This window comes from Salmo trutta, chromosome 14, assembly GCF_901001165.1.
Source record: "Salmo trutta chromosome 14, fSalTru1.1, whole genome shotgun sequence".
NCBI classification, from domain to species: domain Eukaryota; kingdom Metazoa; phylum Chordata; class Actinopteri; order Salmoniformes; family Salmonidae; genus Salmo; species Salmo trutta.
Genome location: NC_042970.1, coordinates 7969499 through 8079242, shown reverse-complemented (window position 1 = coordinate 8079242; position 109744 = coordinate 7969499). Strand labels below are relative to the sequence as shown.

The 109744-nt window shown below is 44.0% G+C and overlaps 4 protein-coding genes across 14 annotated transcripts; 2 read left to right on the top strand and 2 right to left on the bottom strand.

Annotated features, from left to right (window-relative positions):
* Positions 1–8650: 8650 nt before the first annotated feature.
* Positions 8651–33705, bottom strand: LOC115207320 (NLR family CARD domain-containing protein 3). The gene is made up of 13 exons (XM_029774323.1): positions 33603–33705; positions 28504–28597; positions 27944–28060; positions 27418–27534; positions 23543–23659; positions 19185–19301; positions 18864–18948; positions 18494–18716; positions 16097–17888; positions 15782–15955; positions 14196–14348; positions 12552–12598; positions 8651–10239 (listed from the first exon to the last, which is right to left on the bottom strand). The coding sequence occupies exons 2-13, from the start codon at positions 28590–28592 to the stop codon at positions 9740–9742; spliced, it is 3531 nt and encodes a 1176-aa protein (XP_029630183.1). The 5' UTR covers positions 28593–28597; positions 33603–33705; the 3' UTR covers positions 8651–9739.
* Positions 33706–39999: 6294 nt separating this feature from the next.
* On the top strand, positions 40000–42342 carry prr13 (proline rich 13). The gene is made up of 4 exons (XM_029774321.1): positions 40000–40136; positions 40423–40477; positions 40582–41063; positions 41838–42342. The coding sequence occupies exons 2-4, from the start codon at positions 40462–40464 to the stop codon at positions 41880–41882; spliced, it is 543 nt and encodes a 180-aa protein (XP_029630181.1). The 5' UTR covers positions 40000–40136; positions 40423–40461; the 3' UTR covers positions 41883–42342.
* Positions 42343–42578: 236 nt separating this feature from the next.
* LOC115207317 (poly(rC)-binding protein 2) lies at positions 42579–61749 on the top strand. Of its 11 annotated transcripts, none has more exons than XM_029774313.1 (12): positions 42588–42782; positions 44139–44279; positions 46224–46280; positions 46384–46500; positions 46810–46941; positions 48977–49111; positions 49297–49371; positions 54976–55017; positions 56463–56535; positions 57593–57654; positions 57943–58112; positions 60438–61749. In XM_029774313.1, the coding sequence occupies exons 2-12, from the start codon at positions 44211–44213 to the stop codon at positions 60472–60474; spliced, it is 969 nt and encodes a 322-aa protein (XP_029630173.1). In that variant the 5' UTR covers positions 42588–42782; positions 44139–44210; the 3' UTR covers positions 60475–61749. The 11 variants fall into 11 exon arrangements, with proteins under 11 accessions (XP_029630178.1, XP_029630180.1, XP_029630179.1 ...); XM_029774309.1 differs by having other exon boundaries at positions 42589–42782; positions 56436–56535; XM_029774316.1 differs by having other exon boundaries at positions 42593–42782; positions 48977–49105.
* A 3400-nt stretch (positions 61750–65149) lies between these two features.
* On the bottom strand, positions 65150–106044 carry LOC115207319 (mitogen-activated protein kinase kinase kinase 12). The gene is made up of 16 exons (XM_029774322.1): positions 105596–106044; positions 102778–103357; positions 93709–93892; positions 92742–92933; positions 91118–91276; positions 87842–88000; positions 87523–87631; positions 81991–82100; positions 81235–81351; positions 77404–77541; positions 73230–73466; positions 72712–72902; positions 69254–69546; positions 68332–68399; positions 65732–66029; positions 65150–65333 (listed from the first exon to the last, which is right to left on the bottom strand). The coding sequence occupies exons 2-16, from the start codon at positions 103280–103282 to the stop codon at positions 65238–65240; spliced, it is 2856 nt and encodes a 951-aa protein (XP_029630182.1). The 5' UTR covers positions 103283–103357; positions 105596–106044; the 3' UTR covers positions 65150–65237.
* Between the last annotated feature and the right edge of the window lie 3700 nt (positions 106045–109744).

The following is a 109744-nucleotide window of genomic DNA, read 5'->3' as shown; positions in this document are numbered from 1 at the left end:
GTGTAGAGAGTCATTGTACCATCTAAAATGTGGTGAAAAATATTTTCCATAACCAAAAATATTGTATTTTCAGCGGTTTGAAGCTGGTGTACAAAACCGAAAGTAAAAGAACAAAAACTAAACACACTGGAAGCATAGAAAGAGCACATAGAACAGATCTACCGCTTCTTAGACTTGCTTTCAATGAGAATAGCAGATCTATAATTCAAATTTCGCCAAAAACATGACATATTGCAGCTTTAATAGAAAGCCACAGTACGGCATGCTTACATTTTCACATGGGTGGCTCCAGTGGCAATGGAGCCCTTGATCCTGACTTTGCAAGCTTGTTATATACAGTTGAAGTCAGAAGTTTACATACACCTTAGCCAAATACATTTAAACTCAGTTTTTCACAATTCCTGACATTTAATCCTAGTAAAAATTCCCTGTCTTAGGTCAGTTAGGATCACCACTTTATTTTAAGAATGTGAAATGTCAGAATAATAGTAGAGAGAATTATTTGTTTCAGCTTTTATTTCTTTCATCACATTCCCAGTGGGTCAGAAGTTTACATACACTCAATTAGTTTTTGGTATTATTGCCTTTAAATTGTTTAACTTGGGTCAAACGTTTCGGGTAGCCTTCCACAATCTTCCCACAATAAGTTGGGTGAATTTTGACCCATTCCTCCTGACAGAGCTGGTATAACTGAGTCAGGTTTGTAGGCCTCCTAGCTCGCACACACTTTTTCAGTTCTGCCCACACATTTTCTATAGGATTGAGGTCAGGGCTTTGTGATGGCCACTCCAATACCTTGACTTTGTTGTCCTCAAGCCATTTTGCCACAACTTTGGAAGTATGATTGGGGTCATTGTCCATTTGGAAGACCCATTTGCGACCAAGCTTTAACTTCCTGACTGATGTCTTGAGATGTTGCTTCAATATATCCACATTTTTCTTCCTCATGATGCCATCTATTTTGTGAAGTGCACCAGTCCCTCCTGCAGCAAAGCACCCCCACAACATGATGCTGCCACCCCCGTGCTTCGCGGTTGGGATGGTGTTATTTGGCTTGCAAGCCTCCCCCTTTTGTTCCAAAAATAACGATGGTCATTATGGCCAAACAGTTCTATTTTTGTTTCATCAGACCGGAGGACATTTCTCCAAAAAGAACAATCTTTGTCCCCATGTGCAGTTGCAAACCGTAGTCTGGCTTTTTTATGGCAGTTTTGGAGCAGTGGCTTCTTCCTTGCTGAGCGGCCTTTCAGGTTATGTCGATATAGGACTCGTTTTACTGTGGAAATAGATACTTTTGTACCTGTTTCCTCCAGCATCTTCACAAGGTCCTTTGCTGTTGTTCTGGGATTGATTTTCACTTTTCGCACCAAAGTACGTTCATCTCTAGGAGACAGAACGCGTCTCCTCCTTCTGGTATGACGACTGCGTGGTCCCATGGTGTTTATACTTGCGTACTAATGTTTGTACAGATGAACGTGGTACCTTCAGGTGTTTGAAAATTGCTCCCAACGATGAACCAGACTTGTGGAGGTCTACAATTTTTTTTCTGAGGTCTTGGTTGATTTCTTTTGATTTTCCCATGATGTCAAGCAAAGAGGCACTGAGTTTGAAGGTAGGCCTTGAAATACATCCACAGGTACACCTCCAATTGACTCAAATTATGTCAATTAGCCTAACAGAAGCTTCTAAAGCCATGACATCATTTTCTGGAATTCTCCAAGCTGTTTAAAGGCACAGTCAACTTAGTGTATGTAAACTTCTGACCCACTGGAATTGTGTTACAGTGAATTAAGTGAAATAATCTGTCTGTAAACAATTGTTGGAAAAATGACTTGTGTCATGCACAAAGTAGATGTCCTAACCGACTTGCCAAAACTATAGTTTGTTAACAATAAATTTATGGAGTGTTTGAAAAACGAGTTTTAATGACTCTAACCTAAGTGTATGTAAACTTCCGACATCAACTGTTTATATACGATACTTGTATCTTATATTGTTTGATTTAACCATTACATCTGAGTTCCATTGACATAGTAATGTGTTTTACAAGGAAGCACTGGCCGAGAGGCAGCTCCACAAATGTTCATACAAATTCAATTCAATGACAAGACAACAATCAGAAGCCCCGTTTATACCTGCCATTAACATGCGTCATTCGTCCTGATTTTGTCTTGATCTTGTCTGTTTACATTTATAAGATCAGATTACAATGCGTCTGTTAATCATCTACGCTTCTGGGCACAATCGGAGTGTGGACAAGATCAGGACAAAGCTTGCATGTTAGAACCAAGTATAAACAGGGCTAGAGGCTGAACAATGGGGCTGTCGTAGGAAGGAGCGGACCAAAGTGCAGCGTGTGTGTCGTTCCACATTTTATTTTCACTGTGAAACTATGCAATACATAAATAAACTGACAGAACAAAAACAACAAACCGTGATGCCGCGTTAACATACACATACTCCAAATCAATCTCCCACAAACCCAGGTGGGAAAAACACCTACTTAAGTATGATCTCCAATTAGAGACAACGATGACCAGCTGCCTCTAATTGGAGATCATCCCACACAAAGCCCAACATAGAAATACAAAACTAGAACATCACAACATAGAAAAACTAAACTAGAAAAAAAACCTGTCACGCCCTGACCTACTCTACCATAGAAAATAACACCTTTCTATGGTCAGGATGTGACAGGGGCACATGGGTTGGTAGGATTTATTGAAAAGCCATATTCTTATACACTGTTGGCCTATGTCACGTCCTGACCAGTAGAGGGAGTATTTGTTATTGTAGTTTGGTCAGGACGTGGCAGAGGGTATTTGTTTTATGTGGTCCGGGGGTTGTGTGTATTGTAGAGGGGTGTTTTATTTATGTGTTCCAGGGTTTTGGGTGTATGTTCTAGTTATTGGTGTTCTAGGGTTTTCTGGTTTGTGTATTTCTTTGTTGTCTGTGTGGCTCTCGATCAGGAACAGCTGTACTTCGTTGTTCCTGATTGAGAGTCATATATAAGGAGCTTGTTTTCACCTGGGGTTTTTGGTAGGTAGTTATCTTTAGCACTGCTGTTACTTTAGCCTGTTAAACTGTCTTCTGTCGTTCTTTGTTTTTGGTGTTCACTTTATTTAATAAATAATCAAGATGAGCATCCACATTCCTGCTGCATTTTGGTCGTCTCTACCCAATGACAGCCTAGAGGAATTAATTGACACATCTTTCATTAAAATCAGTTCACGATTTTGAATCAATTCTCTGATCCCAGGTATTGATTCTTAAATCGATTCTTAGTAATGTTAGCTAGCACTGTACATGCACCAAAACTCTGGTATTATTATTAAATAATTAGCGGACATTTTTTCAGCGCTTCTATTGCCATGACTGATCATAACTCGTTTTCTCATGGCTCTGTCGTCCCTCTGCAGCAGACATACCATGAGCAATATGTTTGGAACATCAAATCCCAATAAAATCTCAGTATCAAATCGTGATACATACAGGATGTAATGGCGATATGCATTGAATTGTGACCTAAGTATTGTAATAACATTGAATCGTGAGGAAATCGTGCCAATTCCCAGGCCTAATTATCATGTTTCCATAGAAACATATCTCACGTCACATAGCTTTTTGAACAGAAGCTTGACTCAGGTGGAGTCAGGTGTTCCTATCAAAGACACTATTTATTTAACTGTTTTTTAAACAGGGAAGTCCAATTGAGACAGACTTTTCTTCTGCAACATACATTATAAGGAATTAGTGGCACAATTATAACAATCAGAGGCAGAAGCATGAGAAATAGAAAAATACAATGATAAAAAAAATACATGTGAACAGGTCCTCTGTGAACAGGTCTTCTGTGAACAGGTCTTCTGTGAACAGGTCCTCTGTGAACAGATCCTCTGAACAGGTCCTCTGTGAACAGGGCCTCTGTGAACAGATCCTCTGAACAGGTCCTCTGTGAACAGATCCTCTGAACAGGTCCTCTGTGAACAGGTCCTCTGTGAACAGGTCTTCTGTGAACAGGTCCTCTGAACAGGTCCTCTGAACAGGTCCTCTGTGAACAGGGCCTCTGTGAACAGGTCCTCTGTGAACAGGTCCTCTGTGAACAGGTCCTCTGTGAACAGGGCCTCTGTGAACAGGGCCTCTGTGAACAGGTCCTCTGTGAACAGGTCTTCTGTGAACAGATCCTCTGAACAGGTCCTCTCTGAACAGGTCCTCTGTGAACAGGGCCTCTGTGAACAGGTCTTCTGTGAACAGATCCTCTGAACAGGTCCTCTGTGAACAGGTCCTCTGTGAACAGGGCCTCTGTGAACAGGTCCTCTGTGAACAGGTCCTCTGTGAACAGGGCCTCTGTGAACAGGTCCTCTGTGAACAGATCCTCTGAACAGGTCCTCTGTGAACAGGTCCTCTGTGAACAGGGCCTCTGTGAACAGGTCCTCTGTGAACAGGTCTTCTGTGAACAGGTCTTCTGTGAACAGATCCTCTGAACAGGTCCTCTGTGAACAGGTCCTCTGTGAACAGGTCTTCTGTGAACAGGTCCTCTGAACAGATCCTCTGAACAGGTCCTCTGTGAACAGGTCCTCTGTGAACAGGTCCTCTGTGAACAGGTCCTCTGTGAACAGGGCCTCTGTGAACAGGGCCTCTGTGAACAGGTCCTCTGTGAACAGGGCCTCTGTGAACAGGTCCTCTGTGAACAGGTCCTCTGTGAACAGGTCCTCTGTGAACAGGTCCTCTGTAAACAGGTCCTCTGTGAACAGGTCCTCTGTGAACAGGGCCTCTGTGAACAGGTCCTCTGTGAACAGGGCCTCCATTCTCAGCGCCTTAGTAGCGTTAATAAAGTTCATCATTCGAACTATCTTATGATGAATCTTTAGTAGCCAAGCTGTTTCCCAGAGCCTTTTTTTTTTGTCTCGTTAAAACCTTTCAGCTTCTACAAGTGATTCAGACTACCTCATAAAGCAGCCGATGTGCATCTTAGATACTTTTTTTGCCCTTCCACGTTACCTTTTTTCACAGAAGATCTCCGCTAAACATAGAATCAAGATGTTTATGCCTGGCCTGTTCTGTCTGACTGTGACCACCGATAACTTCAGAATTAAGTTGACTACACATACAAAGTTGATAAAACATTTGCAATTGTTACAAACAAGCAGTGGCGATTTTAGCATGTAAATCCAGTGTTGGAAAAAGTACTCAATTGTCATACTTGAGTAAAAGTAAAGATACCTTAAGAGAAAATGACTCAAGTAAAAGTGACTCAGTAAAATACTACTTGAGTAAAAGTCTAAAAGTATTTGGTTTTTAATATACTGAAGTATCAAAAGTCAATGGAATTCCTAAAATGTACTTAAGTATCAAAACTAAAAGTAAAAAGTATAAACCATTTCAAATTCCTTATATTAAGCAAACCAGACGGCACAATTCTCTTGTTTTTTTTAATTGACGGACAGCCAGGGGCACTCCAACACTCAGACATAATTTACAAATGAAGCATTTGTGTTTAGTGAGTCTGCCAGATCAGAGGCAGCAGGGATGACCAGGGGTGTTCTCTTGATAAGTGTGTAAATTTGACAATTTTCCTGTCAAAATGTAACGAGTACTTTTGGGTGTCAGTGAAAATGTATGGAGTAAAAATAACCTTATTTTCTTTAGGAATGTAGTGAAGTAAAAGTAAAAGTTAGCAAAAATATAAATAGTAAAGCAAAGTACAGATACCCAAAAAACGACTTATGTAGTACTTTAAAGTATTTTTGCTTAAGGACTTTATACCACTGTGTAAATCGTGGTGGGGCAAACCACCCACATTTTTTTAGAAGCATGCCAGCAAAGCCATTACACAACACAACACTAAGCAATACATGAATTATACTATAACAGTGACAAACGGTGACCACAAACTGGCCTACAACAGCAGTCCCAACATCTTACCACTGCTACACCTGGTTATCAGCGGAGTCTTGTCTGGCAGCGAAACAGTTCATTCAGCCTAATTTAATGCCTCAGCTGATAAAAAACATAGCTGATATGGCTGACTTGCTTAAACAAATGTGGTGTCTACTTACAATTGAGATGTACAAACTACGGCATAAGGTGACGACGAGATGATAAGAGGAAAACCGTCATTTCGATTCAAGACATTAATGAGCGACCTAGGACGGACGTAGTCAATAACTATTTGTTCAGCACTTTTGAAATGTACAGCGACAGAATTCAAAACATGGGCCGTTCTTACAGTATTCTTCCAGTACACTAAGTCAGAACTGTAGGATAGAAAAGGGGGTAAATAAGTAGACAATGAAAGCTCTTACAATATCAGATGATTACATTTCTCTAAAACAGGCTATAGGCTACATGTGCACCACCAAGTCAGAACAGTAGGCTAAATTATGAGGGGGAAAGGGACCAAATTATTAGGGTGAAGCACATGGGCTACTAACAGCTGACTACACAACACACACTTATTATTACTTTCTTAGCTACAGCATACACATCTCCCTGGCATATTACATCATTTATCCAGCAGGATACAATACATTTTTGGATGCACCTTGTTGTGCTGTGCTCACTTGAACAGGTTGTGCAGCAGTCCTTCGTGGGCAAATTTTGTCATCCATTTTTTTCATCAAAGTCTGGCATTCTCTGGATTTATGTTGCTTTCAAGATAACTGGGAACTTGGAGAAAAAAAACAAGGTTGAATCATGATGTCAGTGATTTTCAGGTCCGAGCTGTAGAAAGAGGCCAGTGTTCCTGACTTGGAATTCCGAGTTGGATGACCGTTCAAAACGTATTTTCCCAGTCGGAGCTGTTTTTTTCCAGAGTTCCCAGTTGTCTTGAACTCACTGAAGTCTGAGATTTCCCAGTTCCGAGTTTCCAGACATTCCAGAAGTCATGCTGGATTGACAGTATGGCAAATGTTGAATGTTTATCCTTTTAAGCTTGGAGACGGTTAAAACCAGACTTGGACCACACACCCACTCCACCGAATAGCAGGCTACTGATTGCTTTGCAAGGCTTGCAGTTAGCCACTGATTCTTTCCAAACCACTCATTGTTGAATAGTCGATTTCCAACTTGTCGTGTAATGTTTATGTCCAATAGCCGATGAGCACCGATACGTTTTATCTATAATTCTCTTCATAATTTCTCTTCACATGACAAGGCTTGAAAAGGATTTTCCAGTAGATTGTCGACTTGATTCATAATGATGACTGCTAGCTTGCTAGCTAAGATTTTGAAAGTATGATGTTGACATGATCAATCAAAGCTACTGTAGATATAACGTGATTTGATGACGATCTCTGTCCAACGACCTTGAGCCTTCTTGGATGGGCACTTCTAATGTAACTCTATGACAGCACCCAGGGGGCTTGAATTTTCGAGCTCTACCCGTAGATTTTGCAGTGACATTGTGTCCCCATGAGTGACAGAACACTGAGCCAATCACGGCGCAACTAGAGAACATTACCAATCCCTACACTCCGTATTTTCCGCTGTCTGCCCCACCACCACAGACAGCACTGAACTAGGCTGAAACACCTGCATTTTGGAGCTGCCCCACCACCACAGAAAGCACTGAACTAGGCTGAAACACCTGCATTTTGGAGCTGCCCCACCACCACAGAAAGCACTGAACTAGGCTGAAACACCTGCATTTTGGAGCTGCTTTACTCAAGAAAACAAAAAAGAGACCATGTTTGTATGGAGGCTTTATTAACTCAATGTTGTTGTTTTTTTTACATTGCTTGCAAACTGATATGTGACACGTATTAATGCCAAAATAACATACAAAACAGGCAACAACAACAAAACGTTTTTATTTTTTAAGCTAAACAGGTGAATGACGGGTTGCCACTGCAAACAAGTGAAAGATAACACAATGCTTCAAATGAAAACCGAGATGACTGCATTAAAAGATAAATAGGATAATTGAGCCTTGAAGTCATATCGAGTTATATTTTTCCACTAGTCTGTCATTTTTGCCTCAATATGTTTCATGATGTGTGACAACATGTGCCCAATCTGTGATGTATTAGCTCTATTATTGGGGAAGCATAATAAGCACCTTCAATATTTGCAGCCATAGGTAATATCTCACTAGGAACTTCTCTGTGGTCAGTATTGTTGTATAATTGTAATGTTATTAAGGTAAGATTTTAATGGAGAAAGCTGATCCTTGAGCAGCGCTGCTTTTCTTTCGATCCTATCAATATCTACAGTCTAACGCAGCCTGGTCTCATAGACTAGACGTAACACAGGAAATGTAAAAAAAAAAACGTTTTACCAATTTGCAACATATCATACATTTTACAAATTCGTAACATATCATACATTTGACAAATTCGTAACATATATGTTTCACAAATTCATAACATATCATACATTTTACAAATTCATAACATATCATATGACATGGATGATGGAAATCCACAAGTTAGGACTAATACATACCATACAAAACATAACATATAATTTTGGGCTCCCGAGTGGCGCAGCAGTCTAAGGCACTGCATCTCAGTGCTAGAGGTGTCACTACAAACCCTGGTTTGATTGCAGGCTGTATCATAACAGGCTGTGATTGGGTGTCCCATAGGGCCCAGCGTCGTCCAGGTTAGGGTTTGGCTGGGGTTGGCTATCATTGTAAGTAAGAATTTGCTCTTAACTGACTTGCCTAGTTAAATAAAGGTTAAATTAAAAAAAATCATACTAAATGGAGTGTATTGAATTGATCTACAGAATAATACGAAATACACTGAGACCAGGTTGTCTAACGATACACTTTGTGAAAGCTGGTAGCGTACGATCATCGTATTGCTTTAAGTTAGGCTACATCGCAAGTGGGAAACGAGGCCCAGGTAATTTACCAATACCCTGAAATTCCCTGGAGTGAGCAGAGGGTGGCGGTATACCCCTACCCCCGTAAATTGGGTTTAGGGATAGGCATTCAAACTGACTAGTAACATAAGTGTATAGTTATATACCGTAGAAACAGAAACATACATGTTTTTTCGATTAGGGACAGGTTTCCCAAAAGCATCTTAAGGCTAAAACCATATTTACATTACCGAGCGTTTCCCAAAACCGTCTTTATTAACGTTTCACTTGAAAACGCTCGTAATCTAACGCCTGCCTCAGACCACTCGTAGAGCAGCTAAATGCGTCGTTAGATCACCGTTTGCCATCTCGCGTCACTTTACACACAGGAAATCTACGCTAAACACAGAATGGAGATGTTTATCTGTCTCTCTGTGACCACCAACAACTTAATAGTTGAATATAAGTAGCTTAAAAAGTTTGCAATGTTAAAAACAAGCGAAGCAAAATAACTGAATTATATAATAGCTAGATTATTAGGGTATATATTGACATCACTTTCATGTATGCTCAATCGATAGACCTACCTAGTATTAAGCCATTAGACTCTATCTGAGCTGTTTCAATATTCGTAGGCCTATCTACTAGGTCTATAGGCTACTATTATCTAACCTAACCAATAACCTAAAGGTCAATATATTAGGTCTATGGCAATGTCGCTTAACTTCCTTCATGTTTAATTATTTTTAATTGTAAAATATCTGTAGGCCTACTTGAATACATAATATGCTACATAACATTTTCTTCTATTGATGGGAAACTGTATTTTGTACCAGAGAAGAAGAAAGATGGATTTGAATAGCCAGATTTACCTGGAAGGTCCAGTTGCTAAGAAAGTCGATTTTAGAGACCAGGCTTCTAACAATAAGGTCTAGCAGCTCGAGCTAAAAATCACCCGGCACAGGGACACTGTCTCCTCAACCGAAAACCCTGGATAGAGGGGCTCTTTGAATTCAGTGTGGAATGTGTGCAGGTGGGTCAGTGTGTCAGAGGAGATGCTATAGAAGGTAAGAGAACCAGCCTGCCAGTCCAGATACACTCCAACTCTATTGGAGTAAGGGGCCATTATGGTAGTGTGATTACCATTGTGCCAGGCAGTGTAACCATCACTATAGCATCCCAGACCCCAAGATATGTCATTGCTTCCAAGTAGATTGGAATCAAAACAGCTTTTTCTTTTATAGGTCACTGCCAAACGAGTTTTTTCTCCACTCCACTCCACCTCCCAGTAACAACGCCCTTCCAGACCCTCTGTACACAGCACCTGTGTCCGGTCCTTAAATCTCTCTACCGATGTCACTTTTCTGTTGTCCTCAGACAGAATGAGCTGTCTGTCTGCTGTGTTTGGATCCAGTGTGAGTTCACAGGCATCTGATATGGTGAAACCAATAAAACATATTACAAGTTATATTTGTCCAATCTAGTCAACTAATATAATTCACTGGTCTCCAGCTTCATATCACACCATAAATAATATAGGTTATTGTTAATCTATGCATAGTCACTTCACCCCTACCTACATGTACAAATTACCTCAACTAACCTGTACTCCCTGCACACTGACTCGGTACCGGTACCCCCTGTATATAGCCTCGTTATTGTTATTTTATTGTGTTACTTTTTGTATTTATTTTTATTTGGTTAATGTCTAACTGTAGACCAAACTCTGTATTTAACACTTCTTTGTTCTTTGGCTGAAATTGAGAATTAAAGAAGGGTCACTTAGAATCCCCAACCTTGAAACTCACCAGTTGCCTATGTGGTATTTTACTATTAAAAAAAAATGTGTGAACTCGCAAGTGCGTGCACACATAGGAGGTACCGTGAAAATAACGTGCCGGGGCCAATGGATTTGTTCTGGCGCTGGCCCTGGGTCACTAGAGCAGGGATAGGCAACCCTGGTCCCAGAGTGCTATAGGTACCTCATGTTTTTTATTTAACCGACCTGGATGCAGGCGGTGTCAGAGGAAGGCCCCAAAAAATTGTCAAAGACTTCTCTCTGCTACCGCACGGCAAGTGGTACCGGAGTGCCAAGTCTAGCACCAAAAGGCTCCGTAACAGCTTCTACCCCTGTATATAGCCCTGTTACACCCTGTATATAGCCTCCACATTGACTCGGTACTGTAACACCCTGTATATAGCCTCCACATTGACTCTGTACCGGTACCCCCTGTATATAGCCCTGTTACACCCTGTATATAGCCCTGTTACACCCTGTATATAGCCTTCACATTGACTCGGTACTGTAGCACCCTGTATATAGCCTCCACATTGACTCGGTACCGTAACACCCTGTATATAGCCCTGTTACCCCCTGTATATAGCCCTGTTACACCCTGTATATAGCCTCCACATTGACTCGGTACTGTAACACCCTGTATATAGCCTCCACATTGACTCGGTACCAGTACCCCCTGTATATAGCCCTGTTACACCCTGTATATAGCCCTGTTACACCCTGTATATAGCCCTGTTACACCCTGTATATAGCCTTCACATTGACTCGGTACTGTAGCACCCTGTATATAGCCTCCACATTGACTCGGTACCGTAACACCCTGTATATAGCCCTGTTACCCCCTGTATATAGCCCTGTTACACCCTGTATATAGCCTCCACATTGACTCGGTACTGTAACACCCTGTATATAGCCTCCACATTGACTCGGTACCAGTACCCCCTGTATATAGCCCTGTTACACCCTGTATATAGCCCTGTTACACCCTGTATATAGCCTTCACATTGACTCGGTACTGTAGCACCCTGTATATAGCCTCCACATTGACTCGGTACCGTAACACCCTGTATATAGCCCTGTTATACCCTGTATATAGCCCTGTTACACCCTGTATATAGCCCTGTTACACCCTGTATATAGCTCTGTTACACCCTGTATATAGCTCTGTTACACCCTGTATATAGCTCTGTTACACCCTGTATATAGCCTCCACATTGACTCGGTACCAGTACCCCCTGTATATAGCCTCCACATTGACTCTGTACCGGTACCCCCTGTATATAGCCCTGTTACACCCTGTATATAGCCTCCACATTGACTCTGTACCGGTACCCCCTGTATATAGCCCTGTTACCCCCTGTATATAGCCTCCACATTGACTCTGTACCGGTACCCCCTGTATATAGCCCTGTTACCCCCTGTATATAGCCTCCACATTGACTCTGTACCGGTACCCCCTGTATATAGCCCTGTTACCCCCTGTATATAGCCTCCACATTGACTCGGTACTGTAACACCCTGTATATAGCTCTGTTACCCCCTGTATATAGCCTCCACATTGACTCGGTACTGTAACACCCTGTATATAGCTCTGTTACACCCTGTATATAGCCTCCACATTGACAACCACAACTTCTCTTGCTTGGCTAATCATTTGGACCGATGACAAATATGGCCCCGGGGATTCCCCCAAGGGTATAAGGCGAGGGTAAGTGGACGAGGGTGTGTCTTTAATGACTTTGAAACGCAGCCTAGGGACAGGGTTGCCCAGCCCTGCCCTAGAGTAGGAAGAAACGCAGCCTAGGGACAGGGTTGCCTAGCCCTGCCCTAGAGTCTAGGAAGAAACGCAGGTCACTATATGGAATTTGAATCAGAACTTTGCATCAGAGCCTCCACAGCCCTGTTTCAGCTCAATACATTTTTACCTTAATTATTCATCACTTACATTTTTTAAGCCCTGGTTGTAACCGGCGCGCTTCACCATTGTCCAAACTGTAAAAGAAAATTTAAAAAATTAAAAAAAAGGATTAAAAAAAAGATAATGATTCATATATATCAGATTTACACACATGAAGTGTTGGGATTAGTTACTCGTTACATTTAACAATATTACAGACAATATTACTGGAAAGTAACACATTATATTACTAGTTATATTACTTTTGAGTTACTTTCATGAAAAAAAATCTCAAAATCTCACTGTTTGTTTGACTGTCGGGAGGAGCAAGGTGAGCCGCGCCCACTCTACCAAAGATAGGCTACTTACTAACTCAGGTTTGATAGCTAGTTCCTCCTTCCATCTGATAGGCTTCTTACTAACTCAGGTTTGATAGCTAGTTCCTCCTTCCATCTGATAGGCTACTTACTAACTCAGGTTTGATCACTAGTTCCTCCTTCCATCTGATAGGCTACTTACTAACTCAGGTTTGATCACTAGTTCCTCCTTCCATCTGATAGGCTACTTACTAACTCAGGTTTGATAACTAGTGTCTCCTTTGATCTGTGGCGCTGCTTTCCTGTTCTAGTCTACAAGTGCTGCGCTATATATGGGCTGCTGAATTAGCCATATATACTGTAAGACAAGGCCATCGAACTGCTAAACAGCCATCACTAACATAGAGTGGCTGCTGCCCACATTGAGACCCAATCACTGGACACTTTAATAAATGGATCACCAGTCTCTTTAAACAATGCCACTTGAAATAATGCTACATTAATAATGTTTACATATCTTACATTAGTCATATCATATGTATATACTGTATTTTATACCATCTATTGCACCTTGCCTATGCCGCTTGGCCATCACCCATCCATATACTTATATGTACATATTCTCATTCACCCCTTTAGATGTGTGTGTATTAGGTAGTTGTGGTGGGAATGTTAGTAAACATGATAGATATTACTGCACTGTAGAAACTATAGGCACAAGCATTTCGCTACACTCGCATTAACATCTGCTAACCATGTGTATGTGACCAATAAAATTTGATTTGATATGCATGCAGACACGCAGGAACGCACTCATATGCATGCAGACACACAGGAACTCACTCATATGCATGCAGACATGCAGGAACACACTCACATGCATACAGAAATGCAGGAACTCACTCATATGCATGCAGACACACAGGAACTCACTCATATGCATGCAGACACGCAGGAACTCACTCACTCACATGCATGCAGAAATGCAGGAACTCACTCATATGCATGCAGACACACAGGAACTCACTCATATGCATGCAGACACCCAGGAACTCACTCATATGCATGCAGACATGCAGGGACTCACTCACATGCATGCAGAAATGCAGGAACTCACTCATATGCATGCAGACACGCAGGAACGCACTCATATGCATGCAGACACACAGGAACTCACTCATATGCATGCAGACATGCAGGGACTCACTCACATGCATGCAGAAATGCAGGAACTCACTCATATGCATACAGACACGCAGGAACTCACTCACTCACATGCATGCAGACATGCAGGAACCCATTCACCTGCAAGCAGACGTGCAGGAATACACTCATGCATGCAGACAATACTGATAGATACAAACACTCAAAATACTTTAGTTTCTCCAGTCCTGCAGGGAACAACTTCAGTGCTGAGCCTCCTGGGTGATTGTAGCTCAGGTCCAGCTCTCTTAGATGTGAGGGGTTTGACTTCAAAGCTGAGGCCAGAGAAGCACAGCCTTCCTCTGTGACCAGGCAGCCTGACAGCCTGCAGAGAGTTGATCATCATTTCTACACGTAGCATTTCCACATTGCACACCAAAATTATTTTATACACGGACTGCTAAAATCTTGAGTGGGCAGCTATCTTTTCAACCCAAAAAATTGCCAGATAAACAACTGCAATGAAAACATTTTTTTTTTTTTACAAAAGAGAATGAGGGGTTTATTGTACATTGATTTGAGTTAATACATCTCTTCCCATAACGAACATGACAAGAAAGCAGTCTTTTTCTTCTTTTTTTACCAATATACAGACTGGGAACAGAGAATAGTCAGTTCTCATGGCCAAATATATTAGGCTGGTACACACTAAGAGAAGAGGCTTCCTCAAGGGTTCTTTGGAAAATGTGATGGTTCTATGTGGAACCATAATGACTCATAGAACCCTTTGAGACCTTTAATGGTTCTTTGGTAAATGTGATGGTTCTATGTGGAACCATAATGACTCATAGAACCCTTTGAGACCTTTAATGGTTCTTTGGGAAATGTGATGGTTCTATGTGGAACCATAATGACTCATAGAACCCTTTGAGACCTTTAATGGTTCTTTGGGAAATGTGATGGTTCTATGTGAGACCTTTAATGGTTCTTTGGGAAATGTGATGGTTCTATGTGAGACCTTTAATGGTTCTTTGGGAAATGTGATGGTTCTATGTGAGACCTTTAATGGTTCTTTGGGAAATGTGATGGTTCTATGTGAGACCTTAAATGGTTCTTTGGGAAATGTGATGGTTCTATGTGAGACCTTTAATGGTTCTTTGCGGTTCACAAAAGGGTCCTTTCCTCTTTGAGTGATAATTAAAATGTAGGGGTGGTGGCGCATTCTAATATTTTGGGGCGTGGTTTGCAAACACAGCTCTTTTTGTGCAACCGTGAGTTAGAGTGTTTACCAGTATATCTAATATGTTGTGTTAGGCCATCACATGACTATGGCCTGGGACGGTGTCTTGGGAAGGCGTCATACACTGTATGTCCTTCTGTCAGTTGAGAACGGTTGAGTAACTCAGTGGTTCATAATGATCTCCTCAGGGACTCCCTGCTGTTACAGAACTAACAAACCTGATTCAACTTTTATATATATATATATAAAATATGGATAGCCAGAATAAAAAAAATATGTATGGTTTTTCAATAGGATCTATCTCTATAGAACCATTCTCCATAAACGTTTGATAAAGAACCACCTTTTTTGGGTGATTAGGAAAGGGTTCCTTATAGCACCATATAGGTTCCATTTAGAACCTTATTAGCATGGTTCTTTATAGAACATTCATAAAAGGTTCTATAAAGAACCAAAAAGGGATCCACTATGGCAACAAGCCAAAAAAAACGTTTTCTTTGGCACAGAAGCGTTTGTGTTTAGTGTGTATCAGCCTACAGTATATAACCAGGTGAAACTATAATAAAGTACATGTTGACCTCAGTGTCTCCAGTTGACAGTGTGGACTCTCCAGTCCAGCAGAGAGCAGCTTCACTCCTGAATCCTGCAAGTCATTGTTACTCAGGTCCAGCTCTCTCAGTTGGGAGGAGTTTGAACTGAGAGTCGAGGCCAGAGAAGCACAGCAGCTCTCTGTGAGGTTACATCCATTCAGCCTAAATGGAAAGTAGAAATAGGAAATGTTCACAATTGTATGTGTGCCATGTTATTTGAATAAAAACAGTCATTATGTTTTATTGTGGTGTAAATAAAAATATTATTTCAGATGTTTACGTTTTTAATACCCATGTACTTACAGAGCTGTTCTGGAGGCTTTGACCACTGGCAGCAGCTTAACAAGACCTTCCTCTGATCTGGAGTATTTCTTCAGGTCAAACACTTCCAGCTTCTCTTCTGAAGTCAGCAACACAAAGACCAGAGCTGACCAATGAGCAGATGAGAGGCTGGCTTCTGAGAGACTTCCTGATCTCAGGTAGCTTTGGATCTCCTCCACTAGAGAATGGTCATTCAACTCGTTCAGACAGTGGAACAGATTGATGCATTTCTCTGAGGTGGGCTTGTCCCTGATCTTTGCCTTGATGTACTTGACAATCATTTCATTGGTCTGTGAGTTGCTACTTGTCTGTGTCAGTAGGCCTCGTAGGAGAGTCTGATTGGACTTCAGTGAGAGGCCCAGAAGGAAGCGGAGGAACAGGTCCAGGTGTCCACTCTCACTCTCTAAAGCCTTATCCACTGCACTCCTTGCCAGGTCGATTAGACGGTTGTCAATAGACAGTGTCCGCAGCTTGGCAGAGGTTGATTGCGGTTTGGCCATTAGATTCACATTGTTGTTGATGACTGAGAGGAACACATACACAGCAGCCATGAACTCCTGGATGCTCAGATGAACAAAGCAGTACACCTTCTCCTGGTACAGCCCGCATTCCTCTCTGAAGATCTGTGTGCACAGTCCTGAGTACACTGATGCCTTTCTGACATCAATACCACATTCTTTCAGGTCTTCCTCATAGAAAATCAGATTGCCTATCTCCAACTGTTGGAAAGCCAGTTTCCCCAGTGACATAATGATCTCTTTATCCCAGTGTTGATCGATCTGCTCTTTCCCTTCAAACTTCACCATTGTCTGTTTGGACTGAAATATGAGGAAGTACATGTACATCTCAGTCAGAGTCTTGGGCATCACTCTTTTTTCTGTCTTCATTATGTCCTCAAAAACTGTAGCAGAAATCAAACAGAAGACGGGTATGTGGCACATAATGTGGATGCTCCTTGATATCTTGATATGTGAGATGATTCTGCTGACCAGGTCCTCATCACTGATTCTCTTCCTGAAGTACTCCTCCTTCTGTGGATCATTGAACCCTCGTACCTCTGTCACCTTGTCAACACACCCCGGAGGGATCTGATTGGCTGCTGCAGGTCGGGAGGTTATCCAGAGGAAAGCAGAGGGAAACAGATTCCCCTTGATGAGATTTGTCAGCAGCACGTCCACTGAGGTGGACTCTGCGACATCAAAACAGATCTTGTTGTTCTTGAAGTCTAGAGGAAGTCGACACTCATCCAGACCATCAAGGACAAACAGAACGTTGTACTTGTCATAGTTAGAGATTCGTGATTCTTTGGTTTCCATAACAAAGTGATGAAGAAGTTCCATCAAGCTGTGGTTTCTCTCCTTCATCAAATTCATCTCCCGAAAAGAAAGTGGAAATATGAATTGAAGCTCTTGGTTTGCTTTTCCTTCAGCCCAGTCCAGAATGAATTTCTGCACAGAGACTGTTTTTCCAATGCCAGCGACTCCCGTTGTCAGCACAGTTCTGATAGATTTCTCTTGTCCAGGTAAGGGCTGAAAGATGTCATTGCATTTTATTGGTGTCTCATGTGTTGCTGGTCTCCTGGATGCTGCCTCAATCTGTGTCATCTCATTTTCATTATTGACTCCTCCACTTCTACCCTCTGTGATATAGAGCTCTGTATAGATCTTACTGAGAAGTCTGAAGTTTCCTTGTTTAGCTATTCCCTCCAATACACATTCAAACTTGTTTTTCAGATGAGATTTTAGCTTACGTTGGCTCTTCATGGCAGGTGTATCTAAAAATAAAAACAATGCAGAGGAATGATGATCAGAGGCTGATCGCTCCTGGTAATCCTTTTTACATTCATTCATATTTAGTTGATTTTTTATTTATTTTTGTACTGCCCTTTTGTATCAGCTTTTTGTTCTTCGACTGCTTATTGAGAATTATTCATGAATTAGTCATCTTGAATAAAGCTAGCTTGGGGACTGTTTGGATTTTAAATGATTAGAATACCTCAGCACTGGCTCCAGTGTAGTCATTGGTAGCTTGGTAAACTATATTCTCAGAGTGGCTTCACCAACATTGACAATTCATTGATTTGTTATTGTCGTTTGTCTGTTTGTACATGTACGCAAAATAAAGCTGAACTTAACTAAAACATACATGTTACTAGAGTTTTGATTTACTATATCCAGGATCTCAAGATGAAAGTCTGAAAGTCTGCACACAATATTTGCACATTGTTTGGCACATGTATTATATATTTAGCATAAGACTTAGATATAATTGACAGGTAATCGTACAATCTGACTATAAGCACCTAACCTAAACAAATGGGATTTTTAAACCAACACACATATCATTAATTGAACCTTAAACTACATTTGAGATATTTACTTTTCTCCAGTTTGTCAGCGAGGTCCTTCTGGTTAATGTTCCTCAGGATGTACAGTGTGATGTCCAGAGCACCCTCTCGGGCAATCCTCTCCGGTTTATCCACATCTTTATCCTCTGTCTGACTCCCGAAGAATACTGGGTGATCTGAACCTTCAGAACTTAGAATCCTGTTGATATTCTTTAACTCATTCTTCACAAATGTGATGTAATTTTCTTCAAGTGACTGAACACAAAAATACATAAATTCAGATCATAAGAATACCAATGTAATTTCAGCATATTGTAAAACTACGCTTTTATATCAATCATTTAATTTTTACTTTTCACGTTTCTTTACTGAGGTAACCGAGACCAATGTAAAACATCTCACTTTTAGTATAGCAGGCAGGTCTGGTTGATGACTCTGGGCAGACTGACCACTAGGAATCTCTGACTTTGGTTTGTTCTGTTGGTGACTGTGGACAAAACACAAGATTATACACCTTACCCTACATACAGTAACTGGAAGATGTGAGCGCCCACCCACACACACACACACACACACACACACACACACACACACACACACACACACACACACACACACACACACACACACACACACACACACACACGTAGGCTACAGTGTACAAAAACACACACACACACAAACTGTCATGGATGATCTACCTGTGTAATACATTTGTCATACCTTTGTTTAGTAGAACCATCTCTCTTTCTGAAAACCTCTGGATGTCCCATAGATTGGTCACTCTTCATGGACACACAGCTAGTTGTAGGTGAGACTGGTCTCTTCTGCTGGATTGGGCTTCAACACAACAGAGACAGACATTCAGCTTTTAATCTGTTCTGTGTAATGATGATGACTACAAAAACAATGTACGGTACCAGTCAAAAGTTTGGACACACCTACTCATTCAAGGGTTTTTATTTATTTGTACTATTTTCTACATTGTAGAATAATAGTGAAGACATCAACACTATGAAATAACACATATGGAATCATGTAGCAACCAAAAAAGAGTTACACCTACACCACCCGATGTCACAGGAAGGCCAAAAAGATCATCAAAGACAACAACCACCCGAGCCAATGCCTGTTCACCCCACTATCATCCAGAAGGTGAGGTCAGTACAAATGCATCAAAGCTGGGACAGAGAGAGAGTGAAAAACAGCTTCTATCTCAAGGCCATCAGGACTGTTAAACAGCCATCACTAACATAGAGAGGCTGCTACCTACATACAGACTCAAATCATTGGCCACTTTAAAAACCTCTTGAAGTTCGCCTAGGATAGGGGGCGCTACAGCGATTTTTGAAAAAAATACGTGCCCATATTAAACGGCCTCCTACTCAAACTCAGAAACTAGGATATGCATATAATTAATAGATGTGGATAGAAAACACCCTAAAGTTTCTAAAACTGTTTGAATGGTGTCTGTGAGTATAACAGAACTCATATGGCAGTCAAAACCCCGAGACAGATTCTAACAGGATGTGGAAATCTGATTTGCGGACTCAACTTCAGCACTTTGCCTATAAATCACACCGTGAGTTAGGATTCATTGAGCACTTCCTATGGCTTCCACTAGATGTCCCCAGTCTTTACAAAGTGGTTTGAGTCTTCTACTGTGAAAACTGACCGAATGAGAGGCTGTTGATCTTGGTCACATGGGGAGGGCCATCACCATTATGACACGGGCGCCCCTGGCTACCCTCCCCTTTCGAAACATTTTGAAAGACAATGCAACCGTTCCCATGGAATATTATTGAAGCTCTGGTTGAAAAAGGCCCTAAATATTTATGTTATACAACGTTTGACATGTTTGAACAAACTTAAATATTTTTTGGGGGGGCTTTCGTGAGGAGAAGTCCCACGCACGACGGAATATTTTGAGGTGCCTTCGGAACGCACTAACAAGAAGGAACTTTTGGGACATAAATTATTAACTTTTTCGAACAAAACTACATTTGTTGTGGACCTGGGAATCCTGGAAGTGCCTTCTGATGAAGATAATCAAAGGTAAGGGAATATTTACAATAATATGCAAGAGTAGATTTGATATTCGATTGTTCCAAGATGGCGCAGACCTGTATTGCTAGCCTATTTTTCTGAGCATAGCATCCCCTTTTATTGCAAAGTGTGATTTCCCAGTAAAGTTATTTTTTAATCTGGCAATGCAGGTGCTTTCACGAGATGTTCATCTATAATTCTTTGAATGACAATATTACATTTTAAAAATGTTTTCGAATAGTAATTTTGTAAATTGTAGCGCTGATCCACCGGATGCATTTGAGGGAAAATAGTTTCTCAACATCACGCGGCGATGTAAAATGCTGTTTTTATATATAAATATGAACTTTATCGAACAAAAGAATGTATTGTGTAACATGATGTCCTAGGAGTGTCATCTGATGAAGATTGTCAAAGGTTAGTGCTGCATTTAGCTGTTTTTTGGTTATTTGTGATGCATGGGGTTGGTCGGAAAATGGCTATGTGAATACTTTGACGATATACTCCTCTAACATTATCTAATGTTTTGCTTTTGCTGTAAAGCCTTTTTGAAATCGGACAACGTGGTTCGATTCAGGAGATGTGTATCTATAAAACAATATAAAATAGTCCTATATTTGAAAAAAAAAAAAATGAAACTTTTCTATTGTTCGGTTATGAATATGGCGAAATGATTTTACGCTGGATGTTGATCCCGCATACGGGACGGAGAACATCAATTAATAAATGGATCACTAGTCACTTTAAATAATGCCACTTTAATAATGTTTACATATCTTACATTACTCATCTCATATGTATATACTGTATCTTATACCATCTATTGTATCTTGCCTATGCCACTCTGTCATTGCTCATCCATATATTTATATGTACATATTCTTATTCCATCCCTTTAGATTTGTGTGTATAAGGTAGTTCTTGTGGAATTGGTAGATTACTTGTTAGATATTACTGCACTGTCGGAACTAGAAGCACAAGCATTTTGCTACACTCACATTAACATCAGCTAACCATGTGTATGTGACCAATAACATTTGATTTGAATAATCTAAAATCTAAAATACACTGCTCAAAAAATAAAGGGAACACTAAAATAACACATCCTAGATCTGAATGAATGAAATAATCTTATTAAATACTTTTTTCTTTATATAGTTGAATGTGCTGACAACAAAATCACACAAAAATAATCAATGGAAATCCAATTTATCAACCCATGGAGGTCTGGATTTGGAGTCACACTCAAAATTAAAGTGGAAAACCACACTACAGGCTGATCCAACTTTGATGTAATGTCCTTAAAACAAGTCAAAATGAGGCTCAGTAGTGTGTGTGGCCTCCACGTGCCTGTATGACCTCCCTACAATGCCTGGGCATGCTCCTGATGAGGTGGCGGATGGTCTCCTGAGGGATCTCCTCCCAGACCTGGACTAAAGCATCCGCCAACTCCTGGACAGTCTGTGGTGCAACGTGGCGTTGGTGGATGGAGCGAGACATGATGTCCCAGATGTGCTCAATTGGATTCAGGTCTGGGGAACGGGCGGGCCAGTCCATAGCATCAATGCCTTCCTCTTGCAGGAACTGCTGACACACTCCAGCCACATGAGGTCTATCATTGTCTTGCATTAGGAGGAACCCAGGGCCAACCGCACCAGCATATGGTCTCACAAGGGGTCTGAGGATCTCATCTCGGTACCTAATGGCAGTCAGGCTACCTCTGGCGAGCACATGGAGGGCTGTGCGGCCCCCCAAAGAAATGCCACCCCACACCATGACTGACCCACCGCCAAACCGGTCATGCTGGAGGATGTTGCAGGCAGCAGAACGTTCTCCACGGCGTCTCCAGACTGTCACGTCTGTCACATGTGCTCAGTGTGAACCTGCTTTCATCTGTGAAGAGCACAGGGTGCCAGTGGCGAATTTGCCAATCTTGGTGTTCTTTGGCAAATGCCAAACGTCCTGCACGGTGTTGGGCTGTAAGCACAACCCCCACCTGTGGACGTCGGGCCCTCATACCACCCTCATGGAGTCTGTTTCTGACCGTTTGAGCAGACACATGCACATTTGTGGCCTGCTGGAGGTCATTTTGCAGGGCTCTGGCAGTGCTCCTCCTGCTCCTCCTTGCACAAAGGCGGAGGTAACGGTCCTGCTGCTGGGTTGTTGTCCTCCTACGGCCTCCTCCACGTCTCCTGATGTACTGGCCTGTCTCCTGGTAGCGCCTCCATGCTCTGGCCACTATGCTGACAGACACAGCAAACCTTCTTGCCACAGCTCGCATTGATGTGCCATCCTGGATGAGCTGCACTACCTGAGCCACTTGTGTGGGTTGTAGACTCCGTCTCATGCTACCACTAGAGTGAAAGCACCGCTAGCATTCAAAAGTGACCAAAACATCAGCCAGGAAGCATAGGAACTGAGAAGTGGTCTGTGGTTACCACCTACAGAACCACTCCTTTATTGGGGGTGTCTTGCTAATTGCCTATAATTTCCACCTGTTGTCTATTCCATTTGCACAACAGCATGTGAAATTTATTGTCAATCAGTGTTGCTTCCTAAGTGGACAGTTTGATTTCACAGAAGTGTGATTGACTTGGAGTTACATTGTGTTGTTTAAGTGTTCCCTTTATTTTTTTGAGCAGTATATATTTTGATTTGTTTAACACTTTTTTGGTTACTACATGATTCCATATGTGTTATTTCATAGTTTTGATGTCTTCACTATTATTCTACAATGTAGAAAATAGTAAAAATAAATAAAAACCCTTGAATGAGGAGATGCGTCCAAACTGTTGACCTGTACTGCGTCTGTAGGCTACACTGTACACACACGCACAAACACACGCACGCACGTGTGCACGCACATGCACACACACACACACACACACACACACACACACACACACACACACACATAGGCTACAGTGTACAAAAACACATGCACGCACGCACGCACACACACACACACACACACACACACACACACACACACAAACTGTCATGGATGATCTACCTGTGTAATACATTTGTCATACCTTTGTTTAGTAGAACCATCTCTCTTTCTGAAAACCTCTGGATGTCCCATAGATTGGTCACTCTTCATGGACACACAGCTAGTTACAGGTGAGACTGGTCTCTTCTGCTGGATTGGGCTTCAACACAACAGAGACAGACATTCAGCCTTTAATCTGTTCTGTGTAATGATGATGACTACAAAAACAATGTACAGTACCAGTCAAAAGTTTGGACACACCTACATTTTACGTTTACATTTTAGTCATTTAGCAGACGCTCTTATCCAGAGCGACTTACAGTAGTGAATGCATACATTTCATTTCATGCATTTAAAAAAATAAAAAATTGTACTGGCCCCCCGTTGGAATCAAACCCACAACCCTGGAGTTGCACACACCATGCTGGCGTTGCAAATACAATGCTCTACCAACTGAGCCACAGGGAAGAGCCACTGAGCCACAGGGAAGACACCTACTCATTCAAGGGTTTTTATTTATTTTTACTATTTTCTACATTGTAGAATAATAGTGAAGACATCAAAACTATGAAATAACACATATGGAATCATGTAGCAACCAAAAATTTTATATTTGAGATTCTTCAAAGTAGCCACCCTTTGCCTTGATGACAGCTTTGCACACTCTTGGCATTCTCTCAACCAGCATCAACTGGAATGCTTTTCCAACAGTCTTGAAGGAGTTCCCACATATGCTGAGCACTTGTTGGTTGCTTTTCCTTCACTCTGCGGTCCGACTCATCCCAAACCATCTCAATTGGGTTGAGGTCAGGTGATTGTGGAGGCCAGGTCATCTGATGCAGCACTCCATCACTCTCCTTCTTGGTCAAATAACCCTTACACAGCCTGGAGGTGTGTTGGGTTATTGTCCTGTTGAAAAACGAATGATAGTCCCACTAAGCGCAAACCAGATGGGATGATGTATCACTGCAGAATCCTGTGGTAGCCATGCTGGTTAAGTGTGCCTTGAATTCTAAATAAATCACTGACAGTGTCACCAACAAAGCACCCCCACACCATCACACCTCCTCCTCCATGCTTCACAGTGGGAACCACACATGCGGAGATCATCCGTTCACCTAGTCTGCATCTCACAAAGACACGGCAGTTGGAACCATAAATCTCAAATTTGGACTCATCAGACCAAAGGACATATTTTCACCGGTCTAATGTCCATTGCGCGTGTTTCTTGGCCCATGAAAGTCTCTTCTTCTTATTGTTGTTGTCGTGTCTTTGGCATCATTAAAACGGAAGACATGTTTATCAAATAACTCTCTGTAATTATTATTACTCGATTAAACTGATCAATCGTGTAACTGTAATTAACTAGGAGGTCAGGGCACCAAGGAAAATATTCAGATTACAAAGTTATAATTTTCCTAATTTAACTTTCAGATGTTATAATATCAGATCTCTGAGTCCTCTGATTAATGATGTGTTATTTACCTTGTCAATCTCATTCCAAACGTCGTAAATTGTTGGTTATCTGCACGAACCCAGTCTTCACTATGAGTCATCCATACATCAATTGTCTTAAAATCATTTATTTGCTAACTAAATAATTCACAGAAATGCATAACAAACAGATATGGTTACAAGGAAATGATAGGAGAATGTGCCCTAGTGGGCTACACCGGCATGGCGGCTTGTTACACAAAGAGAGGGGGTTGGGCTTGAATGAAAGAGCGGGAAGTCTGAGGAACGAAGAAAGCAGCTATGCCATCGTAAATACAGTATCGTATGCATTCTAAATTACCTCCCATTTGGAAAAGGAAAATGCAATAAATATTTACTCTGAGCTGCGCTTCGGTAGGTTGGTCGTAGATGCTGGCCGTGTTGGCCAACAGAGATCTTCCTGTCCTCGGAAGAATGTCACCGGTGGTAAAATGGATACGTTGTAGTATCTTGGTTGTGTGTTAGACTGGATACGTCGTCCGTCCTTTCCTAGACCACGTCTACAGCGGCCGATGCTAACTCAACGGCTAGGAAGTATCACTTCTGTAGTGAATAAGAGTTCAAAGTTCATACCATTCGCAAACCAAAGCTCACGCTGAGGTTGGCTTAGTTCTGTACTTGACATGTGAGTCCTTTTAACGCAGAGGCTGCAGACCTCACGTACCCGGAACAAACTGGTTACATTTTGTCACTGACTTATATTGTCACAGTATTCACTGAAGGTGGCGCCCCTCCTCGGTCGGGCGGCGGTCGTCGTCGCCGGCCTACTAGCTGCCACCGATCTATGTTTCTGTGTTGTTTGGTTTTGTCTGTCTAGGTCTGCACCTGTTCCTTGTTTGTAATTAGTGTGGGGGTATTTAGTTTGTCCTTTTTGTTCAGGTATTCGTGCGGGATTGTTTTGTGTCTGTTGAAAGGGTTTTCGTATTTCACTCTGCCCGTTTTTGTGGAGCTGTTTGTCTATTGTTGCCGGGTTGCGCCCCGTGCGCTTTATTGTTTTGGAGCTGTGCTCCTGTCGGGTGTGTAGGCGCACTCAGTTTACGTCTGCATCTTTTCCCCTGAAGGTGTTAATAAACCTCTTTGTTTTTGGGACCTCCGTCTCCTGCCTTTGACTCTGACCCTTTCCGCTACCTGATAGTCGTGACATATATAGTGGCGAGGTGAGAAGGGTGTGTTTCATCGTTTATAACCCCTGTCTCTTCACAGGGGCGGGCCACTGATTGGTCAGGGCTCTTTCCTTATGAAAACCCAATTCTCTCATTTGGAAGCTAAAATGACATTTAATCTCCTAACAAACAGTTTCAATATCAAACATTTAAATTGCACAACAATTCCATGTGAATCTGATAACTAGAATGTGTAGACTTTCCCAGGTACAGTTTATGTCGTCCTGTCATCAGTCATAATGTCTCAGATGACAACCAAACTGACATCCATACTCATTAAGTACCTGGTATATTTCCAACTGGTTCTATTACCGAAATATGGTTCCTTTCCCCCCACTTGTTTGATGTTCCCAGACTCTCCATATTTAACTTCTATGGGCTATGTGGGACTCTAGCGTCCCACCTGCGGGACACAGCCAGTGAAATATCAGGGCGGAAAATTCAAAAACAACAAAATGTCATAATTCAACTTTTTCAAACATACAGCTATTTTACACCATTTTAAATATACACTTCTCCTTGATGTAACCACATTGTCTGATTTCAAAAAGGCTTTACAGCGAAAGCAAAACATTAGATTATGTTAGGAGAGTACATAGACAAAAATAATCACACAGCCATTTTCCAAGCAAGGACATGTGTCAATAAAACCCAAAACACAGCTAAATGAAGCACTAACCTTTGACGATCTTAATCAGATGACACTCCAAGGACATTATGTTACACAATACATGTATGTTTTGTTCGATAAAGTTCATATTTATATCCAAAAACAGCATTTTATATTGGCGTGTGATGTTCAGAAAATGTATTCCCACCAAAACGCCCGGTGAATGTGCACATCAATTTACAAAAATACTCATCATAAACGTTGACAAAATATATAACAATTATTTAAAGAATTATAGATAGACTACCCCTGGATGCAACCGCTGTGTCAGATTTTAAAATAGCTTTATGGAGAAAGCACATTTTTCAATATTCTGAGTACAAAGCTCAGCCATCACGGTGAGCTATTCAGACACCCGCCAAGTTCGGGGCAACCTAAACTCAGAATTAGTATTAGAAATATTCTCTTACCTTTGCTGATCTTCGTCAGAATGCACTCCCAGGACTGCTCACACACACACACACACGCACAAACACACACACACACACACACACGCACAAACACACACACACACACGTAGGCTACAGTGTACAAAAACACACACACACAAACTGTCATGGATGATCTACCTGTGTAATACATTTGTCATACCTTTGTTTAGTAGAACCATCTCTCTTTCTGAAAACCTCTGGATGTCCCATAGATTGGTCACTCTTCATGGACACACAGCTAGTTACAGGTGAGACTGGTCTCTTCTGCTGGATTGGGCTTCAACACAACAGAGACAGACATTCAGCTTTTAATCTGTTCTGTGTAATGATGATGACGACACAAACTGTACAAGTTCAGACAGAACATACATGTATGGTATTGTAGACACACACACACACACACACACACACACACACACACACACACACACACACACACACGTACAAACACACACACACACACACACACACGCACAAACACACACACACACACACACACACACACACACACACACACACACACACACACACACACACACACACACACACACACACACACACACACACACACACACACACACACACACACACGCACAAACACACACACACACGTAGGCTACATTGTACAAAAACACACACACACAAACTGTCATGGATGATCTACCTGTGTAATACATTTGTCATACCTTTGTTTAGTAGAACCATCTCTCTTTCTGAAAACCTCTGGATGTCCCATAGATTGGTCACTCTTCATGGACACACAGCTAGTTACAGGTGAGACTGGTCTCTTCTGCTGGATTGGGCTTCAACACAACAGAGACAGACATTCAGCTTTTAATCTGTTCTGTGTAATGATGATGACGACACAAACTGTACAAGTTCAGACAGAACATACATGTATGGTATTGTGGACACACACACACACACACACACACACACACACAAACACACACACACACACACACACACGCACAAACACACACACACACACACACACACACACACACACACACACACACACACACACACACACACACACACAGAGAGAGATACACAGAGAGATACACACACACACACACAGACAGACAGACAGACAGACAGACAGACAGACAGACAGACAGACAGACAGACAGACAGACAGACAGACAGACAGACAGACAGACAGACACACACATACATACAGACAGACACACACACACACACACATACAGACCCTCTCTCTCTCTCTCTATCCCTTTCCTCCCACCTTTCAGCTTTTGAGTTGGTGTCATGTTCTTCAGAGAGACTGATCTTAGAGGCAGTGCCCCACTGCTCTCTCTCCTCAGAGAGACTCATTGAACCTAACCAAAGCAGAATGTTACAGTAACGTTAGGCAAAAAATACAGACAGTCATGAAACACAACAGTTGAAGCACAGTGAGGCACAATAACGTCAGCCATACAATGCTCCTCTGATCCAAGGTCAATGGTAGCCTATTGGTCAGAGCTTTGGGCCAGTAACCAAAAGGTTGCTGGATTGAATCCACAAGCTGACAAGGTAAGAAGCTGTCATTCTGCCCTTGAGCGAGGCACTTAACCCACTAGCCACAGTGCTTCTACACCTGCATTGCTTGCTGTTTGGGGTTTTAGGCTGGGTTTCTGTACAGCACTTTGTGACATCAGCTGATGTAAGAAGGGCTATATAAATAAATGTGATTGATTGATTGATATTCCCCGGGCACCAAACATGTGGATGTCGATTAAGGCAGCCACCCGCACCTCTCTGATTCAGAGGAGTTGGGTTAAATGCGGACACATTTCAGTTGAATGCGTTCTGACTAGGTATCCTTCTTTCCCTGATATACAGACTGTCGCAAGTGTCTTATCTAAGACACAGTACAACATTTACATTTTTGTCATTTAGCAGAGCAATTTACCAGTTAGTGCATTCATCTTAAGATATGTGGCTGGGCCACTCAAGGACATTCAGAGACTTGTCCCAAAGCCACTCCTGCGTTGTCTTGGCTGTGTGTTTAGGGTCGTTGTCCTGTTGGAAGGTTGAACCTTCACCCCAGTCTGAGGTCCTGAGCGCTCTGGAGCAGGTTTTCATCAAGGATCTCTCTATACTTTGCTCCGTTCATCTTTCCCTCGATCCTGACTAGTCTCCCAGTCCCTGCTGCTGAAAAACATCCCCACAGCATGATGCTGCGACCATCATGCTTCATCGTAGGGATGGTGCCAGGTTTCCTCCAGACGTGACACTTGGCATTCAGGCCAAAGAGCTCAATCTTGGTTTCATCAGACCAGAGAATCTTTTTCTCATAGTCTGAGAGTCTTTAGGTGCCTTTTGGCAAACTCCAAGCGAGCTGTCATGTGCCTTTTACTGAGGAGTGGCTTCCGTCTGGCCACTCTACCATAAAGGCCTGATTGGTGGAGTGCTGCAGAGATGGTTGTCCTTCTGGAAGTTTGTCTCATCTCCACAGAGGAACTCTAGAGCTCTGTCAGAATGACCATTGAGGGGGCCTCCCGAGTGGTGCAGTGGTCTAAGGCACTAGAGATTCTGGGTTAGAGTCCAGGCTCTGTCGCGCACAATTGGCCCAGCATCGTCCGGGTTAGGGGAGGGTTTGGCCAGCAGGGAAGTCCTTGTCCCATCGCACACTAGCAACTCCTGTGGCGGGCCGGGCGCGGGCACGCTGACACAGTCGCCATGTGTACGGTGTTTCCTCTGACACATTGGTGCGGCTGGCTTCCGGATTCCGCAGTGCGGCTTGGCTGGGTTGTGTTTTTGGAAAACGCACGGCTCTCGACCTTCGCCTCTCCCGAGTCCGTACGGAGTTGCAGCGATGAGGCAAGACTGGAACTACCAATTGAAATTGGGGAGAAAAAGACTGACCATCGGGCTCTTGGTCACCTCCCTGACCAAGGCCCTTCTCCGCCAATAATGGCCTACACCGGCCAAACCCAGACAACGCTGGGCCAATTGTGCACCGCTCTATGGGACTCCCAATCACAGCCAGTTGTGATACAACCTGGATTTGAACCAGGGTGTCTGTAATGACGCGTCTAGCACTGAGATGCAGTGCCTTAGACTGCTGCGCCACTCGAGAGCCTAATTTCTATGTTTGCCCGGGCGGCCAGCTCTAGGAAGAGTTTTGATATTTCCAAAATTCTTCCATTTAAGAATGATGGAGGTCACTGTGTTCTGGGGGACCTTCAATGCGGAATACATTTTTGGTACCCTTCCCCAGATCTATGCCTCGACACAATCCTGTCTCAGATCTCTACGGACAATTCCTTCAACCTCACGGATTGGTTTTTGCTCTGACATGCACTGTCAACTGTGGGACATTATATAGAAAGATGTGTGCCTTTCCAAATCATGTCCAATCAATTGAATTTACCACAGGTGGACTCCAATGAAGTTGTAGAAACATCTCAAGGATGATTAAAGGAAACAGGATGCACCTGAGCTCAATTTCAAGTCTCATAGCAAAGGGTCTGAATACTTACGTGAATAAGTTATTTCTGTTTTTTTTTTTACATTTGCAAACATTTCTAAAAACCTGTTTTTGCTTTGTCGTTATGGGGTATTGTATGTAGATTGCTGAGTAATTTATTATTTTTTTAAGCAATTTTAGAATAAGGCTGTTACATAACAAAATGTGGAAAAAGTCAAGAGGTCTGAATACTTCCCAAAGGCACTGTGCATAGACATGGAATCACTGGCCACTTTAATAATGGAACATAGGTTTATATACTGTATTCTATTCTACTGTATTTTAGTCAATACTTCTCTGACATTGCTCAACCTAATTCCATTCTTTTACTTTTAGATTTGTGTGTATTGTTTTGAATTGTTAGATACTACTGCACTGTTTGGAGCTAGGAACACAAGCATGCTGATACACCCTTACTAACATCTGCTGTGGATATGTGGATATGAACAATAACATTTGATTTAATTGTGTCATATGTAGTATTATTCCATGCTGCCATCAGTGTTATTATTGCATTGGTTGCACAAGTACTTTTGCAGAAGTGGTTTAATTGTTGTATTTGTAAATATAGTATTTTGCATGAACACGCTACCACAGTGTTTTCCATAGTGGCCTTTATTAAGGTGTTTTATTGAGCTGCCATCTGCGAGGGTCATCTCAAGACAGCTCATGGAGCTTGCTCATGTGCAAAGTAATTTACGACCCTGTGGCACCAGGGCAGACATGATAAATCTTGACCCTTTGTCAATCCAAGTAATTAGTTTATCTCTCTCTCTCTCCAAGAGGTGAATGTTGAAGTGTATGTTTATATTGATGCTGTGTTTATAGACCTTTATAGACATGTTATAAGTGTAATGCCATTAACCATTTACTCATGTACATATATGTACATTGCATAGTTATAACCCTTAACTAATACTGTTTACATGTGTTCATATGTTTGTTTTATAGAACCACAACAATAAGATTCCAAGTTATTCAGATTCACAAAATCATATAAACATCTTCAAATGGAAACAGCTGTCTGTCTGTCTGTCTGTGTGTGTGTGTGTGTGTGTGTGTGTGTGTGTGTGTGTGTGTGTGTGTGTGTGTGTGTGTGTGTGTGTGTGTGTGTGTGTGTGTGTGTGTGTGTGTGTGTGTGTGTGTGTGTGTGTGTGTGTGTGTGTGTGTGTGGTGGTGACTATCAAGAGTACAGTGATGGGCCTCAACATCATGTTCTAACCGGACAGCACTATAGAGGACAGAACCAAACCAATCAGTTGTAAGTATATAGCGGGTGAGGGCATTCACAGCCGACCACTCAGACAGGTGAGGCCATACCAGCCAACCGTTTTTACGTGGTCCTTCTAGATGGATTTAATGACCAACTGTTTTTTTACATGGTCTGTAATTTCTACGGATTTAGCGACCAATAGTTTTTACAATATGTAACGTTTCATATGGTATGTAATCATTTAATATGTTATGAATTTGATAACCTTACAATATGTTCCCAAATTGCAAACGTACTATATGTTACAAATTCCCTAAACTTACAATATGTTAAGAATTTGCAAAAAGTATAACATTAGCTACGCTAGGGTTTAGGGTTAAGGTTAAGGTTAAGTTTAGGAGTTAGGTTAAAGGGTTAAGGTTAAGGTTAAGTTTAGGAGTTAGGTTAAAGGGTTAAGGTTAGGAGTTAGGTTAAGTTTAGGGTTAGCTAAAAGGGTTAAGGTTAAGGTTAAGTTTAGGAGTTAGGTTAAAGGGTTAAGGTTAAGGTTAAGTTTAGGAGTTAGGTTAAAGGGTTAAGGTTAGGAGTTAGGTTAGGGTTAGGGTTAGCTAAAAGGGTTAAGCTTAAGGTTAAGTTTAGGAGTTAGGTTAAAGGGTTAAGGTTAGGAGTTAGGTTAGGGTTAGGGTTAGCTAAAAGGGTTAAGGTTAAGGTTAAGTTTAGGAGTTAGGTTAAAGGGTTAAGGTTAGGAGTTAGGTTAGGGTTAGGGTTAGCTAAAAGGGTTAAGGTTAAGTTTAGGAGTTAGGTTAAAGGGTTAAGGTTAGGAGTTAGGTTAGGGTTAGGGTTAGCTAAAAGGGTTAAGGTTAAGGTTAAGTTTAGGAGTTAGGTTAAAGGGTTAAGGTTAGGAGTTAGGTTAGGGTTAGGGTTAGCTAAAAGGGTTAAGGTTAAGGTTAAGTTTAGGAGTTAGGTTAAAGGGTTAAGGTTAGGAGTTAGGTTAGGGTTAGGGTTAGCTAAAAGGGTTAAGGTTAAGGTTAAGTTTAGGAGTTAGGTTAAAGGGTTAAGGTTAGGAGTTAGGTTAGGGTTAGGGTTAGCTAAAAGGGTTAAGGTTAAGGTTAAGTTTAGGAGTTAGGTTAAAGGGTTAAGGTTAGGAGTTAGGTTAGGGTTAGCTAAAAGGGTTAAGCTTAAGGTTAAGTTTAGGAGTTAGGTTAAAGGGTTAAGGTTAGGAGTTAGGTTAGGGTTAGGGTTAGCTAAAAGGGTTAAGCTTAAGGTTAAGTTTAGGAGTTAGGTTAAAGGGTTGAGGTTAGGAGTTAGGTTAGGGTTAGCTAAAAGGGTTAAGGTTATGGGAAAGGTTCCCTAACATGCCAAGCAGTTGCAATATAGCTAAAAAGTAGATATTTGGCCAAAACGCTAAAGTTGTCCGTGATGAGATTTGAACTCACAATTTACAATGTACAAATAATTGATACACTGCAAATTGACTGCAAGAAGCCCAAACAGATACAGTATTTAGCAAAAACATAATCATTTCAAACCTTGATTACTTTTGGATACGACTACATAGTCTCTCTATTTATGCTTGGGAATACTTGGTAACAGATTTCTTAAATTAAAAAGGATTACACAATACAATCCATATGCTTTCATAATACATTTGGTTTCTTACCTTGTTATGGCTAGAATCACAACTCGAACATCAGGACATCAAGTCCCTGAAATATCTTCATGGTCTGTTCTTGAAGACTGCTTGAGAAAATCTGTTTGTGCACCTCTGAGATAGCATATCGCTCTTTCACCCTCTGGGTTGGGCAGCCAGCTGAACTTTGGATACCATAATACAACCAGCAATACATTATATCAGCCAGGGAATGTTCTGGGTGTATAATTGTTTGTTTACATTTATGGTTAAGAATAACCTTTGAAACATCAACCCAACTGTAAAATGTCCACACTGACTTTTCCTTGGGATAGTATTGTAGCGAATTCCAGGGGCAGCTCCGACTGGAATCAAACCCAGGTCCAGTCACTGTCAAACCATTACGCCAAGATATCATTAACCTCTCGATAAGGTCGCTATGGTGTTGGATTAAGGTCGCTGTGGTGTTGGATTAAGGTCGCTATGGTGTTGGATTAAGGTCGCTGTGGTGTTGGATTAAGGTCGCTACACTACCAACTTCCTTTGGGAGAGCGTGCCCCCGTGCTTCTCTATACCAAGTCCCTCACGCATATAACGCCTCTCCGATGACCTCACAGGCATCATCTCACTAATGACACCAATGTAGCGAATGGGGAGGTTGCTCCAATCAGAACTCAGAACCAGCTCCAGCCCCGATCAGAACTCAAAACCAGATCCAGCCCCGATCAGAACTCAAAACCGAGGATCTTGAAGCTCTCGACCCGCTCCACTAGAGCCCCGTTGATGTGGATGGGGGTGTGCACCCCCCACCCCTGTGTCCTGTAGTCCACGATCAGCTCCTTGGTCTTACTGACTTTGAGGGAAAGGTTGTTGTCCCGGCACCACACTGCCAGGTCACTGATGTCCTCTCTCATCGTCGCCGGTGTTTAGGCCTATCACCATCATGTAATCAGCAAACTTGATGATGGTGTTGGAGTTGTGCGTGGCCACGCAGTTGTGGGTGAACAGGATGGACAGGAGGGGACTAAGCACACAGCCCTGTGGGACCCCCGTGTTGAGGGCCAGTGTGGCAGAGGTGATGTTGCCTACCATCACCACTTGGGGTCAGCCCATCAGGAAGTCCTGGATCCAGTTGCAAAGGGAGGTGTTCAGTCCCAGGGTCCCAAGCTTGGTGACAAGCTTGGAGGGCACTATGGTGTTGAACCCTGAGCTGTTGTCAATGAACAACATTCACACATACAGTACCAGTCAAAAGTTTGGACACACCTACTCATTCAAGTTTATTTTTTATTTTTACTATTTTCTACATTGCAGAATAACAGTGAAGACATCAAAACTGTGAAATAACACATATGGAATCATGTTGTAACCAACAAAGTGTTAAATAAATCTAAATATATGTATGTATTCCTCTTAACTAGGTGGGTGAGGGCAGTGTGATCTATCTTAACCACTATGCCTTACTTAACATTGACTATGTTAAAAATTTCCATCACAGTCCTCCCACATTAACATCCAGTAATTGTCACTTCAGAATCTCATTGTTCACAAGTCTGTAAATTATTTTTAAAAGAGGAGCTGGAAAACTGTCTACTGGCATTCACATTACAATGTAGTCATAGGGCAACTTACTTGAGGTTTAAATGTTTTGCTCAGTGGCACATCGACACATAGTCGGCTCAGGGATTTGAACCAGTAAGCTTTTGGTTACTGGTCCAATGTTATTAACCACTAGGCTACCTGCCACCCCACATTCTTCTAAGATTAGGCTCAGTGCATGTTTGTAGCCTATGATGTATTTTATTTGTATCTTTATTTAACTAGGCAAGTCAGTTAAGAACAAATTCTTATTTTCAATGATGGCCTAGGAACAGTGGGTTAACTGCCTTGTTCAGAGGAAGAACGACAGATTTTCACCTTGTCAGCTTGGGTATTCAATCTTGCAACCTTTCGGTTACCATTCCAATGCACTAGTCCACTAGGCTACCTGCCGTCCCATGTAGAGTTAATAGACTGTAATGATTAATACTGTCAATATTAGTATCATGAGTATCATCAGAGTGAGAGCTGTAGCAGGTAATAGGATTGCAACAGGTTTGGGAACCTAGGTAAAATGTGTTTTATACTGGATATTCAGTGGATATTCTGTATTGTCTCCTCAATGGCTACTGAACCAAACATGCCATGACTATGAAAATAGATATATTCTGAATCAGGGCAGGATGGACAAAAATCTAACAATAATTTCAACAACAACAAAAAAGCTATGGATTTTTGCCCATCCTCCTCAGAATATATAATTTTCATAGTCATGGCACGCTTTGTGTAAGAGCTATTGAAGATTGAAAGCAAAAGAACTAACAAAAAAAAGGACATTTCAACAACAACAAAAAAAGCGCTGGATTTTTGTCCATCCTCCCCTGATTCGGAATATACACTATGTGGACACCTTGGGGACAATATGTGGACACTATGTGGACACCTTGTGGACAATATGTGGACACTATGTGGACACCTTGTGGACAATATGTGGACACTATGTGGACACCTTGGGGACAATATGTGGACACTATGTGGACACCTTGGGGACAATATGTGGACACTATGTGGACACCTTGGGGACAATATGTGGACACTATGTGGACACCTTGGGGACAATATGTGGACACTATGTGGACACTATGTGGACAATATGTGGACACTATGTGGACACTATGTGGACTCCTGCTTGTCGAACATCTCATTCCAAAATCATGGGCATTAATATGGAGTTCGTCCACCCCTTTGCTGCTATAAAAGCCTACACTCTTCTGGGAAGGCTTTCCACTAGATGTTGGAACATTTCTGCGGTGACTTGCTTCCATTCAGCCACAAGAGCATTAGTGAGGTTGGGCACTGATGTTGGGCGATTAGGCCTGGCTCACAGTCGGCGTTCCAATTCATCCCAAGGGTGTTCGATGGGGTTGAGGTCAGGGCTCTGTGCAGACCAATCAAGTTCACACCGATCTCGAAAAATCATTTCTGTATTGACCTCACTTTGTGCACAGAGGACAAGTTTCCACTGCTCCAGAGTGCAATGGCGGCAAGCTTTACACCACTCCAGCCGACGCTTGGCATTGTGCATGGTGATCTTAGGCTTGTGTCATCTTGAAGCTCCTGATGAACAGTTATTGTGCTGATGTTGCTTCCAGAGGCAGTTTGGAACTCTGTAGTAAGTGTTGCAACTGAGGACAGATGATTTTTAGGCATTATGCGCTTCATCACTCGGCGGTCCCATTCTGTGAGCTTGTGTGGCCTACCACTTCGCGGCTGAGCCGTTGTTGCTCCTAGACATTTCTACTTCACAATAACAGCACTTACAGTTGAATGGGGCAGCTCTAGTAAGGCAGAAATTTGACAAATTGACTTGCTGGAAAGGTTGCATCCTATGACAGTGTCACGTTAAAAGTCACTGAGCTCTTCATTCATCCGTTCTAGGACCACTATTGTTTTCACTATATATTTTACCTCTTGGGGATGTCATTCGAAAACATAATGTTAAATTTCACTGCTATGCGGACGACACACAGCTGTACATTTCAATGAAACATGGTGAAGCCCCAAAATTGCCCTCGCTAGAAGCCTGTGTTTCAGACATAAGGAAGTGGATGGCTGCAAATGTTCTACTTTTAAACTCGGACAAAACAGAGATGCTTGTCCTAGGTCCCAAGAAACAAAGAGATCTTCTGTTGAATCTGACAATTAATCTGGATGGTTGTACAGTCGTCTCAAATAAAACTGTGAAGGACCTCGGCGTTACTCTGGACCCTGATCTCTCTTTTGAAGAACATATCAAGACTGCTTCAAGGACAGCTTTTTTCCATCTACGTAACATTGCAAAAATCAGAAACTTTCTGTCCAAAAATGACGCAGAAAAATTAATCCATGCTTTTGTTACTTCTAGGCTCGACTACTGCAATGCTCTACTTTCCGGCTACCCGGATAAAGCACTAAACAAACTTCAGTTAGTGCTAAATACGGCTGCTAGAATCCTGACTAGAACCAAAAAATGTGATCATATTACTCCAGTGCTAGCCTCCCTACACTGGCTTCCTGTTAAGGCAAGGGCTGATTTCAAGGTTTTACTGCTAACCTACAAAGCATTACATGGGCTTGCTCCTACCTATCTTTCCGATTTGGTCCTGCCGTACATACCTACACGTACGCTACGGTCACAAGACGCAGGCCTCCTAATTGCCCCTAGAATTTCTAAGCAAACGGCTGGAGGTAGGGCTTTCTCCTATAGAGCTCCATTTTTATGGAATGGTCTGCCTACCCATGTGAGAGACGCAGACTCAGTCTCAACCTTTAAGTCTTTACTGAAGACTTATCTCTTCAGTAGGTCCTATGATTAAGTATAGTCTGGCCCAGGAGTGTGAAGGTGAACGGAAAGGCTGAAGCAACGAACCACCCTTGCTGTCTCTGCCTTGTCGGTTCCCCTCTTCCCACTGGGATTCTCTGCCTCTAACCCTTTTACAGGGGCTGAGTCACTGACTTACTGGTGTTCTTCCATGCCGTCCATGGGAGGGGTGCGTCACTTGAGTAGGTTGAGCCACTGACGTGGTCTTCCTGTCTGGGTTGGCGCCCCCCCCTTGGGTTGTGCCGTGGCGGAGATCTTTGTAGGCTATACTCGGCCTTGTCTTCGGACGGTAAGTTGGTGGTTGTAGATATCCCTCTAGTGGTGTGGGGGCTGTGCTTTGGCATAGTGGGTGGGGTTATATCCTGCCTGTTTGGCCCTGTCCGGGGGTATCATCGGATGGGGCCACAGTGTCTTCTGATCCCTCCTGTCTCAGCCTCCAGTATTTATGCTGCAGTAGTTTATGTGTCGGGGGGCTAGGGTCAGTCTGTTACATCTGGAGTATTCTCTTGTCTTATCCGGTGTCCTGTGTGAATGTCAATATGCTCTCTCTAATTCTCTCTTTCTCTCTTTCTCTCTTTCTTTCTTTCTCTCGGAGGACCTGGGCCCTAGGACCATGCCTCAGGACTACCTGGCATGATGACTCCTTGCTGTCCCCAGTCCACCTGGCCATGCTGCTGCTCCAGTTTCAACTGTTCTGCCTGCGGCTACGGAACCCTGACCTGTTCACCGGACGTGCTTGTTGCACCCTCGACAACTACTATGATTATTATTATTTGACCATGCTGGTCATTTACGAACATTTTAACATCTTGACCATGTTCTGTTATAATATCCACCCGGCACAGCCAGAAGAGGACTGGCCACCCCTCATAGCCTGGTTCCTCTCTAGGTTTCTTCCTAGGTTTTTGGCCTTTCTCAGGAGTTTTTCCTAGGGAGTTTTTCCCAGCCACCGTGCTTCTTTCACATGCATTGCTTGCTGTTTGGGGTTTAGGCTGGGTTTCTGTACAGCACTTTGAGATTTCAGCTGATGTACGAAGGGCTATATAAATAAATTTGATTTGATTTGATTTGATTTCATTACAGGTCATTCTACTGCCAATGTTTGTCTATGGAGATTGCATGGCTGTTTTCTCGATTTTACATTTACATTTAAGTCATTTAGCAGACGCTCTTATCCAGAGCGACTTACAAATTGGTGCATTCACCTTATGATATCCAGTGGAACAACCACTTTACAATAGTGCATCTAAATCTTTTTGGGGGGGGGGGGGGGGGTTAGAAGGATTACTTTATCCTATCCCAGGTATTCCGGTCAGCAACGTGTGTGGCTGAAATTGCTGAATCCAACTAATTTAAAGGGGTGTCCACATACTTTTGGCCATGTAGTGTATAATCATAGTTATTGCACACTTTGTCTAGGAGCCTTTGAAGATTTAAAACCCCGAAATCTTATTATTTAAAAAAGTATTAAAAAAACATATACAGTAAAGGGACCAAATCCCTGCAATAGCCTAGACATGGAGAAACCCAATTCGATTGAAACAGTGCTCCTTTGTTTGGGCGCTATGGCATCTTCTATATTTCTTCAAGACTGCAGAATCTGAACTTTGTCTATGCGTCATATGTTATCTTCTCGCATATTACTGTAGCACGTATGTTTATTGTGTTATGGGTGTGTCTGACAACAAGCACATCTTTTACGACACTTTTACGATTCTGTCCAATAGGCCTACCCATAGAGTTGTGTGCGCATACTGCGCATCTACATGTTATGGGGTTATCTGATGATAAGCACATCTTTTACGACACTTTTACGCATTATGTCCAATAGGCCTACCCATAGAGTTGTGTGCGCATACTGCGCACCTACAGTACCCTATTGAAATCCACTTGACTGTATCGTCCAATTGTGCAATAGCCTACAATTCAGTATTGTTGAGTTGAATTTCCTAGGTGTGTTAACCTATCCATTACCAACGATACAAGCGCATCATCGCCTATAAATCATTTCGAGGAGAGCCCACATAACATTTTATTGACGGGCGGGGCTTGCTTGCCAATTCCCGAGGATTGTATTTCCTTACTAGTCACACCCCTATCCGGAAGAGAAACAGCAACGAATTCGTGAGAAACTTTCTCAGATCCACATCAAGAAGCTACCGCAGGTATGAAAGTCAAACTGCAGATCGTTAATAAGCATTAAATGTGTTATCTACATAGGATAATCGACAGTATTTCTTATAGAATCATATTATTGTATAGTAACTTGTCGATATTTTGTTATAATTGACCAAGCTCTATAGTGGACTAACCTGTTCATGTTATGTGTATCGTGGGAAGGTGGCTGTCATTAGAATAGGCTATATAATAATTGGACTATGAATAAGTTGCATATAATTTTACCTGTCTGCTATTCGTTTGTTTAAAGTACTTTGTTTTTGTTTCTTCCAGGAGATCATCACTTTTTCATACTCATATTCAGGACACAACATGTGGCCTAACCAAGGTAGGTAGAATATAGTAATACTATATTATGCCATAACTATCTTCATGTTATCGCCAAAGTTATATCAGTCGGATATATTACAACGTTTATGAAATCCTGTTCAGGTCCCCCTGGCCAGAACCCGGCCTTCCCCCCAGCCTACAGCCCTGCATTCCCTTCTGGTCCAAACCCAGCACACCCTCAAGGCCAGAACCCCATGTACGCCCCTGGCACAAACCCTGCTTATCCCCCCGGTATGGCCCCTGGTATGGCCCCCGGTATGGTCCCCGGTATGAATCCAGCCATGCCTCCAGGATCCATGCCTTACGGACAACACCCAGGAGGGCAATACCCAGGAGGACAACACCCTTATCCAGCTGGACCAGGTGCACCTGGTTACCCAGGAGTTCACCCAGGGCCCTACCCTGGTGGGGTTCACCCAGGTGGAGTCTACCCCGGGGGCATGCATCCCGGCATGGCTGGGGGTGTGGCGGGATTCGGGATGGGAGTCCCTGGACACAAGGCGCACAAAAAAATGAAGAAGGCGAAGGGGAAGAAGGCGCACAAAGCCGACAAACACCTGAAGCATCATGGAGGCCACAAGAAGGTGGGTGTCTCTCTGTGTTTGTTTGTTTGTGTGTGTCTGTGTGTCAAGCAATAACAGGGAGGGTCTGTGGATTTTGAGTGCAGTTGACAGGTGACTGTACCTCCCACTGATGGTACCATGACTCACTCTGTGCTTCCCAATTGGCACCCTATTCCCTATAGTGCCCTGGTCATAAGTAGTGCAATAGGGTGCCATTTTGGATCAAGCCACTGTGTGTACTCTGAGTTGAGTCTGGTTCCCCTCTGAGGTATTTTACTGACCTGTTTGCCTCGCGTTAACATACTCACAAGTTTTGTTCATCACACGACTAGGAAGACTGGAAATCGAAGGCTCTTGCCATGAGAACTAATAATGTGTGTGTACCAAACTTTTTGTTTATTTGTGTGAGTATATCGTTTCTCATCCTGCTGTCAACAATGTTGTGAGAGAGTGAGGCTTACCTACCCCCTTCTCTTGCTGTCGCCCTGCATCTGCCTGTATCTTTTGAAACATGTCTATCCCCAGGACTTTGTTGAGCATCTGATGCAATATTTTATTTCTGGGTTTCCGAGGTTCTGTCCACCTATTTTCTTCTTGTTTCATTGTGGGGTTGTGTGAGTGATGCCGCCTTTTTCTTTATTCAGTCGTCGAGATAACGAGTTATGTACTAGCTCTTACCAGCACGGATCACAACTGTTATGTGATTGTCTTACCTAGTTGAATGAACTGACTGTAAGTCACTGTGGGTAAGAGAGTCTGCTAATTGACCAAAATGTTCCTGTTTTTCCTCCCCAGCACTCTTCAAGCAGCAGCAGCAGCAGCAGCAGCGATGAGGAGTGATGTCACCAACAACATCCAACACAGAGTCAGAAAGACATCTTGTATTAAATGGGGAAAATGGCCTCTTCTTCTGTCTAAATTGCAACGAGGTTAAAGGAATGTGTTCGGATGGTGGGGGGGGGACTATTATTAAGAATGAAAAATTAGTTTGGAAAATGATTTGAATATTAATTGTATAACACTGTAACAAAAGTATGTATAATGAACACAATTATGCCTTCATAGTTTTAACATTTAGGGATATAGGCCTATGAATGTGTGCATATCGTCATGACTGCACTATCATGTATACATATTATGCCTTTACACTGATGAGAAGTAATATTTCAAATGGTTGATTATATTTCCAACTATAAATAATATATAGGCTATAGCTAAGCGAGTGAGAGATGTGTGGAATTTCCCCAGTAAAAAAAAATATATATATATATACAAATAAATATTTATTTTAATACTGGAATGATTGAATTTTGAAGTACTTTATTTACATCACAAATATTTCTCGGTTTGACTTTATAGTTCAGCTCTGACAGAGAAAAATATCGGCTAGATTTGTATCCACGTGATACTGTAACAATTCCACTTACCGAGTAAGTTTGTTACATTGTAACGTGAACAGCACATTGACTGTTACCGACCGTACCTCTGTGCGCAGTTCGTTTCACGGGAACCAGATAGGCGGGTTTATCGTAGCGTGGGAGGGAAAAGGGGGGAAAGGGGGAAGTTCAGACGTTTTTACTTCTGTTGTCTTTGTGTAAAGCAGTGGAGCGCTCGATCTCACGCTATCACTCTTCCCTCTTCCCCGAATCCTTTTAAAACTCTCCCCTGGGTTTCTACCCTCCCGAACCTCTCCCCTTCTACCCCACCCTCCCCCCGACAACACATCTCAACACGGATCAGGTAGGAACATTTCATATCTATCTATATATACACGTGTGTGTGATAAAAGGTGAAAGGCGCATCTTGCATCAGGCTAGCTGGTAGCACAGCCAGGCTTCACGTCAATGTGCCAGGCCGCAGTACTTGCACGCAGCTCATAATACAACCAGCACGATCTTATTTATCACTCCAATTAGCTGCTATTTACCCGTGTCTATTTATAAAAGATCCGTGTTAGGGTGTGTGTGTAGTCGAAATGAAACCAATGTATATTCTTGAAACATTTTGTAGCGTGAACGTGAAATGGACAGTCATTGAAACGATACAGGTCCACATGCTCCACACACGGCTGCTAGCCACCCAGGTAGTATGCTATGCTAGGTCATACCGCTAGCACGGAGGGCGCCGGCCGGCCGGCAAATGCATGCACATATTTATGCGTGAAATTTGAATTCATTGCAGCCAAGTAATCGGACACATTGTCTATTAATTCACGAACTTGAACAACAAGTTTGTTTCGCTCGGGATTCACTCTCGGGAAGGGGACCATTAACCAGCTTGTTAGTTAGCCTAACATGCTAGCTAGCGAGATGTATCTCTATGTAGGTAGCAGGCAATGTGCTAAGTTACTAGCAAACTTAAAGATGCACATGGACATGAATCATTGCTATGATGACCACTCTACCGAAGTTAGATTGTTACTTTTAGTCTCAAGGCAAGTTACTGTGCATGAATCATGATACAGTACTAATAATAATCATGCGTGTAGCAGCCTCACTAGAAGGCCCCATTTCTTGTTTGCTAATCATATCTCAACTCCACACGACACTACCATGGAGTTCTTGACTACATTCTTGTTTTTGCAAATGTATTTATTTCCCCTCTTATAATAATAATGGCAATCCGTTTAGAACTAAAAGCAGCTGTTGTTGACAGAAACCGGGCTTTATTTGGATGCTTTTCAGCAGCTTACTTATAAACCAGGGGGTTCTGAAATTATTTGAGACCCAATTGAAAAATGTAACGTCCTCCCATGACCCAATTCTTTATTTTTTTAAATGGCGTGTGATTTATAGATGTTTTCTCGTAACCCGTGCGCCACCTCTTACATGCCCAGTGCCCACATTGTGTTGTGACCCATAGTTTAAGAAACCCTCTTGTAAACAGTAATATGCTATCAAGTTTCTTATTAAGATCAATACAGCTAACTATTTGGTGTTAGTGTGCAAATCCTGATGGGTAAAAACCAAAACCCAGCTATTCTATTCAGTTCACTGATCTCACATTTTATACTCAATTGTTCTCCTGCTTGTCCCTCAGCCCTATACTCTTCATCCTATTCTAAAATGTCTTACTGTTCTCTTGTCTGACCTCCAGATCCCATCTTTGTGACCAAAGACCCTCAGTTTTGACCTTTTCAGCTAAAGCTTCTCCCATCCAGTACTAGTTATGGACTCCGGTGTGATTGAAGGAGGACTCAATGTCACCCTCACCATTAGATTGCTGATGCACGGCAAGGTGAGTGGACCTCCCAGAGCAGGGGACAGTAGGGTGTAACTAGAATGTTTTGGCCCACTGAGCTAAAGCCTCTTAGACATTAAGCTCGGGGAGCAAACCCAAGTCTTAAGCTCTCAGACCAGGTTACCCATTTTAAGCATGTTTCACCAAACCACCGTTATTAATGGTCCACGTGCCCTTTTCACATTACCAAACCCCCCACTAACTCCTCTTTTACGCTGCAACTCTGTTTATCATATGCATAGTCACTTTAACTATACCTACATGTACATACTACCTCAATTAGCTTGAGTAACCGGTGCCCCCTCCACATTGACTCTGTACCGGTACCCCCTGTATATAGCCTCCACATTGACTCTGTACCGGTACCCCCTGTATATAGTCTCCACATTGACTCTGTACCGGTACCCCCTGTATATAGCCTCCACATTGACTCTGTACCGGTACACCCTGTATATAGCCTCCACATTGACCCTGTACCGGTACCCCCTGTATATAGCCTCCACATTGACTCTGTACCGTAACACCCTGTATATAGCCTCCACATTGACCCTGTACCGGTACCCCCTGTATATAGCCTCCACATTGACTCTGCACCAGTACCCCCCTGTATATAGCCTCCACATTGACTCTGTACCGGTACCCCCTGTATATAGCCTTCACATTGACTCTTTACCGGTACACCCTGAATATAGCCTCCACATTGACTCTGTACCGGTACCCCCTGTATATAGCCTCCACATTGACTCTGTACCGTAACACCCTGTATATAGCCTCCACATTGACCCTGTATATAGCCTCCACATTGACTCTGAAACGGTACCCCCTGTATATAGCCTCCACATTGACTCTGTACCGTAACACCCTGTATATAGCCTCCACATTGACTCTGTACCGGTACCCCCTGTATATAGCCTCCACATTGACTCTGCACCAGTACCCCCCTGTATATAGCCTCCACATTGACTCTGTACCGTAACACCCTGTATATAGCCTCCACATTGACTCTGTACCGTAACACCCTGTATATAGCCTCCACATTGACTCTGTACCGGTACCCCCTGTATATAGCCTCCACATTGACTCTGCACCAGTACCCCCCTGTATATAGCCTCCACATTGACTCTGTACCGGTACCCCCTGTATATAGCCTTCACATTGACTCTTTACCGGTACACCCTGAATATAGCCTCCACATTGACTCTGTACCGGTACCCCCTGTATATAGCCTCCACATTGACTCTGTACCGTAACACCCTGTATATAGCCTCCACATTGACCCTGTATATAGCCTCCACATTGACTCTGAAACGGTACCCCCTGTATATAGCCTCCACATTGACTCTGTACCGTAACACCCTGTATATAGCCTCCACATTGACTCTGTACCGGTACCCCCTGTATATAGCCTCCACATTGACTCTGCACCAGTACCCCCCTGTATATAGCCTCCACATTGACTCTGTACCGTAACACCCTGTATATAGCCTCCACATTGACTCTGTACCGTAACACCCTGTATATAGCCTCCACATTGACTCTGTACCGGTACCCCCTGTATATAGCCTCCACATTGACTCTGTACTGGTACCCCCTGTATATAGCCTCCACATTGACTCTGTACCGGTACCCCCTGTATATAGCCTCCACATTGACTCTGCACCAGTACCCCCCTGTATATAGCCTCCACATTGACTCTGTACCGTAACACCCTGTATATAGCCTCCACATTGACTCTGTACCGTAACACCCTGTATATAGCCTCACTACTGTTATTTTCACTGTCATTTTTTATTTTTTTATTTCTTTACTTATCTATTGTTTACCGAATACCTTTTTTTTTTTAACTGCATTTTTGGTTAAGGGCTTGTAAGTAAGCATTTCACTGTGACAAATAAACTTTGATTTGAATGATTTTTAAAAATTCATCTTTTTCTCTTTTAGGAAGTCGGAAGCATCATTGGCAAGAAAGGTGAATCTGTGAAGAAGATGAGAGAAGAGGTGAGAAGCACAGACATGTTTTTTGTTTGTGCAGTTGCTGCCTCTAGAAAGTAAAATTTTTCCTAATTGCCTACTTTCTCGTCTCCTCCCCTGTGGTGTCCAGAGCGGGGCTCGCATCAACATCTCCGAGGGGAACTGTCCTGAGAGGATCATCACTCTGGCAGGCCCCACCACCGCCATCTTCAAAGCATTCTCCATGATCATCGAAAAACTGGAAGAGGTAAGTTGTGATAACACTGTACTATCGGACAAACTGTTCATTTGTCATTATGGCGTCTGTAGCAAATATGATGTTGCTTCCTCAGTCCAGCCAAGGTGCAGGATAGATGAACAGACTGAAGACGTGTTCAGCTACTCTTTTAAGAAAAATGGAAGTTAATTATAAAATGTTTTTAACTATCTGTTTTTGTATTTGAAGTTATAGTTGTCCTCAGTGACTGAACACCTCACATCCATCGGCCATTGAGGTTAAAAGTGGAGCTGGAGAGTAAGTAATAACTCTATATATATATATATTTTTGTCTCCCAGGACATCAGCAGCTCTATGACGAACAGCACGGCCACCAGCAAGCCCCCGGTCACCCTGCGCATCGTGGTGCCAGCCAGCCAGTGTGGCTCCCTCATCGGCAAGGGAGGCTGCAAGATCAAAGAAATACGAGAGGTAGAATCCAACAACTGACCCCTGGTCATCACTTGAAACACAATCGATATAGAATCTCAATTAAAAAGTATCAGACTACATTATCAGGAAATTATCAACACCATACATAAAATATATTTGTATAATACATTTTAAAGAGAGATTAAAGCAATCGAAAACACTGACAGATTATAATAGCTAAATGTTTAAATTCTTATGTGACTTATTCACTGCCTGGCAGAGATCTTTAGGGATTCAACTCATTCTCCCAGTAACACCGGTGGGTGGAGGGATAGAGAGAGCTCTACTCTGGTTTCTATCCACTAGAGTAGCCATCAGTAACACCGGTGGGTGGAGGGAGAGAGAGAGCTCTACTCTGGTTTCTATCCACTAGAGTAGCCATCAGTAACACCAGTGGGTGGAGGGAGAGAGAGCTCTACTCTGGTTTCTATCCACTAGAGTAGCCATCAGTAACACCGGTGGGTGGAGGGAGAGAGAGAGCTCTACTCTGGTTTCTATCCACTAGAGTAGCCATCAGTAACACCAGTGGGTGGAGGGAGAGAGAGAGCTCTACTCTGGTTTCTATCCACTAGAGTAGCCATCAGTAACACCAGTGGGTGGAGGGATAGAGAGAGCTCTACTCTGGTTTCTATCTACTAGAGTAGCCATCAGTAACACCAGTGGGTGGAGGGAGAGAGAGCTCTACTCTGGTTTCTATCCACTAGAGTAGCCATCAGTAACACCAGTGGGTGGAGGGATAGAGAGAGCTCTACTCTGGTTTCTATCTACTAGAGTAGCCATCAGTAACACCGGTGGGTGGAGGGAGAGAGCTCTACTCTGGTTTCTATCCACTAGAGTAGCCATCAGTAACACCAGTGGGTGGGTGGAGGGAGAGAGAGAGCTCTACTCTGGTTTCTATCTACTAGAGTAGCCATCAGTAACACCGGTGGGTGGAGGGAGAGAGAGAGAGCTCTACTCTGGTTTCTATCCACTAGAGTAGCCATCAGTAACACCGGTGGGTGGAGGGAGAGAGAGAGCTCTACTCTGGTTTCTATCCACTAGAGTAGCCATCAGTAACACCGGTGGGTGGAGGGAGAGAGAGAGCTCTACTCTGGTTTCTATCCACTAGAGTAGCCATCAGTAACACCAGTGGGTGGATGGAGAGAGAGAGCTCTACTCTGGTTTCTATCCACTAGAGTAGCCATCAGTAACACCGGTGGGTGGAGGGAGAGAGAGAGCTCTACTCTGGTTTCTATCCACTAGAGTAGCCATCAGTAACACCAGTGGGTGGAGGGAGGGAGAGAGAGAGAGAGCTCTACTCTGGTTTCTATCCACTAGAGTAGCCATCAGTAACACCGGTGGGTGGAGGGAGAGAGAGAGCTCTACTCTGGTTTCTATCCACTAGAGTAGCCATCAGTAACACCGGTGGGTGGAGGGAGAGAGAGAGAGAGCTCTACTCTGGTTTCTATCCACTAGAGTAGCCATCAGTAACACCGGTGGGTGGAGAGAGAGAGAGAGCTCTACTCTGGTTTCTATCCACTAGAGTAGCCATCAGTAACACCAGTGGGTGGAGGGATAGAGAGAGCTCTACTCTGGTTTCTATCCACCATCAGTAACATAAAAACAACAAAGTCTGGGGAAAGTATCATACTTGGAGGTGAAAAGGCAAAAATCAATAAGACAACTTTGTTGAACTTAGAAGGCTATTTGCAAATTGTAGCAAATAAAGTCCAGACCAGTCAACCTGCCTCTCTGTCCTCCTTCTCTCTCTCTGTCCTCTCTCTCTCTCTCTCTGTCCTCTCCCTCTGTCCTCTGTCCTCTCTCTCTGTCCTCTGTCCTCTCTCTCTGTCCTCTGTCCTCTCTCTGTCCTCTCTCTCTCTCTCTGTCCTCTCTCTCTCTCTCTGTCCTCTCTCTCTCTCTCGCTCTCTCTCTCTGTCCTCTCTCGCTCTCTCTCTCTGTCCTCTCTCGCTCTCTCTCTCTCTCTGTCCTCTCTCGCTCTCTCTCTCTCTCTCTGTCCTCTCTCGTTCTCTCTCTCTGTCCTCTCTGTCCTCTCTAGTCGACAGGTGCTCAGGTACAGGTGGCAGGCGACATGCTTCCTAACTCTACAGAACGGGCCATCACTATCGCAGGGACGCCCCAGTCCATTATCGAGTGTGTCAAGCAGATCTGTGTAGTTATGCTCGAGGTAAGTGTAAGTAATATCCTCAGATCATCTATTTAATTCATCGTAAATACACACTTTATTCATTGAGAAATTACCCTTGCATTCTCTTTGGTAATAGTATCTCTTGCTCAATTCTACAAAAGTTTTTGAAAGCAGTTGTTGAATTAAACCCGTTGTCCTTCTGTGATTCTCTTCTCTTGTGTGTCCTACAGTCTCCCCCTAAGGGGGTCACCATCCCATATCGACCCAAACCTTCAGGATCCCCTGTCATCTTTGCCGGAGGACAGGTATGTTTGATATATTTTTTCTCAAATTCAGAATATCATTTAATCAACCTGTTTGAAAGGGGACGGGGTTGCTTAGAGAAGAAAACAACGTGTAGGTGATCTGTTATCTGTCCTTTTTATATTTTTACTGGGAAATTTAATCAAAATTGTTTTATTGATTTTTGGCTTTTCACCTCCAAGTACGATACTTTCCCCAGGCTTTGTTATGCTACTGATGGGTCTGTCTGTCTGTCTGTCTGTCTGTCTGTCTGTCTGTCTGTCTGTCTGTCTGTCTGTGTCTGTCTGTGTCTGTCTGTCTGTCTGTCTGATCATGAAATGTTATTGGTCACATATGTTTAGTAGATGTTATTGCTGGTGTAGCAAAATGCTTGTCTGCTCCTCTAGTGGATAGAAACCAGAGTAGAGCTCTCTCTCTCTCCCTCCACCCACTGGTGTTACTGATGGCTACTCTAGTGGATAGAAACCAGAGTAGAGCTCTCTCTCTCCCTCCACCCACTGGTGTTACTGATGGCTACTCTAGTGGATAGAAACCAGAGTAGAGCTCTCTCTCTCTCTCTCCACCCACCGGTGTTACTGATGGCTACTCTAGTAGATAGAAACCAGAGTAGAGCTCTCTCTCTCTCTCCACCCTCCGGTGTTACTGATGGCTACTCTAGTAGATAGAAACCAGAGTAGAGCTCTCTCTCTCTCTCCACCCTCCGGTGTTACTGATGGCTACTCTAGTAGATAGAAACCAGAGTAGAGCTCTCTCTCTCCCTCCACCCACTGGTGTTACTGATGGCTACTCTAGTAGATAGAAACCAGAGTAGAGCTCTCTCTCTCCATCCACCCACTGGTGTTACTGATGGCTACTCTAGTAGATAGAAACCAGAGTAGAGCTCTCTCTCCCTCCACCCACCGGTGTTACTGATGGCTACTCTAGTGGATAGAAACCAGAGTAGAGCTCTCTCTCTCTCCCTCCACCCACCGGTGTTACTGATGGCTACTCTAGTGGATAGAAACCAGAGTAGAGCTCTCTCTCTCCCTCCACCCACCGGTGTTACTGATGGCTACTCTAGTGGATAGAAACCAGAGTAGAGCTCTCTCTCCCTCCACCCACCGGTGTTACTGATGGCTACTCTAGTGGATAGAAACCAGAGTAGAGCTCTCTCTCTCTCCCTCCACCCACTGGTGTTACTGATGGCTACTCTAGTGGATAGAAACCAGAGTAGAGCTCTCTCTCTCCCTCCACCCACTGGTGTTACTGATGGCTACTCTAGTAGATAGAAACCAGAGTAGAGCTCTCTCTCTCCCTCCACCCACTGGTGTTACTGATGGCTACTCTAGTGGATAGAAACCAGAGTAGAGCTCTCTCTCTCCCTCCACCCACTGGTGTTACTGATAGCTACTCTAGTGGATAGAAACCAGAGTAGAGCTCTCTCTCTCCCTCCACCCACCGGTGTTACTGATGGCTACTCTAGTAGATAGAAACCAGAGTAGAGCTCTCTCTCTCTCCCTCCACCCACTGGTGTTACTGATGGCTACTCTAGTAGATAGAAACCAGAGTAGAGCTCTCTCTCTCTCCACCCACTGGTGTTACTGATGGCTCCTCTAGTGGATAGAAACCAGAGTAGAGCTCTCTCTCTCCCTCCACCCACTGGTGTTAGTGATGGCTACTCTAGTGGATAGAAACCAGAGTAGAGCTCTCTCTCCCTCCACCCACTGGTGTTAGTGATGGCTACTTTAGTGGATAGAAACCAGAGTAGAGCTCTCTCTCTCCCTCCACCCACCCACTGGTGTTACTGATGGCTACTCTAGTGGATAGAAACCAGAGTAGAGCTCTCTCTCTCTCCCTCCACCCACTGGTGTTACTGATGGTGGATAGAAACCAGAGTAGAGCTCTCTCTCTCCCTCCACCCACTGGTGTTACTGATGGCTACTCTAGTGGATAGAAACCAGAGTAGAGCTCTCTCTCCCTCCACCCACTGGTGTTACTGATGGCTACTCTAGTAGATAGAAACCAGAGTAGAGCTCTCTCTCTCCCTCCACCCACTGGTGTTACTGATGGCTACTCTAGTAGATAGAAACCAGAGTAGAGCTCTCTCTCTCTCCCTCCACCCACTGGTGTTACTGATGGCTACTCTAGTGGATAGAAACCAGAGTAGAGCTCTCTCCCTCCACCCACCCACTGGTGTTACTGATGGCTACTCTAGTGGATAGAAACCAGAGTAGAGCTCTCTCTCTCTCCCTCCACCCACTGGTGTTACTGATGGTGGATAGAAACCAGAGTAGAGCTCTCTCTCTCTCCCTCCACCCACTGGTGTTACTGATGGCTACTCTAGTAGATAGAAACCAGAGTAGAGCTCTCTCTCCCTCCACCCACTGGTGTTACTGATGGCTACTCTAGTGGATAGAAACCAGAGTAGAGCTCTCTCTCTCTCCCTCCACCCACCGGTGTTACTGATGGCTACTCTAGTGGATAGAAACCAGAGTAGAGCTCTCTCTCTCTCCCTCCACCCACCGGTGTTACTGATGGCTACTCTAGTAGATAGAAACCAGAGTAGAGCTCTCTCTCTCCCTCCACCCACCGGTGTTACTGATGGCTACTCTAGTAGATAGAAACCAGAGTAGAGCTCTCTCTCTCTCTCCACCCACCGGTGTTACTGATGGCTACTCTAGTAGATAGAAACCAGAGTAGAGCTCTCTCTCTCCCTCCACCCACTGGTGTTACTGATGGCTACTCTAGTGGATAGAAACCAGAGTAGAGCTCTCTCTCCCTCCACCCACCCACTGGTGTTACTGATGGCTACTCTAGTGGATAGAAACCAGAGTAGAGCTCTCTCTCTCTCCCTCCACCCACTGGTGTTACTGATGGCTACTCTAGTGGATAGAAACCAGAGTAGAGCTCTCTCTCTCCCTCCACCCACTGGTGTTACTGATGGCTCCTCTAGTGGATAGAAACCAGAGTAGAGCTCTCTCTCTCTCCCTCCACCCACTGGTGTTACTGATGGCTACTCTAGTAGATAGAAACCAGAGTAGAGCTCTCTCTCTCTCTCCCTCCACCCACCGGTGTTACTGATGGCTACTCTAGTAGATAGAAACCAGAGTAGAGCTCTCTCTCTCCCTCCACCCACCCACTGGTGTTACTGATGGCTACTCTAGTGGATAGAAACCAGAGTAGAGCTCTCTCTCTCTCTCCCTCCACCCACTGGTGTTACTGATGGCTACTCTAGTGGATAGAAACCAGAGTAGAGCTCTCTCTCTCCCTCCACCCACTGGTGTTACTGATGGCTCCTCTAGTGGATAGAAACCAGAGTAGAGCTCTCTCTCTCTCCCTCCACCCACTGGTGTTACTGATGGCTACTCTAGTAGATAGAAACCAGAGTAGAGCTCTCTCTCTCTCTCCCTCCACCCACCGGTGTTACTGATGGCTACTCTAGTAGATAGAAACCAGAGTAGAGCTCTCTCTCTCCCTCCACCCACTGGTGTTACTGATGGCTACTCTAGTGGATAGAAACCAGAGTAGAGCTCTCTCTCCCTCCACCCACTGGTGTTAGTGATGGCTACTCTAGTGGATAGAAACCAGAGTAGAGCTCTCTCTCTCCCTCCACCCACTGGGAGAATGAGTTGAATCCCTAAAGATCTCTGCTAGGCAGTGAATAGAATAAGAATGAAAATATTTTAGTTATCTGTCGCTGTTGTTGATTTGCTTTAATATCTCTTTAAAATAAATGTTTCCAGATGAATGTGGATAATTTGTTCAAGACTTCAGCATGTGGTTAAGACAGTTCAGAGGTGGTGGTAGTATGTGAGTTTCCCAAACAGAACCCTATTCTCTGTATTTCAATACTTTTGATTAGGATCCACAGGGCCCTATAATCTGTTCTCTCTGCTACCGCACGGCAAGCGGTACCGGAGCGCCAAGTCTAGGTCCAAGAGGCTTCTAAACAGGTTCTACCCCCCCAAGCCATAAGACTCCTGAACATCTAATCAAATGGCTACCCAGACTATTTGCATTGCACCCCTCCCATCTCCCCCTCTTTTACACCTACGCATAATCACTTTAATTACTCTACCTACATGTACATATTACCTCAACTAACCGGTGCCCCCACACATTGACTCTGTACCGGTACCCCCTGTATATAGCCTCCACATTGACCCTGTACCGTAACACCCTGTATATAGCCTCCACATTGACTCTGTACCGGTACCCCTTGTATAGAGCCTCCACATTGACCCTGTACCGTAACACCCTGTATATAGCCTCCACATTGACTCTGTACCGTAACACCCTGTATATAGCCTCCACATTGACTCTGTACCGGTACACCCTGTATATAGCCTCCACATTGACTCTGTACTGGTACCCCCTGTATATAGCCTCCACATTGACTCTGTACCGGTACCCCCTGTATATAGCCTCCACATTGACTCTGTACCGGTACCCCCTGTATATAGCCTCCACATTGACTCTGTACCGGTACCCCCTGTATAGAGCCTCCACATTGACTCTGTACCGGTACCCCCTGTATATAGCCTCCACATTGACTCTGTACCGTAACACCCTGTATATAGCCTCCACATTGACTCTGTACCGTAACACCCTGTATATAGCCTCCACATTGACTCTGTACCGGTACCCCCTGTATATAGCCTCCACATTGACTCTGTACCGGTACCCCCCTGTATATAGCCTCCACATTAATTCTGTACCGGTACCCCCCTGTATATAGTCTCCACATTGACTCTGTACTGGTACCCCCTGTTTTTAGCCTCCACATTGACTCTGTACCGTAACACCTTGTATATAGCCTCCACATTGACTCTGTACCGGTACCCCCTGTATATAGCCTCCACATTAACTCTGTACCGGTACCCCCTGTATATAGCCTCCACATTGACTCTGTACCGTAACACCCTGTATATAGCCTCCACATTGACTCTGTACCGTAACACCCTGTATATAGCCTCCACATTGACTCTGTACCGTAACACCCTGTATATAGCCTCCACATTGACTCTGTACCGGTACCCCCTGTATATAGCCTCCACATTGACTCTGTACCGGTACCCCCTGTATATAGCCTCCACATTGACTCTGTACCGGTACCCCCCTGTATATAGCCTCCACATTGACTCTGTACCGGTACCCCCCTGTATATAGCCTCCACATTGACTCTGTACCGGTACCCCCTGTATATAGTCTCCACATTGACTCTGCACCGGTACCCCCTGTATATAGCCTCCACATTGACTCTGTACCGGTACCCCCTGTATATAGTCTCCACATTGACTCTGCACCGGTACCCCCCTGTATATAGCCTCCACATTGACTCTGTACCAGTACCCCCTGTATATAGTCTAGTTATTGTTGTTTTACTGCTGCTCTTTAATTACTTGTTACTTTTATTTCTTATTCTTATCTGTATTTTTTTTTAACCTGCGCTGTTGGTTAGGGGCTTGTAAGTAAGAATTTCACTGTAAGGTCTACACCTGTTGTATTTGGCGCATGTGACTAAAGTTTGATTTGTAGTAGTGCACTGAAGTGAGTAGTGTTCCATTTGGGACGCTCTGTGTCAAGATGTTGATGGAATGCCTGTGAACTCGTTGTTGTTGTTTCAGGCGTACGCAGTTCAAGGACAACACGCCATACCCCAGCCAGACGTAAGTGATGTTCTGTTGTCACCTTTCCATTGATGCTTCCTGTATCCCTGACCTACCATGTCCTCTACCCTACCTGTCCTCCAATATGTTCCCTGACCTACCATGTCCTCTACCCTACCTGTCCTCCAATATGTTCCCTGACCTACCATGTCCTCTACCCTACCTGTCCTCCAATATGTTCCCTGACCTACCATGTCCTCTACTCTACCTGTCCTTCATTATGTTCCCTGTCCTCCCTGACCTACCATGTCCTCTACTCTACCTGTCCTCCAATATGTTCCCTGACCTACCATGTTCCCTATCCTCCCTGACCTACCATGTCATCTACTCTCACTGTCCTCCAATATGTTCCCTATCCTGTCCTCTCTACCATCTCTACTCTACCTGTCCTCTCTACTCTCTACCTGTCCTCTCTACTCTCTACCTGTCCTCTCTACCATCTCTACTCTCTACCTGTCCTCTCTACCATCTCTACTCTCTACCTGTCCTCTCTACCATCTCTACTCTCTACCTGTCCTCTCTACCATCTCTACTCTCTACCATCTCTACTCTCTACCTGTCCTCTCTACCATCTCTACTCTCTACCTGTCCTCTCTACCATCTCTACTCTCTACCTGTCCTCTCTACCATCTCTACCTGTCCTCTCTACCATCTCTACTCTCTCTACCATCAAGTGCATTTTCAGTTTTGCTGGTGTATTGACAACTCACCTCCTCAGCATATCACTATGGGTTTAGGATTGAGGTGTTAGTTCAGGAGGAGCCTTGTATTACTGCCTCAGCGATACTGTGGTGATTATGCCTGGTTGGTTTTGGTCGGGGCCCAGGAGAGACTACATACGTTCTGTCCTATCCATCCGTCAGAAGACTGTAAGACATCGTTCCAAACGGACTCCCGAGTTCTCCTGAGCTGCAGTGGAAAGACCATGGGTTATAAATGAATAGAACCAAGAATGATTCCCCAAGCCACGCAACAATCGGCCATTTTAGAGCAACAGTTTGAGGATAAGATGAGCTAACTGGTGAAGACAACTGGCTCTTGTTCATTAGGGCATGCCACGCATTGCAACAAAAGGTTTTGCCAATAGTAAATTAGCATTTCTTATTGGACACGTCAGGAAGTCCAGGATCCAGTTGCAGAGGGAGGTGTTTAGTCCCAGGGTCCTTAGCGTAGTGATGAGCTTTGAGGGGCACTATGGTGTTGAACACTGAGCTGTAGTCAATGAACAGCATTCTCACGTAGGTGTCCCTCTTGTCCCTGTTTCATGCTGTTTGGTACCTAATGAGCACGACCTCATCTACTATTATACATGTCTAAATGATGAACGAATGTTGTAGTGAATGAAATGGTTTCTGTACTGACCATGTCTCTTTCATTTCCCGTTTCTCTCCTCCCTGCCCCCTCTCTTGCCCTCACAGTCTTCCTCTGCCTCTATCTCTCCACAGCTCACCAAACTACACCAGCTGGCCATGCAGCAGAGCCCCTTTCCCATGGGCCCCAACAACCCGGGCTTCCAAGGTACTAGGGACTTGACCATACAATCGTTTTGTAGAAATAAAGTTCAAAGTTTCTGTAAACCACTGCACTCAGAACTGGTGTGTTCGGACCAAAATGAGACCAGCAGTAGGTTTCACTCAGATATTTGATGCTTTACATTTTTTTAAATTAATGGCGGCAACAGGCCGTGAAAGTCAAATGTTTTGACTGTTAGGCCATCGTTAGTGGTTCACCCTGATAGAAACAAACTCCTTGACGAAGGCTTTACCTGATGTTTTTAACATTTTTGTTTCAATGAACATGCCACCACAATAATGGTGTTTAAATATACTGAATAGTACCATGTTCCTCCTGGTTGTGTATATTTATACTGAATAGTGCCATGTTCCTCTTGGTCCTGGTTGTGTATATTTATACTGAATAGTGCCATGTTCCTCTTGGTCCTGGTTGTTTATTTATACTGAATAGTACCATGTTCCTCTTGGTCCTGGTTGTGTATATTTATACTGAATAGTACCATGTTCCTCTTGGTCCTGGTTGTTTATTTATACTGAATAGTGCCATGTTCCTCTTGGTCCTGGTTGTGTATATTTATACTGAAGAGTACCATGTTCCTCTTGGTCCTGGTTGTGTATATTTATACTGAATAGTGCCATGTTCCTCTTGGTCCTGGTTGTGTATATTTATACTGAATAGTGCCATGTTCCTCTTGGTCCTGGTTGTGTATATTTATACTGAATAGTGCCATGTTCCTCTTGGTCCTGGTTGTGTATATTTATACTGAATAGTACCATGTTCCTCTTGGTCCTGGTTGTGTATATTTATACTGAATAGTGCCATGTTCCTCTTGGTCCTGGTTGTTTATTTATACTGAATAGTACCATGTTCCTCTTGGTCCTGGTTGTGTATATTTATACTGAAGAGTACCATGTTCCTCTTGGTCCTGGTTGTGTATATTTATACTGAATAGTGCCATGTTCCTCTTGGTCCTGGTTGTGTATATTTATACTGAATAGTACCATGTTCCTCTTGGTCCTGGTTGTGTTTATTTATACATTTTAGTGTTTTTGTCTTGTTGATTTAGGAGGGATGGATGCCTCTGCCCAAACTAGCTCCCATGAGATGACCATTCCAAATGATGTAAGTATTTCCACGGTGACGACTCTGACCTGCCCATTTTCAATCAAGTGGTTGGACTGTTCAAACTGTCAATCAAATACATTCTAGTAGGTTGGCTTATTTGACTTCCTGGTTCTCTTTCTAGTTGATTGGCTTAACTGATTTCCTGTTCCCCTCCCTCCCTCTAGTTGATTGGCTTAACTGATTTCCTGTCCCCCCCTCCTAGTTGATTGGCTTAACTGATTTCCTGTTCCCCCCTCCCTCTAGTTGATTAGCTTAACTGATTTCCTGTTCCTCCCCTCCCTCTAGTTGATTGGCTGCATAATTGGTCGCCAGGGTTCTAAGATCAATGAGATCCGTCAGATGTCGGGTGCCCAGATAAAGATCGCCAACCCCGTGGAGGGCTCTGCAGACAGACAGGTCACCATCACTGGTTCTGCTGCCTCCATCAGCCTGGCAGAGTACCTCATCAACGCCAGGTCAGACCCAACATCACAGTTACATCAAATACCAATCTGTTGTCCTAGAGTCAGGGATAGATCCACTTGGCCGTTGCAAAATTCCAGAAACCTTCCCAAAGTTCCTAGGATGGAGGTTTCCCAGTTGGATGACTCCCTGCATGTTTCCATCCTGATTCCTGGAATCCTCCAACCGGTGGACTTTGGGTTCTGGGACATTCTTGACTTTTAGTTTCTGGTCTTGATTGGTGGAGCAGGCTTTTGATCCAGCCCAACACTAACTAACACAGAGTTGGGTTGGAACAGAAGCCTGCAGCTCTCCAGAACTGGACTAACCCAGTATTCTACCATACCCTTTCTGGTATCAACCCACTACCCCGCACCACTGTACTTGGGCCGTTGACATTTGGGCGCCTCCCAGCAATACAGTACAATGTGTTTTGTGTTCGACTCACTGCCTAACCTCCCAACACCAACCTCTATATCATGTACTGTTATTGTACTGGCTCTCTGCTGAATAGTTCAGTGTGGTTTTTTTGAGGGCATCAGTTTTCAACAAGACAGTGAACATAATCATTAATCTTGATCACATAATGAGAAGCTATTTGGGATTCAAGGTGATTTGTAGATCAGCGACTCTGTGCAGTCCGGCTGCAGCGTTGTCCGTGTCAAACACGCACACTGTCTCTAGAAACATGAGTCAGACTTCTGATGATGTCATCTTCCCGTGTACTCACTGACGGCTGCTATGCCTAGTTGTCTATCAGACTCTCACCCCCCCCCCCCCCCTCATCCCCCTCCCTGACTGTCAGTCTGTTCCCCAACCCTCATCTCTCCCTTCATACTCACCAGCCTTCCCTGTAACCCGTCCCGACTGTCCCTCTTTTTCCTTGTCTCTGTTGTTTCTACAGCGTAGAGTCCTCTAAACCCTCCTCCTCGAACCCCGAACAGACCCACAGCACCAGCCTCCTCTGCCCTCCTCTTCTCTCCACTACTACCACCTCCTCTCCTGCTGCTACTTCCTCTACTGCTTCTTCCTCCTCCTCCTCCTCTTCTTCCTCCTGTTTGGCGCCCCCTTCCTCCATCTCTCTGTCCTTGTTGGTTCCTCCAGACACTCCCTCCTCTGACTCCCCTACTATCCCCTGTGTCTCCAGTCTGCTCAGTCTTAAGCCCCTCCCCCTCCTGGCCCTCCACTCAGCCAATCCCGAGCCAAAGCTCTCCCCAGAGCTGGGTTCCAAGTCTAAGAGGCGAAGGCTTTCCCCTTACTAACACTACAGACATTAAGTACGTCCCAAATGACACTCTATTTCCTGTATAGTGCTCTACTTTTGACCAGGGCCCTATGCGGAATAGGGTGCTATTTGGGATGTAGTCAAGCTTAGTATTGTCTGTACTGGGTCTTGCTCTACTGTTGTACCTGGCTGTGCATCATGCTTCTTAACTTTTAAAGTATAAAAGCCACACACAAAAAAGCTAAATGCCCAGATGTGGCCTGAGGTCTCGTCCCCATGTGTTGTGGGTCCCACTGCTTGGTTTGTCCCTGATCTTTCTGTCTAAAGACACTGCATCAGCATGGACACTCTGTTCTCAGACTAACTTATTGACTAGAAGCTTCTGGTTGGTTTTCAGGTAACACCTCATGTCGTCTTTCTATTAAGATCTCAAACTGGATTGAATTTATTCTGGGGAAAAGATGGGAATATGAATGTTTGCCATACCTGGGTAATATGTGGTAGCTCGTTACATTTGTTGTAAACTGTTTTATTGTAATGCTGATATCCTTGATTTTAACACGTTTAGTGTAACATGTTGGATGTTCAAGTAGTCTCACTGGGTGTCATGATCACTTTTAATAGTTTATCCTCGGGTATCTAATTTAAATCACCCTCCTCATTTTGGGTCATTGGACCTCTACGACTTCAGGAAATTGATGTCTTCGTAACTAAAGTAGTTTTAGAATGATTGAATCGAGCCATAGACCGACTGCATGGCCAGCTCGACTGCTGCTCACCGCTGCTTTACAATCCTTTTAGTACTGGCCAGAGGTCAGCGACAACAATTCAGAGGTCAGCGACAACAATTCACAGTATAGGAAAGAAGTTGAATAAATTGTTACTTAGGATGTGATGTCAAGGAAATGGGATCCTCTCAGCTGATTTTGTATTTTAATCAACAGAGTGGGTTTGTTGCTATTGGGTACATGTTTTGCATAGTGAATTGTAAGAAGCTTCGGTGAGTTTGTAAAAGTTTTAAATTGTAAAAAAGGTTTTATCGTGTCTGATTTTGAAACACACAGCTTGGCTTATTCTCTCCCCCTTCGATCTCTCAATGTGTGTCTCTCTCCAGGCTCTCATCTGAAGCAACAGGACTGGCGACCAACTGATAGAACTCTGCATAGATGTGATCTGCACTAAACCCCCCCCACATTTTACCTTTTACCACTCATCGCTCCATCACTCAGCTCTCTCCTTTAAAGTGGTCAATGCAACTATCCAACATAGTTTTATTTTTTTTTTGTCGTTTAAAAATCACCCCACCCATTTAAAATTTATCATTTGTTTATCTGCATTCATTGTTTTTATAAAGAAAACTATTTGGTTTTAAGTCCCTTTGAGCCCCTGTTGAAAGTTTTTTTAATGATTTATTCTTAGATAATGTTATTTTTTGGGGGAATGAAAGCTCTCCTTGTCTGTCTTTACACTGTCACAAAAGACTAGATAGAGGAGAATAATCTGAAGGTTTAATTCTGTAAAAGGTAGATTTTTTTTTTTCTTTTAAAAATGAAAAGGATAAAAAAAATAAAAGTCTCTAAAATAAAAATAGATTGACTGTTTTTTTTCCCCCTGCATATTTAAACCCCTCCCCTATTCATTTCATCCGTTGAATATCTGCAAAAACTCACCTTGATTTAATGTTTGTCACCAACGGGGGAAACGTGGAGCTTGTGCTGGTATTTTGGGTATGACATATCTCTAACAGTACTAGAAGACGTGGATATTGCATTAATGGAAAATACTTTAAAACCCGCGTACAAACACATTTCACCTTAACCTTTTTTTTGTTTCCTTGTCATTCCTATTTTTCTATCTTCCCTTTTACCCCATGTCATATGTTCAGGATGTGTCCCAAATTGCACAATAGTTCCTATGTAGTGCACTATTAACGTAATGAGGGTGCCATTTGGGATGCCGGCTATATTGCTGGGGTTGGGAGGTTGTTGGGGTTCTGCTCGAGGGCTAGGAAGCAGAGAGGACGATCCTCATTTTTCTTTAAAGATAATACCACAAAAAAAAAGTTGCAATATTTGTTTTAAATGGAGGAAATATTTTTTTTAACTACCAAAGGGGATCGAATCCTGAATAATGACAGGCGTGTGTGTCTAAGTGTGAGGAGAGAAACTAAGATATTGTGGATGATCGTTATTAAGCTGAAACTAATATTATGGATGATCGTTATTAAGCTGAAACTAAGACAAAGAAAAGGGTGTTTAAATTGGTTAACACTAGTTTCCTGCTCTTTGCTGAAGTCAGAATTTATTTTGTATTATTTGCAGGAAATAAATCTTTTGTGCACGTTTTTGGAAAGACTGTAGACCTGGGTGCCACCACATTGTTAAAATAAACTACAGAAATAAAGATGTGAAATGCTCAAACTACAAATTCTCAGTCTTTTGTGTTGCTTCCATTTTTTTTGTGTGGGAGGGGGGGTTATAGGGATGACAAATATACTTCATGAAGGTTATTTCCATTTCACAATGAACTATTATTGTACTCTATGCATTCTGTTTTCTGGAACGGTCTGCTACGCTTTATAAAAGTCATTCTGCATTAATAACCAAAACTGAAACGTTGCCAGTCTTTTGAACAGTGAGTTTTTTTTATTTTATTTCTTTAATTTGTTTCTTAAATATATTTATTGTACACAGATACAATACATAATGCAATATAAAACAAACATTTCTTTTTTTTTAATAAAGGAGGAGTCTGTTTTTGATTCAGCATTACGGAAACGAGCCTGAACCCAGATCTGTTTATAACGCTCTTGCCAAACATTGGTGTTCCTGACAATGACCATAGGAGTTAGTAAGACAATACTAACAAACAGATCTGGGACCAGGCTCATTTGGAAACATACAAGAATGACCCTCTATTTCTCTAGTGACCAGAGGGCATGGATCTTTTGCTGTATTGGCAACAAAACAATGAATTATTTATCTGTTTGATGACATCTGTCTGGATGTCATTCAGCATACGACCTAGTAGTTAATAAAGTTAATGCTTGACTTGATGGGACAGAATACATTCTGAGATCAGAACATTCAAAATAAACACTAGAAAACCTTAATATATTAAGGAGCTGCCATTTTATAGCTTATCAAATGGAACCTGCTGAGTCATCCCGACAGAGTAGACTGTGAAGTTGGAGTGTAATCCTCAACGCTACAGAGGATTTAATGGAGGCTGTTCAAACATGGGCCTCTATTGGGTCCCAGTTCTGCCCAAGCTTATACTTCTACACTCCTCCCTATGGATCAAAACTAAAAATTGGTCTGGTTGATGGTGGTTCCACCATATTTCTTACACCAGTCCTTTCCTTTTCAATCCATGAAGGGAAATTGAATGAAGTGCACATTTAGGGAAGGGTGGAAAATCGGGACGCAGTCTTAGTTGACAGGGAACTAACTAGTTGCCAGGTAACTAGTTAGGAACAAACTCATCTGTTGCTGTTGAGTTGGATAGATTCCATAGAGATGGATAGATAGGAGATCCATAGAGATGGATAGATAGGTCATTGGTGAGTGGTGGTGATGTCATAGAACTGGACTCCCTTTAGATTCTGTTTCTATGGGTGATAAGTCCCTTTGATCTGAGCCTCATGCTCTTGACTGACATCTGCATTTGGACAGGAAATACAATCCAACCCATACATACTATATTACAAGCATGCTCTAGTGATCTATCTGTACACTTCTAGATGCACATGGTCTGTGACCGAGGCTTCGTCCCTAATGGCACCCTATTCCTTTAGAAGTGCGCTACTTTTGACCCAGAGCTGTGGGGAAAAGTAGTACACTATATAGGGATAAGGATGCCATTTGAGATTTGACCTGAGGTTTTGTTCTCAAAGGTATCCTAGTACGTGGTATTGCATTTTAATACAGTATAAACACTGCAATACCAAAGAAATACAATAGTTGATCTACAAAAACATGTCAAGACAGACCCTGAAAGAAAGGGGCTGGGCTATAGGTTAGTTTTGCTCCATGCTGCAGCCAGGGGAATGATTCTGAGTTTGTGGACATATTGCTTGTTCTTTAGCTATTATTGTTCTGTTCTCCAGCCTGTGTCTTAATGCCAAAGAAATAGAAGTACTAGATTCGACTCTATTTCTATGCTTACTAATGCCCTGTCATTATGAACAGCATCTGGTACCAGACCAATAGAATTTCTATGTTATAGAATATCTATGTTCAGATTCAGTAGGCAACTGTTGAACGTTTCAGATGGAAATGTCATGAATAGAACTGACATGATTTCTTTGTTTGTCAGAGGCATGTTTGTTCTATATAACATATTTCTATCTGAGCATTCCACAACGTTGTGCCCTGCTTAACGCAACCCAGTTCTGCAACGGAAACCGTTTACCGTTTTACTCTAGGAGTCAAACGGAATGAAACGGGGGAGGGACCTACCTGAATTTGTCCAATAGAAAGTCTTGTTTTCGTTGCACAACGGTTTTCCGTTATGAATACACTCTGTATTCTGTCTGGTACAATAGAATAGCGCCCTCTAGTGTAAATCATCAGCCAGCACCATTACATGATACAGTGGTAACATTTTAACTCATACAAATGATATTTCTTCCTTGTATAGTGTATCAAGAGGTCAGATATTTACATACAGTTAATGTTAACGTAAATAAAATACAAAATTAGGACAACAAAATCCCTGATGCAAAACAATAAATACATGAAATTGTAAACAACTTTAAAAAAAAATAATGTAAGACATTGATTTTCTCTTATACTCAATAAATAAATGAAATGACACTCAGTGCATAATGCTGGTGAGGAAACACAGGAATTACAACATAAATAATCACTACAAATGAAGTAAACATTAAGTGCGAAAAAACAACAACATTAGGTGCCTCACCGACGATGTGGACATTGACAATTGGTAGGTGTGACGACACTAATATTGTGGAATCTGAATGGGAGACATTACATAGGTAGATGTTGAAATATGACACTTCTTTTTACATTATTTTTTTTTTTACAAAATCAAGAAGTAAGAAATCACAGGGTGGATAGTGAAGGAATCACTACAACATGTAGTCTGGTGGCGCAGAGGTCACTGTAGGTGAGGTGAGTTGAAGTGTTTTTGCAAGGCTGGGTTTGGGGAGTGTTAGCATGGTCCAAGACCAGTTTGTGTGTTATAATGACCATAAGAGTTGGCAAGGAAGCAGAAACAGATCTGGAATTAAGCTAGTCGAGTAGGGCTGGTGAGTAGGGCTAGGGAGTAGGGCTGGGGGAGTGGGGCTGGGGGAGTGGGACTGGGGGAGTAGGGCTGGGGGAGTAGGGCTGGGGGAGTGGGGCTGGGGGAGTGGGGCTGGGGAGTAGGGCTGGGGGAGTAGGGCTGGGGGAGTAGGGCTGGGGCTGGGGAGTAGGGCTGGGGAGTGGGGCTGGGGGCTGGGGGAGTAGGGCTGGGGAGTGGGGCTGGGGGAGTAGGGCTGGGGGAGTGGGGCTGGGGAGTAGGGCAGGGGGAGTGGGGCTGGGGGAGTAGGGCTGGGGGAGTGGGGCTGGGGGAGTAGGGCTGGGGGAGTGGGGCTGGGGGAGTAGGGCTGGGGGAGTAGGGCTGGTAAGTGGGGCTGGGGGAGTAGGGCTGGTAAGTGGGGCTGGGGGAGTGGGGCTGGGGGAGTAGGGCTGGGGGAGTAGGGCTGGGGACTGGGGGAGTGGGGCTGGGGCTGGGGGAGTGGGGCTGGGGGAGTGGGGCTGGGGAGTAGGGCTGGGGAGTAGGGCTGGGGAGTGGGGCTGGGGCTGGGGAGTAGGACTGGGGAGTGGGGCTGGGGCTGGGGAGTAGGGCTGGTAAGTGGGGCTGGGGGAGTAGGGCTGGGGAGTGGGTTTAAGATCTGCGTCTGGGCTCCTCACCAGTTGGTGCTGGGGGGCCTATGGTGCTGGGGCTCTGTGCAGCCCGAGTGGTCCAGCTCTGCACTGTCACAGTCAGAGTCATCATACAGGCCCTAGGTTAGAAGAATAGAGGGAGAGGTCAGGTTAGACAACGGCAATGGGCTAACCATCTCACCTTCATATTAGCCTGGATACCAACCTGAGCATTACCTGGTTTGTAAATATTCTGTCCCCCTAAAACTGGGCCCTAGTGATCAGGGAAAATGAAGGTCCCTACACTAGAGCAAAATCCAAATGTAACCATATGTTCTGTAATAGTGATGTTGGCCCTATAACAACGAGAGAATGTATTATAATGGAATTCCTGCTCTCCTCATTTCTCTGCAGTGTATGGCTAAACATAACAGTTCCCATGGTAACCCTACCTCACAGTTCTAGTTGTCATAGTAACCCTACCTCGTAGTTTCAGTTCCAGTCGTATAGTTGTCATAGTAACCCGAGCCCTACCTACCTCATAGTTCTGCCCCGTGTTGAGCTGGGTCTTGACCTGGCGTATGGCGGCCTCCTTCTCTGATAAACCGTCGGCGGGGTCGAGGGCGGGGTCGGCGGGGATCTCCGACCCCTGGGACAGAAGGTCGTCGCTCTTGTCGTCCAGCCGCTCGTCTGTGTTGGTACTGACCACGTCCGGCGTGCCGCTGTGGGAGTGGTCACTGGTGTTGCCCTCCTCTCCGTCTGACACGGACACGGCAGACAGGTTCTCAGAGCTGAAGGTGGACAGGGACTGGCACTTGGTGATGCTTACCGGTCGACTGCATGAGGAAGACAACAGGAGCAGGACATAGATTAAATCCTTCGGCTCTCACAGACAAAAGCTCAATTTTGATTATACCAAGAGGTTCTTTCTGCTGGACTATATACTACTACAGAATCATGACTACATACTACTACAGAATCATGACTATATACTACTACAGAATCATGACTATATACTGTATAATAAATCATGACTATATACTACTACAGAATCATGACTATATACTGTATAATAAATCATGACTATATACTACTACAGAATCATGACTATATACTACTACAGAATCATGACTATATACTGTGTAATGAATCATGACTATATACTACTACAGAATCATGACTATATACTGTATAATAAATCATGACTATATACTACTACAGAATCATGACTATATACTACTACAGAATCATGACTATATACTACTACAGAATCATGACTATATACTACTACAGAATCATGACTATATACTACTACAGAATCATGACTATATACTACTATAGAATCATGACTACATACCACTATAGAATCATGACTTTATACTGTATAATAAATCATGACTATATACTACTACAGAATCATGACTATATACTGTATAATAAATCATGACTATATACTACTACAGAATCATGACTATATACTACTACAGAATCATGACTATATACTGTATAATGAATCATGACTATATACCACTATAGAATCATGACTTTATACTGTATAATAAATCATGACTATATACTACTACAGAATCATGACTATATACTGTATAATAAATCATGACTATATACTACTACAGAATCATGACTATATACTACTACAGAATCATGGCTATATACTGTATAATAAATCATGACTATATACTACTACAGAATCATGACTATATACTACTACAGAATCATGACTATATACTACTACAGAATCATGACTATATACTACTACAGAATCATGACTATATACTGTATAATGAATCATGACTATATACTACTACAGAATCATGACTATATACTGTATAATGAATCATGACTATATACTACTACAGAATCATGACTATATACTGTATAATAAATCATGACTATATACTACTACAGAATCATGACTATATACTGTATAATGAATCATGACTATATACTACTACAGAATCATGACTATATACTGTATAATAAATCATGACTATATACTGTATAATAAATCATGACTATATACTACTACAGAATCATGACTATATACTGTATAATGAATCATGACTATATACTGTATAATAAATCATGACTATATACTACTACAGAATCATGACTATATACTACTACAGAATCATGACTATATACTACTACAGAATCATGACTATATACTACTACAGAATCATGACTATATACTACTACAGAATCGTGACTATGTACTGTTTGGCCCTGTCCGGGGGTATCATCGGATGGGGCCACAGTGTCTTCTGATCCCTCCTGTCTCAGCCTCCAGTATTTATGCTGCAGTAGTTTATGTGTCGGGGGGCTAGGGTCAGTCTGTTACATCCGGAGTATTCTCTTGTCTTATCCGGTGTCCTGTGTGAATGTAAATATGCTCTCTCTAATTCTCTCTTTCTCTCTTTCTTTCTTTCTCTCGGAGGACCTGAGCCCTAGGACCATGCCTCAGGACTACCTGGCATGATGACTCCTTGCTGTCCCCAGTCCACCTGGCCATGCTGCTGCTCCAGTTTCAACTGTTCTGCCTGCGGCTACGGAACCCTGACCTGTTCACCGGACGTGCTTGTTGCACCCTCGACAATTACTATGATTATTATTATTTGACCATGCTGGTCATTTACGAACATTTTAACATCTTGACCATGTTCTGTTATAATATCCACCCGGCACAGCCAGAAGAGGACTGGCCACCCCTCATAGCCTGGTTCCTCTCTAGGTTTCTTTCTAGGTTTTTGGCCTTTCTCAGGAGTTTTTCCTAGGGAGTTTTTCCCAGCCACCGTGCTTCTTTCACATGCAGTGCTTGCTGTTTGGGGTTTTAGGCTGGGTTTCTGTACAGCACTTTGAGATTTCAGCTGATGTACGAAGGGCTATATAAATAAATTTGATTTGATTTGATTTGATTTACTGTATAATGAATCATGACTATATACTGTATAATAAATCATAACTATATACTACTACAGAATCATGACTATATACTACTACAGAATCATGACTATATACTACTACAGAATCATGACTATATACTGTATAATGAATCATGACTATATACTACTACAGAATCATGACTATATACTGTATAATGTATAAGATGTATATTCTTACCGTCTCCGTGGTAACTCCACCTCACTGTCCACCTCTCCCTCCTCTTCCTCTGAGGACACACCACGTCTCTGCAGAAGGGAAGATAAGAGGAATCACGACTACAGTATTCTAGGATATTTCTTGGGTTAGTTAGTATAACTGGTCAGGAGAATCTCTTGTTTCAAGGTTAGTTAGTATAACTGGTCAGGAGAATCCCCTGGTTCTAGGTTAGTTAGTATAACTGGTCAGGAGAATCTCTTGGTTCAAGGTTAGTTAGTATAACTGGTCAGGAGAATATTCTGGTTCTAGATTAGTTAGTATAACTGGTCAGGAGAATATTCTGGTTCTAGATTAGTTAGTATAACTGGTCAGGAGAATCTCCTGGTTCTAGGTTAGTTAGTATAACTGGTCAGGAGAATCCCCTGGTTCTAGGTTAGTTAGTATAACTGGTCAGGAGGATCTCCTGGTTCTAGGTTAGTTAGTATAACTGGTCAGGAGAATCTCCTGGTTCTAGGTTAGTTAGTATAACTGGTCAGGAGAATCTCCTGGTTCTAGGTTAGTTAGTATAACTGGTCAGGAGAATCCCCTGGTTCTAGGTTAGTTAGTATAACTGGTCAGGAGAATCTCTTGGTTCTAGGTTAGTTAGTATAACTGGTCAGGAGAATCACCTGGTTCTAGGTTAGTTAGTATAACTGGTCAGGAGAATCCCCTGGTTCTAGGTTAGTTAGTATAACTGGTCAGGAGAATCACCTGGTTCTAGATTAGTTAGTATAACTGGTCAGGAGAATCCCCTGGTTCTAGGTTAGTTAGTATAACTGGTCAGGAGAATCTCCTGGTTCTAGGTTAGTTAGTATAACTGGTCAGGAGAATCCCCTGGTTCTAGGTTAGTTAGTATATTAAAGCCACCAGATACCATCCATCGTGCCGTACTACTGATGACTACCTGTTTGCGTGTGACTTGTTTCCTGTAGAGCAGTGCTGCAGGTGTGAGGTGTTGGCTCCTGGGTGACCTGATGATCCCTGTGCCCTCCTCCTTATCCTCCCCGTCCTGAAGTAACCTTCCTGGGCTTCCCAGCACCGACCCCCTCCCTGCCGCTGCCCCCCTCCCACAGGGGGAGTCTGGGCTGCTGGAAAACGGTATGGAGGCCGCGTCCTCGCTGGGGGTGTTGCTACGCGGTGGGGTCTCTGTCTGGTCGTCTGTCCCCACCCCTCCATCCTCCGTCCCTCCTCCACCACCTCCTCCTCCACCTGTAAGTCATTCATACCAACCAGCATCAGTTTCCTAGTTTCCTAAATACAGAAGACTATAAACCATAACTGACTATATTTACACTATATTTATATGCACTATAGTTATTTACACTACATTTATTTACACTATTTATTTACACTATATTTATTTACACTATTTATTTACAATAAAGGTATTTATAGTCATAAAGATAAAATAAATTTGCACTATATTTATTTACATATGTTTGGCTCATCATGTCTTGTTATGTATGTCCTGTGACTATCTATAGTGATGTATGTCCTGTGACTATCTATAGTGATGTATGTCCTGTGACTATCTATAGTGATGTATGTCCTGTGACTATCTATAGTGATGTGTGTCCTGTGACTATCTATAGTGATGTGTGTCCTGTGACTATCTATAGTGATGTGTGTCCTGTGACTATCTATAGTGATGTATGTACTGTGACTATCTATAGTGATGTATGTCCTGTGACTATCTATAGTGATGTATGTCCTGTGACTATCTATAGTGATGTATGTACTGTGACTATCTATAGTGATGTGTGTCCTGTGACTATCTATAGTGATGAATGTCCTGTGACTATCTATAGTGATGTATGTCCTGTGACTATCTATAGTGATGTATGTCCTGTGACTATCTATAGTGATGTATGTCCTGTGACTATCTATAGTGATGTATGTCCTGTGACTATCTATAGTGTTGTATGTCCTGTGACTATCTATAGTGATGTATGTCCTGTGACTATCTATAGTGATGTATGTCCTGTGACTATCTATAGTGATGTGTGTCCTGTGACTATCTATAGTGATGTATGTCCTGTGACTATCTATAGTGATGTATGTCCTGTGACTATCTATAGTGATGTATGTCCTGTGACTATCTATAGTGATGTATGTCCTGTGACTATCTATAGTGATGTATGTCCTGTGACTATCTATAGTGATGTGTGTCCTGTGACTATCTATAGTGATGTATGTCCTGTGACTATCTATAGTGATGTATGTCCTGTGACTATCTATAGTGATGTATGTCCTGTGACTATCTATAGTGATGTATGTCCTGTGACTATCTATAGTGATGTATGTCCTGTGACTATCTATAGTGATGTGTGTCCTGTGACTATCTATAGTGATGTATGTCCTGTGACTATCTATAGTGATGTATGTCCTGTGACTATCTATAGTGATGTATGTCCTGTGACTATCTATAGTGATGTATGTCCTGTGACTATCTATAGTGATGTATGTCCTGTGACTATCTATAGTGATGTATGTCCTGTGACTATCTATAGTGATGTGTGTCCTGTGACTATCTATAGTGATGTATGTCCTGTGACTATCTATAGTGATGTATGTCCTGTGACTATCTATAGTGATGTATGTCCTGTGACTATCTATAGTGATGTATGTCCTGTGACTATCTATAGTGATGTATGTCCTGTGACTATCTATAGTGATGTGTGTCCTGTGACTATCTATAGTGATGTGTGTCCTGTGACTATCTATAGTGATGTATGTCCTGTGACTATCTATAGTGATGTATGTCCTGTGACTATCTATAGTGATGTGTGCGGTACATTATGGGCTGGTTTCCCCGACACAGAGAAATATCCTAAAATGTTGTCTTTATCTTTGTACGGGAAAACAGCCTTAAATGTATGTCAGGTATCCCTGTATACAGTGCATTCGGAAAGTATTCAGACCCCTTCACTTTTTCCACATTTTGTTACGTTACGTTATTCAGACCCTTTACTCAGTACTTTGTTGAAGCACCTTTGGCAGTGATTAAAGCCTCGAGTCTTCTTGGGTATGACGCTACAAGCTTGGCGCACCTGTATTTGGGGAGTTTCTCCCATTCTTCTCTGTAGATCCTCTCGAGCTCTGTCAAGTTGGATGGGGAGCGTCACTGCATAGCTATTTTCAGGTCTCTCCAGAGATGTTCAATTGGGTTCAAGTCCGGGCTCTGGCTGGGCCACTCAAGGACATTCAGAGATTTGTCCCAAAGCCACACCTGCGTTGTCTTGGCTGTGTGATTAGTGTCGTTGTCCTGTTGGAAGTTGAACCTTCGCTTCAGTCTGAGATCCTGAGCACTCTGGAGAAGGTTTACATCAAGGATCTCTCTGTACTTTGCTCCGTTCATCTTTCCCTCGATCCTGAATAGTCTCCCAGTCCCTGCTGCTGAAAAACATCCCCACAGCATGATGCTGCCACCACCATGCTTCACCGTAGGGATGGTGCCAGGTTTCCTCCAGACGTGACGCTTGGCATTCAGGCCAAAGAGTTCAATCTTGGTTTCATCAGACCAGAGAATCTTGTTTCTCATGGTCTGAGTGTCCTTTATGTGCCTTTTGGCAAACTCCAAGCGGGCTGTCCTTCTCGAAGGTTCTCCAATGTCCACAGAGGAACTCTGGAGCTCTGTCTGAGTGACCATCGGGTTCATGGTCACCTCCCTGACCAAGGCCCTTCTCCCCCGATTGCTCAGTTTGGCCAGGCGGCCAGCTCTAGGAAGAGTCTTGGTGGTTCCAAACTTCTTCCATTTAAGAATGATGGAGGCCACTGTGTTCTTAGGGACCTTCAAGGCTGCATTCATTTTTTGGTACCCTTCCCCAGATCTGTGCCTCGACAGAATCCTGTCTCGGAGCTCTACGGACAATTCCTTTGACCTCATGGCTTGGTATTTGCTCCAACATGCACTGTCAACTGTGGGACCTTTATATAGACAGGTGTGTGCCTTTCCAAATAATGTCCAATCATTTACCAAAGATGTACTTCAATCAAGTTGTAGAAACATCTCAAGGATGATCAATGGAAACAGGTTGCACCTGAGCTCAATTTCGAGCCTCATAGCAAAGTGTCTGAATACTTATGGAAATAAGGTATCTATTTTTTATTTTTAATACATTTGCAAAACTTTCTAAAAACCTGTTTTATCTTTGAGACTATGGGGTATTGTGATGTCATTATGGAGAATTGTGATGTCATTATGGGGTATTGTGTGTAGATTGATGAGGACATATTTTAATTGAATCCTTTTTAGAATAAGGCTGTAACGTTACATTTGGAAAAAGTGAAGGGGTCTGAATACTTTCAGAATGCACTGTATACAAATGTTCCTATCGGACAATATTAATCATATAAATTCACCTCCTCCCAGGCCTGCGGAGGCGCTCTGGCTACCCCCTCTCTCCAGACCAGGTCTCTCCAGTCCCCTGCGGCGGCCCTCAGCCTCCATGGTGGTAGAGATGAGGTCTGGGCTGGACGAAGACATCTTCTTCAGCAGCAGATCATGCTGGAGACCTCTCAAAGCTGCGCTGGGATCCAGATGCTGCTTGCTGCTGGGGGAAGAATACATCTTTATTGTGGGCCCTGAAGGGCGATTTCGTTGCAGCAAAATTACACTCTGGCTCTATCTCAATTTGTCGTTTTGTAATTCCTTGCATTCTTCTCAATTGTATTGGAGGAGAAGGGCCCTCCTCTTCGACCTTCGACCACTAATGGGTTTTGAGAAGAAGGCAAGCACAAAGGATGTTAGGAATCCAGGAAAGATTCCTTGAGATAGCGACAGGTTGGAGACTGATAAATAAAACTTTTGTATAAATGTCTTATATTAAACAAATTCATCCAACTACACATCCAGTATGGAGAGTTGTCAACATAAATACCTGGGTGTGGAGGTGGTCAGAGACATAGTATTAGCCAGACCCAGTGTGGACGATAACGCAGCCTTCAGCCCAGCTAGGTCTCCACTGCTGCCCTTCCCTGCCTTCCTGTAGCGGGGCTTGGCCCGACGTGACCTCCCCGGGGACGTGGATCCCTTCTGGGGGCAGGAGGGGATGGTCACCTGGGTCATGGAGGAGTCCAGCTTGGGAAGGATCACCTCTGACTTCAACAGGTCTGGTCTACTGGAACAACACAGTGGATTCACAGTGAGTAAAGCCTTTAGTTTCTCTACTCTGAGCATGGCTCAATAAAGTCAGTCAAGTTGTCCGCCTTACTAGCTCTGATGTTGCTGATATTGAGGAGAAATACACTTACTATGACTAAGTTATATGGTTGTCCCACCTACACTACCATTCAAAAGTTTGGGGTCACTTAGAGATGTCCTTGCTTTTGAAAGAAAAGCACATTTGTTGTCCATTAAAATAACATAAAATTGATCAGAAATACAGTGTAGACATTGTTAATGTTGTAAAGGACTGTTGTAGCTGGAAACGACAGATTTTTTTTTAATGGAATATCTACATTGGCGTACAGAGGCCCATTATCAGCAACCATCACTCCTGTGTTCCAATGCCACGTTGTGTTAGCTAATCCAAGTTTATCATTTTAAAAGGCTAATTGATAATTAGAAAACCCTTTAGCAATTATGTTAGCACAGCTGAAAACTGTTGTCCTGATTAAAGAAGCAATAAAACTGGCCTTATTTAGACTAGTTGAGTATCTGGAGCATCAGCATTTGTGGGTTCGATTACAGGCTCAAAATGGCCAGAAACAAAAAACTTTCTTCTGAAACTCGTCAGTCTATTCTTGTTCTGAGAAATGATGGCTATTCCATGCGAGAAATTGCCAAGAAAGTGAAGATCTCGTACAACTCTGTGTACTACTCCCTTCACAGAACAGCGCAAACTGGCTCTAACCAGAATAGAAAGAGGAGTGGGAGACCCCAGTGCACAACTGAGCAAGAGGACAAGTACATTAGAGTGTCTAGTTTGAGAAACAAACACCTCACAAGTCCTCAACTGGCAGCTTCAATAAATAGTACCCGCAAAACACCAGTCTCAACATCAACAGTGAAGAGGTGAATCCGGGATGCTGGCTTTCTAGGCAGAGTTGCAAAGAAAAAGTAATATCTCAGACTGGCCAATGAAAAGAAAGGATTAGGATGGGAAAAAGAACACAGACACTGGACAGAGGAACTCTGCCTAGATGGCCAGCATCCCGGAGTCCCGGAGTCGTGTTTTGCGGGTACTATTTAATGAAGCTGCCAGTTGAGGACTTGTGAGGCGTCTGTTTCTCAAACTAGACACTCTAATGTACTTGTCCTCTTGCTCAGTTGTGCTCCGGGGCCTCCCACTCCTCTTTCTATTCTGGTTAGAGCCAGTTTGCGCTGTTCTGTAAAGGGAGTAGTACACAGCGTTGTACGATATCTTCAGTTTCTTGGCAATTTCTCGCATGGAATAGCCGTCATTCTCAGAACAAGAATAGACTGACGAGTTTCAGAAGAAAGTTATTTGTTTGTGGCCATTTTGAGTGTAATCAAACCCACAAATGCTGATGCTCCAGATACTCAACTAGTCTAAATAAGGCCAGTTTTATTGCTTCTTTAATCAGGACAACAGTTTTCAGCTGTGCTAACATAATTGCAAAAGGGTTTTCTAATGATCAATTAGATTTTAAAATTATAAACTTGGATTAGCTAACACAACGTGCCATTGGAACACAGGAGTGATGGTTGCTGATAATGGGCCTCTGTACGCCTAATGTAGATATTCCATAAAAAATCTTCCGTTTCCAGCTACAGCAGTCATTTACAACATTAAAAATGTCTACCCTGTATTTCTGATCAATTTGATGTTATTTTAATGGACAAAAAATGTGCTTTTCATTCAAAAACAAGGACATTTCTAAGTGACCCCAAACTTTTGAACGGTAGTGTACACTCTTACAGAAAAAGGTTCCAAAAGAGTTCTTCGGCTGTCCCCATAGGAGAACCCTTTTTGGTTCCAAGTTAAACCCTTTTTGGTTCCAAGTAGAACCCTTTTTGGTTCCACGTAGAACCTTCTATGGAAAGGGTTCTATATGGAACTCAAAAAGCTTCTACCTGGAACCAAAAAGGGTTCTTCGAAAGGGTTCTCCTATGGCGACAGTCGAAGAACCCTTTTAGGTTATATATATATATATATATATATACACTGCTCAAAAAAATAAAGGGAACACTTAAACAACACAATGTAACTCCAAGTCAATCACACTTCTGTGAAATCAAACTGTCCACTTAGGAAGCAACACTGATTGACAATAAATTTCACATGCTGTTGTGCAAATGGAATAGACAACAGGTGGAAATTATAGGCAATTAGCAAGACACCCCCAATAAAGGAGTGGTTCGGCAGGTGGTGACCACAGACCACTTCTCAGTTCTTATGCTTCCTGGCTGATGTTTTGGTCACTTTTGAATGCTGGCGGTGCTTTCACTCTAGTGGTAGCATGAGACGGAGTCTACAACCCACACAAGTGGCTCAGGTAGTGCAGCTCATCCAGGATGGCACATCAATGCGAGCTGTGGCAAGAAGGTTTGCTGTGTCTGTCAGCGTAGTGTCCAGAGCATGGAGGCGCTACCAGGAGACAGGCCAGTACATCAGGAGACGTGGAGGAGGCCGTAGGAGGGCAACAACCCAGCAGCAGGACCGCTACCTCCGCCTTTGTGCAAGGAGGAGCAGGAGGAGCACTGCCAGAGCCCTGCAAAATGACCTCCAGCAGGCCACAAATGTGCATGTGTCTGCTCAAACGGTCAGAAACAGACTCCATGAGGGTGGTATGAGGGCCCGACATCCACAGGTGGGGGTTGTGCTTACAGCCCAACACCGTGCAGGACGTTTGGCATTTGCCAGAGAACACCAAGATTGGCAAATTCACCACTGGCGCCCTGTGCTCTTCACAGATGAAAGCAGGTTCACACTGAGCACATGTGACAGACGTGACAGAGTCTGGAGACACCGTGGAGAACGTTCTGCTGCCTGCAACATCCTCCAGCATGACCGGTTTGGCGGTGGGTCAGTCATGGTGTGGGGTGGCATTTCTTTGGGGGGCCGCACAGCCCTCCATGTGCTCGCCAGAGGTAGCCTGACTGCCATTAGGTACCGAGATGAGATCCTCAGACCCCTTGTGAGACCATTTGCTGATGCGGTTGGCCCTGGGTTCCTCCTAATGCAAGACAATGCTAGACCTCATGTGGCTGGAGTGTGTCAGCAGTTCCTGCAAGAGGAAGGCATTGATGCTATGGACTGGCCCGCTCGTTCCCCAGACCTGAATCCAATTGAGCACATCTGGGACATCATGTCTCGCTCCATCCACCAACGCCACGTTGCACCACAGACTGTCCAGGAGTTGGCGGATACTTTAGTCCAGGTCTGGGAGGAGATCCCTCAGGAGACCATCGCCACCTCATCAGGAGCATGCCCAGGCGTTGTAGGGAGGTCATACAGGCACATGGAGGCCACACACACTACTGAGCCTCATTTCGACTTGTTTTAAGGACATTACATCAAAGTTGGATCAGCCTGTAGTGTGGTTTTCCACTTTAATTTTGAATGTGACTCCAAATCCAGACCTCCATGGGTTGATAAATTCGATTTCCATTGATTATTTTTGTGTGATTTTGTTGTCAGCACATTCAACTATGTAAAGAAAAAAGTATTTAATAAGATTATTTCATTCATTCAGATCTAGGATGTGTTATTTTAGTGTTCCCTTTATTTTTTTGAGCAGTATATATATATATATATATATGCTAAACTCTTTTAAAAAAGGTGCCATCTTCAGATGAATGCACTAACTGTAAGTTGCTCTGGATAAGATATCTGCTAAATGACTAAAATGTAGAGAAGAGAAATGGATGCAGCCATTTCCTTTTCCCTTTGTATCCAAAGAAACGATCAACAGTAAGGACTCTGTACATGCCTATAACAAGTAATACTAGATTATAACTATGCCGTGTTCATGTTACCACAATGTATTTCAGTAATCAAAACTATACTGACATGGATTGAACAACAAATCTTGACAAATTAGTGAGAAGTGTGAACGTTTGGTTGGTTTCTCCCTCCTCAGTCTCACCTCTTGCTGTGCGCGGGAAGTTTCTGAGGTATGTTGCGTTTCTTGATGAGCTTCTCCATGGAGTTGGACGAGCGTTCTTGTCTGGAGCTATGGTGTTTGATGCATCCTGGGTACTTCTTATCCAGTGACTGCTCCCTCCTGGGAAACACACAACATCGTTTTGTTAGTTTGTTCATTTCTAAGCCACGAAAAAAAACATATTGTTGGAATTATATATTATAAACTGGGTGGTTCGAACCCTGAATGCTGATTGGCTGACAACCATGGTATATCAGACCGTATATCACGGGTATGACAAAACATTTATTTTTACTGCTCTAATTACGTTGGTAACCAGTTTATAATAGCAATAAGTCACCTCGGAGGTTTGTTGTATATGGCCAGTATACCACGGCTAAGGATGGTATCCAGGCACTCCGCGTTGCGTCATGCTTAAGAACAGCCCTTAGTCGTGGTATATTGGCCATAAACCACACCCCCTCGTGTTGTCACGGCTGTCGAAAGGATCGGACCAAAGTGCAGCGTGGTTGTAGTTCCACATTTTATTAAATCAGTGAAACTCTGCAAAACATAAATTACTGAAATTACAAAACAACAAAGCATGACGCAGAGAGAAACAAACACTACTCAAAAGATATAATCACCCACAAAACCAAGGAAGAAAAACCCCTACTAAAATATGATCTCCAATCAGAGGTAACGAGGACCAGCTGCCTCCAATTGGAGATCAACCCAAAAAACAACAACATAGAAATAGAAAAACCAGAACCTAAACATAGAAAAAAAAATGTTGTTAAAAAACACAAAACACCCCCTGTCACGCCCTGACCTACCCTACCATAGAAAATCCCATCTTACTATGGTCAGGACGTGACACGTGCCTTATTGCTTAATTCTACTATGTCTGCTATTCCCTCTACCTCCATGTGGCAGATGACGATGAGTATTGTATACACAAGTTTCAAGTTTTAATGTTACGTCCTCAAAGTACAGCGAAATGCCTTTCTTGCAAACTCAAAACTCAACAACGCAATAATCTATATCAATGTAGGACTATAAAATAACATACGGAAGAAACAAAAACACACCAGATACACAAATAACAAATAAGAACATGAGAAAGTAAGAAGTTATATACAGGGTCCGTTTCAATAGCATATTTACAATGAGCAGGGATACTGGAGTGATGGAGGTAGATATGTATAGGGGGAAGGAGACAGGGATACTGGAGTGATGGAGGTAGATATGTATAGGGGTAAGGGGACAGGGATACTGGAGTGATGGAGGTAGATATGTATAGGGGGAAGGAGACAGGGATACTGGAGTGATGGAGGTAGATATGTATAGGGGTAAGGGGACAGGGATACTGGAGTGATGGAGGTAGATATGTATAGGGGTAAGGGAACAGGGATACTGGAGTGATGGAGGTAGATATGTATAGGGGTAAGGGAACAGGGATACTGGAGTGATGGAGGTAGATATGTATAGGGGTAAGGGAACAGGGATACTGGAGTGATGGAGGTAGATATGTATAGGGGTAAGGGGACAGGGATACTGGAGTGATGGAGGTAGATATGTATAGGGGTAAGGGAACAGGGATACTGGAGTGATGGAGGTAGATATGTATAGGGGTAAGGGAACAGGGATACTGGAGTGATGGAGGTAGATATGTATAGGGGTAAGGGAACAGGGATACTGGAGTGATGGAGGTAGATATGTATAGGGGTAAGGGGACAGGGATACTGGAGTGATGGAGGTAGATATGTATAGGGGTAAGGGAACAGGGATACTGGAGTGATGGAGGTAGATATGTATAGGGGTAAGGGGACAGGGATACTGGAGTGATGGAGGTAGATATGTATAGGGGTAAGGGGACAGGGATACTGGAGTGATGGAGGTAGATATGTATAGGGGTAAGGGAACAGGGATACTGGAGTGATGGAGGTAGATATGTATAGGGGTAAGGGGACAGGGATACTGGAGTGATGGAGGTAGATATGTATAGGGGGAAGGGGACAGGGATACTGGAGTGATGGAGGTAGATATGTATAGGGGTAAGGGGACAGGGATACTGGAGTGATGGAGGTAGATATGTATAGGGGTAAGGGAACAGGGATACTGGAGTGATGGAGGTAGATATGTATAGGGGTAAGGGAACAGGGATACTGGAGTGATGGAGGTAGATATGTATAGGGGTAAGGGGACAGGGATACTGGAGTGATGGAGGTAGATATGTATAGGGGTAAGGGGACAGGGATACTGGAGTGATGGAGGTAGATATGTATAGGGGTAAGGGGACAGGGATACTGGAGTGATGGAGGTAGATATGTATAGGGGGAAGGAGACAGGGATACTGGAGTGATGGAGGTAGATATGTATAGGGGTAAGGGAACAGGGATACTGGAGTGATGGAGGTAGATATGTATAGGGGTAAGGGGACAGGGATACTGGAGTGATGGAGGTAGATATGTATAGGGGGAAGGAGACAGGGATACTGGAGTGATGGAGGTAGATATGTATAGGGGTAAGGTGACTAGGCATCAGGATGTATGAAAATCAGCAGCATAAATTATAATTGTATGTGTGCCAGTGTGCGTGAGTGTGCAGAGTCCTGTGAGTGTGCAGAGTCCTGTGAGTGTGCAGAGTCCTGTGAGTGTGCATAGAGACATTGCAAAAATATAATACAAGGGTCAACTTAGATAGTCCGTGTAGCCATTTTGATAGCTATTTAGTTAGCCAGTTTGTTAGCTATTTTGTTAGCTATTTAGTTAGCCATTTTGTTAGCTATTTTGTTAGCTATTTCGTTAGCCATTTAGTTCGCTATTTAGTTAGCTATTTAGTTAGCTATTTTGTTAGATATTTTGTTAGCTATTTAGTTAGCTATTTAGCAGTCTTATGGCTTGGGGATAGAAGCTGTTCAGGAGCCTGTGGGTGTCAGGCTTGATGCACCGGTACCGTTTGCCATGTCAAAGCAGAAGGAACCTTCTAAGGCTTGGTTTTCTGGAGTCTTTAACAATTTTACAGGCCTGCCTTTCACACCGCCTGATATAGAGGTCCTGGATGGACGGCCCCAGTGATGTACTCAGCTGTCTGCATCACCCTCTGTTGCGCCATGCAATCGAGGGCGGTGCTGTTGCCATACCAAACAGTGATGCAGCTAGTCAAGATACTCTCAATGGTGCACCTGTATACCTTTTTGAGGATTTTAGGGCCAATGCCAAACCTTTTTAACTTCCTGAGGGGGAAGAGGTGCTGTAGCGCCTTCTCCACGACTGTACGCGTGTGAGTGGACCATTAAAAGTCTTTTGTGATTTGGACATTGCTGTGCATTGACTACAGCTCAGCGTTAAACACCATTGTCCCCTCCAAGCTCGTCGCCAAGCTTAAGACCCTGAACACTTCCCTCTGCAACTGGATCCAGGACTTCCTGACAGGTGACCCTCAACACAGCCATGCTGACCCTCAGCACAGGGGCCCCCCAGGGGTGTGTGCTTAGTCCCCTCCTGTACATCCTGTTTACCCATGACTGTGTGGCCACACAGGACTCCGACACCATCATTAAGTTTGCTGATGACATGACGGTGGTAGGCCTGATCGCTGGTGATGATGAGAGAGCCTATATGGAGGAGGTCAGAGACCTGGCAGTGTGTTGCCGGGACAACAACCTCTCCCTCAACGTCAGTAAGACCAAGGAGCTGATCGTGGACTACAGGAAACAAGCATGTGCGAGCACGCTCCCATCCACATCGACAGGGCTACAGTAGAGTTGGTCACGAGCTTTAAGATGGATGTTAAGTGTGTAAGGTGTGCAACAATAACTAGGATTATTACTTGAGTAGCTCCTTCTCCTTGAGTTCCAGCTGTAGCATAACAGCGTTGAGCTCCATGTAGAGGTTGTTGGCTCTCTCCAGCTTCCTCTCATAGTGCTCGCGTATATCCAGGGCATGTCTGGTAGAGAGGGAGAGAGAAAGCCACAGGACAAACAGGGTTAATACAAACACATTACAGTACAGCTAGCTATTGTCTGTACGGTATTTATGTATCTATTGTAGGATTCTTTCTGTATGTTCATTCGCTCCCTCACTAACTCACTCATTCACTTAAATATGAATTAATCCATCCGTCCGTCCATCCATCCATCCATCCATCCATCCATCCATCATCCATCCATCCATCCATCCATCCATCCATCCATCCATCCATCCATCATCCATCCATCCATCCATCCATCATCCATCCATCCATCCATCCATCATCCATCATCCATCCATCATCCATCCATCCCTCCATCCATCATCCATCCATCCATCCATCCATCCATCCATCCATCCATCATCCATCCATCCATCCATCCATCCATCCATCCATCATCCATCCATCTATCCATCATCCATCCATCCATCATCCATCATCCATCATCCATCCATCCATCATCCATCCATCATCCATCCATCCATCCATCCATCCATCATCCATCCATCCATCCATCCATCATCCATCCATCTATCCATCATCCATCCATCCATCATCCATCCATCATCCGTCCATCCATCCATCATCCATCCATCCATGACCTTCTTCCTGTACCTGAGCTCCTCTTTGCGTCGTATAATCATCTCCTCGTCCAGTCTGTGTATACACGTCCCCTCTGACTTAATCTTCTCAAAGTGTTGCTTCACCTCCTCACGCCACTCTGCCTGCAACACAGATACAGCAACAGACGCCGTGTCAGTTAAAACACAGCAACACATATTACAGTGTCAGTTAAAACACAGCAACACAGATTACAGTGTCAGTTAAAACACAGCAACACAGATTAGTGTCAGTTAAACACAGCAACACAGATTACAATGTCAGTTAAAACACAGCAACACAGATTATAGCAACACAGATTATAGTGTCAATTAAAACACAGCAACACATATTATAGTGTCAGTCATAACAGTTAGACAGCAGCATAGACATACCATGTGTGTCAGTCAAAATGAATCCATGTCACAGAGCATCTCAGAACACTTTCTGAAAGAAAATACACCGTGGACATTTTCCTGCCTGTGTACCATTCTGACTTTGACAAGTGCCTCTTTAGCTGCTGTCTGTCTAGTCTTGTCCAAGGACATAAGGGTTTTTAAGAGAGTGTTTGTGTGTGGTTGTGTGCGCGTCCATTCGTCCGTCATGGTCCATCTGTGTGTGTGTGGCTCTTGTTATTAAGCTAATGGAGTTTGAGAGCACTCTGCTCTGCCTGCAGCCACCCCTCTCATCCCTCATTCCTTTATGTCCTCCTTGCCCTGCCTCCCCCTCTCTGCCTCTCCTTCCCTCCTCCCCTGCCTCTCCTTCCCTCCTCCCCTGCCTCTCCTTCCCTCCTCCCCTGCCTCTCCTTCCCTCCTCCCCTGCCTCTCCTTCCCTCCTCCCCTGCCTCTCCTCCCCTCCTCCCTGCCTCTCCTTCCCTCCTCCCATCCTTCTCTCACCTCTTCTCCTCTCCTCCCATTCCCTTCTCCCTGCCTCTCCTCCACATTAAAGCAATCAATAGAATAGACTGTAGCAGCTAATACTTCTTGCTGCCGTCACAATAAAAATCCATTATGAGAGGAGAGGGGGAGAGGAGGAGAGGGGGAGGGTGGAGAGGGGGAGGGTGGAGAGGGGGAGGGTGGAGAAAGAAAGGGAGGAGAAAGGGAGGGGGCAGGAGGGGTGAGTGAGAGGGCAGGAGGAGAAGAGAAAGGGAAAGAGAGGAGAATAAGGAGAGAGGCGAAAAGCGAGGGGGAGGAAGAGGAGAGGGGAGAGAATAAAGAGGAAGTGAGAGAGAAGAGAGAGAGGAGTAGGGTAGGAGGAGAGGGAGAGAGAAGAGAGATAGAGGAGTAGGGAGGGAGGAGAGGGAGAGAGAAGAGAGATAGGAGTAGGGAAGGAGGAGAAGGGAGGGAGAGAGAAGAGAGAGAGTAGTAGGGAGGGAGGAGAGGCAGAGAAAAGAGAAAAGAGAGAGAGGAGAAGGGAGGGAGAGAGAGGCAGAGAGAAGAGAGAGAGGAGAAGGGAGGGAGAGAGACGAGAGAGAGGAGTTGGGAAGGAAGAGAGAGAGGAGTAGGGAAGGGGGAGAGAGAAGAGAGAGAGGAGTAAGGAGGGAGAGAGAAGAGAGAGAGACGAGAGTTATGACGCTGGTATTTACGTCACTAGATGCCATCAGGTTCAGAAGTAGCTGGACGCAGCCAGAAGGAAATGAATCAGAAAAACTGATGTATGTGTGTTTATTGGGGTCGTGCTTATGTGACTGCCTGTGTAATTGCATGCATGGGCACTTGTCCATCAGCTTGTAATTTTACAAGGCAACATATTTCTTTCCTAGACAGACAGCAGAGAAATTGGTATTGAGTGAGAGAGAGAGAGAGAGAGAGAGAGCTGCTAGTGGCTTAGTAGGAACATTACACTTCTGTATTCATAGAGACTCACTACTATACTAGAGTGGCCTCTGTCATAAACCAGGCATAGTCATAAACCAGGCATAGTCATAAACCAGGCAGAGTCATAAACCAGGCATAGTCATTGCGCATCTTGTGAGACGCATGCTTCTCTCTGCGACTTGATTGGTGGCTCGCGGTAATAATCTGAAAGAACAGGTTTTGTTTTCCTCAGTCAGCTGAATGTGCCACTTACTTCATAGAACCGCGGTCACGTTAATAACCTTTAGCGTCTAGGACAAACAGAGAGATAAAAGCGGGTTCTGGCGCTTCTTGAATTAGTTTTCTTTCTAGGAATTACCAACTATGACCCCCATCCCTGAACGCTTAGACTCTGGAGCATGTACCTGTCTTCTGTTTCCACGTACAACACAAGCTGTGCAGGACTCGTTAGGAATGGAGAGTGAGGAATCTGCACAGGATAACTGAGGGAAATGAATTGATTGGTCCACAATGATGATGATGTTTGATGATCATCCCTGATGTTTTTCTCAACTTTTCAATACCTTTCTGATGCACATTTCAATCACTGCACAGCAAACTTCCATCACTCCACAGCATTCTTCCATCACTGCACAGCATACTTCCATCATTCCACAGCATACTTCCATCATTCCACAGCATACTTCCATCACTCCACAGCATACTTCCATCATTCCACAGCATACGTCCATCATTCCACAGCATACTTCCATCACTCCACAGCATACTTCTATCATTCCACAGCATACTTCCATCATTCCACAGCATTCTTCCATCATTCCACAGCATACTTCCATCACTCCACAGCATACTTCCATCATTCCACAGCATACGTCCATCATTCCACAGCATACTTCCATCACTCCACAGCATACTTCCATCATTCCACAGCATTCTTCCATCATTCCACAGCATACTTCCATCATTCCACAGCATACTTCCATCACTCCACAGCATGCTTCCATCACTCCACAGCATACTTCTATCATTCCACAGCATTCTTCCATCATTCCACAGCATACTTCCATCATTCCACAGCATACTTCCATCACTCCTCAGCATACTTCCATCACTCCACAGCATACTTCCATCATTCCACAGCATACTTCCATCATTCCACAGTATACTTCCATCATTCCACAGCATTCTTCCATCATTCCACAGCATTCTTCCATCACTCCACAGCATTCTTCCATCATTCCACAGCATTCTTCCATCATTCCACAGCATTCTTCCATCACTCCACAGCATTCTTCCATCATTCCACAGCATTCTTCCATCACTCCACAGCATTCTTCCATCATTCCACAGCATACTTCCATCATTCCACAGCATACTTCCATCACTCCACAGCATTCTTCCATCATTCCACAGCATACTTCCATCATTCCACAGCATACTTCCATCACTCCACAGCATTCTTCCATCACTCCACAGCATACTTCCATCACTCCACAGCATTCTTCCATCACTCCACAGCATTCTTCCATCACTCCACAGCATTCTTCCATCATTCCACAGCATTCTTCCATCACTCCACAGCATTCTTCCATCATTCCACAGCATACTTCCATCATTCCACAGCATACTTCCATCATTCCACAGCATACTTCCATCACTCCACAGCATTCTTCCATCACTCCACAGCATACTTCCATCACTCCACAACATACTTCCATCACTCCACAGCATTCTTCCATCACTCCACAGCATCCTTCCATCACTCCACAGCATTCTTCCATCATTCCACAGCATACGTCCATCACTCCACAGCATACTTCCATCATTCCACAGCATACTTCCATCATTCCACAGCATACTTCCATCACTCCACAGCATTCTTCCATCACTCCACAGCATACTTCCATCACTCCACAGCATACTTCCATCCACAGCATTCTTCCATCACTCCACAGCATCCTTCCATCATTCCACAGCATTCTTCCATCACTCCACAGCATACTTCCATCATTCCACAGCATTCTTCCATCACTCCACAGCATACTTCCATCATTCCACAGCATACTTCCATCATTCCACAGCATACTTCCATCACTCCACAGCATTCTTCCATCACTCCACAGCATACTTCCATCACTCCACAGCATACTTCCATCACTCCACAGCATTCTTCCATCACTCCACAGCATCCTTCCATCACTCCACAGCATTCTTCCATCATTCCACAGCATACTTCCATCACTCCACAGCATTCTTCCATCACTCCACAGCATACTTCCATCACTCCACAGCATTCTTCCATCACTCCACAGCATCCTTCCATCACTCCACAGCATTCTTCCATCATTCCACAGCATACTTCCATCACTCCACAGCATCCTTCCATCACTCCACAGCATTCTTCCATCATTCCACAGCATTCTTCCATCACTCCACAGCATTCTTCCATCACTCCACAGCATTCTTCCATCACTCCACAGCATTCTTCCATCACTCCACAGCATTCTTCCATCACTCCACAGCATTCTTCCATCACTCCACAGCATTCTTCCATCATTCCACAGCATTCTTCCATCATTCCACAGCATACTTCCATCACTCCACAGCATTCTTCCATCACTCCACAGCATTCTTCCATCACTCCACAGCATTCTTCCATCATTCCACAGCATTCTTCCATCATTCCACAGCATCCTTCCATCACTCCACAGCATTCTTCCATCATTCCACAGCATACTTCCATCACTCCACAGCATTCTTCCATCACTCCACAGCATACTTCCATCACTCCACAGCATACTTCCATCACTCCACAGCATTCTTCCATCACTCCACAGCATCCTTCCATCACTCCACAGCATTCTTCCATCATTCCACAGCATACTTCCATCACTCCACAGCATCCTTCCATCACTCCACAGCATACTTCCATCATTCCACAGCATACTTCCATCACTCCACAGCATTCTTCCATCAGACTGCAGTTTGACCTGATTTGACAAATCTTATGCTTTACCTTTTATTGAGATAATAGCAAAAAGGTCAGATTCTAAAGATTCATCAAATTATTTTCCACATTTGTTTCTGATACCCCCAAGTGTCCTAAAACAGAGAATCAAATAGCTTGATGGTCCCTGTTAATAAACTCAACAAAAAAAGAAACATCCCTTTTTCAGGACCCTGTCTTTCAAAGATAATTCGTAAAAATCCAAGTAACTTCACAGATCTTCATTGTAAAGGGTTTAAACACTGTTTCCCATGCTTGTTCAATGAACCATAAACAATGAATGAACATGCACCTGTGGAACGGTCGTTAAGACACTAACAGCTTACAGACGGTAGGCAATTAAGGTCACAGTTATGAAAACTTAGGACACTAAAGAGGCCTTTCTACTGACTCTGAAAAACACCAAAATAAAGATGCCCAGGGTCCCTGCTCATCTGCGTTAACGTGCCTTAGGCATGCTGTGAGGAGGCATGAGGACTGCAAATGTGGCCAGGGCAATAAATTGCAATGTCCGTACTGTGAGACGCCTAAGACAGCGCTACAGGGAGACAGGACGGACAGCTGATTGTCCTCGTAGTGGTACGAGGAAATATTAGTGACTACCACTGTCATAAACCTTTATAACTCTAAAATGAACGTTTCATTTCAAGATGGCTGTCCTGTAGTCATGTTGCCAGCGTGTCAATGTCCATTCTAGTATTCTGTTTAATTATGTGACAGTACCTGAGATTTGAAGTACGTCTCCTGTGGGGTAGAAAGCAGGTCAGCTGAGGCGATGTCCAGGTGCAGTAGGATCTGTCTGAATGAAGGTCTGTTCCTGGGCTTACTGCTCCTGGAGGCAGATACACACATATCTTTAAATACAACTACAATGTACAACACCCACATCTTCTGATTACTTAAATACTCTTCTGTTCGTTGAACATGTTCATGCCCTGTCCTCCCACCCATTATTTTATGCCCTGTCCTCCCTCCCTCCCTCCCTCCCTCCCTCCCTCCCTCCCTCCCTCCCTCCCTCCCTCCCTCCCTCCCTCTGTCTCACCAGCACTGTCTCAGCAGTATTTTGAAGCCGTCTGGGCAGCTCTCTGGGACAGGTAGGTTCAGGCTGTTGTTTCCTACCCCCCAGATGATGGCTGAAGAGTCCACGTCTTTATACGGTACCTCTCCGGTCAACATCTCCCACAGCACCACACCAAACGACCTGCAGAGAGAGGGAGAGAGATCCCATGAGTCCATACTACTCTTTAAAATCGACACTTCTGTACAAGTAAAGACGGTTTTTCAGGAGCCATTGTGAAAAACAACATCAACATTGTTTGTGTTATAGCCTCTTCTATGTACCCTTAATACCCTCGTGCTTACAATGTTGTTTCCCATATTATACAAAAACAAGGCTGCGTAGGCTACATGTTTGTGCGCTATAAAAGGTGCCAGTCAGTGTGTGTTTATGTGTGTACTGGGCTCCCCTGGCTTTTAGCACTAGTGCGCCTGATGCCAGGGTGTGGCTCTTCCCCTGCCGTCGGGTAGAGGACGGGGGATAAGGGAGGTCCTGTCCCAGGGGAGTAACTATGGAAAGGTTGTTGTTGATGACACCTTGGATCTGGATCACCACGGCAACCAATAGCATCGTGTGGGAGGGAGAAAGCACCAATAGCTTTGTGCGGGAGGGAGAAAAAATCCAATAGCATCATGTGGGAGGGAGAAAGCACCAATAGCATCGTGTGGGAGGGAGAAAGCACCAATAGCATCGTGTGGGAGGGAGAAAGCACCAATAGCATCGTGTGGGAGGGAGAAAGCACCAATAGCATCGTGTGGGAGGGAGAAAGCACCAATAGCATCATGTGGGAGGGAGAAAGCACCAATAGCTTTGTGCGAGAGGGAGAAAGTAATGTTGTGTTTTTGTGATTATTTTTAGCTTCTGTCTCTGGCCACTTGCTTATTATCGATGAGAATCTACAGATTGGGTAGTTTACCTCTACTGACATATAATGTATTGCGTGTTAGAGTCAGTGGGGGCTGCTGAGGGGAGGACGGCTCGTAATAATGGCTGGAACAGAGCGAATGTGTCACGCCCTGACCGTAGAGATCCTTATTATTCTCTATGTTTGGTTAGGTCAGGGTGTGACTCGGGTGGGGAAGTCTATGTTTTCTGTTTCTTTGTTTTTGGGCCGAGTGTGGTTCCCAATCAGAGGCAGCTGTCTATCGTTGTCTCTGATTGGGAATCATGCTTAGGCAGCCTGTTTTCCACCTGTGTTTGTGGGATGTTGTTTTCTGTTTAGCATCTGTACCTGACAGAACTGTGCGCTTTCGTTTTTTCGCCGTTTGTTATTTTGTTTGAGTGTGTTTGTGAAATAAAGGATCATGAACACTTACCACGCTGCACCTTGGTCCACTCCTCCTTCTAACGACGAGCGTTACAGAATGTAATGGCATCAAACCATGTGTTTGATGTATTTGATACCATTCCGTCTATTCCACTCCAGCCATTACCACGAGCCCTTCCTCCCAAATTAAGTTGCCACCAACCTCCTGTGGTTAGAGTAGTACCCTTAATAAATAGCTATTTACTGCCTTTTTATACGATGAGTAATACTATGACTGAAGCATGTAATGAGTAATACTATGACTGAAGCATGTAATGAGTAATTCTATGACTGAAGCATGTAATGAGTAATACTATGACTGAAGCATGTAATGAATAATACTATGACTGAAGCATGTAATGAATAATTCTATGACTGAAGCATGTAATGAATAATTCTATGACTGAAGCATGTATGTGTAAGAAAGAGGCAGAGAGAGTTAGTTCGCTGCAGCACTGCTCTTACTTTGCTTCCTCGGCTCAATTTGTCATTTAATGTTTAAAGTTATTGGTTCAGCATGAGGAGACCGGGCACAGACGACTGTAGGCACAGAGTACTGTAGGAATGTATAGTGTAGAGTTGTTATGAGATATAGAGTGGAAAGCTACAGTAGACCTGGCATGGGGTAGTAAGGTACTGTCATGGGGTAGTAAGGTACTGGGAGGCAGAAGCTAGCCTAACTGCCACAGTCATTCTTTACAATGTTTTCAAAGACAAGAAGCATTCTCTGTCCTGTTATGTTATTTTTGAAGAAACCATTTCATTTTTTCTCAACACCCAATCTTATTTTAGATTTCTCCAGAGTAGGACGGTAAAGGGAGAGAACCTTGCTGTCTCACTGCCACAGTCTTTGTCACAATGCCCTTTATGCAATGGGTCCGAGAAACATTCGCTTTAAATGGAGTTTGTAAAAATGACTCCTCATTTTACTGTCTACAGTAGACCCAATGTACTTTTAGATTTAGCCAGTTGTCTGGTCCAACTGTCAGAGCAAGTTAAGGTAGACCAGACAGAACAAAACTGCACAACCTCAAATCATCCTTTCTCTCAGAATAGACAGCGATAAGGGCAGGAGATAATGTAGACCCAGAGATAGATACAGAGACATACTGTCTACATTCTTGTCGTTTTTCACACATCAACAGTTGTACCTTTTAGTTCACGTGTCAAACTCGAGCCTATTTGAACCGGCCTGTTGGTGGTTTTGGGGGGAAAACGATCTCAATCTATATTTAAATGAGAAAAAAAACACATTGAGACTGTGTAGAAATGATCATGGACCTCTACATTTATATAGTTGAATGCACTGATTGAAAGACACTAAATTAGAGTGTGTGCTAAATTAATAAAATGTTTACAAAAAATTCTGTTAAAATGTGTGGAAATCAGAATCTACCATTCGAACTCTGGGAGAAATCACTCTCTCATCTTTCAGTAGTGTAGGATCAGTGTGAAATCAGACTCCCCTCTCCATATCCAGTGTAGTGTGCTCTAGGCCCAGGGCCAGGCCACCGGCTTTAGAAAGGATATTTCAGCCTCTCCAGAGCACAAGAGCATCTGGCAAATCAATAATTGAATTAGCCAGCATTCCTCTCTTAGGAGAGAGAGGGCGAGAAAGAGAGAGAGAGAGAGAGAGAGAGAGAGAGAGAGAGAGAGAGAAAGAGAGAGAGAGAAAGAGAGAGAGAGAGAGAGAGAGAGAGAGAGAGAGAGATGGATGGATGGATGGATGGGTGGATGGATGGGGAAACAGAAAAATAAACAGAAAAGCAGGGTGGGCTCAAGGCACTCTGGATAAGAGCGTCTGCTAAAATTACAAACATTGTACTTAAATGATTTGTAAAGATTTTATTTTATTGAACCTTTATTTTAACAGGTCTCTTTTTTCCGATGGGTTGATATCAAAATAAATAATGCTATAAAGCACGAGGAAAATGTAAGAAGGTGTTTTCTCTTACCAGATGTCGACCTTCTCTGATACAGGTTCATTCCGGATCACCTCAGGGGCCATCCAGGCCACCGTACCGGCGAACGACATCTTGGTGCTCTTATCACTCATCTCCTTAGACGTCCCGAAGTCAGAGATTTTCACAGCGTCGTCATAGGTGATCAACATACTGGAGTAGAGTATACAGGCACAGTCAGGGGAAGGTAAGGTAGCCACAGAGAGACAGTCAGGGGAAGGTACGTAGCCACGGAGACACAGACAGGGGAAGGTACAGAAGCCACAGAGAGAGTCAGTTAGGGGAAGGTACGGTAGCCACAGAGAGACATTCAGAGGAAGGTATGGTAGCTGCAGAGGCACAGTTAGGGGAAGGTACAGTAGCCACAGAGACAGTTAGGGGAAGGTATGGTAGCCACAGAGACACAGACAGGGGAAGGTACAGTAGCCACAGAGAGACAGACAGGGGAAGGTACAGTAGCCACAGAGAGACAGACAGGGGAAGGTACGTAGCCACAGAGAGACAGACAGGGGAAGGTACGTAGCCACAGAGACAGTCAGGGGAAGGTAAAGTAGCCACAGAGACACAGTCAGGGGAAGGTACGTAGCCACAGAGAGACAGTCAGGGGAAGGTACAGTAGCCACAGAGAGACAGTCAGGGGAAGGTACAGTAGCCACAGAGAGACAGTCAGGGGAAGGTACAGTAGCCACAGAGAGACAGTCAGGGGAAGGTACAGTAGCCACAGAGAGACAGTCAGGGGAAGGTACAGTAGCCACAGAGAGACAGACAGGGGAAGGTACAGTAGCCACAGAGAGACAGTCAGGAGAAAGTAAGGTAGCCACAGAGAGACAGTCAGGGGAAGGTACAGTAGCCACAGAGAGACAGTCAGGGGAAGGTAAGGTAGCCACAGAGAGACAGTCAGGGGAAGGTACAGTAGCCACAGAGAGACAGTCAGGGGAAGGTACAGTAGCCACAGAGAGACAGTCAGGGGAAGGTACAGTAGTCACAGAGAGACAGTCAGGGGAAGGTACAGTAGCTGCAGAGACACAGTCAGAAGAAGGTACGGTAGCCACAGAGACAGTCAGGAGAAGGTACGTAGCAACAGAGACACAGTCAGGGGAAGGTACAGTAGTCACAGAGAGACAGTCAGGGGAAGGTACAGTAGCCACAGAGAGACAGTCAGGGGAAGGTACAGTAGCCACAGAGAGACAGTCAGGGGAAGGTACAGTAGCCACAGAGAGAGTCAGTTAGGGGAAGGTATGGTAGCCACAGAGAGACAGTCAGGGGAAGGTACAGTAGCCACAGAGAGACAGTCAGGGGAAGGTACAGTAGCCACAGAGAGACAGTCAGGAGAAGGTACAGTAGCCACAGAGAGACAGTCAGGGGAAGGTACAGCGTCCCTAGAACTATTCAAATGACTCAAACAAGAATATGATATTGGGGTCTGGTAACTTGAGAAACTAATTGTACACTAAGTCTCTAACACTCCTAAAATGTATCATATTCAATGATATCTACTTCATTTACCACCATATGTTTGGCATGACAATGAACACAACAGAGGTAATTTGCTCAAGCACATATAGATCTGCTACCACGCTAAAGCATAGTTATCATGTAGGTAAGACTGACTACTTACTTGGGCGACTTGAGGTCTCTGTGGATGATCTTGTGTAGGTGGAGGTAGTTCATGCCTCCAGCCATGCCCATGGCCCAGTCGATGAGCAGGGAGGGGGTGATCTTCCTACCCGCCCTCAGCACCTCATACAGCTGGCCCTGGGCACAGTACTCCATTAGGATACAGTAACACGGGGCCTGGGTGCAGATACCCCTGAATGGAGTAGAGGAGAGAGGGAGGAGAGGAAAGAGAGAGGAGAGAAGGAAGAGAGGATTAGTAACACAGTTCTCCATTAAGGTAATATAAATAGCACTGGCCTGGGTATATTCTATTGTATTCTACTGTACTGTCTTCTACTATATTATACTATATTATACTTTACTGTACGGTATTCTACTGTCCTGTATTATTCTGTATTATACACTACCATACTGTATTCTACTGTATTCTAATGTAATGTATTCTAATGTATTGTACTTTATTATACTCTACTGTACTGTATTCAACTGTATTATACTCTACTGTACTGTATTCTACTGTACTGTATTCTACTGTATTGTACTCTACTGTAATGTATTCTAATCTACTGTATTGTACTGTTTTATGCTCTACTGTACTGTATTCTACTGTACTGTATTCTACAGAGTTATACTCTACTGTACTGTATTCTACTGTACTGTATTCTACTGTATTCTACTCTACTGTATTCTACTCTACTGTACTGTATTCTACTGTATTATACTCTACTGTACTGTATTTTACTGTACTGTATTCTACTGTAATGTATTCTAATCTACTGTATTGTACTGTATTATGCTCTACTGTACTGTATTCTACTGTACTGTATTCTACAGAGTTATACTCTAATGTACTGTATTCTACTGTACTGTATTCTACATTACTCTACTGTAATGTAGTCTACTGTATTCTACTGTACTGTATTTTACAGTATTAGACTGTACTGTATTCTACTGTACTGTATTCTTACTTGAAGGTGATGATGTTGGGGTGTTTGAGTTTTCTCAGATGTCTGATGTCTGTCTCCTTGATGTCTCGAACCTTCTTCACAGCTACTTCCTGTCCGTGGAGTTTACCCAGGAAGACGGCCCCCTGGGCCCCGCTCCCTACCCACTGCAGCTCAGAGATGTCCTCAAACGGCACCTCCCAGAGCTCTGGAGAGGGAGGGAGGGAGGGAGGGAGGGAGGGAGAGAGAGAGAGAGAGAGAGAGAGAGAGAGAGAGAGAGAGAGAGAGAGAAAACAAAAAGAGAGAGATCAGTGACATACAGTATTGGTAGACAGAAAGGGTCCAAACATCCTGTTTAAGAGGGAATGAGTGAGTCAATACTTTGAGAATGACAGTTACAACTCAACCAAAACATAAAACGCCACATGTAAAGTGCTGGTCCCATGTTTCATGAGCTGAAATAAAAGATCCCAGAAATGTTCCAGACACATAAAAAGCTTATTTCTCAAAAATGTCGTGCACAAATTTGTTTACATCCCCATTAGTAAGCATTTCTCCTTTGCCAAGAGAATCCATCCACCTGACAGGTGTGGCATATCAAAAAGCTAATTAAACAGCATGATCACAGGTGCACCTTGTGCTGGGGACAATAAAAGGCCCCTCTAAAATGTGCAGTTTTGTCACACAACACAATGCCACAGATGTCTCAAGTTTTGAGGGTGCGTGCAACTGGCATGCTGACTGCAGGAATGTCCAACAAAGCTGTTGCCAGGGAATTGAGTGTTCATTTCTCTACCATAAGCCGCCTCCAACGTCGTTTTTGAGAATTTGGCAGTACATTCAAACGGCCTCACAACCGCAGACCACGTGTTACTACGCCAGCCCAGGACCTCCACATCCGGCTTCTTCACCTGCGGAATCGTCTGATGTGGGGGAGGGGGTGTGCTGAAGAGTATTTCTGTCTATAATAAAGCTATTTTGTGGGGAAAACTCATTCAGATTTTCTGTGCCTGGCTCCCCGGTGGGTGGGCCTATGCCCTCCCAGGCCCACCCATATGCCCTCCCAGGCCACCCATGGCTGCGCCCCTGCCCAGTCATGTGAAAGCCATAGATTAGGGTCTAATGAATTTATTTCAATTGACTGATTTCCTTCTATGAACTGTACATTTTTTGCATGTTACGTTTATATTTTTGTTCAGTATAAAAACAAATATTTCCAATATTGCTAAATCTAGGATAGACACCATTCCTTGACATACAGTATCCATCTTCCTTTAAATTATCGATCGAGTTTCAGTATAAGCCATGCACGAAAGAAAAACAATTACAAACAACAGAATATAAAAATCATACTTCGTATGAAAACCATTTGGCAATCATTTATAGACTCCTAAAAGACTAATCAATCACAGCAGATCATTAATCATTCATGGCGTCTTGGCTAATTTGACAAATGTATCTGAAAATTCCCCCGGCGCAGGAAGGGACCAGCACTAAAGCAGTAAATTCTACATCCTGTATTAATCGTCTGTCTCCCCTCACCAGGCAGACTTCACATCCCCGACCCCGACACCTCCCCTTCCCCCTTCCCACTCCATATCCCTCCCCCATCAACCCCCTTCTCACTCCATATCCCTCCCCCATCACCCCCCCCCCCCCCCACTACCCATCCCCAACCCCAACACGCCCCTCCCTGGGGAATCACTCCCCCCTTCTCTGCTACCTTTTTATATATTAGCCTCCCAAATCCCCCTCTTCCCTCACCCCCTCCTTTCCCCCTCTCCTCCTCCTCTCCTCCTCCTCCTCTCCTTTCCTCCTCTCATCCCTACTCTCCCGTTCCCCCTCTCCTCCCCCTCTCCACACCCCTCTCCTCCTCCTCTCCTCCTTTCCTCCTCTCATCCCTACTCTCCCGTTCCCCCTCTCCTCCCCCTCTCCTCCTCCTCTCCTCCTCCCCCTCTCGTCCTCCTCTCCTCCTCCTCCTCTCCTTTCCTCCTCTCCTCCCTACTCTCCCGTTCCCTCTCTCCACACCCCTCCAGAGTACAGGAGTCTTGTTACAGTCCCTTTGCCACAATGGCACTAAGCAGGATTTAGAGTGGAAAGCGTATTACCAAGAAGATTAACATTTTATGTCTGTGTGACAGTGTGTGTGTGTGTGTGTGTGTGTGTGTGTGTGTGTGTGTGTGTGTGTGTGTGTGTGTGTGTGTGTGTGTGTGTGTGTGTGTGTGTGTGTGTGTGTGTGTGTGTGTGTCTGTGTGTGTGTGTGTGTGTGTTTGTGGGTGAGATGAGGTGAGGTTCAAGTGCATTCACACACTCCAGGTGTACTGGGCAGTGTGTACTAGGCAGTGTGTACTGGGCAGTGTGTACTAGGCAGTGTGTGCTAGGCGGTGTGTACTGGGCGGTGTGTACTAGGCAGTGTGTACTAGGCAGTGTGTACTGGGCGGTGTGTACTAGGCAGTGTGTACTGGGCGGTGTGTACTAGGCAGTGTGTACTGGGCGGTGTGTACTAGGCAGTGTGTACTGGGCGGTGTGTACTAAGCAGTGTGTACTAGGCAGTGTGTACTGGGCGGTGTGTACTGGGCGGTGTGTACTAGGCAGTGTGTACTGGGCAGTGTGTACTAGGCAGTGTGTACTAGGCAGTGTGTACTAGGCAGTGTGTACTGGGCGGTGTGTACTAGGCAGTGTGTACTGGGCGGTGTGTACTGGGCGGTGTGTACTGGGCGGTGTGTACTAGGCGGTGTGTACTGGGCGGTGTGTACTGGGCAGTGTGTACTGGGCAGTGTGTACTGGGCGGTGTGCACTAGGCAGTGTGTACTGGGCGGTGTGTACTGGGCGGTGTGTACTAGGCGGTGTGTACTGGGCGGTGTGTACTGGGCGGTGTGTACTGGGCGGTGTGTACTTGGCGGTGTGTACTGGGCGGTGTGTACTAGGCAGTGTGTACTAGGCGGTGTGTACTGGGCGGTGTGTATTGGGCGGTGTGTACTAGGCAGTGTGTACTGGGCGGTGTGTACTGGGCGGTGTGTACTGGGCGGTGTGTACTAGGCAGTGTGTACTGGGTGGTGTGTACTAGGCAGTGTGTACTGGGCGGTGTGTACTAGGCAGTGTGTACTAGGCAGTGTGTACTAGGCGGTGTGTACTGGGCGGTGTGTACTAGGCAGTGTGTACTAGGCGGTGTGTACTGGGCGGTGTGTACTAGGCAGTGTGTACTAGGCAGTGTGTACTAGGCAGTGTGTACTGGGCGGTGTGTACTAGGCAGTGTGTACTGGGCGGTGTGTACTGGGCGGTGTGTACTAGGCGGTGTGTACTGGGCGGTGTGTACTGGGCGGTGTGTACTAGGCGGTGTGTACTAGGCAGTGTGTATTGGGCGGTGTGTACTAGGCAGTGTGTACTGTGCGGTGTGTACTGGGCGGTGTGTACTGGGTGGTGTGTACTAGGCAGTGTGTACTGGGCGGTGTGTACTAGGCAGTGTGTACTGGGCGGTGTGTACTAGGCAGTGTGTACTGTGCGGTGTGTACTGGGCGGTGTGTACTGGGTGGTGTGTACTAGGCAGTGTGTACTGGGCGGTGTGTACTAGGCAGTGTGTACTGGGCGGTGTGTACTAGGCAGTGTGTACTGGGTGGTGTGTACTAGGCGGTGTGTACTGGGCGGTGTGTACTAGGCAGTGTGTACTAGGCAGTGTGTACTAGGCGGTGTGTACTGGGCGGTGTGTACTAGGCAGTGTGTACTAGGCAGTGTGTACTGGGCGGTGTGTACTAGGCAGTGTGTACTGGGCGGTGTGTACTAGGCAGTGTGTACTAGGCAGTGTGTACTGGGCGATGTGTACTAGGCAGTGTGTGCTGGGCGGTGTGTACTAGGCAGTGTGTCCTGGGTGGTGTGTACTAGGCAGTGTGTACTGGGTGGTGTGTACTAGGCAGTGTGTACTAGGCAGTGTGTACTGGGCGGTGTGTACTAGGCAGTGTGTACTGGGCGGTGTGTACTAGGCATTGCTAGGCAGTGTGTACTGGGTGGTGTGTACTAGGCAGTGTGTACTGGGCGGTGTGTACTAGGCAGTGTGTACTGGGCGGTGTGTACTAGGCAGTGTGTACTAGGCGGTGTGTACTGGGCGGTGTGTACTAGGCGGTGTGTACTGGGCAGTGTGTACTGGGCGGTGTGTACTGGGCGGTGTGTACTAGGCAGTGTGTACTGGGCGGTGTGTACTAGGCAGTGTGTACTGGGCGGTGTGTACTAGGCAGTGTGTACTGGGCGGTGTGTACTGGGCGGTGTGTACTAGGCGGTGTGTACTGGGCAGTGTGTACTGGGCGGTGTGTACTGGGCGGTGTGTACTAGGCAGTGTGTACTGGGCGGTGTGTACTAGGCAGTGTGTACTGGGCGGTGTGTACTAGGCAGTGTGTACTAGGCAGTGTGTACTGGGCGGTGTGTACTAGGCAGTGTGTACTAGGCAGTGTGTACTGGGTGGTGTGTACTAGGCAGTGTGTACAAGGCAGTGTGTACTAGGCAGTGTGTACTGGGCGGTGTGTACTAGGCAGTGTGTACTGGTCGGTGTGTACTAGGCAGTGTGTATTGGGCGGTGTGTACTAGGCAGTGTGTACTAGGCAGTGTGTACTGGGCGGTGTGCACTAGGCAGTGTGTACTGGGCGGTGTGTACTGGGCGGTGTGTACTAGGCGGTGTGTACTGGGCGGTGTGTACTGGGCAGTGTGTACTGGGCGGTGTGTACTAGGCAGTGTGTACTAGGCGTTGTGTACTAGGCAGTGTGTACTGGGCAGTGTGTACTAGGCAGTGTGTACTGGGCGGTGTGTACTAGGCAGTGTGTACTGGGCGGTGTGTACTAGGCAGTGTGTACTAGGCAGTGTGTACTGGGCGTTGTGTACTAGGCAGTGTGTACTGGGCAGTGTGTACTAGGCAGTGTGTACTGGGCGGTGTGTACTAGGCAGTTAGTACTGGGCGGTGTGTACTAGGCAGTGTGTACTAGGCAGTGTGTACTGGGCGGTGTGTACTAGGCAGTGTGTACTAGGCAGTGTGTACTGGGTGGTGTGTACTAGGCAGTGTGTACTAGGCAGTGTGTACTAGGCAGTGTGTACTAGGCAGTGTGTACTGGGCGGTGTGTACTAGGCAGTGTGTACTGGGCGGTGTGTACTAGGCAGTGTGTATTGGGCGGTGTGTACTAGGCAGTGTGTACTAGGCAGTGTGTACTGGGCGGTGTGCACTAGGCAGTGTGTACTGGGCGGTGTGTACTGGGCGGTGTGTACTAGGCGGTGTGTACTGGGCGGTGTGTACTGGGCAGTGTGTACTGGGCAGTGTGTACTGGGCGGTGTGCACTAGGCAGTGTGTACTGGGCGGTGTGTACTGGGCGGTGTGTACTAGGCGGTGTGTACTGGGCGGTGTGTACTGGGCAGTGTGTACTGGGCGGTGTGTACTAGGCAGTGTGTACTGGGCGGTGTGGTATGTTAGGGTTGAATCTGCAATCCTTATAATGCATGTGTGCTATTGATTGAAAATATTTGGCCACTTTTAGAACATGAAGGATGTTAGAATCCCTGGTGTCTGTCTTCCTTGAACTAGATAAACGGAACCATTTACATCACTAGAGTCTTGTGTTGTCATAGCAGAATCCCCTACAGTTCTTTGGAATTGAGAGCCAATGGAAGCAGTCCAATACAGGCTATGTCCAATGGCGCCCTATTCCCTACATAGTGCACTGCTTTTGACCAGAGCCCTATGGCACCATATTCCCTACATAGTGCACTACTTTTGACCAGAGCCCTATGGCACCATATTCCCTACATAGTGCACTACTTTTGACCAGAGCCCTGTGGCACCATATTCCCTACACAGTGCACTACTTTTGACCAGAGCCCCATGGCACCATATTCCCTACATAGTGCACTGCTTTTTACCAGAGCCCTATGGCTCCCGATTCCCTACATAGTGCACTACTTTTGACCAGAGCCCTATGGCTCCCGATTCCCTACATAGTACACTACTTTTGACCAGAGCCCTATGGCTCCCTATTCCCTACATAGTGCACTACTTTAGACCAGAGCCCCATGGCACCCTATTCCCTATATAGTGCACTACTTTCGACCAGGGACCATAGAGGTAATAGGGTGTAATTTGGGACTTACACTCTGTCTGCAGCTTTACAATGTTCCATCTTATCAAAACAGCCCTTCCCTGGCTCAAAGAGGCTTTATTATCGTCACATCTACTGCTCCTGTTCTCTTCTGGATTCAGAAGAACATTCTGTACTGAGTGCAAGATATGGGGAAAGAGAGAGAGCGAGACCGAATGAGGGAGAGTGAGAGAAAGAGAGAGAGAGAGTGAGAAAGAGAAGATTGGCATACTCCATAAAAGCTTCAGAGGGACATTTTTCCTTTTAATTTCCCCATTCCATTGCTCAGCCTGGCAGTCCCTCCAGCCTATCTATCTATCTAGATATCTATCTATCTATCTATCTATCTATCTATCTATCTATCTATCTATCTATCTATCTATCTATCTATCTATCTATCTATCTATCTATCTATCTGTCTGTCTGTCTGTCTGTCTGTCTGTCTGTCTGTCTGTCTGTCTGTCTGTCTGTCTGTCTGTCTGTCTGTCTGTCTGTCTGTCTGTCTGTCTGTCTGTCTGTCTGTCTGTCTGTCTGTCTGTCTGTCTGTCTGTCTGTCTGTCTGTCTGTCTGTCTGTGAGCATGCTTGAGTGTGTGCATGTGTGTGACGCAGGGAGTCAGGCAGGGAGGCCTGTTTATGTCTGCAGCCTGCCTGCAACAATAGCTCCTCTCCCTTGGGACTCCTCCCACCCCTGCCCTGGGACTCCTCCCACCAAATCTAACTCATACATTATTCAACACCACACACTGACCCTGCACCTCTCATCTATATTAACACACAGTCAAAGCACACACACACATTATCTCTCTCTCTCTCTTTCTCTTTCTCTTTCTCTTTCTCTCTCTCTCTCTCTCTCTCTCTCTCTCTCTCTCTCTCTCTCTCTCAATCTCCATCTCTCCAGTCAGAGAGAGTGTGTTTGTTTACAGTATGCTTGCTGGTGTGTTTTAATTGTGGTTAATTTCACCACCGACTGGTTGATGTAATTAGACACAATCACATGCAGACCTAATAATTAACATATCAAAGCGTTTGTTCAAATTAAAAGCAAGCATGTCCTGAAGAGGCATACCGAAAAACTAAAGCTATCATTCCATTATCTGTTCAAGTTGTAAAGAACATTCTGTATAATCACACACAATAGGAGGGTGAATAGTTGTACTGTTGTAGTAGTAGTAAAATCTGTACTCATCTGCTGTAGTAACATTTGTATTAGTTATAACCTGTAACTAGTGTTATCAGGGGCCTAGTTTTAACCTCTAACTAGTGTTGTCAGGGAGCTAGTTATAACCTGTAACCAGTGTTATCAGGGGCCTAGTTTTACCCTCTAACTAGTGTTGTCCAGACCCTAGTGAAAACCTGTAACTAGTGTTGTCAGGGTGCTAGTTATAACCTGTAACTAGTGTTGTCAGGGCCCTAGTTATAACCTGTAACCAGTGTTGTCAGGGCCCTAATTATAACCTTTAACTAGTGTTGTCAGGGTGCTAGTTATAACCTGTAACTAGTGTTGTCAGGGTGCTAGTTATAACCTGTAACTAGTGTTGTCAGGGAGCTAGTTATAACCTGTAACCAGTGTTATCAGGGGCCTAGTTTTAACCTCTAACTAGTGTTGTCCAGACCCTAGTGAAAACCTGTAACTAGTGTTGTCAGGGTGCTAGTTATAACCTGTAACTAGTGTTGTCAGGGTGCTAGTTAATACCTGTAACTATTGTTGTCAGGGCCCTAGTTATAACCTGTAACTAGTGTTGTCAGGGTGCTAGTTATAACCTGTAACTAGTGTTGTCAGGGAGCTAGTTATAACCTGTAACTAGTGTTGTCGGGGTGCTAGTTATATCCTGTAACTAGTGTTGTCAGGGTGCTAGTTATAACCTGTAACTAGTGTTGTCAGGGTGCTAGTTATAACCTGTAACTAGTGTTGTCAGGGCCCTAGTTATAACCTGTAACTAGTGTTGTCAGGGCCCTAGTTATAACCTGTAACTAGTGTTGTCAGGGCCCTAGTCATAACCTGTAACTAATGTTGTCAGGGAGCTAGTTATAACCTGTAACTAGTGTTGTCAGGGCCCTAGTTATAACATGTAACTAGTGTTGTCAGGGTGCTAGTTATAACCTGTAACTAGTGTTGTCAGGGCCCTAGTTATAACCTGTAACTAGTGTTGTCAGGGCCCTAGTTATAACATGTAACTAATGTTGTCAGGGCCCTAATTATAACCTGTAACTAGTGTTGTCAGGGAGCTAGTTATAACCTGTAACTAGTGTTGTCAGGGCCCTAGTTATAACATGTAACTAGTGTTGTCAGGGCCCTAGTTATAACCTGTAACTAGTGTTGTCAGGGCCCTAGTTATAACCTGTAACTAGTGTTGTCAGGGCCCTAGTTATAACCTGTAACTAGTGTTGTCAGGGAGCTAGTTATAACCTGTAACTAGTGTTGTCAGGGCCCTAATTATAACCTGTAACTAGTGTTATCAGGGTGCTAGTTATAACCTTTAACTAGTGTTGTGTAATGGCCCTAGTTATCACCTGTAATTAGTGTTATAACTAGGGCCCTGACAATACTAGTTACAGGTTATAACTAGCACCCTTACAACACTAGCTACAGGTTATAACTAGCACCCTGACAACACTAGTTACAGGTTTAAACTATCACCCTGACAAAACTGGTTAGTCTACACTGTACACTCAACTAGAAGTAGTCTACACTATACACTCAACTGGCTTTAGTCTACACTGTACACTCAACTAGGGCCCTAGTTATAACCTGTAACGAGTGTTGTCAGGGCCCTAGTTATAACCTGTAACTAGTGTTGTCAGGGCCCTAGCTATAACCTGTAACTACTGTTGTCAGGGCCCTAGTTATAACCTGTATCTAGTGGCCAGATCTTTTCATGGTCAGGAGAAGCTCTTGACCCTAACCACAATCTCTCTCTCTCTCTCTCTCTCTCTCTCTCTCTCTCTCTCTCTCTCTCTCTCTCGTTGTGACCAAATGACTCTTACCTTCCAGGTTGTGTTTGTGTTCGGTTGAGTAGGCCTTGCCGATCATGGTCCAGACCGGCTTCAGACACCCAAACAGTCCCTCCAGAAACCCTCCACTTCCTCCCGACAGCAGCCTCACATTTTCAGCCTGGCTCCGCACCGCTCCTCCCTCCGCATCCTGACCTTCTCCCTCCATCCTACCCCCTCCCTCCCCGTTCTCATGGAGCTTCAGCACACTGTTGGCAAAGTGCTCCTGCTGCTCCTCGCTAGGCGTGGGGCTGTGGCCCCCACAGGTGTGTTCACCATTATGACCTCCACCTCCCCCGCCTTCGGGCTCCGGGGCACCCCCGGTGTCTATAGATAGTACGTTTCGCAGGACACACTGGGTGGGGGTCAGATCCATCTCAGGGGTGCAGGCGGGGGTCTCGTCCAGCCGGCCCCGGAAGGTAGGGGTGTGTTCTGAGAGGGGGGTGTTGAATCCGGAGAGAGAGGGAGACGGGGCGCGGGACTCTGTGATACAGGCCATGGGGAGCTGTGGTCAGGGGAACAGGAAGAACCCCGGGGACTGTTGATCAGTCAGGGCCCAGCGGCGAAGCAAGACCTGTAGGAAGTGAGTAAAAAGGTAACCATGGTTACAGATGATCTGACGATAGCTTCCGTTTTTCTTCTATTATGAACACCTTGGTGCAATATACATAGTAGCTGTAACTGAAACACGGACGTCAGGGTTTAAATAAAATACATTTTGTGTGTTACCACATGAATGGTGGCCTCCGTTTACTGTGGTCAGCCATGTCAAGGCTAGCCAATGCTAACAAAACAATAAAAGAGGATTCATGGGCCAGTAAACGAAAGGTTGCTGGATCGAATCCCCGAGCTGACAAGGTAAAAATCTGTCGTTCTGCCCCTGAACAAGGCAGTTAACCCACTGTTCCCCCGGTCGCCGAAGACGTGGATGTCGATTAAGACAGCCCCCCACCGCACCTTTCTGATTCAGAGGGTTTGGGTTAAATGCGGAAGGCACATTTCAGTTGAAGCCATTCAGTTGTAAAACTGACTAGGTATCCCCCTTTCCCCTTTCCTTTTGTTTCCTCTCACATCCTCCTGCTACATCTCCGGGAAATCACTTTCTAGATGACTACTACCTTAATCGGCACCAGAACTTGTGTTGCTGTTAATAACGAGAGAGAAGACAGAAGAGAGTCGAGTGGCTGCTCTAGAAAGCCTGTTTATGTCCCCAAGGACAGACATCCCCCACAACAGATCCAGGAGAAGAGGAATACATTGTCCTCTAACAGGCGACTGCTGGTTATATTTTTTTATTATTGCTAAAGATACAATGTTATAAGAATACTGCAGTGACACGTTGGTATAACAACATCTTGCTAGATAGCTGTGTTCAACAAAATAATCATCTGACTGTACCTGAATATCAAGGCCAGTGTGTTATAATAGCTATAACACACACAACACTCATGTCATTACAACATGTCATATATATATATATATATATATATATATATATATATATATATATATATAACTCCATGCAAATGATTAGCACAATGGGACAAGGTTATTATGATTCTGACGAAACTTGTAAATGGAATTTCATTTTGCTGACATTTTACTTTACCCCTGTTCAAGAGAAATCCTCAGAGAGAGCATTACAATCTGACGGTCAGTGGTTGAAATACTGAAATACTACAACATGTATCTAGGCCTGGGTGACTCCATTGCATGAACACAGGTTGTTTCATTGCTAGTGCCTAGAGTCTTGTTGGCAGGAAAAAGAGAGAAAAACTCTGGGTTAACTTCAGAACCATGGATAGCGTCATTAAGGGGAATAAAAGACACATTCTCCTGGCCCTATTCGGCCTCACAACCTGCAGTACATGGTGAACACAACCAGGTCAGTGGATAGTGACTTTCTTCCCTTCAGATTATCAGTTTACTGAGCTGATTTCAAGTCCAAAGTCACACACACACACACACACACACACACACACAAGTTCAGTTTTACTTCACGTAAGTCTCACAAAGCCAGACTCTGGCCACGTCCACACTGTGGCATTGCTCAATCATCAGTCCATGGGATGAGTCATGATTGGTTCCTTCCTCTGTTGGTATACCCCATGTTTCTGTTACCTCTAACTAATAATTCATGGTACATCTACCCTGTGTGCAAAAACTAAAACATCAAAGTCAAGAACATAAAAACGAAATATTTCCACCTTATTAATTATGTATACTAACCATACTCCTGTTTTCGTTTGTTCTGTTTGCAACTGAAAAGACACATTCTCTTGGGTATCACAACAGTCTAGTCAGCCAACAGTCATTCATTCACTGACATTTTACAGAAATAATACACCTTTGCTTCAAGTTCAGATAAGAAGTGAAAGGAGAAACCTGTCCATTGCTACGCATCTGGCATCTGTCTAATCTTAGAGTAATCACTAAATATTTTTTGTGTCACTGATTTTCAACTTAATGATCCTGCCCCCCTCCTTAAGAGTGGCAGCAGCTGCTAGGCGGTCCTGCGGAATAAGCCCCCATGCAGTGGGTAGGCCAGGCGGTGCATTGAAGCGACCCAAAACACAGGCTCTTCAATGGCACCGATTCGCTTCACAGCTTCTACGGGACCCGTGCGTCAAGCGCATCACCATAGCATAGACTATACCTCGCTTTAGCGTATAATATGAGTCTATATAACATAGACTACAATTGATTTAAATGGAATATCGGAAATGTGATTTACGCGATCTAGGCTCAAACGACATCAGCCTGGCAGATTTCCAAATATAATTTAATACATTAGTTTTTTTTTATAACGTACCTTAGCAAATGCAGCAAGCTCAAGTCTCAAACTCCATTGTTGTTGATTATATCTTTCACATAGGCTGCTATTTATTTAATTTGTTCCCGATGCAGCCTTCTAAAACAGCGCAATTATTCTGCTTTCCTCGTTTTGTTGATATAATCAGTGTCACCGCGCGCGACTCAGCTCAGCATCCAATATTGTTTGCAGCACGCACTCGCTGTTCTAGAATGGGTTCTAGCGATGGAAGCAATGGAGAGTCGTTCATTCTTCGTTCATTTCAACCCAATCTTTATAGCCTTATATCTCTATCCCGGTCCCGCCGGTGATTTGATCACATGTATATGATTTCCCTTTCTTCCCACTTGCTGTGAGGTGAAAATATGTGATTTGGAGCGGTCTCTTCTCTCCAAGCCCCTGCAGATTTTATATTGCGGAGTGCCTCTCTCACCTATGCGGAGGAGAGAGAGAGAGGGGCGTGTGTCAGGCGGGCAGTGACGGAGCAGGGGCGGGATTTAGCTTATAGCCTATAGTCTACACCAGGGATCATTAATTAGATTGTGCCTCGGGCTGATTTTTTTCTTGAGTGGATTGTCAGGCGGTCAGAACATTTTTACAAATAATTTGTAGACTGCAAATTGACCACAATAAGTCCAAACAGATATATTTGACTAAAACATACAGTACCAGTCAAAAGTTTGACACACCTACTCATTCAAGGGTTTTCTTTATTTTACTATTTTCTACATTGTAGAATAATAGTGAAGACATCAAGACTATGAAATAACACATATGGAATCATGTAGTAACCAAAAAAGTGTTAAACAAATAAAAATGTATTTAATATTTGAGCTTCTTCAAAGTTGCCACCCTTTGCCTTGATGACAGCTTTGCACACTCTTGGCATTCTCTCAACCAGCTTCACCTGGAATGCTTTTCCAATAGTCTTGAAGGAGTTCCCACATATGCTGAGCCCTTGTTGGCTGCTTTTCCTTCACTCTGCGGTCCAACTCATCCCAAACCATCTCAATTGGGTTGAGGTCGGGTGATTGTGTTGAGGTCGAGTGATTGTGGAGGCCAGGTCATCTGATGCAGCACTCCATCACTCTCCTTCTTGGTCAAATAGTCCTTACACAGCTTGGAGGTGTGTTGGGTCACTGTCCTGTTGAAAAACAAATGATAGTCCCACTGAGCGCATACCAGATGGGATGGTGTATCACTGCAGAATGCTGTGGTAGCCATGCTGGTTAAGTGTGCCTTGAATTCTAAATAAACCACAGACAGTGTCACCAGCAAAGCACCTGCACACCATCACACCTCCTCCTCCAGGCTTCACGGTGGGAACCACACATGCGGAGATCATCAGTTCACCTACTCTGCATCTCACAAAGTCATGACAGTTGGAACCATAAATCTCACATTTGGACTCAACAGATCAAAGGACAGATTTCCACCGGTCTAATGTCCATTGCTCGTGGTTCTTGGCCCAAGGAAGTCTCTTCTTCTGATTGGTGTCCTTTAGTAGGCTGTCTCATAACCGGCGCACAATTGGCCGGGTTTGGCCGGTGTAGACAGTATTTTAATACTAATTTGTTCTTAACTGACATGCCTAGTTAAATAAAGGTTACATTTAAAAAATGGTTTAAAAAAATTATTCTTTACAACAATTCGACCATGAAGGCCCAATTTATGCAGTATCCTCTGAACAGTTGATGTTGAGATGTGTCTGTTACATGAACTCTGTAAAGCATTTATTTGGGCTGCAATTTCTGAGGCTGATAACTCCAATTAACTTATCCTCTGCAGCAGAGGTAACTCTGGGTCTTCCTTTCCTGTGGCGGTCCTCATGAGAGCCAGTTTCATCATAGCTCTTGATGATTTTTGTGACTGCACTTGAAGAAAATGTCCTGTATTGACTGACCTTCATGCCGTAAAGTAATGATAGACTGTCGTTTATCTTTTCTTATTTGAGCTGTTCTTGCCAAAATATGGACTTGGTTTTTTACCAAATAGGGCTATCTTCTGTATACCACCCCTACCTTGTCACAACACATGATTGGCTCAAACGCATTATGAAGGAAAGAAATTCAACAAATTAACATTTAACAAGGCACACCTGTTAATTGAAATGCATTCCAGGTGACTACCTCATGAATCTGGTTGAGAGAATGCCAAGAGTGTGCAAAGCTGTCATTTATTTTATTTCTTTTTTATTTCACCTTTATTTAACCAGGTAGGCCAGTTGAGAACAAGTTCTCATTTACAACTGCGACCTGGCCAAGATAAAGCAAAGCAGTGTGACACAGACAACAACACAGAGTTACACATAGGATAAACAAAAGTACAGTCAATAACACAATAGAAAAATCTTTATACAGTGTGTGCAAATGGAGTAAGGAGATAAGGCAATAAATAGGCCATTGTAGAAAAGTAATTACAATTTAGCAGATTAACACTGGAGTGATAGATGTGCAGATGATGATGTGCAAGTAGAAATACTGGTGTGCAAAAGAGCAAAAAAGTTAATAAAAACAATATGGGAATGAGGTAGGTAGTTGGGTGGGCTATTTACAGATGGACTATGTACAGCTGCAGCGATCGGTAAGCTAATCAGATAGCTGATGCTTAAAGTTAGTGAGGGAGATTTAAGTCTACAACTTCAGCGATTTTTGCAATTCGTTCCAGTCATTGGCAGCAGAGAACTGGAAGGAAAGACGGCCAAAGTGGGTGTTGGCTTTAGGGGTGACCAGTGAGATATACCTGCTGGAGCGCGTGCTATGGGTGGGTGTTGTTATCGTGACCAGTGAACTGAGATAAGGTGGAGCTTTACCTAGCAAAGACTTATAGCAGAGACTTATAAATGACCTGGAGCCAGTGGGTCTGGCGACGAATATGTAGCGAAGGCCAGCCGACGAGAGCATACAGGTCGCAGTGGTGGGTAGTATATGGGGCTTTGGTGACAAAACGGATGGCACTGTGATAGACTGCATCCAGTTTGCTGAGTAGAGTGTTGGAGGCTATTTTGTAAATGACATCGCCGAAGTCGAGAATCGGTAGGATAGTCAGTTTTACGAGGGTATGTTTGGCAGCGTGAGTGAAGTAGGCTTTGTTGCAAAATTGGAAGCCAATTCTAGATTTAATTTTGGATTGGAGATGCTTAATATGAGTCTGGAAGGAGAGTTTACAGTCTAACCAGACACCCAGGTATTTGTAGTTGTCCACATATTCTAAGTCAGAACCGTCCAGAGTAGTGTTGCTTGTTGGGCGGGCTGGTGCGGGCAGCGATCGGTTGAAGAGCATGCATTTACTTTTACTAGCGTTTAAGAGCAGTTGGAGGCCACGGAAGAAGGGTTGTATGGCATTGAAGCTCGTTTGGAGGTTTGTTAACACAGTGTCCAAAGAAGGGCCAGATGTAGAGGTGGATCAAGGAATCACCCGCAGCAAGAGCGATATCATTGATATATACAGAGAAAAGAAGGCCCAAGAATTGAACCCTGTGGTACCCCCATAGAGACTGCCAGAGGTCCTCAAGGTGAAGGGTGGCTACTTCGAAGAATCTCATATATAAAATATATTTTGATTTGTTTACAAACGCAACAAAAATTATAATAATTATATACAGTACGAGGCAAACGTTTGGACACACCTACTCATTCAAGGGTTTTTCTTTCTTTTGACTATTTTCTACATTGTAGAATAATAGTGAAGACATCAAAACTATAAAATAACACATGTGGAATCATGTAGTAACCAAAAAAGTGCTAAACAAAATCAAAATATATTTTATATTTGAGATTGTACAAAGTAACCACACTTTGCCTTGATGACAGCTTTGCACACTCTCTGCATTCCCTCAACAAGCTTCATGAGGTAATCACCTGGACAGAGGTGTACTTGGAGGGCAAGTTGGTCAGGATGATATCTATGAGGGTGCCCATGTTTTCGGATTTAGGGTTGTACCTGGTAGGTTCCTTGATAATTTGTGTGAGATTGAGGGCATCTAGCTTAGATTGTAGGATGGCCGGGGTGTTAAGCATATCCCAGTTTAGGTCACCTAACAGAACGGACTCTGAAGATAGATGGGGGCAATTAATTCACATATGGTGCCCAGGGCACAGCTGGGGGCTGGGGGAGGGGGGGCTGTAACAAACGGCAACAGTGAGAGAC

What these genes read in the sequence shown, in the direction of transcription:
- LOC115207320 (XM_029774323.1), bottom strand. Translation starts at nt 28,592, where the DNA reads ATGAGTCTCTCTGAGGAGAGAGAGCAGTGGGGCACTGCCTCTAAGATC. An exon ending in TGTCAACTGGAGACACTGAG is followed by an intron (nt 14,349 to 15,781) that starts GTCAACATGTAC and finishes AACTCTCTGCAG; the next exon opens with GCTGTCAGGCTGCCTGGTCA. An exon ending in ACAACCAGGGCTTAAAAAAT is followed by an intron (nt 10,240 to 12,551) that starts GTAAGTGATGAA and finishes TCACCATATCAG; the next exon opens with ATGCCTGTGAACTCACACTG.
- prr13 (XM_029774321.1), top strand. An exon ending in ATCATGGAGGCCACAAGAAG is followed by an intron (nt 41,064 to 41,837) that starts GTGGGTGTCTCT and finishes TTTCCTCCCCAG; the next exon opens with CACTCTTCAAGCAGCAGCAG.
- LOC115207317 (XM_029774309.1), top strand. Translation starts at nt 44,211, where the DNA reads ATGGACTCCGGTGTGATTGAAGGAGGACTCAATGTCACCCTCACCATT. An exon ending in GATTGCTGATGCACGGCAAG is followed by an intron (nt 44,280 to 46,223) that starts GTGAGTGGACCT and finishes TTTCTCTTTTAG; the next exon opens with GAAGTCGGAAGCATCATTGG. An exon ending in TCATCTTTGCCGGAGGACAG is followed by an intron (nt 49,372 to 54,975) that starts GTATGTTTGATA and finishes TTGTTGTTTCAG; the next exon opens with GCGTACGCAGTTCAAGGACA.
- LOC115207319 (XM_029774322.1), bottom strand. Translation starts at nt 103,282, where the DNA reads ATGGCCTGTATCACAGAGTCCCGCGCCCCGTCTCCCTCTCTCTCCGGA. An exon ending in CGACGCAAAGAGGAGCTCAG is followed by an intron (nt 81,352 to 81,990) that starts GTACAGGAAGAA and finishes CCTCTCTACCAG; the next exon opens with ACATGCCCTGGATATACGCG. An exon ending in CTTCCCGCGCACAGCAAGAG is followed by an intron (nt 73,467 to 77,403) that starts GTGAGACTGAGG and finishes TTGTTCCAGTAG; the next exon opens with ACCAGACCTGTTGAAGTCAG.